The 142,650-nt window shown below is 37.6% G+C and overlaps 3 protein-coding genes across 5 annotated transcripts in view; 1 reads left to right on the top strand and 2 right to left on the bottom strand.

Moving 5' to 3' along the window:
* Positions 1-13,842, bottom strand: part of LOC149832680 (uncharacterized) — a 27,007-nt gene extending 13,165 nt beyond the window's left edge. Inside the window, exons 1-3 of the mRNA XM_090014648.1 lie at positions 13,706-13,842; positions 12,138-12,264; positions 10,260-10,359 (exon numbers count right to left, since the gene is read on the bottom strand). Coding sequence (XP_089870774.1) covers positions 10,260-10,359; positions 12,138-12,264; positions 13,706-13,760 — 282 coding nt within the window. The 5' untranslated portion in view covers positions 13,761-13,842. The remainder of the gene's footprint in view (positions 1-10,259; positions 10,360-12,137; positions 12,265-13,705) is intronic.
* Positions 13,843-41,522: 27,680 nt separating this feature from the next.
* Positions 41,523-48,841, top strand: LOC149832679 (protein PIN-LIKES 7-like). 3 transcript variants are annotated; one of them, XM_090014644.1, is made up of 11 exons: positions 41,523-41,755; positions 43,809-44,072; positions 44,223-44,302; positions 44,394-44,518; positions 44,970-45,091; positions 45,402-45,650; positions 46,224-46,346; positions 46,905-47,005; positions 47,774-47,826; positions 48,015-48,200; positions 48,522-48,841. In XM_090014644.1, exons 2-11 carry the CDS (start codon positions 43,938-43,940, stop codon positions 48,644-48,646), a joined length of 1,299 nt encoding a protein of 432 aa, XP_089870770.1. In that variant the 5' UTR covers positions 41,523-41,755; positions 43,809-43,937; the 3' UTR covers positions 48,647-48,841. The 3 variants fall into 3 exon arrangements, with proteins under 3 accessions (XP_089870770.1, XP_089870772.1, XP_089870771.1); XM_090014646.1 differs by lacking the exon at positions 41,523-41,755 and adding an exon at positions 42,585-43,641; XM_090014645.1 differs by lacking the exon at positions 41,523-41,755 and having other exon boundaries at positions 42,619-44,072.
* Positions 48,842-49,995: 1,154 nt separating this feature from the next.
* On the bottom strand, positions 49,996-122,583 carry EMB2763 (ribonuclease II family protein). The gene is made up of 24 exons (XM_090012553.1): positions 122,413-122,583; positions 122,109-122,246; positions 121,547-121,704; positions 119,340-119,395; positions 114,427-114,549; positions 114,156-114,289; positions 113,821-114,061; positions 113,554-113,707; positions 99,616-99,856; positions 99,335-99,491; positions 99,123-99,191; positions 77,842-77,967; positions 77,688-77,740; positions 74,353-74,459; positions 73,173-73,227; positions 72,969-73,068; positions 72,768-72,879; positions 58,120-58,240; positions 57,882-57,941; positions 57,626-57,731; positions 51,088-51,183; positions 50,916-50,997; positions 50,772-50,837; positions 49,996-50,385 (listed from the first exon to the last, which is right to left on the bottom strand). Exons 1-24 carry the CDS (start codon positions 122,464-122,466, stop codon positions 50,160-50,162), a joined length of 2,835 nt encoding a protein of 944 aa, XP_089868679.1. The 5' UTR covers positions 122,467-122,583; the 3' UTR covers positions 49,996-50,159.
* Positions 122,584-142,650: the final 20,067 nt, after the last annotated feature.

The following is a 142,650-nucleotide window of genomic DNA, read 5'->3' as shown; positions in this document are numbered from 1 at the left end:
TCTAAAGGTGTCTTGGTTTCTACGAGAGTATGTTATAGGATCATTAGAAATCATGTCTTCTTGTTGGTTATGCTCTTCGATATTACTTTCAATGTTCTCATCATGGTTTGATGACATATCATCATCACTGGATGTATCATCATTACTAGATAATAAGTCAAAAAGGAAGGAATAATCAAAATTTTCTTGTTGAGAAACATTTTTTTCAAATCCACTTTCATTTTCCAAAAAAGTTACATTTCTAGAAACATATAATTTATCTTCTCGAAGATCATAGCATCGAAATCCCTTTTGAGTTTCGGAATATCCAAGAAAAGCGCAGGGGATAGCCTTGGGAGAGAGTTTGTCATTCTTATCCGTAAGAATGAAACACTTACACCCGAAGACTCGTAACCTATTATAATCTGGTTCGAGTTTATACAAGATCTCAAAAGGGGATATTTTTCCTAATATTCTAGAAGGCAAACGATTTATTAGATAAACAGAAGCAAGAGCAGCTTCAGCCCAAAAAATTTTTGGTATGTTTTGAGAAATAAGAAGGGTTCTAGTGGTCTCAATAATATGTCTATGTTTTCTTTCGGCCAACCCATTCTGTTGGGGGGTTTTAGGACAAGATCTTTGGTGAATGATTCCTTGATCTTCAAGATATATTTTAAATTGGTTGGAGAGATATTCTCCTCCAGAATCACTTCTAAAAATCTTTATGTTACTATTAAATTGATTCTTGATCATCGAATGGAAAGTTCTAAAGCATGAAAAGACTTTATGTTTGAATTTAAGAAAAAAGATCCATGAATATCTAGAGAAATCATCCACAAAAATAACATAATAAGAAAAACCTCCTTTTGAGACAACAGGTGCTGGTCCCCAAACATCGGAATGAATAATTTCAAAAGGTTTTGATGAGAACATAGTTCTTTGCTCAAAAGGTAAACTTTTCATTTTTTCGAGAATACAGTCATTACAAGAAAAAGAACTTTTACATAGGTCTTTTGCAAAATGTAAGTAAGACAACTTGGTGATATTAGGATGACCAAGTCTTTTGTGCCACATGTTTATATCTTTGTTTCGGGCAACATTACAAAAAGATTTTGGAACTCGAAGAGATTCCATGTAGTATAAATCGCCTTTTCTAAAGCCTTCCCCAATCAATTTCCCGGACAGGCGATCCTGTATTAAACATTTATCACATGAAAATTTAATATCACAACCATGATCCGAGAGTTGAGAAACAGAAAGAAGATTTAAATTAAGTTTAGGTATAAATCTAATTTTTGGAATAAAAAAATCTTGAGTTTCAAAATTACCTATTCCTTTAATTTCAAGAGAAGTTCCATCCGCAGTGGAAACAAAGGATGGAGAAGCATTTTTTGAATAATCGGAAAGTGAAAACATGTTTGGGGACATATGAAAGGATGCACCTGAGTCCAAAAGCCAAGGGACTTTACCTGGAATGGAAGAAGTAGACACGGCGGCACCGGATGTAGCTCCCTTGAGAAGAGGTTGAAGGGCTTCCATTATTTGGTTCAACGAGAGTGACCCACTTGATGATGCCTCTTCCTTTTGTGGTGCGCCGGTGGTGGCCATAGCAAGAAGCTTCTTCCATTTGGGACATACTGGCTTGATATGCCCCGGTTCTTTACAAAAGTGACATATAGTCTTGCTATAGTCCCGCTTCCCTCTTTGTCCACCATCTCCTCCTTGATTTTGGAATTTAAAGTGAAGAGGACGATAGGTCTTTACATTATTTCCGGGTCTTGATACAGCATTAACCTCATTATTTTCTTCATAATTACAAGGAACCATAAGAACACTTGGTCCTTGTTTACATAAATTCATACGAGTCTCCTCACCACTTAATTTGGTGAGAACATCTTCAAGAGAGGGAGGAGTAAATGAGGATAGAAGTGATGACCTTATTTGCTCAAATTCCGGTCTCAACCCATTCAAAAAATTGAAGAAACGATCTTCTTCAAGTTGCTTGTGGCGGAGTTCAATTGCCTCTCCACTCCATTTTGGTTCAAGCATAGAGAGCTCATCCCAAATAGAGGAAAGATCGGCAAAATATTCCCTAATAGACATTTCACCTTGAGTAAGGGAGAGGGCCTTCTTTTGAAGGTAATACTTATGAGATAGGTCTCTTGATGTATACATCTTCTCGAGATAATGCCAAGCTTCCGATGCCTTTTTGAATTTGATAATGTTGGCATTAATCTTCGTTTTGACGGATGCGAAGAACCAAGAAAGAATCTTGAAGTTCTTCATTTCCCATTCGTCGTGTTTCTTTGAGTATTCTTCAAGAGCTTTGATCCTTTCCTCTCCCTCCAGAATCTTGATTTCACTTCCATCCATTATGGTTATCTTGGGTTCCGGCTCCGGAATTGTTCCTTGCACATAACCCCACAATCCTTTTCCTTTTATGTGGGCCTCCATATTCCCGGCCCAAATATGATAGTTGGACCCATTCAATTTGAAGCCAAGGGCAAAGTGAGACTCTTTCTCACCCATTAAGACGTAGAGAGAAGAAGAAAAAAGACGTACCAATACGATGTTTCAACTTCTTCTTAGCACAAGATCCTTCTAAAATATTTGAGAAGCAAGATCCACCACTTCAATCTCAAAAAATCCGAAGGCACGGTTTTCGAGGCACTCGAACAAAGGCGGATCTCACGATCTCCAATCACCAACCGAGCTCTGATACCATGTGAAATTGTCTACGAAGAGACAATACATAAACAAGCATAAAAACTTTATAAAAGAAGTGCACGAAAGCACTCTCACAACACTTGAACAAAATACACAAAAAGTGTATAAATAATAAACATGCAATAATGCATGTATTTCAATATAAAAAGCAAATGCTTGAGACTCTCAAGCTTAGGAAATACAAGGGGGGAACACCCCTATTTATACAAATGTTAGAAGGTGCAAGGGGGGGCTCCCAAAGGAGTCGTTGGGAGCCCCCAACGGTCACATTTGTGACCGTTGGGGGCCCCCAACGACTCTATTGGGGGACCCCCAATGCACATAAAATAAATCAAAAAATAAAAAGAAAAAAAGAAATTACAAAAGTAAAAATAAAAAGAAAATTACAGCATATTCTAAAAGTGAATATGCGCAAAACAGGAAATGACAGAAATGCCCTTTCGGGTAAAAATATATAAATATATATATTTATATATATAGAGATATATGTACATATAATATATTATATGTAAATATATCTCTATGTATATAAATATATATATTTATATTTACAATGATTTTAGGAGCTACATTTTAACAGTTCTAATGTATGGGGTCCTGCTCCAGTTGCCTCTGGATCTGGAAGCAGATACTACTTAATTTTTTTTTGATAGCTACTCCTGATACACTTGGATATACTTCATAAAAAATAAGTCGAAAGTTTTCTTTTTATTTCAAAACTTTCTTTCCTTAGTAAAAAATCAATTCTCTGAGTTCATCCAATTCTTCCAATGTGATGGAGGTGGGGAGTTCTCATCTAGTGACTTTATTTCTTTTCTCCAAAATAATGGGATAGGAAGAAGGGTGTCATGACAAAATGAGATTGCTAAGCGAAAACACAGGCATATCGTCGAAAGTGCCATGAGTATGCTCTATGACAGTAATCTTCCCATTAATCTGTAGACAGAAGCTTTTCATTCTGCCGTACATGTGTTAAATAGATTGCCTATGGTTGTTTTGGAAGATAAGTCTCCTTATTACTGTCTTTTTAGAGTTTATCCTAGTTATCATGATTTACGTGTCTTCGGATGTGTTTATTATGTGCACATTGATCGATCCCTGAGAAACAAGTTTCAGGACAAGGCTCAGAAGTGTAGATTTGTGGGATATGCAGACGACTACAAAGGATATAGGTGTTATGATCCTGCCAACAAACGCATCAGAATCTCAAGAAATGTGGTCTTTGATGAGCAAAATTCTGATCACAAAGTTGGCACAATGGATATGTCCCCTAACACAACCGAAGTTTATTATCCTTGGCTGAATTCAGAACTTTTTGCTAATTCCAACGAAGTTTGTTCTCCAGACCGTGTGCAGCAGGAAGAAGAAATGTTTGAGACTACTGGTACATCGGAATCACAAAATTGAGAAGTACCATCATCGGTACCGGGCAGATACAAGGGCATTTCCTATACTAGACAAAGAACGACAGCGCCAAGCCTTCTAAATTGTGCCCCAGCAGCTGATCCTACTTCCTCTTATACTCTTGAGGTCAGAAGATCCAATCGCATGCGACATCCTATTGATAGATGGGTCAGCTATAACAACTTCTCCTTAGATTTTCAGTTCTTTTTAACTGTCCTCAATAAGGAAGATGAACCTATTATGTACTATATGTTAAAATCTATGTCACATGGGTGCGAGTGCGGGTGCAGGGATGCGGCACTTTCAAAAACCTTGGGTGCAAGGGTGCTGCAATATATATATATAAGGGGGGTCCGGGGGTTCTTCTCATTAAATTCTTGTGATAAAATAAACATGATTTTTGCGATAAGCAAAAATGGGTCTTTTCATGGTTTTTCCTTAACCAACCATTTCTTTTTTATGCCTAAGAGTGTTAAGTTTGTGAAATTTCATATGGCTCGGCCCGAGTTCCAATTAAGTTAGTATTTTTCAATGTAAAAATGATAAAAAATATTATTTTAGCAGGTATGGTTTGGATCTAATTTATCATTTATGTAACCTTATAAGGTTCAGGTATGGTTTCTCTTATGATGAGTTCAATTAGACTCTAGTCCAGGATCCTCGTATGGTTTCTTATGATGGATTCCATTAGACTCAAGTCCATAACCCGGTACCATTATCTCATATAGGGTTTGAGTTTGATTTCACTTAAATCCGAACCAAACCCAACCCAACCCGTTGACACCATGAAATTGAAAGTGGGCCTAACCACGAGCGATAATGTGGCGGGGCCAGCGCTTCGCACTCATAAGAGTAGTGATAATAATCTCTCTCTCTCTCTCTCTCTAACGCGATGATCGAGGTGGAGAGCTGGAGAGGTGAATGTGAAGTCTGTACAACTCATTTAATTCATGTCTGACAGAGCGCAACATTGAACCGGTCATTTAATTCATGCCTGACAGAGCGCAGTATTGAACCAGTCTGGGTCACCTTTCATTCATTGCTCTCTCTATGTCGCCTTTGTTTTCGTGCTGCATGTGATATTTTTGCCTCCTGAGGAAGAAAGAGCAGCAATTGGGGTTTTCGAATCCAACGGAATACTTTTGAGTATTTTATAGCTAAAGGAGTCAATCACACAACACTCTTTTGGCTCTCCTTCGTCCGAGAGAGAGAGAGAGAGAGAGAGAGAGATGGGGAGAGCTCCATGTTGTGAAAAGCAAGGGTTGAAAAAGGGTCTGTGGACGGCTGAAGAAGACGAGATCTTGGTTGATTACATCAATAAGAATGGCCATGGCAGCTAGCGCTCCCTTCCTAAACTTGCTGGTACTCTTTAATTTCCTACTTGTTCATTCTTTCTTCTTCTCCATCTTTGTTTTCTCTATTATTTTTTTCTCTTTTGCTTCTCCTTGGTTTTAGTCTGTTTCATGGGTTTCTTTTTTTTTTAAAGGATCTCTTGTCAATGAAAATGTTGTACTTTGTTTAGTGTCACCCATGGTATTTCTTGAGTAAAAAGAAGAAATATATGAAGGGGGCATTAAAACCCCAAACAAGCAATACATAGTGAATTATGTACGGGTTGTAAAACATCACTTTCACAAACACCGAACACTATAGAGTGGGATTTCTATATCGGTTTTCATTGTAGAGATTTGCAAGCATCCAAAAGGGGGTTTTTTAAATTCCGCAGCCCATTTCATAAGGCAATTTTAAAAAAAAAAAACCAAAAACTGGACCAAAATGACCCTCGGTGAGTTGACCGCACCCAGGGTCGGGTTGACCGCACCGGGTGCCACACCCGCACCAGCACCCGCGTCACATCGACGCGGGTGCGGCACCTGTCTGGCCAAATCCCTGTGACATAGGTTAAAATATATTCCTTAATCAGTGTAATCATATACATTTTATATATATAAAGTTTGATACATATACATATATGGTATATATGTATATGTATCTACCTAATTATATATATAATATATATTTCTCTATTATTAGTCATAGGGGTAGTTTAGTCATTTCATGTACTTTTACGCATATTTCATTTGGAATATGATTGTAATTTATTTTTATTTTTTCTTCTTTTTGTGGTTTGCGCCACTTAGGGAGGCTCCCCAAAAGAGTCGTTGGGGGCTCCCAACGACTCCTTTGGGAGCCCCCTATGTGGCTCCTCTAAAGGGTTATAAATAGGGGTCTTCCCCTTGTATTTGATAATTATTGAAGGAGCTTTAGCTCCATTGTAAAAGGGTTTTTACCCTATTTTTCATAATAAAGAGATATTTTTTTAGCCTTTTGGCTTAACCCCTTTGTGGGTTTAGCACTTTATGTGCTTTTGGTTGCCCCTTAGTGGGTTTGTGTATTTGCACCTTTAGTGTGCATTTATGGGTTCATTATCGAACCCTTTGTTTTCTAACACTATCAAGAAGCCACTTCTACCAAATGGGTAGAAGCCATGAATGATGAAATGCAAGCCTTACATGAATGTGAAACCTGGGAAATTGTTCCCAGCCCACCTGACAAAAATGTTGTCGGATGCAAATGAGTCTACAAAATAAAGTATAAACCAGATGGAACCATTGAACGATACAAGGCAAGACTAGTGGCAAAAGGGTTCACTTAAGAAACAGGGCAAGACTATGATGAGACCTTCAGCCCAGTGGTGAAAATGCCCAGTGGTGAGAATGTGAACGATTCAAATTATTCTTTCATTGGCTGTCGAACATGGATGGAAGCTGAGTCAGCTTGATGTGAAAAATGCATTCTTGCATGGGGATTTGAAGGAGGAAGTCTACATGGAACAAACCCCTGGATATCATGAGCAAAACTGTAAAACCCATGTGTGCAGGCTAAAAAGAGCTATCTATGTCCTAAAACAAGCATCTCGTTATTGGTTTGACAGCTTCTCACTTGAGATTCAAAAGCATGGATTTTCACATTCTCTACTGGATCACTCATCATTCATTTTTAGAAGTCAGAATGTGATCACCTTATTATTAATTTATGTTGACGATATTGTCATCACATGAAACTCTGAAGCTCACATCAAAGAAGTAAAAAACCTATTAGGTCAGAGGTTCAAAATGAAAGATCTTGGTGCTTTGCGTTATTTTCTTGGTGTAGAAGTTGACAGTCAGGCTTATGGCTTGACTCTCATTCAGCACAAGTATACCATAGATGTTCTCAGCAAGGCAGGTATGAAAGACTACAAGCCTCTAGAAACTCCAAGTGTGCTCCACCAAAACTCAATACTCATGATGGAGATCTGTGTGAGGACCCCACTAGGTATCGCAGTCTAATAGGGATGTTACAATATCTCACATTCACTCGTCCTGATATTGTTTATTCAGTCAATCAAGTGTCTCAGTTTATGCATGCACCACGTACTGGACATATGGAGGCGGTTAAGAGGATACTCAGATATCTGAAAGAGACCATTGGGGACGGGTTGATATATTCTCCATAGTCGTCCGGCAAGGATGTGCGTGAACTTACTGTATATTGTGATGCAGACTGGGCAGGAGATCCTGATGAACGAATATCTACATCAGGATATTGTATCTTTATTGGAAGAAACTTAATCTCTTGGAGTAGTAGAAAACAAAAGGTCGTCGCTAGATCAAACAGAGGCTGAGTATAGATCCATGGTTGCCACTACTGCCGAAGTCAAATGGGTCAGACATCTACTACATGAAGTGAGAGAAACGATCTCTCAGTCTACCTTACTGTGTGACAATCAAAATGCTCTCAACATGTCATTCAATCAAGTACATCACAGTCGTGCTAAGCATATTGAGATCGATCAACATTTTGTAAGACAAAAAGTTAAAGAAAAAGAGATTGAGCCTGAGTTTGTTAATACTGAAAGACATGTTGCAGACATATTTACAAAGGGCTTGACAAAAGATCATTTTTGGATGCTTAAAGGCAAGTTGTTCATGGTTCACGACCATGATTAACTTGAGGGGAGGTGAAAAAGTGTGTTTATTGTATTTTTCGGGTCTGGATATCATATCAGACCCGGGTCCATATTATGTATAGTCTTTATTTCATTCTAGGTCCGGATGTTATACCAGACCCGAACCCATATTGTATACTAACACATATTAATACATGGTTCTAGGTCACGATCAGCCGCAGCCTCTATTCTTCTCTTTCTTTCTCTTATCACAAAACAAGTTCAGAGAGAAAATCTCACAGAGGCTACATGGTTGAGACATCTTTTGATAGAGATCGGAGAATCTATTATGCCCACCGATCTCTTTTGTGATAATCAGAGTGCCATACAAATTGCCTTCAACCCCATTCATCACAATCGTACAAAGCACATAGAGATTGATCAACACTTCATTCGGCAAAAGATTGAAGATCGAGAAGTTGAACCAGCTTATGTTCCCACGGCTGATCAAGTGGCATATTTGTTTACTAAGGGCCTTACCAACATTCACTTTTGGTTTTTGAAGAACAAGTTGTCCATGGTTCAAAACCATGCACAACTTGAGGGAGGCTATTGAGACTGCATATGTACATACGGGTCCAGATATAGACCTGTATCTTTGTACTCTTACATGATAGATAATATCGGGTCTGGACTGAAGAATCACAGACCCGATCCAATCTGTATTAAGTATACAATAGGGAATATAGAGCACGATCTCTTATTGGAGAATCGTGCTGCTAATTGCTGCCTCCTTTCCTTCTCTCCCTTTCTGCAACCTCAACCAAACACACAGGTGCGTGATTTCTAACACTTATTTAGGTGAAAAAATGGTAGAAATGCATTTCTAATGGCCTCTAGACAAATGGAGAAGTAGGCCCTCAAAAGGTATTTAAAACCCAAAATAAAAAAAGTAACTTTCAGTCTTTTTAAAGTGCGTCAAAGGTATATTCTACGATACACACTGTATTGTACGATACCACATGATACAAGGATATATCAAACGATACACCCGATATGAGCACGATACACACTCGTATCGCGATACGATTGTGTATCGTATCGCACAACCCAAAAATAACGATACATATCGTACTGTATTGTACGATACAGTACGATACTTACAACACTGGTATCACTAACAAGATAATCGCAGCATACCTCTAAGATAACCCAGGGTCACCATGGCATGAAAAATTCTATGTATATGCAACAACCAAGTATGTAAGAAGTTCCTTAACTTGAAAGTATCAATATATGTGACATCAGGATGGCATTTTGTGCATTTGCAGATAGTTGGCAAAAAGGCACCAAAAACATTTTTCTTTGAACCATCGTACCCAATGATCAGGCAGATATGGTAAAGGTCCATCATTTATTCATCATTATAGAAAAAATGTCAAACTGTTTCCAAATGGTACATAATTTCTCACCAGCCAGAAAAAATTGTTTAGAAAAACTAGAAGTCCTAAAGCTAGAAAATGGATTTACCATGATACATATTTTGATTATCTGCACATGGCATCTCTAGATATTATTCTTGTTAGCAGAAAGCTAGAATCATCACCTATAATCTCCGCTACCAGGATAAATGCAAGATAATATATATAGCCAATTATTAAAGGTATGTTATACCAGCAATGAGAGATACATGTGATGGATCGAAGTGGATATACAAACTGGACCCAAGCTAAGAGTTGTACTATGTTATCATGATTCTGAGACATGGTTGACACAGGATAATGATGTGCTGAGATGCCTGTGAATGAGTCAATTATATATATGTTCAAGGTTCACTATTGGCATGGTTAAAGCAGGCCAATAAGATCCAGTATAGATCCACCAAAAGGTCATCCAAAAACAAGCACCTTAACACAAAGCTATCTTGCTACCACAATTGAATGACATACAAATTTTAGAATATATTCTATCATAGAAATCGGCAAGGGGAAGAGTGCTTTTCAGTCATAATATCGGTTGACTTGATTTTGGTGAAATATATATCCCTACTAATAAGATCTAGATTAGAGTCTTTATCTTCCCCAAAATAGAATATCTCCATCTCCAGGAGACTAATATCAAAGTTTATTTATAAAATATGAACTTTTTCCTGATAAACATAAAATGGTTGTGAACAAGTGAACAATGTTTAAGCTTCTAGGATCACAAAACCAATTACCTGCGGTGCATATATACAGCCAAGAGTTCCGACTATAATGCCTCCCAATATAAAGCCCCCAACAAAGATGTTTGCACTACTTGGCCTTCCTTCATCCCTACTGTACTTGCAAAAGAGTAAAGGCATGTCAGAAGATTTAACATAAATCAAAATGAACTGCAACTGATTTAAAAAAAAAAAGTAAATGCAAATAAATTATAAAAGGCAATGTCAGAGATGAAAAAAAATCAGAAGATTAATACAGCATTTCCTTGTCTGAATTCAACTCATTATTACCAGACTACTGACATTCATTGGAAATCACAAAATATCATCTTTTTTCAACACCTGGATCCATTGAAAAAAATTCCATCAAAAAGTGTTTTACCTTTACAAAAAGACAATTTTTTAAGCAAATAACTAGGTCAAACTTGATCAAGGAAAAAATAAGCTTGGACTCCCTGGGTCATGTATGGATTGAGATCATGTGTATTCAACTCGGAATGAAGTGAGTTCATGTTTGATCCAATTTGAGCTCATGTATCAAGCAATATGAAACTTTTTTGGATCAATCACAAATCAATGTGCAATCAAAATGTTCAAGTATGGGTCAAGACGGGATATAAGTAGTTCATTAGTCCACATACGATCCGTATTGGATCCAAGTGTGGCCTTGGGTCAAGCATGGACAACAGTGGGTTGGAACTGAATGTATTGGTTTGAGACTGTTAACCCATGTTATATTAGACTTATGTTGGATTAGACCAAGTACAATTTAAGCAAAAGCCATATATATGTAAATGAAAAAAATAAAGATACTTCTCCACAGTTTATATACTGGGAGTGCCTTTGCTTACTTTTATTTCCCTAAATAAAAACAAGGAAAGGGTTAATCTGAAACAAGCTTTTTTTTACATGGTTACATCCCAAAGACTGCTTTAGCATAGACTAAATGTTCCTTGGACACAAATAAAAATGATATGCTAGAAATATTCAGAAGCCACACACACCAAAAAAGAAAAGCCATAAACTAAGCATGCATCACACTATCCAATAGCTCTGAGATCTAATAATCCTTAGACAGTCGAGACACATTTAAAAGGAAAGATGTCCTCATTAAGACTATCCATGGTTGATGTAACACCTGAAAATAGTTCAATAAAAACCAGGATAACAAAGAAGATCAAATTTCTTCAGTTAAGTGTGTGGGTTATTAGTCTAGATACAGCTATCTACGGTTATTATAGACAAGACCAAGTGAAGAAATTGAATTTTGAAGCTTTTTAATCAAGAGAGACAACATGGAGAGCCATGACCATCTTCTGGACAAGAGCAGAAAAGAGAAGAATCTGAAAATTTCTGTTGATTTGATACAAGGGCAGCAGGATTTTACAGACGGTAACGTCTTTCACAAACAAATCTTGAACAGATCAACATTATATAAACCAAAAGAACATTTAATATATGATAATTAAAAGTAAAGTCCATTTCTTAGAAACCAAGCATAAGCATTAGTGTATAGCCCTAAACTAAATTTTATTATTAAGGGCCCATTTAATTCCATTGATAACTTTCTCCCAAAGAAGAAAATTGTCTGAAGGTCAAAATTCTATTCAGAAAATTTGTCTAGAAAAATGCATCAGACCTGATGAGGTCTGACAAATATTTTGGAGAAAGTTATCCCAAAAGACAGTTTTCTCTAGGATAAAGTTATCAAGCATTTGATGATGGTTGGAGAAAACAGCAGGCACCAATGCTTTTTTGACAAATTTATCTGTTTTGACTACTTTTTCACAGCAATCAGATGGGCGCTAATGAGTACGCAGCCTGGTTTGTACCATTCGAGCACTCCTTAAGGAAATGAAACACAGTAAGGATTTAGACAGCAAGGACAAGTACCTGTAACTTGATCGAATGATGAATTTGCTTCTGCAGCGCAAAGATTTTACTTTCTTCGGATGTTGGAGGTTGCATGATAGTTGAGCAGGAGCAAGTCTCTGCTCCAATATCCCAAGTGAAAGGAAACCTAGCAAACGATTGGGAACGGAAATTAGGTAAACATATGGCTTCTTACGTGCACGCAAAGAAAAGTTCCACAATAAAGCCATGAGTTTCCAAGCTCTTGACAGGTATAAAAAAAGGCATGATAGATGACAGTGGCAAATTTGAAAACTAAGTGCAAATTTCAGACAGTGGAGCACAATGGCACATAGAAATATTGAATTGAGGTGGCAACAATTTTAAGTTAAACCTTAAAAACAAGCAAACAAAAACAGTCTAGAACAGGACCTTCAGTGGGCATCAACACATTGCCACTACCAAAGGCGTTAAGTAATTTTTTAAGAAGGCACATTTATCAATTGTACCTTAAAAAGATAAGAAATCTTTCACTAATATTACTAAAATGCACTCACTGATGAGAATTATTGAAAGGATAGGCCATGGCTAATCAAAACTTTAGGGGAAAAAAGATGTGTCAAAACGTTAACTTCCACTTAAGTGCGTGAATTTAACCCCATGCACATGCACACATATTACAAAACACTCTTAGAGAAAAGTTCCCTTTGCTATAAAATGTTCATAATTAACATTTTAATCACAAACCAATAAAATTCCTATCTATGAAATTTCATAGCAACCATATCAAGCTCTCGTATGAATAAATACCGTTATTAATATCTAGACAAAGCAAGCCAACCCCATGAATTGGGATAACGCATGATGATGATGGCGATGTAGATACAGCGATGACGTGTATCGATGATTCTTCTATTGCATCAAAGAAGGCATTAATATCTTCAATGCATCCATGAAGCCAATAAGGCCACCAAAAAGGACTATTTTGTACGTGCAAAAAACACATCATATATGAGGTAGAAATCCTCTCATAACCGGAGAAAGGAAAAAGAGGAAGATTAAAGAAAAAAGGATCTGCTAAATTGGAATGTCCTACCAAAACATACGACTACCAGATTCACAAAGAGAATGCAAGATGATTGTGTTCTTCGATTCGACGCTCGTAGCGTGCACTAGATCCGAATGTCCTATAAAAATATACCACTACCGGATAATCAATGAGAATGCAAGACGATCGTGATCTATGATTGGATGCTCATAGCGTCTTGCATTGTCCCATCTCCAATGTGAACAACCCCCATGAGCTATTTTTCGTCCTTTCCCATTTAAACATAAAGTCGGACTCCTCGAAACAAAAGAAAAAAATTAATGCTAGTGATAAAAAACAAATCACGACAATGTTGAGTTCAATCAAAGGGAGATCCAGACGAGGCACAAAAGCAGAATCAAACAGAGACCTTAAAGTGCGCGAATCAAAAGCTCTTCGAAACCCTAAAATCTGGAATTTAACTACTAATCTGGTATAAAACGAACAGAAAACCCTCCACGATAGATAACAAGAAAACGTCGGAAGAAAAAAAAAAGAATGGGGCTGGAAGAGGAACGCTTACTCTGAGCAGATGCAGCGGAGAGATCAAGAGATGAAAGGGAGGAGAACGACGCCATCGCGATTCCTTAAACCCAGAGAGAGAGAGAAAGAGAAAGAGAATTGGAGGTATTATACAGCTCTCCGATCGCGTAAGAAATGAGAATTCCAAATGAGGTCATCTTTTATGCAGCACCGCTTCACGCTCAGCATGAAGCTCCACTTCTGTCGTGTTGGCCATCATCACATTTTTCGATAACTGCCGCATAGGTTGCTGCGTGCCTACCATGCAGCCACGCCATGCTGCATATAATGTGATCAAATTCCTAATTCTTACTGCATATATTAGGGATGTCAACGGATCGGGTTTACCGGGACCCAACCCGACCCAAACCTTATAGGGTCCGTGCAGTGATAAATAAGAAGACTCGGGTTCGGACTCGGAGGTCCGATTAATACATGAACCTGGGTATAGTTTGTGAAATGTTATACCAGACCCGGACCCGATCAAAGTTCTAATTAAGGCCGGCAAATTTTCAATGTAAAAAAAAAAAACGATTTTATCAAGTATGCCCTTGGTCTAGTTCATGTAGTTCTTATCGGGTATGGTTTCTCTTATGATAGGTCCGATTAAACCTGATTTCGAACTCAATACAATACCCAAAAATGGGGACCAGGTCTGATTCCAGCTGAGTCTGAATCAAACCTGACCCGTTGACACCCCCTACTTCATATTACATGAATCGTGGCTGCTTGGTGGGCATGCGGGCGTGCTTGACAACATCTCATATTGTCATTTCTGGATATGAGTGTGTTGTCCAACCCGAGAAATGTTGAGATGGATAGTGATGAGCATGCTGCCGCACAAAAACTGATTTATTAAATTTATGCAAAATATTGTAATTTTGCAATTTATTATGGATGTAAACGGATCGGACCCAGAACGATTACATACATGGAGAGTCAGATCCAAAACAATCAAAATTTACAAAAGGTTCATCGTGAATCCAACCCATTTGCTTCCCTAAATTTCATCCCGATATTTTCAGATGCCGATATAATGCCCATAAACGTGATGTTCTAAAAGTGCCCCTTATTTTTAACGTATCGCATTTTATCACAAGAATAACGTAAAGAAACGTTCTGTATTATTTCTAATTTTTATAGTGTCTTAATGGCAATATTTCTTGAGATTTTTGTCGATATAATACCTAAAAACGTGACATTTTAAAATACTGCTTGTTTTTCAAGATATAGTATCTTATTGCAATGCCAACAACATAAAAGCATTTTTTAATACTTTTATATAATTTATACTTCGAAATGCCAAAAAAAATTTCAAGGTGTTATCGCTAAAAAAAACTTTCCAAAATATCATGTGATTTTCCTTTGCTAAGTTTTTTTTTCAAGTTAGTGACATTGATTTCCACCCGATGGACGATTGTAATGATGACAGATTTTGGGGCGTAACGGTCCCGTATAACCTATGCAAAAGATTTTGCTATACTTTTAAAATAAAGTGATATTTGAAAATATCGTGATATTTTAGATACCAATTAGGGATGGCAGTCCATCAGGGGAGAACGGAGCTCTGCCTCCCCTTGCCTCATTTGGACCGGGGATGGAGGCAGGGATGAAGGTTAAAATCAAAACCCGTGCAGGGATGAGAGTGGGGATGGACTTACGCTTTTCCTCTCCTCGCCCCGCCCCGCCCCGCTACCCCTGCCCCATCTGTCCCTGTTCCCGATCTCCATTAGTAAAATAACTAAAATGCCTTTAGAGATGGCAGTGGACTGGAGAGAAACGGGGCCCACCCCGCCTCGCCCCGTTTAGACCCGGAATGGAGTTTAAAATCAAAACCCATGCTCTTATAGAGGCAGATATGGAGGAAGAAATTTTTAGATGGGATGGAGTGAAGACCTTCAATATTTTTCAAGCTGTCACCTATTTTGTAAATAGCAGGATATTTACTCTATATTTACTCATAAGGACAACTTTTAATACTTTTCCAAATGATTTATATATTTTCTTCATGATTTCATATATTTTTTATTTCACTATTTTATAATTGTTTTTGAGCTTTTCGTGAAGATATAATAATGTTTAATTTATCTCGAATTTTCCCCTGTTGATAAAACCCCGAAACTGAATCTGTGATATTGGGTAAACCCAAAACGATTCTATACCAACCGAATAATAGCAAGCTTTGGACCTATGCAAAATGGTCCAATAAATTAAATCGGGTCCGGTTAAGAACATCCGGTTGTCAGTTGGACAGGGACTCGTTTGGCTGCTTATGAACAAGCACGGACTCAATCCAATTTTGAGTAAGATCCGGTCCATTTCATGCGAATTCGAAAAAAAGGGACGGGGTGGCGGGTTGGCCTACAATTAGACCCATCCTGGTTGTTTTCTAGGATCCAGATCCTGACACAAACTTGCCTAAGGAATGTGCCACAGATCAGAACTCGTGTCATGACTTGCCAGGTCCAGCCAGAGTAGGACCCGTTCACATTTGTCCGGAACAGTGTTGTCAGTGTCGGTGTGATACTTATCGTATCGCCAGAAAATCGATACGATACTGACCTGAATCGGTTATTTTTTAATAAATATAAGAAATAGCTTAAAATTAAATATTTTTTTAAATAATGGTTTTAACACGAGTCACATTCTGATTGACACATAATATTTTTTAATTATTTTTTGGCCGATTCAAAACGATTTCAATCCTATGGGTGTCACCCTTCTGAGTAAGTCAAAGCTCGGCGACTCCCTGGGGTCGAGGAATAAGCCCTCGGAGTTTTACGCTGACATGTGGCTGGTATCCCACCATCCTGTCAAATGGGAGATCGTCATGAAATCATGTGAAGGGCGAGCTGGGAATCCAGGATATCTCGCCTCAACAAAGCTTTTCTTGTCAAGCATCTTTGGATCATATTCACATAGGATTTGTGGTGGATTAGGGTTATTAAATCAAAATACAACCTATCGGGTCACCCTTGAAAATGGATTCCTAATGCTAAATGGAGGACCAAGGGACCTGGTTTACAAGGGGGGAAATGGTCTTTAGTGACACTCACAAATGCCTCTAAATCCCACCAAAATTGTCACTAATTCAAAAGTGGCATTCCCCTCATAAGCTGGTGTTGATGGTGTCTCTATAGGGCTATAGCGACACATTTGCAAGTCTATAACGGCAATTATGATTGCCGCTATATGTCAACACATTTAGTGGCATTTTTAATGCCACTCAATCTCCGCTCTAACCATCAATAGTGCCATTTGATGTTTGCCACTGCAGAGTTTTAGTGGTAATGCTGAAATGCCACTACATTACACTGACCGTTTGCCCAACAGATTTATGGGTGCTTTTAGTGGCAGTTATTATACGCCACTACCAATCAACAGTGGCATTATAAAACACCACTACGGCCGGTTTTTAGATTTCTTTTATAATACATTTACCTGTGGCATGACACCCTGCATATATATAAAACAGAAACTGAAACTCGTATTCAGCTTCTTGTTTGTTGTCTCAATTCATTTGTCACAGTTAATTAAAAAAAACATTTATCCACAGCAAGCCAAATAATAATTTCAACAACTGAAGCTTATCATTGAGCATGTGAAAGTTAATTTCTTTCACATGACATTTCTGAATTTGATACGATATGGAACAGTATCAACTGTATTTGAGATGCCAAATCAAAACAAACAAGCAAGATCTAATACATTTACATTCACTCTTAATGCTTAATCAATTCTTGCTATGTATGGCATCCCCTTCTAGTGTGAAGATCTAATACTGAACATTCACTGAGATGTCGGTAAAACTTATTTTCCATCTCTGGATCTCCCTCAATGGAGCACTCACAACCTTCAAATATACTGGCCTCACTCTCTTTGGAACAACTAGCACCTTCCCTTGTTTGAGGCACAACTGCAATATAAAACACAAACTTCGCATGCCTTAAGCTTAATTATAAAGTGTTGATATTAGAAAATCGTGTACGTTCAACCACCACACATTGTAAGGTTGTCCTTGGTCCGGGCCTGGTTCAAGTGATCCAACTAGGATGGGTTGTGTGATATCTCATACGGTATGGTACACTATGTGGAGAGACCTGTCCTGTTTACAACTCTATAATGGGTTGAGTTAGAGACAAAATCCTAAATACATTAGGTTATGGTCCTCAAACCTTATATATATATATATATATATATATATATATATATATATATATATATATATATATAGTTTCTCCCTCTTCATATTCTTCATAAATCAGAAAGAGATTCAACCTCTCATCGGGTTTAGAGAAAGAAAAATGGTCAAATATACAGGTTCTAAAATATCATACATGTCAATGATCATACATGTCAATGATCAACCGAAGCGCTATGGATTCAGGTATCGCTTTCGCTTTCAGTTTTATTCTATTTTTTTATTTCAACGGTTTAGCGAAAACATGTATTCAATCATGTTTTAGTTTTTCAATGGATTAATAAATCCAACAATTGGTATCAAAGCGATCATATTTTCGTTGAATAGTTGAAAAATATACAATTTCATATTTTACACTTTCTTTTTTCGACAATGATCCATTATGATTGTGGATCGCCGCCGGGTGGCATGGGGTTTTGTCCCCATTTGGATTGTCGGACAGGAAGGACCATCAGGCCCTTCATTTGGTTGCCAATTGGGAGAAAGGCTTTTTTTTTTGCTCTTTTATTATTCTGTTGATCGGGGGCAGGGTTGCCGATAGGCCCCTACTGTTCACCCACATTGGACACTCAGCAACACTCGACAACGGTGACTCGGACCTTCAGCTTGCCCATGTAACCAGTGGGTGACCAGTATTTGGGACCTGGCAAGTAGGGCATTCGGTTCACCCTACTCGCCGATCGGTGACCCTGGGTCGGCTATAATTGACGATGACAGTGGGGCATTTAGATTGCCCTAGCCACTGTCGTCGATTGTTTTGAGGGCCATTACCTTTTTTTGGGGCCGCCAAACGATAGGAGGCATCGTTGGCTGCTCGATTTATCGAGCGGCGGATGACTGCTCTCACCAGGATGTCCAACGATGGAGTGCCATGTTGTTTCCATCGTTGGAGGATGGGAGAGTCGCCTCTTACCTTCTAGGCATCAAACGACGGGTGATGGAGGTCCCCCTTCTTTTCTTATGTTTGTCAGATGGTAGAGGTCGGATGCCATCTAGTCTTTTGGGTCTGCCAACATCTGGGCATAATTCAGCCATAACTGACGATCTTTGTAGGTCGGCAACCATTGCGGTCGGATTTGGCATCCCCCGGTGAGACTCGGCTCTCCACCAATGAGTTTTAGACCATTCGTTAGGGCATCATGGGATTCTAATGAGTCGTGTTGTTGTCCACCTAGGATGAGGCATGCAGGTCAAACAAGGCGTAACAGCCTTCAGGTCGGTTCTGTGCCTGTTATCTGACTCAGACTGCCAGGGCTGGTTCAACACTCTCTTCAGCTGGCTCAGTCAGGCCAGGGCCAGTTCAGCGCTCTCTTTAGTCAGCTCAGTCGGGTTAGGGCTGGTTCAGCGCCCTCTTCAGTCGGCTCAATCGAGCCAGGGTCGGTTCAACGCCCTCTTCAGTCAGCACAGTCAGACGGGTTAGTGTTGATTCAACACCCTCTTCAGTCGGGTTATTGCCGATTCAACGCCCTCTTCCATCGGCTCAGCCAGGCCGAGGCCGATTTGGTCATGTTCATTACTGGGTACAGGCCCCCCTTTGGTGACCTGAACCGAGCTCGATAACCAGCCAAATTGGCTCAGGTCCCATTCGGTGATGGAGTTGCTGACCGGTTCAGTTCTCATTTGGTTTTAGGGGACTGAGTGAGGTCAGTTGCACCGTTGTGCAGGTTGAGTTTGGTTGGACTCAACCCGGTGGTGCAGACTCGTACCCAGGCTTTAGCCAAACTAATGCACGTCTTATAAAAAAATTGAGGATTTTATAGAGCTATTTGGCGTGCATTATGGGTCACTTAAGTGGGTCGATATTCGGTTACTTTTCGACCTATGCATGTTATTATGCTTGTCTAATTTTTCATGTGCACTTATTAACATATTTGAACGTTGGTATTATTTTTTTATTATGATTCTGATATTTTAAATTGAATTAATTGAATCAATATGTTGCCAAAGTAACCTTTGTTGTGTAAGTTAATTCATTTTAGAATATTGTGATGGCTATATGTTTGTGGTTCATGCGAATAGTGATCAGCCAAAAGAATTATTACTATTTGGCCGAGCTCAAATATATACTTTCTGTAATAAATATGAGACAATAATTCAGTTTTTTATGTGAATGACGAGTCGGTCCAAAGAAAGGTTCGTTGTTTAATGGGACTAACTGTTCATATTTTGATTACTATATTGAGAGCACCACTTACAAGTTGATACTTTTGTTCAAAGATTAAGTGTCGATGTTATGTTGGGTATCTTGCAATGGGGTTCACCATTGTTTAAATATGTTATTATATATTATTGCATGTGAATATGAATGTTAATCGTGAGTTTTTTGGTTCTTTATTCAGTTAATATCTTTGCTTCTATGATATCTGCAATCATTAGTTTTATCCCTGTTTTGAGCGGTTTTAATTTCAAAAACTAAAAAGAAAATGTTATGATTGTGCTTGGTTGCATGGATCTGGATCTTGCACTATGAGAAGATCAACCACATGCTCTTACGAATAAGAGTTATGCTAAAGATAAAAAAAACTCTGAGCGGTGGGATCGATCTAATCGCATGAGTCTTATGATCATAAAACATGTAAAATATGAATCATTCAGGGGCACCATGTTTGAAGAGGCAAATGCCAAACGTTTCCTTAAAGAGATAGAAAAATGTTTTGTGAAAAATGTTTTGCGAAAAATAAAAAGGCTTAGACAATTACTCTTCTTTCTAGTCTTGTCTCAATGAGGTATAAGGGCAAAAGAAACATTATGGAGTATATCATGGAGATATCTCATCTTGCTTCAAAATTCAAGACACTATGATTAGAGTTGTCTGAGGCTTACTCGTGCACTTAGTTTTGATATCTCTTCCTGCACAATATAACTAGTTTAAGGTTAGTTATAACTGCCAGAAGAAAAAATGGACTTTTAATGAGCTCATTTCTTACTGTGTGCAAGAAGATGATAGGATGAAGCAAGAGAAGACTAAAAGTGCTTATCTGACAGAAACATCTAAGGACATGTTTAAGAAAAAAAAAACTAAAGAAACTGCAGTTGACCCTCAATCGTAGAAGAAACAGAAAAGACATCAAGACCCAAAGTCTAATTATTTCTTTTGCAAAGGGGAGGGTCACATGAAGAGGGATTGTACCAAGTATCATGTCTGGCGTGAGAAGAAAGATACGCTCCTTACTTTGGTTTATTTTGAAGTTAATTTAACTTTTGTGCTTGAACACACTTGAGGGATGGATTCTGGTGCTACCACTCACATAAGTGTGTCTATGTAGGGTTGCCTAAATTGCTGACCGTCAATTAATGCTAAAAGATTCATCTACGTGGGCGATGGCAAAATAGTTGAAGTTGAGGCAATAGGGACATTTAGGTTGTTATTAAAGATTGAAAATTATTTAGATTTTAAAGAAACATTTATTATGTCATCTTCTAGGTAGAATTTGGTTTCTATTTTCATTTTGGACAAATACAATTATTCTTGTTTATGTGAAAATAATGAATTTAAATTGTTTCTTATTTCAAATCTTATTGGGACTGATTCTTTATCTACAGTTGGTAACCTTTACTTGCTTGATACTATTGCCTCATTTAATGAAACATTGTAATTAAGTTCTTATGGTACAAAACAAAAAATAACGAATAAGAATTCTGTTTTGTTATGGCATAAGCGCTTAAGTCATATTTCTAAACAAATAATTGAAAGGCTTATGTCAAATGAGATTCTTGGTTCCCTTGATTTCACTGACTTTTAGGTTCACTACAACAAACCAGTGGATTAGTGACAACCTAAATCCGTCGCTAATCTGCGACTAATCCATCGCTAACTAGATTAGCGACGGCTTAGCATCGAAGTAGCGACGGATATCTTCCATCGCGAATTTTTCGAAGCTAATAAGCGACGGCATATATCAGTCGCCCGTTTCGTCGCTACATAGCGACATACTATATCTGTCGTCAGTTCCGTCGCTAAGTTGTGACGGAATAACGAATGGCAACTTCCATCGCAAGGCTGCCGTTACTAAACGGTGACTTCGGTTTGATGATGGATTTACTGTCGTCGCTAATCTGTCACTAACTTTAACAGTAATAACAAATAGCGATGAATATATCTATCGCTAATCCGTCGCAAACAAGAAAAAAAATAAAAAATATTTGAAAATTAAATATCGAAAAAAAATTCTCGTGCTACAATTTATATTTCTTATGAATAAAAAACAAAGTACACATAAAAATACATATAAAAGGAAACTAAAAGAATTAATTGTTTCACTTTAAAATTCGCAAGTTTTAATTATTTACAATATAAACATTTAGATTTTCGAAACAAAAAGAAAGTAGAACAAATTCAACACATTAATCTAATCATCGTCAAGATTTTGTGCGTCTTCTTGTTCATTGCCTTGATTTGTCCCTTCAGCTCCACTACGTTGATTATCGTCAACAACCTACACAAGAAAAGAAAGGTCAATATTGATAAACAAAATATATTGAAATAAATTATACACTATATGTGATTCTATCATGAATGATATGTGTTCTAAGGTAGTAAAAAAACTTTATATTTGATTATATCATGTTCATATGTATTTTAAGGCAGTCAGAAAAACTCTATATGTGATTCTACCATGCTTATATGTGCTCTAAGGTAGGCAAAAAATTGTATATGTGATTTTATCATGCTCATATGTGTTCTAAGGCAGTAAAAAAACTGAATATGTGATTATAACATGCTTATATGTATTCTAAGGCAGTCAAAAAAACTTTATATGTGATTCTATCATGCTCATATATGTTTTAAGGCAGGCAAAAAACTGTATATGTGATTATATCATGCTCATATGTGTTCTAAAGCAGTAAAAAAAACTCTATATGTGATTCTATCATGCTCATATGTGCTCTAAGGCAGTAAAAAGTTGTATATGTGATTCTGCCATTCTTGTGTTGCATATGTGTTCAAAGGCAGAAAAAATATTATACTGAAATAAATTATATTCAATGCACCTAAGTTAAGGCAATCAAAGTTATATGAAATCTAACGACATGCAATATATCGCATGAAACTTTCATACCTGTGAGGCACCTGCAATCGAAGTTCCCCTGTTCAGCAAAAAACTGTTGAACTCAGCTCGGAGAACGTCAGCGATGGTTTCATGGAAGTAGTCACGCATTGTGTCCTTAACGATCTAGCGTACATCATCACCGGAAAAAATAGGATGCTTGGAGCTTATATCGACGGAAAAAGTCTGTGAGCCGTGATTGGAGGAAGCAACGACAGGTGAGGTGTTCATATTACTCCCAAACTCGAACACATGACCCTTTTTGGGTTCACCTACTGCAGTCACCCATGCTGCAAGATCAAATGATGGATGCTGAGTAGAGTCATCTCCATATCGCTTTACCATCTATTGCTCATATGCCTCCTATAAAATAATGTTTACAGTGTGCATTAATAATTAAGAATTACAATGTTTATGATAACTTATATATTATAATGATTATTAATATAATAAATACATATCGTTGTTGTTCTCGCCTTCTCTGATACGAAGTCCCCCGTGGTCTTCCGTTTATGTGTTTCAACAAACACGTCCTTATATGGTACAATGCCTCATTTTTCTGCTTCCTGCAAAGTTAAATGATAAAAGATTTAGTTAACATGTTTGCAACAATACTTATAAAATTGATAATATATATTGATGAGTTGCCATTTTCTTCAGGTGGCTCCCAAAAGTCTTAGATCCACCTGTGTGTAGATGGGCTTCGGGCATTTTCGCTTGATTTTGTGCAGCCTTCGCAAAGCGATTTTGAAATGCATCCCCCACCCACTTGTCGCACATTCCCTCCCAATAATCTCTCATGATAGTAATAGGGCCATGGCCCTTTCTATAAGACCCGCAATTTTTCAGAAAATATCTGAATAAAATTCATGAGGCATTTACCGGTAAAAATAGCATTTTTTCTCAGAATGCGAAACGAATCAATTCCTGCGAGCCAGTTATACTTAGGATATTCGTCGAATCGCGAATATATGCCCAAACACTCTGAAAGCCATAACTTCCTACCTGAACGAAATCAAAGGATTCCTGCGAGCCAACTTTCTTAGTTACGTCAATACAAAGGGAATGGCGTACTCAGAATTTTTCAGAAAAAAATCGCCAAAAACCCGAAATTCTTGCGGGACCCACGAAAATATTGGTGGGACCCACAAGAATATTCCTCAGAAAATATCTGGTGGGACCCACAAAAATATCCCATGGAAATATCCAAGTGGGCCCCACTCCAAGGAACCTCTTGGAATTTCCGGAATAGCCAAGGGTAAAAAGGAGATTCTGAAACTTGGGGCCCAAGTTTCAGAATCTATAAATAAAGGAGCCCCCCTCTCTTTAAAAATCGCCAACCCCTCTCTCTCTCCTCCTTTCCCAAACCTCCCCTACCTAGCTTAGCCCACCTGAGCCCACCTGACCTGGTCTGAGCCTGCCTGACTTAGCCTGAGCCTGCTTGACCTGGTCTGAGCCTGCCTGACCTGGTCCTAACCCACCTGACCTAGGTCTGAACCTACTTGACCTAAGTCTGAACTCAGTTGACTTGACCTGAACCTGGTTTGGTTCAAAGTCAAAGTCCAAGTCCTTTTTCGTTCGAAGTTCGAAGTTGATCATTTTTCAAAGTCGAGCCTCGTTCGAAGCATTTGAAGCAATCGGAGTCGTTTCTTCCACGATTTGAAGTAAGTTCGCTTCATTAAACCATCTCTCTCAAGTATTTGATTGTTTGTATATAGCATATACTTTCTGGAGTAGTATCCTGCTTTAGTTCTTGGTTGAGCCCTCTAGGACGCTTCGGTGTTCACGCGCTCGCCTCGTAACTATCGTCGGATATATATGTTCGAATACGCAGTATATGCGTTCTTAAAAATAGTATCTCACCCTAGTTCTTGGTTGAGCCCTCTAGGACACTTCGGTGTTCACTCGCTCGCCTCGTAACTATCGTTGGATACAGATCTAGGTGTATATCTGCTGATACTGCCGACGCGTCTTATATCGCACAGGCCATGTAATTTACCTTTGCCGTCGCGTCGTATGATGCCAAGGCTCCCTGCTTTCTGTACTTCCGATTAAAGCACTTCCGATTATGCATTTACTTACGCCGTCGCGTCGAACGATGCCAAGGCTCCTGCTTTCTGCAATGTATTTACTTACGCCGTCGCGTCGAACGATGCCAAGGCTCCTGTTTTGTTATATATGTAGAATATTTCGTTCAGTTACACACCCTGAACAATAGTATATGCATTTCCTTTACGCCGCCGCTGTATAAAGCACATGCTTCTGCTTATATTACATATATGGCGCGTAAGTGAGCGTTCAAATGGAGATCAACTCCAAAATCGCCCATGCGATTCCCTTACCGCTCCTCATACAAGATTCTGCTTGACGAATGAAGCCCCTATTGGAAAGGCTTCGCCTTTTGGCAAAATGCTCTTTACGTAAAGACTAAATCAATTACGTATGGCCTGGCTATGACCCAAGGTTCCTGCAACCTTGATGGATGCAAAGTACGCACAACGGTGCGAATCCATTTTCCGAGTTAAGCGTAGCGATTTTCCACCAAAGAGGGGAGATGCCGCTGAAATGGATAAAAGAAAACGCACGCTTTCTCCGTTAAAGAGAGAAAGTGCGGCTAAAATTCCTGAAGGAGCTCAAGAATGGCTCAGAAAGAACATAGCAGAAGTGCTACCCAGTTATGGAATGCCTTCTACGATGTAGAAAGGTTCGTCGCACCACTGCCAGTAGAGCAGAGAAGGTGTTGACAAAATGGTTGGCAGAAGAGCTGACAGAACCAGTTAAGTGGCACAATGATGTCCTTTGTTGGAACGATGTCAGAATGACTCGTCTCCCTGGCACCTGCAAGGGCACCATACTTGTAAGGGCCGTTGCGCCAAAGTAGTGGTAGCACATTGACGAGGTCCTGAGCTCGTTGCGTAAAAATACGCCGAGTAGCCGATCCGTAGAGATCGAGTCATGTGCATGCTCATTGAGAATTATCAGACAACCAGACTCGTAAGGGTCGCTGAGCCGGAGTGTGTTGTTTCCACCGAAAGAGGTGAAGTGCTCGTCAAGGCCGAAGTGCCGAGAGCAGAGTTAAGCATGCATATGAATAAAACCTTTGTTCCACGGTGAAAACCGTGTGGTTGATTGGGGTCGGGTACATACTTCTCAAAGGCTGCCCTATAGGCATGCAATGTTCGTTAAGTAATTGTAAGACCGGCAGGCCCCTTTCAGAATTTCTCACCGAGGAAGACGGTGATGGCGCAGCCTTGAGTGACATATATTTCACCCGAACCTGATAGAGTTCATTGATGGCCTTCGTCACTCAGAGGTATGGAGGTCGTGGTTATCCTTAAATATCTAAGGATTGAACCCAACTACTGCAGTAGCAGAATGCATTCGGATACCTAGTAAGGATCTCTTCCGGTATGTTGTACCATCCTACTAGGGGGATGGGGTCAACAGGCCTCTGGGGTATCTAAAATACATAGAATAATCAACCCCCAGATCGTCGCGTTGTCGCCTAGATATGAGTCCCCTAAGCCCAGGGGGAGGTGCAATTATCGAAACAAAGCATTAGCTTAGGTACAACGCTACTTTGAATGTATGAGTGGATGACGTTGTTGAGTCAGTCCTGCATAACCTTTGTGAAGGTGTCATGGTCGGTATACTACAGGACCGATTGGGAAAGAACCCCATTGATATCCGTACGACTAAGCGAAGCTCGGAGAGTTGTCCTTAGATTCGTAGGATACGGATGTGCCAAGCATAAAGGCTTGAGCTAGACATCCATTCGTGACCCTGAAGAGGTCAAAGCTAAGTCGTAAAGACTTAAGCGGTTATTCAAACTCACAGCCTTGAAGAGGCTTATGCGAAGTCATGAAGACTTGCGTGGATGTTCAACTCATAGCCCTGATGAGGCTTTTTGTGATATACGCTAAGTCATGGAGGCTTGAGCGCCGTATTACGAACTGCGACCCTGAGTGGTCTATGCATTTACTTGAGTTGAATAGATAGGTGTTTGCCTACTTACCAGACCATCAGTGGTTCTGACCCCGTTTAATGGGGATTTCAGGTGTTGAACCTGCGTGGCGATATGCGGAGCAAGGCGGCATCGAGTTCCAGGGTTTCTCTAGACAGAGTTGTACTGCTTCCTTTTTATTAAACCTTCACTGCTTTTCTAAGCAGTAGTGTTGTAATAAATATGTGCTTTCGATAAAATGAAACACTTTGGTGGTCAATGAGTTGCTTGGCTACATACCTGCAACGTGCTCGGAGTTTTCTAAAACCGACGACTTGTTATCGTCTTATTCCGCTGCTAAAAGCTTTTCTAAGTTCCGCTGCAAAAAAAAAAAAGAAATTCATGAAAATTTTAACTTAGCTTTGTTTTGGAAATCCGGGGCGTTACACTTCCACTGTAGTGGATCATCTATTCTGCTAGATGCTTTTTTTGTTGCAGTCTTCATATTGTGCAACATGTCTGCAAATCGATTGGCAGCCACCCTCTGCCACACCTTCCTTTAATCATGTTTCTCCACCGTAGTCGCGAAGCGATTCGAAGCCTATATATATTTTCAGAAACTTAGTAGACATGACTATAAAAAAAATTAAATATGAAACACATTAACTATGACAAACAACTGTATACCGTGAATGAGGACCGCAATCTGTTTATCACCTCTTTTGGATACTCTTTTCATTGAGCGACCGGTTCTGGTAGATGTTGAAAAAGTGAATTTTTAATCTCGCGTACTACTTCTTGTTACTCAAACCTCATGCTGCACAAGAATTGGTACACAGTAAATATCAATATAAAATATTTATAAGATATGCAATAAGTGAAAATGAAATACTTATGGTCGATTATCGATATACACTATTCAAATGAGTCTTCTTGTGCCAGACTGAGAAGACTTTGCATCCTATGTTGCCTCCTGACTTGTATGATCAACTGTGTATGTGTGTCATGTACAGGCGAAACATCATCTGTAAAATAATACGTTAGAAATTCTTAGAATGCGCATTTCAACTAATCAAGCATCCAATTAGTTAAATGATATACCTATCACAGGAGCCTGTGAAGATGAAGGCTGGGTCTGGCTACTACTGGATGAACGATCATTGTAAGCTCCACGAACCATATTCTAACAAATAAAAAATGTCATACAATACATTCAAATAATTCGCATCAAGTATTACAATACATTCAAATAATTCAAATTATTGGAATACTTGCAAATCATTCACATCATTGCAATACATTCAAATCATTCACATCAAGTATTGCAATGATGTGAATGATTTGCATTGTTTTTGTTACTTACTCACCCGCTTGCATCACTTACTCACCACGGCTATTTACCTGATTTGCATTGTTTGTGTCACTTACCACAGGTGGCGGAGCACAAGCGGGTTCCGTTGAGAAATCTGTAAGAGACATTGTGTTAAAATGAACTTACCACCTGCCGAAAAAAAAACCGAGGCAAGGTCGCCCTCCTGCCGGAAAAGCAGGGGGTTGGGGGGCAACCCCCTGCCCGAATAAAAAAACAGCAGGATGGCGTCCTCCTACCGAATAAAAAAATGAGGCATGAGAGCGACCCCTACCCAAAAAAACAAATGAGGCAGGGGTCGCCCCCCTGCTTGAAAAAAGAGAGGCACGGGGGCGACCCTCTGCTCGAATAAGAAAACGAGGCAGGGGGGCGACCCCCTGCTAAAAAAAATATTTAAGGCATGGGACGACCCTCTGCCCGAATAAAAAAATGAGGCAGGGGGGCGACCCCCTGCCGGAAAAAAAAACGAGGTAGGGGGTCGCCCTCTGCCGGAAAAAAAAAATGTGGCAGAAAGGCGACCCCCTGCCTGAAAAGCAGAGGGCGACCCCCTGCCTGAAAAGCAGAGGGCGACCCCCTGCCCGAATAAAACAACAAAGCAGGGGGTCCACACCCCTTGTCGGGAAAAACAAAACGCGGCAGGGGTCGCCCCCTTGCCGAAAAAAAACAAACGCGGCAGGAGGGTCGACCCCCTGCCGAAAAAAACAAAATGCGGCAGGGGGCGACCCCCTGCTGGAAAAAATAGAACGTGGCAGGGGGTCGCCCCCCAGACGGAAAAAAACCAAATGCGGAAGGGGGCGACCCCCTGCCAAAAAAAATAAAATGAACGTGGCAGGGGGCGACCCCTGCTGAAAAAAATAGAATGCGGCAGGGGGCGACCCCCCTGCTGGAAAAAAAATAGAAGGGGCAGGCGGGGTGCGACAGCCGACCCCCCTGCCGGAAAAAAAAATAGAAGGGGTAGGCTTGGGGCGACCCCCCTGCTGGGAAAAAAAATTTACCTGCGGTGGGCAGCGGAACGGGGGGTGACGGGCAGCAGACCGGGGAGCGATGGGCGGCGGGCCGAGGAGTGCATCGGTGGGCGGGGCGACAAGCCGGGCGGAACGCGAGGCGATGGGAAGACGGGTTGGGCTGTGCGTCGGGCAGAGGAGGAAGGCGTCAGGCCGGGCGGAATGAGAGGCGACGGGCCAAGTAGTGCGTCTGGCGGCGGAGGAAGGCGTCGGGCGTCGGGTCGAGCAACGGAGGAAGGCGTCGAGCGGCAGAGGGCGGCGACGAGAGGGAGGGAGAGAGGAAACAGGAAAAGAGGGAAAGGGGCTTTAGTTAGGGATTTATGCAAAAATTTGTGACGGCTTTGGTGATGGAATTATTTCGTCCTCAAGCAATCGTAGATTTACAGGAGCCTTTAGCGACGAAATATTTTTGTCACTGACATCGTCGCTAGGTAGCGACAAAAATCTTCAGTTGTCAAATCCGTCGCTAATCGTCGCGTGTCTTGCGACAAAAATGTGTTGTCGCTAATCTGTCGCTACGTAGCGACGGAAGGTTTTCGATCGCTACATCCGTCAATATTACTAATCTTAGCGACGGATTAGATTCTCTCGCTAATCCGACGCAAAGTTGCGACAGAAAAAATCTGTCGCTAATATTCGTCGCTACGTCGCATTTTTCTTGTAGTGGTTTGTGTTGAGTGTATAAAAGAAAAATGAACAAACATAAAAAAATTAGGTGTTGAAAGCAGAACAGACATCTTAGAACTAATCCATACATATATTTATGGACCCTTACCTATGGCTACTTAGAATGGTCAACAATATTTTATTATGTTTATAGATGACTATTCTCGTTATGGGTACCTATATTTAATTCATGAAAAGTCTCAGTTACTAGATGCGTTCAAATCGTATAAGGTCGAAGTTGAAAACTGACTTAGCAAAAGAATTAAAGTCGTCAGATCTAACCATGGTGGTGAGTACTATGGCAGATATGATGGATCAGGTGAACAATGTCCGGAGACTTTTGCTAAATTCCTAGAGAAATGTGGGATCGTTTCTGAGTATACCATGTCAGGCACCCTTAGCATGAATGATGTTGCTAAAAGATGAAACATGACTCGTAAAGATATGGTAAAGAAGTATGATTTCTTATTCTACCTTACCAGAGTTCCTCTAAAGAGAAGCATTAAAGACTGCAGCCTATGTTTTGAACATAGTACCCTCTAAAGCAATAACGAAGACCCCATATGAATTATGGACATGCCAAAAGGCTAGTATGAAACATTTTCATATTTGGAGATGTCCAACTGAGGCTAGAACCTATAGGCCATATGAAAGGAAACTGAATTCCAGAACGATTAGCTTCTATTTTGTTGGGTATTCTGAAAGGTTCAGGAGCTATAAGTTTTATGACCATGTGAATAAGTCTTTTTTTGAAATGTAAAACACTTGTTTCTTTAAGGGTGCTGAATTTGGGAGGAGTGATAAAGTAAAAGACATTGCTTTTGAAGAAGTGTCTCTTTCTCTTCCTACATTTGTATATGACAATGATCAGATTTTCTTTCCTAACATTGTTCCTATAAATTCGAACAAAGATAATGCTTTAGACCTCTCTATCCAAAATCAAGCTTTCTTAGAGTTCAAACTCAACAACCTCAAGAACCAGTGCCATTAAGGAAATTCACTAGAGAGAGAAGAATGACAATTTTAGATGATTATATTGTCTTTCTACAAGAACATAAGGGTGATACTAGCCTAATGGAAGATGATTCAATCAACTTTCATCAAGCCACACAAAGTTCTAACTCTCAAAAGTGGATTGAAGTAATGCATGAAGAGATTGAATACATGAGTGACAATGACGTGTGAGATTTTGTCTCATTACCTGAATGTATGAAACTCATTGGTTGCAAATGGATATTTAAAACCAAAAGAGATTCAAAGGGTAATGTGAAAAGATATAAGGCTCATATTGTTGCTAAAATATTTACTCAAAGAGAAGGCATTGACTGTACAGAGACTTTCTCTCTAGTTTTTACGAAAGACTCTCTCAGGATTATGATGGCACTTGTGACTCATTATGACTTAGAGTTACACCAGATGGATGTTAAGACTGCATTCTTTAATTGGGACATCGATAAGACAAAATACATGGTCCAACCAGAATATTTTGTTTCAGGCGATGCCAAGAAGATGGTTTGCAAACTAAAGAAATTTATCTATGGACTTAAGCAAGCTTCCCATCAGTGGTATCATATATTTTATCAAGTTATCCTCTCGTCTGGTTTTGAGATGAATGTGATTGATGAATGCATATACCATAAGTTCAGTGGGAGTAAATTTATTTTCTTGATTTTGTATGTAGATGACATATTGCTTGCTAGTAATGATATAGGCATACTGCACGAAACCAAAAGATTTCTGAGAAAGAAATTTGAAATGAAAAGATATTGAAAATGCCTCTTTTGTATTAGGGATTCAGATACATCAAGACTTTTCCTGAGGTATTCTTGGATTATCACAAAAGAGCTATATCAAAAGGATTCTGGAAAGATATGGCATGAAGGATTGCAAACCAGGGGGTACTCCTGTTGCTAAAGGAGACAAGTTTAGTCTCGCTCAGTGCCCCAAACACCAGTCTGAAATTAAGGCTATGGAACAGATTCTCTATGCATCTGTTGTAGGGAGTATCACGTATGATCAAGTATGTACGCATCCAAATTTAGCATATATTATTGGGATGCTAGGCAAATATCTTAGTAACCCAGGTATGGATCATTGGAAAGTAGCCAAACGGGTTATACGGTATTTGCAAAGAACAAAAGGTTACATGCTCACATACAGGAAGTCAGATCAGTTGAAGATCATTGGGTATTCTGATTCTGACTTTGCGGGATACCAAGACAGTCCCAGATTCACGTCAGGCTATGTTTTTTTGTTGGTTGGGGGAGCTATTTCTTGGAGGAGTGCCAAGCAGACACTCATTGTTTCTTCCACCATGGCAGCAGAATTCATGGCTTGTTATGAGGCATCCAACCATAAGATATGGCTACGTAATTTTATCACAGGGCTGCAAATTTTGAATAATATTGAAAGACTGCTAAAGTTATTTTGTGACAATAATTCAACAATGCTATATTCTAATAACAACAGGAGCTTCTCAAAGTCAAAGCATATTGACATTAAGTTCTTCGTTGTTAAAGAAAGAGTGCAGAATGATCAGATATCGATAGAATATATTGGCATAAATTCCATGATTGTAGATCTGCTTACTAAAGGTTTGCCATCTAAGGTCATTCACGAGCATACTGCTCGCATGGGTGTTTTATCATTTTATGATATGCTGGTTTAGTGGGAGTTTATATTTAGACGTTCTATGATATAATGAAGTTCATTTTACCACTTTGATTTAAAATTAAAGTTTCAGTTTCATTATGTACTCGTTATGATGTGATCTTACTAAAGTTTTCAGGAATGACCAGTTGGAAATAGGCATGTTTGATCACATTGCATGTAATTTCTATGCTTTACATCCATATTTGATCAATGTCATTTGGTTGTGTCAATATATGTGATCATTGATGAGTCCAATTACGTTATTTGTAATGAAGACTGCTTTGGTTCTATGTTGACATAATCAATGGACTCGATTGGTAGAGATATCAATTGATAAGTCAATATTTTTTAGTTCATAATGTTACAATGTGTGATTATTATAAGGTTATGTATGTGGCCCAAGTGGGAGATTGTTAGAAAATTGTATGGGCCTACATTCATTGAACAACACATTGTAAGGTTGTCCTAGGTTCGGGCTCGGTTTAAGTAATCCAATTAGGATGGGTCATGTGGTATCTCATATGGTATGGTACATTATGTGGAGGGACTTGCCATGTTTACAACTCTGTAATGGGTTGAATTGGAGACAAAATGCTAAATACAATAGGTTATGGTCCCCAAACCCTATATATATATATATATATATATATATATATATATATATATATATATATATATATATATATATAGGTCCTTCATCTTCAGATTTTCTATAAGTTAGAAACAGATTCAGTTTCTCTCATCAGGTTTAGAGAAAGGAAAATAGCTAAATATATAGGTTATGAAATATCATACCCGTCAACTATCAACCAGAGCGCTATGGATTCAGGTATCGCTTCCGCTTTCCGTTTTATTCTGTTTTTTATTTCAACGATTTAGCGAGAACATGTATTCGATCATGTTTTAGTTTTTTGATAGATTAATAAATCCAACAGTTGAAACTTGAAAGAAAGAAAACAATGAATTAAACTAAGCTGTTACAGCACCATTCTTATTTTGAAGGGCCATCCACTCAAGCACCATGTTCATCTGATCCGTTGGCATGAGTCATTTCTGTGTGTATTGAATCAAGTAAAGCTCAATCACTATCATTTTCATTTACATTGAAAGCTTGTCATCCATGGATTTATTCTATCAGCAACAGGTGATTAATCGGTGTCAAACAGTAAAGCAAAATGGTTGGTCCGTAAAGAATGAAGAATCCAGCAACCTAAACATCCTCATAATAAAAATCACATTAATGTGATATGTGGATAACACAACTCAAGCACTGTCCTTTTACGTGATGGCCCAGATAGGATCGTAGCAGCAGATGGAAAGCAGAGAGAAGGTGATTGATGACTTCCTTTATGACTGTTCTCAGAGAGATTTTCTCTAACCGTGTGTTTATATGGTAGAACCTTGGGCAAATATATAGAGTTACACTTCTTGGTGTTGCCATCAACCCAGATAACTCATGACTAAGAAACTACTACTCTCAAGTAGGGCATATTAAAAAAAAAACGAAATTGAATTTTAGAAAACAGTTTTAAAAATAACCCAAGAGAAAACATTTGAGTTGGACAAAGATAACTGTCAAAGTTATCATATCCATGCATTTTGAGTGAGCCTAACTCATCTTAAATGCATGGGTCCCACTAAGAGGCACCATGGCCATGACCCAGGGTCCCACTAAGAGGCACCATGGTCATGACCTACATGTGGGCCAACATTATGAAGTCCATCTAAAGGCCTTGCTAGGTATTTAGTTTATAAAATTTCTAGAGGGATAAGACCCACAGCTAAAGGTCTGTTTGAATGTTTATTTTATTTTATCTTATCATAGTTCCCATTATATGTTGAAGTAGACTTGAATCTCACAGTTCTCATTTGTAGGATTCTCTCAAAACTTTTTTTTTATCAAAATTGATTTTTTTTTTTTTATGATGAGGAACCCCCGCATATTTCTCATGGAGATGTTTGTTTCACTCATTTTAAGAAAGAAGCCCTCTTTTCTACGAAAGAGAGTCTCTTTCATAGGAAAAGGCATCAAACGAACGCACCTTACAGTGTGGATTTAAATGGATATGATATGGGTCAGGTGATGCATGACCTGCTACTGGATCAGAATTATGGGCTTCGAAAGAGCTTGAATGTTGGTTACCCAGCAAAATCATGTAAAGCAATTTTCATAAAAAAAAACTGCATGGTTTGGTGTTGTTTGTTGTCGAGTGCAAAAAGTAAAAAGTTAGTAGGCCCTACTTTTTGCAAAAAGCGGACATTTGTATTTATGAAATAGTAATTCTTTCTTTTTTTTGAATTTGGTCGCAACAAAAGGAGAAGTGCACTATTTGCTCCAACCAAACAAACGGAGCCCCAGTTGGTATTTATGAAAGAGTAATTGTCGCTTGATGTTAAAGGGAAAAACGAAAAGTGAGCTTATATTTCAAAAAAAAGGCCTATTTTGTAAAACAAGATCACCATGGAAAAACGTGGCAGCAAAACTCTTTCCTTGGAGGGACGGGAGAGGTATGATCTCACTTTAGTGTGAAATACATAGTATTTTCCCACAAAAATGGCGTGTTTGTTTTACCATAAGAAAATGCAGGAGCACCTAGGTGGTATCCCATGTGGTAAGTGGGGACATGTGTCAAGTTGAAGGCTCAAGATTGAATCCCTCCGCCACATGGGGGTCAATGTTATTCTCACAGGGGTCCACCTAACCCCAACTTGCTTTTAAAAAAAAAAATGCAGGACCGGAACCAGAAATCCAAGTTAGGATGCCATATATATATATATATATATATATATATATATATATATATATATATATATATATATATATATATATATATATATATATATATATATATATATATATATATATATATATATAATCACTAGAATACAAGAACTGAAATATGAAAATTGAAAATATGGGCTTTTCCAACATTTTTTTTGCAAATCCAACCACGTGGATGTGTTTTGGCATGAAAAAATTGATAGAAACGAATCATTGGATTGTGTATTTTTGATGAAAAATATGATTTTTTCAATGCTTTAATATTTATGAAGAATATGAGCCATTGATTTTAAAGCCTTAAAATAACTCATTTATGCATCAAAATGGGATGATTCAAGAGCCTGTTCTTATGAAACCAAGCATGTAGATCGAAAAAAAAATCATGAAAATCGTGGTTCACACGTAGTTCTCATATTCTCTCTCTCTCTCTCTCTCTCTCTCTCTCTATATATATATATATATATATATATATATATATATATATATATAGTCACTAGATCATGAGAACTGAAAATATGAGAATTAAAGTATGTATCACTATTTTCATGGTTTTTTTTTTATTCTTTTCTCTTGAATTTAAACATACTTATGTAATCTACATGTTTGGTTTTGTAAGAATTCACTCTTGAATCATTTGATTTTGATACATAAATGAGATTTTTTTAAAGTTTTAAAATCAATGGCTCATAATCTTTATAAGTATTCAAGCATTCAAAAATCACATTTTTCATTGAAAATACATGATCCAATGGTTGGTTCCTATCAAATTCACCATGCCAACCACGTCCACCAGATTGGATTTGCAAAAAATTGTTGAAAAGCCCATATTTCTAGTTCTCATATAGTCATATTCTAGTGACTATATATATATATATATATATATATAGAGAGAGAGAGAGAGAGAGAGAGTGGTGGGTGGGTTGGGAGCAGGGAGGGCACAACATTCGGGTCAGGGATTAGGGATTTCCAGGTAAGGGTGGGCATGTCAATACTTAGCTCGGCCCCTGTTCCGGGTCAGGGATTATTAGGGATTTCCAGGTCAGGGTGGGCACGGCCTAACCTGGAGAAAATGTGTCATGTTCTGTAAAAGTGGCTTACCAATGGGGGCTCAGCCTAGTTGGTAGGAGCTGACAGTGCATGTCTTCCTGTAGTGGGACGTTGCATGTTCAAAACCCGTGGTACGATTGAATAATAACTGGTGGGCCCTGCCTAGCTTGCCTTTCAAAATAAATAAATAATAGTGGCTCATTATCTCTCGGGTGAAACAAATGCCCCTCCCCTCACTGTCCCTCTCAAGAGAAAGTGACTTGTTTCTTACTATTTTTTTTTATTAACAAGGGGCTCACTAATTTCAAAAGGATCTACCCAAGTGGGTTTGATTGATCTCCACTGGTTTGTTGCATCCAATCCTGACTATTTTTAATCAAAGCTCCATCAGTATAAATTTGATTTACAAAAAGTTTTTTATTAAAGAAAAAAAAAGAGGTAAAATAATATTTTTTATCATTTTTACATTGAAAAACTGCAGCTCTTAATCGAAACTTGGGTCGAGCCTGGGTTTGGTATAAAATTTCACAAACTATACTTAGATCCATGTAAATCAGACCTTCAGGTCTGGACAAGGATCTTAATTGGGTCTTTTTATTTATCACCGTACCTGAACCTTACATGATTTGGTTTGGGTATACCCAAAAATTTGGTCGAAGTCTGGTTTCACCTCGTCTTGTTTAGAGCTCAGAAACGGTATAATTGGTTTTCCCTTTTTAGAATGATATTTTCAGAAACTTATTACAGGACAAGGGTGGACAAGTCTTTTTCAAAATTAAAGGACAATTTATGAAATTAAAATTGCTTTTATTTTTTCTGTTTAAACAACAGACTTAACCTGAGATTTCTTTTTTGGCATTTAAATTTGTATCAGGAATTTCAGAAAACTGAGGCCTACCTTTGAAATTATGTGTAAAAGTTTGAATCCTAAAAAAGGAAAAAAAATGAGAAAAGAGTTGGGTTGGATTAAGGATGGCAGTGGAGCGCGGAAATGGGCTCCACCTTGCCTCACCCCGTTTGGATCAGGGATGAAAGACATGAAACGGGGATAGAGGTTAAAATCAAAACCAATGCTGAGATGGAGGCAGGGATGGACTTACGCTTTTTCCTGCCCCCGCCCCGTTCCCATCCTTGATCCCCGCCTTGTCCTGCCCTGCCTTGTTCTTGATCCTTCTTTAGAGATGGCAGTGGATTGAGGGAAAACGAGGCTCCGCCCCGCCTTGCCCTGTGCGAGGATGGAGGGTAGGATTTTGAGACTGGGCGAGGGTAGAAACCTTATCCTCCACTACTGCCTAAGCCCACTGCCATCCCTAGCTTGGATGGAGCTCTCATGTATAAAGCTTATCATGTCTTTTAGAAAAGTGTTAGCCTTTTTGCAAAAGGTTTGGGTGGAGAAGGAGAGACTCATTTCATCATTTGATTTAGAAAGTGGTGATATCCTTGTTTTTTTTTTAAGGGTTGAGAGAGTGAGAGGCTTCATGTGGAAGACCCAAAATGAATTTCTTTTTTGGTTCATATCGCTGACCCCAATTGTTTTGGGATGAAGGCCTAGTTGTAGTTGTAGTTGTAGTTGTTGTTGTTGTTGTTTGTAGAGAGTGAGAGGCTCATTTCATGTATAAAGCTGATCATTTGATTTGGAAAAGCCTTAGCATGTTTGTGCTGAAAAAAGGTTGGCATTGGTCTCACATGCCAAAGTGAGACCCTGTGCAGTTAGTTGCCTTTCCAACATGAACCTGGGCCTAGGAATGACAGTAGACTGGGGCAGAGCCATGGGACAAGGTCTCCACCCCCCCCACCCATTTCAAAATTTTGCTCTCCATCCCTGGTTCATACTCGTCTCAAAATCTTCATCCCCATCCTCATCCTCATCCTCGTCTCTGTTTTAAAATAACTTTATTTTTATTTTAAGAAAAAAATAAGAAGACGAAGGGTTTAGGGTTAGGAATATATGTATATATATAAATTTTATAATATATAAAAATATATTAATAATTTCATTAACCGGGATTGAGGATGGGGATGAGGACGGGGCAGGGGCCTTCATTGCTTACGGGTTTTGATTTTCACCTTTATTTTCGATCATTTTCTCTTTTTATGTCTTTTATGTCTGGTCCAAATAGAATGCGTTCGGATGAATCACTGTTTTTCCCGGTCCACTGCCATCCCTATCTGGACCAATGGTCCAGACAAGTTTGACACGTTTTTCATGTGCAGCTAGATAAGTGGGTATGAGGGGCCTAGTAAAAGCTTGTCTCTAATGGACCTCCCCGACTAAACTAAATAACTGGAGGGAGAGAGAGAGAGAGAGAGATTAATGTTGAAGATTCCAAACCAATAATGGTAATGGACCATAGACTTTCTGATAGGGAAAAAATTAATACGTCAATATCATGTTTACAGTGGCCAGCGTGTCATCCATTATTCATGTACCTCGCGTCTTTTGGTTGGACGGAATTAATATTATGAGTAGTGTTTGTCTTTTGGCTCATTAAGGACGTGGAAAGATTTTGCTCACAGGGAAGATATGGTAGAGTTCAATCTGGACACTCCCTCCATTAATCTAACCTTAATAATATATATAATATACAGAGAAATATATATATATATATGGCTACTAGGTAAGGAATTAATGAGAAATCACTTTTTTTCTTCAATTTTTTTTAATTTTTTGAAGATCAAATGTTACAAATGTGATATTCATGATTTGTTTAGTAGGAAACTTGTTTTGAATCATGTGATCATGACAATTAATTAGGTTTCTAAAGGAGTTTAAAAATCAATGGTCATAACTCAAAGTATCACATCTTTACCGCTGGTCTGACTCAAAACCTGATGGACAGAGATCCAAATGGGCCTGGGTTGAGCCAGCCCAACCCAATGTCCACCCCAACTTCTAGATGTTCTCAGCCAAGTCGATCTGTTAGGGATCGACACTTTTTTTTTTTTTATAATTACACTGAGAAACCGCCCTCAGGATGAGATACCTAGTCGTCAGTTCTTAGTGGACTCGAGTTTGAAAGGCCCAATGTTTAGTGGGCTGGTTTGATCCTCTCAAACTCGTTTGTTAGTTATTTTGAAAATTAAGTTAACAAATTAATTCTTAAATCAATGAATTAATGAAAAATCATAAAATTCACAATTCCATATTAGTTTTGATATAATTAATGCAACTGTTAACTTTAGTTTTCATATTATTAAAGTAATTAATTAGGTAGTTCAGACTCATCAGCTCGTCCTGGTAGCCTATGGGCTGACCCAGGCTCGGCCCATTTATATAAGGGGCCAGGTTTTGGCCTAGTAGCTAACAGTTCATGACCTAAAACCATAAACCAAACCCGGCTCATGATGGGTCGGGTAGGCTTGGCCGGGCGAGCTACCCAACTTGTTGCCCACCACTATCTACAAGGTTAAATTGAGTCAAAACAACTTTCTTCATGAGATTCCAACTAAATTGTAGGTACTAACGATTGTAGCAAATATATATCAGATATGAAATTCCTGTAGATTTCTTGAAAGAAAAAAGTTAAATTAAAGATCATTTATATGTATAGTTTAATTTATGGACTTAATATATAAGCAAATGAATTGGGTGCTCTGTTATCCATCTATCTAAAATTTTAAATAAACTGATTGTTAGAAAATCATGGCAAGGATGACGATAAATTTTTGCAGTTAGTTTCTAAAACGTTCTTGTCACTCCATTGTAATCGTAGGAAATGTAGAAACTTAACTCACTTTCTCAAGGGCAGAACTTTCTCATGTGATTTTGATTCTCGTTTCATAAGAATGACATAAGAATAAGGAGCAGGAATAATAATATGCGATATATGGGTCTTATATAAGCCTGAAAGGTGTAATGAACTAATGATACGAAGGGCTCAGTATAAAAGGTATAAGCTCAGACTTAATTATGGACCCGGTTGAGATCTTCAACCTCGCGTATCGGGTCGTTCTCGTGTCCTTGTGGGCAAGGAATTGGTCTCACCATTGTCCTTTTCCATTTCTTTTGTAGGGTGATTCTTTGTTTTGATGTATCTCAAAATCCTAGTGGTAATTAAGTTGATGTCTATGCTTAGTCATCTGCTTTAAACAGCCCAACAACCACATTAACTTAAGGCTGCCAAGTAGCGGTGTCAACGGGTCGGGTTTGGTTTGGACCCAACATGGACCAGATTTTTGGGTATGACATCGGTACTGGACTCGGGTCTACTATAAAAGATATCATACCTGGACCCAATAAAAACTACATGAACTAGACTCGCGATGTACTTGGTAAAATAATAGTTTTTTATCATTTTTACATTGAAAAATTGCGGGTCTTAATGCGAATTCGGGTCGGGCCTGAGTCTTGTATAAAATTTTACAAACTATACTCGAATCCATGTATTAATCAGACCTTCGGGTCTGGACTCGAGTTGATCAAGTCTTATTATTTGTCACCATACCCTATAGGGTTTGGTCCTGGTCGGTTCTGAGTAAACCCGACCCGTTGACACCCCTACTGCCAAGATTAGAGTTGTCTTTATATGACAAAGTGTTGATCAATAGGATCTAGGTTTAAAATAGAGTTGGCCCTGGCTTTTTTTAATTCAAAAAACTTGACCCAGTTTCATCCCTAACGTGTGTGATAGATCTAGGATCATCACATGATATGTCATAGAGCTTGACACTTCCTTTCTAGGGAGTGGATTTCATAGTCCATAATACAATGCCTAACTTGATTCCAAGCCTAGGCATGAAAGCATGTGACCATCGATCATGTTGTTCTAATCTAAAAAGTAGACTCCGGGCCCAGATGGTTCTGGTCAAACCGGACCTGGTTAAGATCTGTGCACTTTGGACGAGCCCAGCGACATCTGACGGCCCCACACAAGCGAGTGGAGGGAAGAACTTGGCCCGAACTGCAAAGATTGTGGTGATTTCTGATTAGAATAACCGAGGAAGAGAGGCTTCATGATTGTGTCGGGCCTCTTGGCTGTCAACGTGGCCCTTCCTGCCCGGAGGAGAACGATGTTGGTGACCGTCCGATCTTGACTATTGCAAAGCTTGCGTGTGAGACACTTTTGAATGACTATTATTAGATATCGTACACCAAGGAGTTCCGACGGGGGCATGCGCTGTCATCAGTCATGTGGGGGAGAGAGAAAGAGTGATTATTAATTCTCTAATAGAGCGAGAGAGAGAGAGAGAGAGAGAGATTGTCTATCGATATTAATTTCAGAGAGAGAGATTGTTGTCGATAGGGTGGATTGCTGCTTCAGTTCGATCCCGTTTCCTCATCATCTGCAATCTCAATCCAAACGCGTCGATGCTTCGGTGTCCGGATCAGCATGCAGGAGGTTGGTACTTATTCTCTCTCTCTCTCTCTCTCTCATTTTGTTTCATATTCACGTGAATACGATTTGCCTATTCTCTGTTTCCTCTCTAGCTCTTCCATTTCTGTAATCGTTGTTTCCAAAATCTAAGAGAAGTGTCGACCGTGTTTTTACAAAGATAACGCTTTCTTCTTGTTGCACCCATTGGTAAAAGTTGTCTTTTTTTTCTTATGAATCTCCCTCTCTCTCCTTTTTTGGATTCAGATAACGGATCCTTATAGATTAAAAAAGAAAAGATTGCTGATTTCGACCCTCGATTTTCTTTTTGAATCCATTAATCGGTTTCAGGTGCGCTTGTAATCCACGTTTTGACACATCCTCCTTGATTTTCGATTGTTCTATCATGAAACCTTTTTTTCCTCTCTTTTTTTTTTCCTTCGACCGTTCCATATTGGCTTGAGTTTCAGAATATTCATCCACTGTTTTTGGCGTGTTCTCGTTAATTATTTTAAATATGGCGGCTCCACCTTATCAAAGCAAAGGGTCGGCGCGGCTTTTCCTTTTGGCTGGTTCAGCCACCACTCCAGGTTGCACTTGCAAATTGATTTTATCCTGTCCCTTCCATCTATTAAAATGAAAAACATAAAAAGGGTCCAATAGTTTTAACACATTGACCTTTCAAAGAGGGTTGGACCATGTTTGGTAGTGACTGTTTAAGCATCAATTTGAAGATAGGGGTGAATTATATTAATTCGTTCCTTACCTTCGTTAGAGAGAGGGAGAGAAGTGTGCAGTGTCCACTTGTATGTTTGGTTGCTCTTTACAATTTTGAAAGTAAATGTGAATCCAAATCATGTGATTTTGAGTCTCATGAGATTTCACTTCTCATGTTTGGTTGGTTGTGAACCACTTGCTACCTCCAGGGTGTCGCCTGAGCCCCAAGCATCGTTTCCCACGTTAGCTCCAGCGAATTCCGGCAGCCTCACCTCCCCTTCCTCCTTCCCTTTCACATCTACCAGTTAATCCCCACCCCCTTTTACTCCTCCGAAACAGAGAAGATGGGTGAGAGGCTCAGGCGTGAACCTCCGGCCACTACCATGGTGCTGCCCGAGCCCAGGTTCCGGCGAAACTGTCGGAGCTCTGACGAGTTTCGGCGGCCTCACCTCCCCTTCCTCCTCCCCTTTTCCATTTACTGCTACCCTTTACCCCTTTGTGTTTCAACTAAAACAGAGGGAAGAAGGGAGAGAGGCTCGAGCCTGAACTAAGCTCGGGCGAGCTCCCCCCTCACACCCTCAACAGCCAAGTTGGGGGCTCGCCGGATCGCCATTCCGCCGAGCTCCCCCCCCCCCCCCCCATTCAACAGTCAGTCAAAGAAAAAAAAACTGTTGCTGCTTTTTTCTGCGATCTTTCCCTTCTCCGGCAAGCTTTTTGCTTCTCTCTCCCTTTTTTTCCCGTGTTAAGCGAGTTCTTCGTAAGGGAGAGCAACGTTCACCTGCAGCTTTTTGGCAGAACCCGTTCAAAATCACAACCCTACCCCGTGAGATTTAGAATCTCAAGCGTTGACCGAACGAGGGCTCCAAATCTCATGTTTGGTTGAGCATGAGATTTGGGGCCATATCAGATTCACTTTCTCATTCAAATGAGAAAGCGAATATCATGTGATCGAACCAAACCTGCCCTTGGTTTTAGTACGCCCCCACTATGCCACCCTTGAAACTGTCCAATCAAGAGATTTAATGGTTAAAAAACTCCGCAGATATGATCTACATAGTTTGTTTAGTACTTGGATCAATTCAACTATTCTTTAAACTTAAAAACACGTTCAAAATTCAGTACCCATACTCAATCCCTGTGTTTTCCCTTTTTTCTCTTTTTGTTCTTCATTTTTCTTTCAAGAATGGTGTTACAGGGTTCGTCCATTTCATTAATGCATAGAAACGTCCAGCACACAAATTGGTGGCGTTCTGTTAATTCATTATTTGTCTCTAGTGTGCATTATGCTGTGATTAATTTTTGTATAATTTCTTTTTTTTCTGAATGAACTGTTTAGTCTACTTTCCGTTCACGTTCTTTTCAGGATTTTCTTGCTCCTTTATAGCGCTCTGTTGAGACGGGTACACAGTGCAGCAGGAAACTATTTCTTTTCTGCCCAGTCTTCTGAAAAGACACATCATATCAAGGAAAAGAGATCATTGCTACAACAAAGATGGGGTTTTGGATTCTGTTTGAGGCGTCTAGCATGCCAGTTCTGCAAGTTCTTATCATAAGCGTTTTAGGTGCCTTTTTGGCCACTGGATACTGCAATGTGCTCATGGATGATGCCAGGAAACATTTAAACAAGGTTCTCTCTCTCTCTCTCTCTCTCTCTCTCTCTCTCTCTCTCTCTGAGTCTAGTCCCTACTGCTTGACTTGGGCAACTCCCAATCTAAATATGAGCAGTAATCTTCCAACCATGTTGGCTTGATCATCTAACATTTGGTGTGGCATACAGATTGTGTTTGTGGTGTTCACCCCTTGCCTGGTGTATGCAAGCTTAGTCCAGTCAGTTACGTTACAGGACATCATTTCCTGGTAAGCTGTTGCTGCCTCCACTTTGATCCCCAATTTCCCCTACCAATTGGTTCTTGCATTACTTATTATATGCGGGGGTGTGTTTGTATAGGTGGTTCATGCTTGTCAACATTTTTATGACTTATCTGATTGGAGGATGCCTTGGATGGGTAGCTGTAAAACTATTAAAACCTGAGCGCCACTTGGAAGGTTTGATCATTGCTTGCTGTTCCGCAGGTGAGATCGTTTCTTCACTTTCTATTTCCTTTAAATTTCTTCAAACAAAAAAGTAAAATAGAATAAGGATCAAGCATAGCTCCCATATTGCAGGCAACCCATGTACTTGGTCCTTGGTAAGAAGTATACCATCATACACATGATGACAATTTCACGTGATATTAATGGGGGAACCTGTTTGATGTACTTTATACTACACCCATTTAGCCATTTCAATAAATCATACAATTACTGCTTAAAAAGAATAAAATGGTAGTATCCTCATCCTTACCGCGGATGGGGCACAGAAGGCAGGGTGGTCGTGTCCTCCTCTTGGATTTTATTACCTCACAAGGGGATGGGCCCATTAAGCGACCAAGGGTGTCCTCGTCATAAAGAAAAAAAAAGATCTCATTTTTCATTTTTACAGATATGTTCGATTAAAACTTGCAGTTTGGTACTCTTGTAACAGGAAACTTAGGCAATTTGATGATAATAATCATCCCTGCAATATGTAATGAGGATGGTACACCCTTTGGCAGTTCAAGTACCTGCACTACTGTTGGACTCGCTTATTCATCCTTTTCCATGGCGGTATGTTACATTTGGTGCAATTTTTGGAAGACATCTTTACCTTTGTCGTGTATTGTAATTTGTGTTACTGCAAGAGCATGTTTCTCCACATAGTTTATGGATTCCGTTTCTCACTTTATGGGGTGGTCGGGCCACTCTGTTCTCAAGTGCAGTGAACACAATTAGTCCTAAGATGTTCATTAATACCCTAGAATCAGCTTAAAGAGCTAAACATAAGGTCTCCCAAAAACTGTCTTAGTTCTTGGTATTTTTGCAGTTTATCCATTGAGATCAAGGCAAGTTAACTCTTATTTTTTCTTTTCATGTTCAGTTGGGTGCTTTCTACATCTGGACCCACACCTACCATTTGATGCGGTCAGCAGGTGAGGTTTACCATGCAACCCATTCACAAGAGGCCCACATGAAGCTTCCCAATACAGATTTGGACGCTGGAGCAGAAACACACCTTCTCAAGGCAAATCAGGATTCCCACAGTGAACCGGAGTCGTCTTCCGAGACTTGTACTGTTACTATAGCATTGCCGCCATCCAAAGCTATTGAAGCTAGTGTGAATGAAGTGGTAATTTCAGTTTGAACAGCTTGATTTCTACCAAAATAACACTATATAGCATTATCATGATCTCATATTGAATAGCTTTAATGGCATTAATTCATTATTTAATTATAATTGCATGTGAACTATGCTGATACATGAGTTTGCTTAATTTTCATTATCAGACATATCCCCTGAAATGACTTCCAAGTGATAGTTATATCCCCCGAAATGATTTCCAAGCCTTACATGGGGTTATTTCTTCTGCATTTTGGGCACTTATTTTACCATTACAGGTGTAACTAAATGGATGAGGAATCATGTTCCTTTCTAAAACAAGAAAGTCTTTCTGCATTCAAGGTAGATAGTTAAACTTTAATCTATATTGGCCACATCTCAAGAAGAAACTCAGCCCCAAAATGTTTGCACTATCACCAAGTCAATTCACGTGTCCATCAAATGTACATGAACTGAATCTCATGTAACTATGTTCTTTTAGGAAAAAGTCACATGCTCCAAATCTGCATTTTTGTGTTTCTGTTGGCTAAAAGATCTGGCTTTTCCTTCTATGATATGCTTGGTATCTCTTGCTTGCAACAGACTATGCCACCTGCACTAAATGCGAAGTTGGGTAGTAACAACAAGGTGCAATTATGGCAAAATATGAAGGGACTTCTCCACCGCATTGTCGAAGAGTTATTGGCGCCCCCCACTGTTGCTGCGGTATTTCTTTCTAGTACCATTCTATTGGTTCTTAGTCTTATATTAAATCACTGTTCAAGTAGGAATCACCAAGCTTGGCACAATTATGGGTTGAAAGCATGTACTACATCCATGGATTGTTGTAATGCAGTCAGATCTCTGTGTATCAGATACTATTAACAACCTGTTACTGTGGACTAGATTTGATCTGGACCAACAGCAGAATTATAGGAACTCTCCATATCAGTGATGGTTATTTTTTTTCCTTTGGAGAGCTTATAGCGCATTTCAGCACCCCAATTGTTCATTTTTTGAAAACCTATGTCCCGCCTTGAACAAGTCCCACACACAGATACAAACTTTTTAAAACCAAAAGGTTCCAAAAGGCAACCTAAGTTGCCTCCCGTATTTATAGAATACTCTTATTTTGTAAAAGATCATGTTATGCGAAAATGGTTGTTCTAATCATTTCCTTGTTGCCATCTCTATGTGGCAGTTGTCATTGCCGCTGTTCTTGTGGTTTGTATTGGTGTTGTGACGAGATATTAAATTGAGATTTCACATGTTCACATGTTGCAGATCATTGGCCTGGTGGTTGGCGCTATCCCGCATATGAAATCTCTGCTGATTGGTACCGATGCTCCTCTTCGAGTCATTCAACAATCCATTTCCTTGTTGGGGTATGTTTTCTTAATTAACGCAGATATTACATGTCCAGTCCAACAAGAAAGATTATAGATACATGAACTGCCAAATATATCATCTTTTATGGAGTCAACACAATTGCTTAAGGCATTAGTGTCAAGTAGATGTTGATTATATATATATATATATATATATATATATATATATATATATATATAGGAGAGAGAGAGAGAGAGGAAAAGTGGTAGCTGCTTACCACTTTTCTAGCCTGCCGCCAGCCTACCACATGCAAACAGGTGTTTTCGGTTTTCGCAAATGTGATCCTGCAGGTGTGTTCGACATAGATAATTTTTTAAGTCTTGAATATTTATGTAAATCTTAAACCGTCGATTTTTAAACATTATAAAAACCTACTTATGTATCGGGATCAAACGATCCAAGGAGTCGCTTCCTATAAAATCAAGCATCTAGAACACATCTGTACGGTCAGATTTAATGAAAACATGGAAAAAACCTTCAAAAATTTGGTAGGCTGGAGGTAGGCCAGAAGAGTGGTAGGCAGCTACCACCTATATATATATATATATATATATATATATATATATATATATATATATATATATATATATATAGGACACTGATCTCTCTAAACTATAATGCATGTTATTGCAAAGATCAACATCATAATCTTTTAACATTATCAGGGAAGATTTACTCGAATCCAGACATGCTTTTGTGTGTGATACACAATCTCCTAAATGACAATGAGGTAATAACTAAATGTGGTTTCATTTGTCTTGCAGTGATGGGACAATACCTTCCATAACGCTTATTCTTGGAGGGAACCTTACCAAAGGTATCAAATATCTCTTCATCCATTGTTTTGCTTCCAAGAATACCTCTTGAAATGGTTGCATATGAGCCATTGAAACTTTGTATTGAAATAACATATAAAAGACATGGTTGTGCTCATGCCCAAAACATGACACTAGCACAGATCATATATGCATCATCTAAGTCATTTAAGATTCTGTCAATGAACAGGCCTGCGATCTGCCAGAATAAAATCTAAGGTCTTGATCACGATCCTCGTTGTACGTTATGTCATACTTCCAGCAAGCGGCATCCTTGTAGTGAGGCTTGCAGATCATATGGGATTGTTACCGCCAGACCCATTGTACCGTTATGTGCTTATGGTGCAATTCACCCTCCCTCCTGCCATGGCTATAGGTATGTGCACAGCTGATTCTCCTCTTTTTACCTTTTCTATTTTCGGCTTCTTCATTAAAATATTTCTTATATCCAATTTGGTCAAAGAGAAACACATCCTAAATTGTTATTGGTACCTGACAAACCAGGCTGGGGTGCAATGCAATCTGTGTGAACCATAAGCAGTAGCATGAACAGCATTGCATGGCCTTACATGCTAAGAATAGGGCAATACGTGCCCCCTTGCTCAATTGTGCATTAGAAACACTTAAAATTTCTTTTTAATTGCACATGATTAAGGTACAATTTTTAGTGCTTATTATGGGATTTCATGGACTGTAGGTACAATGGCCCAACTCTTCAATGTTGGTGAAGAGGAATGCTCGGTCATCTTTTTGGCAACTTACTTGGTTGCAGCAATTGCATTAACCGTTTGGTCAACTGTCTACATGTGGATCTTATCATGAGTGCCCCATTTTTACCTCCTATCCTTGTGGGGTTTGATTCTGGTTTATTCAAATTATAAGAATGCAATAAGGTATGTAAGTCAGATTTCAATAGAAGGAAAAAAAATTTGCGCCTACCGGAAATAGCCTGTCTATCCCACGCCTACTAAGGTTGAAGAGGGTAGTTTGGTGCAAATATTGCTTCTTATCTCAGAAGTTAAAATTGCATTGGTATGCATATCAATGTCTTATTAAACAAATCCTCATTATAAACAGTTTCTGCACTACATTAGCAGATATGGTGGACAGGTCTCCACATCACTTAACACAGTTTTCCTTTATTGGTGAACCTATTACAAAAGAACGAAATTTGAACCCAAACATGAACAGAAAAACCAAATCAACATGCCTAAAGTATTGCAACAGAAACCAGGGTTGAATGCAATAGCTGGAAGGATAGACTGAACATCAAATCAACAAGGTCTCAAGTTTGTTTCCCCAAGTTTTATGCCACATGAAATGACAACTATCAGACCACCAAGGGAATTTTCTTCATTCCATCGTTCGTACAGATATTGGCAAACACAATAACTAAACCACAGCCTTTCTCACACGTTTTATATCTTTGCAGATGCAAAAAGCAAATATGCGTCAACAGAATTAATTTGATAATTCCATTTTCATACAAAGTAGTGGCAAAACACAACACTGAAACATAGTACACATGTATTGTAGGGTGTGCTTCATGGACTTGAGTATGTCCATTGAGTTAAATTACTGTGGGGTCTGGTAGTTAATGCCCCTAAATCAAATTTTCGATCTATTGTGCAACATGATAAAAGTATTTTCACTCTTAGTTGTTCTGTTCACATTTTCTTCATGCAGTGTCTTGTTCCTTGTGACCATTACCATGCTAACGGTAACTAGCATAAACTGCTTAGTAATTATTGTACGATAATAATACTAAGACGAACCTATTCTAAGAAAAGACCAACTGCTTGTTTCTCAAAGAACAATCAACCCTCTATCATCAATTTGATGCAAATAATGATTATTTTTCCAAGGCAAGCTACAGCACAGCCATGCAATTTAAATCAAAGACCACGGTTACGTGCAGCTTTGCCAATCCAGTTTTATCCAACAATAATACTATACTGTCATTCTTGATAGAAATATATCAGCAAACTCAGATCAGGGGTGCCCCGAGTCTCTGACTGCCTCCATGATACACAAGGAGTTGGTGGCGATGCACAACATACAGGAGCACACATGGCACATTGTTAGAACTTGATGGCGCATGATTGGGTAAAATCTCAAGGGATGACAAGGCCAAACATGATGGCTTAGCAACAAGTCTAATGTGGACAAAATTACAAAAAACAACCACTTGCTAGAATCAAAGTCCAAACACTTCGACTATTGTGATGATATAAATAAGTTATTATTAACAACAGAAATCATCTCCTAAAAAAATAAACTAAAACATGATAATAAAACTTGATACATAAATTACACATGGAAAGGGCTGATAACCTTACATTTCTAGGAGGGTGAGTTCGAGCTTTGACCTGTTTGGTTGCCGCTCATCAACCTCAATGTGAATATTTATTTTCTGTAGAACCCTGTAAATCACGCCTGAGTTTGCATTTGTTACCTGCTGATGATTCTCATCCACAACCCATCCTTCCCCACACTTGCTTCCTTTCCCTTCGCCTGATTCTCCCCTGCGTGTCAAGTATACCGGACCTTCTATTCCATACCTGAACAAATGCAAAGCAATTTTACTAAAACAACACAGATTATAAACCAATATGATCGGCGCAATCAGTATTATCTGAAAATGGATTATTAATTATCCGAGCTAAGAAAAATCTATTTCTGGATCGACAGAAAGGTGCAAGGACCACTCACAATTACAGCAAGTTAGCAACACTATGACAGTATATAGTTTGATACCATCCAAATAAAAGAAAATGAACAAGGTGCAAATTACCATTCACAATTACAGCAACGATATGATACTATATACAAGAAGAGATAAAAGAAAGAATTTTCTGAAAGATGCTTGAAACAGAGAATATCCAGATGAGTAGTTTCAACGTATAGAGGAACAAGTTTGTCTTTGTCCATGAGAGAGAGAGATTACTTGGGCACAAATACGATAAAGCCGTTAGCACGTATTTTGACTATTCTGGCTTCTGTATCTGTCGGCCTGAAACCAGGGATACTCGTTCAAATTCAAGGAACAAAAAAGTGCAAAAATAAACTTCAGATGCCTTGGGATACATACCGTTTTCTGAAATAGATAAGTGTATGGAGCTCAACAGATGCACGACCTGCCATCTGGGCATTGCGATGGCGGTAATTTAAATCTAGACAGACTCTTCAAATTAGTAACTTCCGTTGCACTAACAGTAAGCTTACACATACAAAACTAAAGAAATAAAAGACTCAATGCTTACTATCAGAAATACTGGTAAGTTGGGGTCTATCTTGGAAGACTGGTGGCAGTTTGGCAATTCCTAGCGCTGCTGCAAGCAACCTGTGAACAATTACGTCTGAAAAAAAAAATGTAAATCAATTTAACTTTTCATGCTTCATAATAACATGTCCACTTATTTTCTTCCTTGCAAAACAAAGAGAATACTAAAATCTAGTCTTTACATGTCTAACAATTTATGGGTAGAAAAACTTCTGCCATATGCTTTATTCAGGAAAAAAAAATCTGCTATATACAAGTGCAAGTTAACATGGCCTTAGTGATACTTGTGCATATATATATATATCCAATTCTCTCTCTCTCTCAAGCATTTCCCTTTTGTTATGGATCCAGTATGTTCCCTTACCCGAGTGCCCATGATTTGAAGTTTCATTCTTCAATAAGCAGAGCAGAGATCACATCATCCTCTCAAACTACTAGAGTGCTTGCAGTTTCATGTTCTATTTCGCTCTCCAATGGGGGGGGTTCTCACCTTTCCTGTCAAAGTGACCCCGCAAATGTGGAAGAATAAATATCAATAGGAACTGAAGGAGTAAGATCAGAGGTGGGGATCCTAGTTCAGCTCAACAATTGACCTAATTGTTCACAGACTATGTCACTGTTGTCATCGCAAAATTTTTCCCTTCCCTGCGGGAGAGAGGGGAAACCTTCCGCGAGTCAAACTCGACCAAAATTTGAAAATTGTTTTGAAATACTCGCCTCTGTTTTGAAATTAGCGGGAAAATCCATAAGATGGGACTCGACCTGTCGGTACGAGGTTCGACCGTTCCTGGCGCCTTTACCGAGGGTAATCGAACCAAGAACCAAATATGTGCTTAACTTAGCTTATTTATCAAAACTGATGTTCTGCCCTAAATGCACAGAGAATTTAGGCATGTGCTATGAGATTTCGTAAAATGCACGTTGAAAAGATATGATGCATGCTTCTGAAAACATTTGGTAAAGGGTGGAAATCGATTTCTCCAGAAAGACCTAAATGAAGGGAGTTCAAAACTTTGAGAAAGCTCGAGAAAATCATGAATGAATGTGAAAAGGGGGTAGAGATTCTTGTGAAATAAAATGAATCCTCTAGAAAAGACAAACATTCGGAGAGAAAATATTTGTTGAGGAAATTCCAACTTTAATTGTTTTGGAAAATGGCGGGAAGTTCATGGGAAAATTCCTTTTGACAAAGGAAGTCAGACCTTAGGAAATTGAAATTTTGGAAATCTAACCTTGGAAAATCGATTTGAGCTCTGGGAAATATTTGGAAATTCCTTTGGAAAATTGAGAAATGAACTTTGAAAAAGGGATATTTTCCAAGAAAATCATGAGAAACTGGAAGGAAATCCTTGAAAAAGGAGGATTTTGAAGTTTTGAGAAAGTTGGGGTCTTTAGGAGATCCTTGAGAAATCGATTTTTTTTTAGAATAAGATTTTCTTGATTTTCTTGAAAAATGAATGATGCAAACTATCCTAATTGAATGAATATCTTTTTATGAAAACGGCTTTTTAGGAAAATATGCAATTTTAAAATTAAACCAAGGTAAGATTACCATATATTCTGACTATGGCCGTAAATATGCTTGTAATTTACTTAGTTAATTCTAAAATATTTTGCAAAATTAAAAAACACTATAGATTTTCAAAGGAAAATGCATGATTCATATAATTAGGATATTGCATGAAGTAAATTATATGATATGCATCCTAATCTAAGCAGAAAAGTAACTTCTTATTCCAATATTTGCTTTACATTTATATCAATGAAAAAAAAGAAATGAAAGGAAAGAAATGTCAATGCCTCCTTTCGAATGTCCCTGCGAAACTAGAACATGGATTAGTATAGACATGTAGGTTTTTCCAGGATTATCCGATAATGTCCAGAAATTATCGAATTTATCTAGACATAAACCCCATTTGATGCTTCCTTGATATGATTATGATTTAAAATCATGAAAGTGCAAGAAAAATAGGATAATAAAGATTTGAAATTCGGAATTGTGGTCAAAATGACCAAAATACCCCTAATATTGAGGTTATACCTTTTGAAATCGAGTTTTTTGAGGGAATTTTGATGAAATTTGAGAATTTTGAAATTCGAATTAAACCAAGTGACGATGAAATGAATGATGAGACATGATGACATGCTGCTAAACATGATGGGACTGTAAAATCGAAAATAATATCAAAATTTTGGCCAAAATAGTGAATTTCGCTTGTTTTTCACTTGGATTTGGATCCGCGGGAGCCCTGTTTTGATGATATGGTTAATCCGAATGTCAAACGACCTTCAAATTATACCAAGTTCGACAGAGAGCATCCATTTACCCTTAGGAACAATATAGAACAATAAAATGCATGAAATGGTATGACCTAGATGCAAAATTTCAAATAAGATTCTAAAATATGCAAATTTCGCCAGCAGGCGCGAGCCAACTACGGTATTTTACACAATAACAGAGCAATCCACCACAGAAATGCCTAATATTTTACAGGATGCTGAAAAACATAAAAATGAACGACTTTGGCTTTTACAGCCCCGGGATTTGACCTACGACGCATTCGGTAGCAGAGTTTTGTTTTTGATAGACAGGAAATTAACAGGATTTGCTACAAAAACAGACAAAAAAAAATAATCTGCCATCAAAATTTCCGAAACTTTAAGGGCATACTCCTGACATATATACCAACAACTTTCATGTTTACAGTCTCGGCATTTGATCCACTGACAGTAAAAAAATGATGATAAACGCATAATTCAGAAAGACCGATATAGATGTCCAAACGGCAGTCTGACATTAAAATTACAGAAATGATAGACCATTCTAAAAATTATAAAATTCCAGAATCAAACTGTGGACACTTAGAACATGAAGTTCTTCTTTTACAAATCCGGATTTGGAGTTATATCTAGAGAGAATCAGTCGACTCAAGTCGACCCGGAGTCTCGGGAGCTCATATTGGGCTCAGACACATGTCATATGGTCTCGGATTTTTGATACATAGCAAAAAAATTCGAAAAAAATCTGATAAAATCAGATTAAATACTAGACTCAATCCCGAATCTAGAGCATTTTTCAGATCAGGAATCGGATCTCCCATGAGAGAGATATCGATTTTACAAATAAAAATCCGAAATTCTTGGCGTTTCCCGGGTCTTGAAACCCGTCTCGGCACTGAGGGCTTTGAATAAAGTAAACAGGTTCAAACGACTCTGATTTTTTTGCAGAATATCAGGGACAGCTACCCGCACATAATATGATTTTTTTGGCATTTTTAAAAGAAAATATGAACATAAAATGACGTGTGGACTGACTGCTAAAAACAAAGAATTACATAAATGAAACAGAATGCATGAAACACCTAATTAAATCATAACACATGTTATTTTCATTAAATAAAATATCAATCTAGCCTATTAAATGCATGATTATGAAATGTTGCAGAAAAATGAATCAAGAAAGCCGATTGACCCTTTATTGTATGCCATTTACGAGACAGACTCAGTCCATTGTAGTCAATTCTTTGAAACGGCGGAGTTGACATGATTACATGTCATTTTCCGAATCATAATGCGAATATGAATATAATAGCATTATGAAGCTGGTTCACATGAAGACCTACCTTGTGCTCTTCCGACGGTTCTAGAGCTCCAAGACTGATGATTTCTAGGATGCTACGAACTGGCTTTCCCCGATCCTGGAATGGCTCCTTGAGAATGGACTCCAGAGAGGTCGAGAGGGAGTCAGAGAATAAATCTGGAATTAAAGGAATGTTGGGTTCTCCAGAGGGGGCATGAGATGAGAGAGAGAGTTTTTCAGAGTTCCAGATGCCTCCTCTAAAGGGGCGTAGGATCCTGTGTTTAAAGATAGTTGAGGCTTGTTTGAAATTCAAATTCTTGTTTTTGCAGGAACCTCCATGTGGCACCACCTCAGAGTGGGCCACCTTGGATTATTTTGAAATAAATAAAATCAAAAAAGAGAAAATAAAATGAGGAGCTCTGAGGGCGCCACCTCGAGGGGGGGAGGAGGACGATTTTACTTTTTGGAGATTTTGGTTTGCTTTTCCTAAAATCAAGCCACAATGCCTATTTTTGAGGGGAGCTTCAAGGATGGTGCCACTTCAGGGTGGGACGCCCCCTCTTGCTTGGATTGCTTTTGAAATTCGAATGCCACTTTTTTTGGAGGAGGGAGAGATTGACATGTGGCGCCACCTCAGGGTGGGACAATTTTGCTTTTTGGAGTTTTCCAAAATCTAAGAAAGCCCTAGCTATTCTTGGGGGACCACAGATGTGGCGCCACCTCAGGATAGTTGCCACTTTGTTTTGTTTTTGAATAATAATAAAAGAAAAAGGGAAATTGCAGGAGGGCGCCACCTCAGGGTAGCTCCCATACTGCCACGTGGCAAGTGAAGGAAAGAGAGAGAAAGGGCCAAGTGGCGCCAACTCAGGGGCAAGGCTCCTATGTTTGAGGCTTTTTCAAATTTTAAACAAGACTTGCCTTTTGTGATGAGGGACACATGTGGCGCCACCTTGAGGTGTCTCCACACTGCCATGTGGCAAAAGGGAGAGGAAGCACCAAATGGCGCCACCTCAAAGACAAGATTCCTATTTTTTGGAGATTTTCGAATTTCAAACTTTACAAAAAGAAGGGCCTATGTGGTGCCATCTCAGGATAGCCCCACATTGCCATGTGGCTGCAAAAAGAATGAGGAGACATTAGATGGCGCCACCTCAGGCTGACCCCACCTTACTCTATATTTTTGGGGGTTTTTCAAAAAGATTAAATAAATGTTTAATTTAGGTGTGTCGCCACCTCAGGCTGACCCCACCTTACTTTTTATTGAAGTAAAAGCAAATTTGAAGTCTTAAAAGTGAAAAGGTAAAACCTCTTTTTGGAATTTTCTATAAAACCTATACTTATTGACAAATAAGAGATGAGACTTGGCCTAATTATGAAAAACTTGAAAAAAGATGGCCTTTCAGGGCAAATTTATAAAACGGTTCTAAAATTGCTGATAAAAGGGTAAAAGAGATTTTATAAAATTCAAAGTCTTTTTTGGAATAAAAATTCTAGGTTCAAAGCTTCGTCCCCTTCTTCAGGCAGAGTCGATCCAGCTAACAAAATTTGGAAATCATTATTGAAAATTATCCAGATTGTTTTCCTGAGAAAACCTTTTGAAATTCAGAGCCCTGGGGGTTAAAATGAGAGGAATTGGCAATTTTGAAGACCCAGGGGTTTGAAATCAATTTTGAAAGAGTTAAAACTCGAATTTGGATTGAAAATTTTAAAAATTAAGAGTTCTGGATCTCAAAATGACATGTTATGCAGTGAAATGATATGAAATGCTCTAAAATGTTATGCAATGACATGTCTCAGGGAGTTCAATGCTGCATGGAGAATGGGAGATGTCAATCTTCTGATATGAGTAGGACTTCGAAATTTTGCAATTGGAGGTGAATTCTGAACCAGAGTAGAAATAATTTTGAGAATTATGGGCGAAATTTGGGCTTTTGCAAGGTTCAGGCTCAGGCATTGACCATTTTGCCCTCTGAAAATTTTAGAAGACGGATTGCTTGAAAATATCGGGGAGGGTGATTGAAAATTTGGGGTGTTTACAGTCACCTGGGTACGGGTGCGGGTACAGAGGGTACGACACGTAAATTCCAAAAAAAGTGGGTATGGGGACACAGCTATATATATATATATATATTAAATATCACATAAATACAAAATAAACTGAATATAATCTAAATATATATGCTATATCTAAAATATATATTATATACTAAAAATATAAAGTTATAAACTGAAAATATAATTATAAATTATAAATTCAATACAATCTTGTATGTAAAGAGGGTAAAATGGCATGTCCGGGTGTCGACATGGGTACGGAGGGCAAAATGGAGTGTCTGGGTACCATAGTTCACAGATTAAAATCTGATCAACAATTTCTATGATAGGCAATAAAGTTAATGCATAGATTTCTTCTAGGCACTCATCCGAATCATTTCTTCTAAATGATGTGGCACAATTTACTCTTAACGCTATTCATTGCCTAACTGCTTGTGAGATTTCAACTGCAAAACTACAATCATTATACTCAATCATCTCTAAAGCAATTTTTCCATAATCTTTTTTTACACATTCACTCTTTAATAAACATGACTCCTTTTATTTCAGTAAGTCTCTTTTCAACTTGTTGTTTGTGTCATAATTTCAAGAGAACCAATTCAGATGATAAAATAAGCTTGATCTGATTTTCAGCTGCTGCAATATCATCTGAACAAGACACTTCCATAAAGTTTGTCATATCATCTCGTCATAAGTAGGAAAAAGAAACTTTGTTAGAGACTCATTCATATCATATTTTCGTCGAAGCCTGTGGCCCAAGAATAAACAAGTACAGGTGTGTGTGTGTGTGTGTGTGTGCATCACACACATGCACTAACAAGCTTGCCATATATGAAAGTCTTTCAAATGGAAACATATTAGCAGTAACAGAAATTGAGTATACCTGCATATCGACGTATCGGAGACGTGAAATGGGTATAAATTGGTGATGCAAGTCCATAATGATGAAATTCAGAAGGGCTTAGATCTCCACTGCAGAAATAAACCGCCTAAATTGGATACAAATATTAGCTTGTAAAAACAATCAATAATCAAATCTTATGTGAAGTAGCAGGCATTAGCTCAAATTCAAGCTTTCCACCAAGAATAATCTACAATCCAACAGAAATTTTAAAATGTCAAAAAGCTGGCACGCTAACCTGTGTCATGCATCTTGTTGCAAGGATACGAATTAGCTTATTGAAGTATGGATCCACACCCTGCCATAGATTTCTTCCATTAAAATACAAAACCTAAAAGGAAATATCTAGCACATGGCTATGCAGTATAGCTAAACAGATCAAGCAAAATTGCTTTGGGGGGGGGGGTTAGAAAGGTCATATTGAAGAGAATGTCTAACAAAATAAAAGAAAAGAAAAACACAAATTTTCATCATACCACTGCACGATCAAGAGAATCAGCAAACGCTTTTGATGATGAGACATCTATAGCCAGTCCTATAGCAGTTGTTGTTCGCAACAAGGGTTCAAGCATCTCAGGAGTTGGAGTTGGATGCCGCCTGCATTGCATATGCAACAGAAGAAAGTTCATAAACATGTGCTATCAATGCCCTGACGAGTATGAATAATAAGGCAGCCATCAGAAATTTCCGTTTAGGACAACATGCATTTGCAGCATAAGAAAGGGGAAGTGCCTCAGAAAAACATAAGTGGGAACGGTGTGTGTGTGAGGGGGGGGGGGGGGGGGATGCAGTTGACGACGATGATGAAAAACAAACAGAGCATAATGATAAAGATAAATAATAACGTATCATGATAATCACCTTCAAAGGAAGTAGAGAAGATGATGATAATGAAAATGATCATGGTCTTTCTTGCAATGGTAATAAAAAGAAGATGATGACCAATGTACCCATGACGAATAGATGATGATGATGATGGCAGCAATGTGAGTATGTGAGAGAGTGAGAGAGAGAGAGACTAAAACCTGGAAGTTGTTGTTAATCATATTTTATTCAACTAAGCTTAATCAGACACATCTATAAGTGCAACACAAACATATCAAAGTAAGGTAGTTGAAGATCACAACATTCCATCACTAGAATAAATAAAAAGTGTTGTAACAGAGAGCCATTTTGGTCTATATTGGTGTTCACTATGTTGGCCAAGTGACAAAGAAGACTGGCTGATGAGATGGTCCTGTATTATAAGGGCATAAGAATCATTTGTTTTTATACAACTTCGCCTTATTAATAAAAGAAGAAAGGGTTTTGAATGTGAGAGCCACGATTCTCGCCCTAATGCTCCTTACGCTTTCCCCTTCTTTCTCACTAGTCTCTTCCCTTCCCATCACAATCAAACCAAGCCTTCAAAAAGGTTGTGACTAATGCTTTTAAATCACATAGGAGAGCATTGAACATGACAGAAAGCCTTGAAGGCTCTTAGTTCACGATTTTGAGAAGATTGACTGCCAAAAGGCTGACATCAGACCCTGTACTAAGAGCCCTCAATTCACTAGGAATACCACCATTTGAAATGCATGGTTGCTAGGTTTCTACTTTTTTATGATTTGCATGGGTAACACTCAATATCTAGATTTTTCAAACAAAACTAAGATTCTTCCAGTCAAGTCTAGTGAACGAGTAGTTATCAATCAATAGTGGCTTGCGTGCTGTTTGTTACTTTTACAAAATGGGGCTACTTATGTCACCTTGAAAACAAAGTCATTTTCAAAAAATGGTGTGTATTAGTGATGAAAGTGATACTGAACACAACCTAATAGCTTGGTATTATGGTTTTTTCAAAGGAGAAAGGATCACTCATTATCATTGAACCACTGAGTTCATCTAAACTATTAGGTGGAGCTTCTTCATCAACTAGCAAGTAGTAATGGTCAAAGATTTCATTATTTCAACATGAAGTTCAATGGGAAAACAGAACTGCAGTCCCAGTCCACCAAGATCTAAAATGGTGCACAAGAAAGAAAGGTAACACCAATGGAGGAAAATAAATGCCTAAAGAAAATGTAGTCAACTTCATGGATTAGGAGGAAGAAAATTACCTTGTTATGATGCGGTTCCTTCAACCAATAAAACCCTCTATTCAAAAACCTTTATTAGTTTTTCAAACTAAGAAAAAAGGGTAATATATAGTGATCATGCCTACCCAAGGAAGATGAATGTTGTGAAGGAATGTGATGAAAAGATGCGAGCTACTATATGACCGTATCAATTTCCCTTATTGTGCAAGTGAGTACAGAAATGAGATAGATGAAAAGGAAGTGCTTGGCTTTACACTTTCTTAATTGACAATGTATTGCATGAAGCCAACCACAACAGAAGCAAGGGAAGAGGGGTAATATGCTCCCTGAGTAAGAGGGAGACCACTTGGGATAAGTGATGAGAAAGATATGCTAAAGTGTACAAGGGTAAGCATGCTAAGGATCATGATTATGGCTTAGTTGGAAGCCCAAATTTCACAAGTGGCCTTAGCTTCTATACCTCACCGAGTTAGGCCATTTATAAAAAAAAGAAAGCATATAAGTGAGACCACAACCATATGAAAGGAACAACTGAAGAGTTGGAGTTACATGAATCCAGACATGGGTTATAGACTCCAAAGCAATGGATCACATTTCGGGTATAAAGTTATAATGACCTAGTTATTGTCTATTATGGTTCTCAAACCATTGATAGAATAAAATCAGCTGATAGATATCCATTTCAATTTTTTTGAAAAGTATCTGCAGGTGTGACCGTGAAGAAGATTGGTACACATTAAATGGAACCAATAACATTAATATTTAATAGTTGATAATCGAGCATAGAGTCCATTTTGTTGTTGCCATGCCCAACATCTACCACTAAAAATGCATTTTTTTTTCCCAAACAGAGTTGACTAACGTGCTGTGATATATGGCAAAAGGAAAAACAATTCAGGACCTCCTCTCTGTTAAGTGCTTCCAGAAGTTGTACACCTTTTAAGCTTGTCCATTATGATGCATGGGACCCAACTCCAATTAGTTTTTAAATATTTTTCTCAATTGCATCTAATTTTTTTCGAAGACAACTATTTATTTGCTCAAATTCAAAGACGATGCACTCTATGTTCAAAATGATTCCAAATCAACCAAGCATTTTTTAAGGCATTGACTTTTGTCATAAGAGAATACAACTCGTAGTTTACAAGACTATTTATGAGAGCATGGTACAGGATCGCAATTTTCATGTATTAATACCACATTATAGAATAGTAGGGTAGTAGAGGAGAAGAGTAAACATTTGCTACAAGCCACTTTGGCACTTCTTGGGATGAATTATACCCAAGAGAAAAGCAGAGGACTAGTCTCACAACTGCTTATTTAGTCAATAGGATGCCTCACTGATAGTTTAGCAAGTTGTTCAGATCTACATGCTATGCTTACTTACCAAGCACATATAAAGTGAAGCTAATGATCTTAATCCCTTACTGCTAACCAAAAAATTAAAAAGCATTGCACATCTCATCCCTTGTGTCATTTTTTCTCTATCACCAATGATACTACCCAACTGTTTACCCTAACTCGATTCCCAAGAACCACATTATGCAGTATGCACGCTTGAGCATAAAATCATATATAGATGTTAAAATTTCTAAAGGAAATTATCTAGTAATTATAATGCATTATGTGCAAAGGTAAGTTCCCTTTGTGTATTAGTTTCTAATACTTTAAATTCTAAATACATTTATAAGATCAGCAATAAACCAACCTTAACTTATATGCGTACAAGGTTATCAATACTTTCATGCATAATTTTTACCTCAGTGTCAAGGCCAATATTGTGTCATTGATGTCATTTTTTTGCAAGTCAGGTCTAAGATAAAATGATTATTCATTGTTAAGCATAAAACTTATAGGAGTGTGCTCCCATCTTCATGAGCTTCCACCTAGGTGGAAGTGTAAATCCCCCTCCTAATTAGATGGAGCACGACCCAAAAAGAAGAAGCACGTGACTAAAAAATATAAAGAGGAGAAAGGGAGTCCTCTTAAGCGGATTGGAAAAAATGGCCGAAAGAAACCAAGACATCTACACTTAACAGGTCACGTATCATAAACAAACTTCCAAAACCTTACATCCTAATAAACAAAATTCCAGGTGTGAAATAGATAGTTCAAACAAAAGCAGGCTCAGCACATCTAAGTGCACTTTCACACACATACATACATATATATAGTAGACACCAATTTTTTAACCGATTCTAGGATCCAATGCATCCCGTTGGACCTGGTCCAGTTCAAAACTGGGTAGATCCGTTTTGAGGGTGCAATCCATCATATGATTGCACAGGCCTCGATCCATGTGTCATGCCTCAAAGTGGCCAAATGGCACATTTCTACGTGTCACCCATGTCACGGACTACACTGCTAAGGGTGCAGTCCGAATGACACATAGCTGCAGTCCGAGTGACACCTGGTTGCAGTCCCAGTTTCAACCTGCCACGTGTAGTCCGACCCCGCATAAGAATTATCCAAAAGGGAGACTCCTCATCCTGATCTCATTTGGTCTTCTGGAGATAGTCTTCCTAAAGCAATCTCTAGGAATCTCGTATCCTTAAGAAACCTCTCCCAAAACTGCCTAGGAATTCCAACTTACCACAATCCAATCCCCAAAACTACCTAGGAGTTTTATTCCAGTTAGAATGTAACTCTAGAAACGAATTAGGATTTAGGAGTCTTATCCCCTGTCAAACTTATCCCCTAACTAACCTAGGAAACATAGAAATCCTATCTTTATCCAACTAAAATTGCATAAAACAATCTCACCCAGACTTGGATCCTTCCCACAATTGGCTGTTGTCCAAACCCGTTGGCATTAAACTGCACACTAAAGGGGTGTGGTATGAGAACATGAGCGATGAAACTACACCTTGAAGAAATGTAGTTTGAATCAATCAGTGTCAAGACTGCAGCTCCCAGGGTGCCGTCTAAATCCTATTATCTGTCGTCCGAGCACATTTGGTGCCGTTTGAAACTCGGAATATACCCCATCTGCGCCATCCGAGTTGCAAGAACAAGTTTGTTCCAACTTGAAGAAAAGTTTATCCTTAGCACATTTCCAGCCTTTGTAAGGAAACGAGGATCTTCCACCAAAGCACAAATGCTTGCAATAGACACCTATTGAAGACACTACAATCATAACCCACAAAAGGGCATAAATGAAAGAACACAAAAGATAAATAATAAACTTTATTTCATTCGCATGAAATGCTTAAAAAGCATAATTACAAAGGAGATGAGATCACCCATATTTATACACAAGGAGAGAGTGAGAGAGGAGCTCCCCTAGAGAGTCGTTGGAGCTAGTCCAACGGCTCTAATTGTAGCCATTGGACTAGCTCCAACGGCATGTGAGCCAAGAGTCGTCTGAGCCAAACTACCTTTATTGTCGTAGTGACCATAGCGCGGTATTCAACTTCGGTAGACAAAAGAGAGACCTTCTGCTGTTTTTTGCACCACCACAAAATCAAGGATTTACCTAAGAAAACACAAAAATCAATAGTTGATTGTTTATTATTAGGATCACCTCCCCGGTCAACATCATTATAAGCAATTAAATCTAATGAAGATGAAGCAGACAAGAAGAGCCCTCATGAAAGGGAAGACTCAATGCATCTAACTGTTAAAATGTAAAACTGTACATATATGTATATATAATAATATTATATTATTATATATATATATATAAATACATTTTTAATTTCTTTCTTTTCTGTATTTTTTTTCCTTTATTTTTATTTTTTGTCTTTATGTCATCTAGTTCAGTTTGAACTAGAATGACTGTTGCTAGTCAAGTCCTGTCCAGACTTGACTAGCAATAGAGCTGTTGGACTGACACATTCCAACAGCTCTAAATAGAGTTGTTGGACTGTGCCCAACAGCTCTATTGAGTCCTCTTTCAGCTGTGTATATAAAGGGGTGCAGCCCCTCTTGTATTTCACTCCAATGCTTCTTAAGCAATTGGTTTTTCATATCAATAAAGAATACATTTTTATTTTTATTTTGTTTCCAGTTATACCCTTTTTAAGGGTTATGCTTTAATGTCATTCTTGACACTTGCTCTTGTTAATCAAAGCTCGTGTTTCGAAGATCCCCATTTCATTTCATGGTATCAGAGCCGCGGAAGTACTAAATCTTGAGGAAAAGCTGCCTCGGTTTCCGTGCCCGTTTGCAAAAGTGTTCGCCACTTGAAGAGAAGTGTTTTATCACTTCATTGGAGAAGATTTCACATCTTGTTGTATTGTTTTTTTTTTTTTCTTTCTCATTTTCCTTCTTGTTTCTCTTCTATCCCTATTCTTTCTCTCCTTGTAATCGATGGATGACAATGATAAAGTCACCATCATGCCTATGAAACTAAGCGATACGAACTATGTAACATGGGCTTCAATCATGAAGCACCATATATGGGGAAAAGGCTTATGGGGGATTGTGGATGGTTCCGATTCGGAACCTAAGCTATCTCTTACTAAAAAGGAGGGAGATAAAGACGTCCCTCTATCGGAAGAAGAGAAAATCACGACTATTGCCTCATACGAGAAGAAATGGAAAGAATGGAGAATATCTCATGCGAAGATAATGTCATGGCTTATCAATAGCGTTGACATTAAAAAATGCTCAAGTCTTGCCAAATTTGATCATGCCGATAAGGCATGGGAATACCTTAAGAATATGTATTCCCTTAAAGATATTGCACACGTGTGCAACCTCCAAGAAAAAGTTCGAATGATGACACAAGGAGACAAAACTATTCGTGAATATTACAATGGGTTGTCCGAACTTTGGGAAGAACTTTCCCTTTTAGAACCAAAGTGGCATTGTGCCGAAGACATCGAGCTTCGTCAGAAACAACTCGATGTTGAACATTTTTACCAGTTTATCACTAGATTAAGGCCGGAATTTGAAACCACTAAATCGGCCCTACTTCACCGGGGAAAAATTCCTTCTATTGTTGAAACTATTGAAGAGTTAACAATGGAAGAAAATCGTCTCCGGAAAGGTTCTTTAAAAATTGAAGATGATTCCGTTTTAGCCGTGTCTAGACTAGGGAATCATGTTCGATCATATAGGCCTCCTCACTTTAACCGACAAAATGGTGACTATGATAAGAAGAAAGTTATTTGTCATCACTGTCATGAACCGGGACACTACAGGCCACAATGTCCCAAACTTAAGGAGCTGAGAGAAAAAAGAGCTGCAATTGCTGGATCGGAGCCTAAAGATCAGGATGCACCAGTTTCCCTGGCCCAACTAATGGAGATCCTTCAGCCTCTCATCAAAGGTGCCTCTTCCTCATCTGAAGCTTCAACCGGCGCAGCAGCCTCATCTTTTTCTGATTTAGGTAAAATTTCTTGGCTTCTTGACTCTGGTGCATCTTTTCATATGACCCCAAATAATCAAAGTCTATCCAAATGTGTTAAAAATAAAACAAGTGTGTCAAAGGTCTTTACTGCTGATGAGACTTCTCTTGAAATAGAAGGAATAGGAGATTTTGAAAAAATTTATAAAACAAAAAATTTTTTTATTCCAGAAATTAGACATGTTCCCAAATTAAATTTAAATCTTTTATCTGTATCTCAAATTTCTGATTATGGGTGTAATATTTCTTTTTCTTCTCATGGTTGTTGGGTACAGGATCGCCAGTCAGGCAAGCTGATTGGGGAATGCCATAGAGAAGGAGGACTCTATTACATGGATTTTTTGGAAATGCCGAAGAAAGCTTTTTGTTATAATATTCAAAAAATAGAGTTGGAACTGTGGCATAAGAGACTTGGTCACCCACATATAGCCAAAATCCAACATTTTCCAAATCTAGGGAAATTTTGTAACTCTGAATCATTTGATTGTAAAGATTGTATTCTCGGCAAAATGAAAAGATTACCATTTCAGAACAGAACCTTTTTCTCTTCAAGACCACTTGAATTAATACACTCGGATGTTTGGGGTCCTGCACCAGTAATTTCTAAAGGAGGATTTGTTTACTATGTTATTTTTGTCGATGATTTCTCCCGACATACGTGGATGTACTTTCTCAAACATAAGTCTGAAGTATTTTCATACTTTCAAACTTTTCATAATATGGTTAAAAACAAATTTCAAAATGATATTACTATTTTTCGCACAGATTCAGGGGGAGAGTTTTTATCCACAGATTTTCAAAATTATCTTAAATTGCATGGCATCACACATCAAAGATCTTGTCCTTATACACCTCAACAAAATGGACTGGCAGAACGAAAACATCGCCATATTATAGAAACCACTAGAACTTTATTAATAGCAAATCAAGTCCCTAAAGACTTTTGGGCAGAAGCTGCCTTAACTGCCACCTATCTCATTAATAGGATGCCATCTTCTTCGTTACAAAATATCACTCCCATTGAAAAACTTATGAACATTTCTCCAGACTACTCTAGATTAAGAATATTTGGGTGCAAATGTTTCATATTTACTGACAAAAATGATAAACTTTCCCCTCGTGCGATTCCCTGTGCCTTTTTAGGATATGCTGAAAACCAGAAAGGTTATAGATGTTTTGACTTCAAAAATAATAAACTATATGTGTCTAGAAATGTTTCCTTTCTTGAAAAGGAGAGCTTCTTTGATTTTAGAAAATTAAAAGACGTCACTGAGTACTCCTTTTTGCTAGATCTAACATCAACATCTGATGAATATGACCTTGATTGTAACTTTGATGATGATCCAAGAATTATTGATCTTAATGTTGAAAATGAAGAAGTTCATAGAGATACTAGTATTCAATATTCCAGGCGACAAGAGTCTAATACTCCATGTGCACTTGAGAAATATTCTAACATTCCAACTAGACAATCATCCCGGATCTCGAGGCCTCCAGAAAAGTTTGTATCATACGAGTCTTTCTCACCCACATATAGGGCAGTTATTGCATTAATTCACTCATATGAAGAACCATCCACATATTTTCAAGCAAAAAATGATATCAAATGGATAGAAGCCATGAAAGTTGAATTAGATGCACTTGAAAAGGCTTCTACATGGAATATTCAAGATCTTCCTCCAAGGAAGAAAACTATAGGATGTCGATGGGTTTATAAAATTAAAACCAAGAGTGATGGTACTCTTGAAAGATATAAAGCCCGTTTAGTAGCCAAAGGTTATGCCCAAGAATATGGGATTGATTATGAAGAAACCTTTGCTCCGGTGGCTCGTATGACTACTGTCCGAACCTTAATTGCCTTAGCTTCTATCAAAAAATGGTCTATTTTTCAAATGGATGTCAAAAATGCTTTTTTAAATGGAAAGCTAGTTGAAGAAGTATATATGGAACCCCCTCCTGGTCTAAGTATTCCTAAGGGTAAAGTCCTTCGCTTAGAAAAAGCTCTTTATGGACTTAAACAAGCACCAAAAGCTTGGTATGATAGGTTTAGTCGTGTTATGATTGATATTGGTTTTCAATTCTGTTTAACTGACACTGCTTTGTTTATTAAGAATTCTGATGCAGAGATCATTGTGCTTCTTCTCTATGTGGATGATATGATCATCACCGGAAGCGATAAACAGGGAGTTGAAACAATCAAAACACTTCTTAAATCTCATTTTGAAATGACTGATTTGGGCTTGTTGAGATATTTTTTAGGCATTGAAGTTGCTTATTCTCCTAGAGGATATTTATTATCTCAGACTAAATTTGCTTTTGATATTGTTTTCAGGTCTGGTATTACTGATGATAAGAAAGTTGACACTCCAGAAGTTGTTAATGTTAAAATGAAGATTGATGATGGAGAACTTCTTGCAGACCCTACTCCTTACAGACAGCTTGTCGGGGCACTTTCCTATCTATCCATTACCAGACCAGATATAGCACATGCTGTTCATACAGCAAGTCAATTTCAACATGCTCCTACTTCTGTTCATATGGGAGCAGTCATGCGTATTATCAGATACATCAAGTCCTCTCTTTCACGAGGACTTTTCTTATCTTCCTCCTCTTCTCTTGATTTAATTGCATATACTGATGCTGATTGGGGAGGTGATCCCAATAACAGACACTCAACCACTGGCTTTTGTGTCTTTTTAGGGGAATCATTAATCTCGTGGAGGTGTAAAAAGCAGCAGAAGGTATCTCTCTCATCCACCGAAGCTGAATACAGAGCCATGGCAACCACGACCATGGAAGTAGTTTGGCTCCGACGACTGCTTGCTGACATGGGAGTTGAAGCAACAAAGGCTTCACAAATGTGTTGTGACAACAAAAGTGCGATCTACATTGCCAGTAACAGAACATTCCACGAACGCACCAAACACATCGAAATGGATTGTCACTACGTCAGAGAGGAATATCTACACGGGATAATTGATCTGCCATATGTCACTTCAGAATATCAGTTAGCAGACCTCTTTACAAAGCCTCTCGCTGCTCCCCGATTTCACTTTCTCTTAGACAAACTTTCGCTCATTGTACCGTAAGTTTGAGGGAGAGTGTTAAAATGTAAAACTGTACATATATGTATATATAATAATATTATATTATTATATATATATAAATACATTTTTAATTTCTTTCTTTTCTGTATTTTTTTTCCTTTATTTTTATTTTTTGTCTTTATGTCATCTAGTTCAGTTTGAACTAGAATGACTGTTGCTAGTCAAGTCCTGTCCAGACTTGACTAGCAATAGAGCTGTTGGACTGACACATTCCAACAGCTCTAAATAGAGTTGTTGGACTGTGCCCAACAGCTCTATTGAGTCCTCTTTCAGCTGTGTATATAAAGGGGTGCAGCCCCTCTTGTATTTCACTCCAATGCTTCTTAAGCAATTGGTTTTTCATATCAATAAAGAATACATTTTTATTTTTATTTTGTTTCCAGTTATACCCTTTTTAAGGGTTATGCTTTAGTGTCATTCTTGACACTTGCTCTTGTTAATCAAAGCTCGTGTTTCGAAGATCCCCATTTCATTTCACTAACAATACGCAAAATTGCTCTCATGTGAACATAAGTGAGAGCGTGCTAAAACTGACTAGTTGTGTGTACAGTGTGTGCTATATCAAGTCTAGTAATGAAAAGATAGAAATTTGGACAAACTATTGATATTTGCGATCATATGAAAAGCAACACCAGAATCAAAGAGCCAAGAAAAGTTATCGGGATCAGAGAAGGATGACAGAACTGCTCCGGTTGAAGCTTCAATTGAGGAAGATGCTCCTTTGAGAAGTTGTTGAAGGATTTTCATTAATTGTGCCATGGACACATGTGCATCTTGATTGATTTGATCTTTTGATTCTTGTGATGAACCAATGGATGCAACTTTCTTTTCTTCTCTTCTTTTCAATTTAGGACATTGAGGCCTATAGTGCCCCGGTTCATGACAATGGTAACAAATGACTTTCTTGCGCACGTAATTTCACGATCTAGATACAGCTAGAATGAAATCTTCTTCATACTTTGGAGTATTCTTTTTTAGCCTATTTTCTTCCAATTGAAGGAGTAGTAACCAATGTCCGCACTTGTGGAGGGGTGACAACCAATTTCCCGATAACGGTTGGGTTACATCAAGGATCTGCTTTAAGCCCTTTCCTATTTGCAATAGTGATGGATGAGCTTACGAGATCAATTCAAGAAAATGTACCGTGGTGTATGTTTGCTGATGATATTGTTTTGATTGATGAGTCTAGAGCTGGGGTTAATGCTAAGTTAGAATTATGGAGACAGACATTGGAAGCTAGAGGTTTTAAGTTGAGTAAGAGTAAGACTGAATATATGGAATGTCGGTTTAGTAAGCAACGAAGTAGTGATGGGAGTGTAGTGAAGCTTGGTGAGCAAGATATACCGGTGAATGATTATTTCAAATATTTGGGATCCATCATTCAAAAGTATGGAGAAATTGATGGAGATGTAAATCATAGGATAAAGGTTGGGTGGATGAAATGGAAAAGTGCTACTGGAGTGCTGTGCGATCGTAGAATGCCATTGCGGTTGAAGGGAAAGTTTTATAGGACGACTATTAGACCCGCTTTACTATATGGTACGGAATGTTGGGCTGCCAAGAGACATCATATTCAAAAAATGAGTGTAGCTGAGATGCGGATGCTTAGATGGATGTGTGGAAATACAATAAAAGATAAGATTCGGAACGAAGAGATACGTAAGAAGGTAGGTGTTGCACCCATTGAAAATAAGATGCGAGAGAATCGTTTACGGTGGTTTGGACATATTCGGCGAAGGCCTAATGATGCTCCAGTTAGAAGGTTGGAGAAATGGGAAAATATATTAGTTAAAAGAGGTCGGGGTAGGCCTAGGAAGACTTGGATGGAGATGATAGGAAAGGATATGAATGCTTTGAACCTCACCGAGGACATGGCGTTGGATAGAAATGATTGGAGGAAAAGGATTCATGTGGAAGACCCAAAATGAATTTCTTTTTTGGTTCATATCGCTGACCCCAATTGTTTTGGGATGAAGGCGTAGTTGTTGTTGTTTGTTGTTGTTTCTTCCAATAGTTAGTTCCTCAATAGTGTCAACAATAGAGGGAATTTTTCCTCTACGTAAAAGAGCTGATTTGGTTGTTTCAAATTCCGGCCTCAAACCATTTATAAATTGGTAAAAATATTCCATATCGAGTTGTTTTTTATGAAGCTCGATATCTTCGAAACAATGCCATTTTGGCTCAAGAAGAGCTAACTCTTCACAAAGTTCGAACAACTCATTATAACATTCTCTAATACTTTTGTCTTTTTTAGTTAAAGTCTGAACTTTATCTTGTAAATTGCACACATGTGCAATATCTTTAAGAGAATACATATTTCTAAGGTACTCCCAAGACTTATTAACATGCTCGAATTTGGCAAGACCAGAACATTTCTTGATGTCTACGCTATTAATTAGCCAAGACATACTTTTGACATGCCCAATCCTCCATTCTTTCCACTTTTTCTCATAAGTGGCTAATGACTTATTTTTCTTTCCTTCTGTGAGAGGAACTTCTTTCTCATTTTCAATTTTTGTGAAAATTAGTTTTGGTTCCGAATTGGAACCATCTACTATTCCCCACAACCCTTTCCCCAAATATGATGCTTCATGATTGAAGTCCACATTACATAATTGGTATCATTTAATTTTACGGGCATGATGCTGACTTTATCGTTGTCATCCATTTTTACAAAGGAAAAGAAGAGAAAGAGGTGATAAGCTATGTCACATGGGTGCGGGTGCGGGTGCGGGTGCGGCGCAATTTCAAAAATTTTGGACACGGGGACTCGGCTATATATATATTAAAAATAAATAAAAATAAAAAATATATATATATATAAGACTCGGTCAAAGTTGTGCCCATTAGGGGACAGGTGATGAGTTGTGAAGGCATTCTGTACACTTTCTTCATACAGGAATAATTCACTTTTGGGCACTTTCTTCATACACTGTAATAATTCACTTTCTTCATACAGGAAAAAACCACAAAAACTTGAGTTGTGCCCATTCTGTACTTAAAACTTGAAGGTGTACAGGTTTTTTAGTTGTGATGGGTTTTTTTCCTTACAGCTGTAGCCCAGAAAATTTTTAAAAAAAAATTCAAAAAAAAAAATTTTCCAAAAAATGGACCAAAATGACCCTGGGTGCGTTGACCACACCCAGGGTCGGGTTGACCGAGTCCGAGCCGCACCCGTGTCCGCACCCGTGTCGGTGCGTGTCGACGCGGGTGCGGCGACCTTGGAGCCGAGTCCGTGTGACATAGGTGATAAGAGAAAGAAGAAAAAAGAAAAATATGAGAAAAGAGAAGAGGACAAGAGCACAATCACGATCTTTGTATAGCCAACGATCCTCCAAAAGTCTTCTTTCTTCAACTATGATGACCCAAAAAGCACTTGAACCGCGAACAAGGAGATGAATCAATTTTTGCTAAAGAGGCATGGAAAACAAGGTGGCAACTCTTCAAAGATCTAGAAGCTTCCGAGCATTGATATCATGTAAAGAAATGAAGATCTTCCACGAAAGCACAAATGCTTGCAATAGGTGTTTATTGAAGACACTACAATCATAACCCACAAAAGGGCATAAATGGAAGAACACAAAAGATAAATAATAAACTTTATTTCATTCACATGAAATGCTTAAAAAACATAATTACAAAGGAAAGGAGATCACCCCTATTTATACATAAGGAGAGAGTGAGAGAGAAGAGCTCTCATAGAGAGTCATTGGAGCTAGTCCAACTGTTCTAATTGTAGTCGTTGGACTAGCTCCAATGGCTATACCAACTAGTCAAGATCTAGTTGGATCTTGACTAGTTTAAAGTCTGGTTCAAATCAAACTAGACAAAAAGAAAAATACAAAAAGAAAAGAAATAAAATATTACATATATTATATTATTATATTATATATAGTAACATTTATATTTTTAACAGCCTTATCCTATCCCAATTAACCTCTAAACTACCTAAAAGTCATAAAGTTGACGTGAAGGTTCTGCCGAATTTACGCATCGAGGAGCACGTGATCCCCATGCCTGAAAAAGAAAATCCTATTTTTGTGTGGGAAGTCCAAACTTTGCAAATCCAAATACCATTTGGAAGGATCCATGCTTGGGAGAATCAAAAACTTGTGAAGACTTTACCCTCTCATTGTAAAAGGGAGGGTCTCAGTGTGGTGGTGGTTCCTCATCTCTTTAAAAAAAGCGAAAAACTTGAAAAAAAAGGTTGGTATATTTTATTCATAAAAAATTCTGCATATATATATATATAAACACTTCTATTAATTGCTACTTTTGATTGCACTGTCTACAAAAAAACTTATATCGTTTTCTATTTTTAATTGCACTTGCTAAAAACAACATTATTAATTATTATATATAGAGAGAGAGAGATCACAAAAGCTCTCACATAAAAACAACAAAATGAATATCAGTTTTATCCACTATCCATAGATTTATGACTTCCTGATTTGATATGAAAAATGATAAACACCCGTACAACGTATTAGCATCATATAGAACATGACAATGAAATGACTGATTTATTTGACAGCGTAAAGCAATTTGGCACAAGGATTAACAAAAAGTTGGAATCAAAAGCATACCTCAATAAAGAACATAAAGGAAAATGCTCTAAGATTTTCCTTGCAACTGACACATTTGCAGCGAGCATAAACTCCTCAATCATTTGATTAGCCTCCCGAATTTGGTACATTCCTACGTAGGTTATAATCGACACCACATGAGAATTACTTCCGATAAGACCATGAATACCATTTAGTCAAATATGCACTGTTTAGGCTTACCGATGTCAAGAGGATCATGAGTTTCAGTGTCAATTTGAAATTTCACCTCTGCAGAAGCAAGAGTTAAAGCCCCTCGCTCTATACGCCTATGCCTCAAAATCTACAGGAAAGACATATAGAATCTGTTAAGAGTAGGTACCTCGAGAGTCCAGAAAAGTCAACCAGTATGAATCTGCAGACACAACAGGACAAGGAAATACACACCTTGGCCAAATAATTCAAATTGCGAATGTCGACAGTCAATGGATCCATCAAGCGACTGCATGTTAAAAGACAACAGACATTATTAAAGTTAAAGGGAAAAGATCAGTGAAAATTTGCAAAACCAAAATATCAAAATAAAGAGAACAAAGAGGAAATAGGGAGCATATTAACAGAAGGAAAAAATAACCCAACTCAGTTGCAGTTTGCAGCAGAAAATAGAAGATGTTGTGACCAACCGTACAATGTAGCATAAATAAAAGCAAACTCCAGCCCCTTTATTTTAGAAAACGGGACACGTCCCCATCAATACATAACTAAAATAAGTGCAAAGCATAATTCTTGCATTGAAAAAATTCAATAGTGATCAGAAAATTTCTTAAAGAACTTAGAAACTGATAGTTTTTTGTTTTTATATATCATAACTTTGTATTAAGAAACACGCAAGAACAGATTTCACATGCATGCAAGCATAAACATGAAAACATGCACCTGCATACCCCTCCCCCTAAACAAACACGGGTGTTGGGCACACACACAACATTTCTTGGCAAAATGCAAATACTGATTACTGAGCTACATCACAAAGATACAAATGCAACCCAGCACACAACTCGACTTCAACATGAGAATTTGAAATTCTTTTGAAAAATGGGATATGGAAACAGGGATTTTTTTATATTTTAATCAATAATAACTATTTCTGATATTTTAATATAGAAAAAATATTTTTTATTGAAATAACATTTAAAATATTAAATAAACATTAAAATATAAATGTAATGTCCAAATGTGTGAGAGTCATGTGAGTGCGTCATACAATGTATCACTTTGGCTTATGAGTTTGATATATTTCCTAAGTGTTTGCAGATCTGTCCTGTTAACAGTTTAACATCTCATGATCTTTTCAATTTAATTATGTGCTCTATATAGACTTGGTATATTAACTACGGGTATGTGCCTCTGTTGAAATTTCAGTGAGAATTCTTGAGAAATGTTAGAATTAAAGACTTTTGGGTTTCCTTCCATGACGCGCCTTCTAAAAGGTGCGTCATTGTGACAGAGATATTGAGTTACAACTACTTGATAAGCAAGCAGAACTATGGTCGCCAACAACATAAGTTAACACCTAGCAAGTCCACGTAATATTGACAAAAAAAAAAAACTTTGACAATGAACGAACCTATCATCCATTCGTGCTTGGGCTTCAACATATGACAATGCTGCACATGATTTTATCACGCTTTTTGTATATCTTGTGGAAATAACCTCTGCTTCAGGTGTCATTTCCTGAAATTTCTCAGGATGTGAATTTGCATAATTCATGAGCATGTGATCTATAGAATACAATAGACACTTTGATGTTAGATAAGCATAAGATGAGCAACAGTTTTCATGCAAAATATTAGGCCTATACAATAGAGACGAGATAGTTACTGGCATACAAGGCATAAAGCATATACATGCAACGTAAGTAGAATATACCACCGTAACATGATAAACTGTTCATGTACAATAGAATATCTAACACTTTCACTATGAGCAAGTTTAACTAACCACAGTAAGATGATAAACTGTTCACGCACAAATAGAATATCTATCAGTTTCACTAACAGTAAGTTTAACCAAGTTCATGCTCATGTCAAAAGAGTTAAACAAGGCCTAACAAGAAGAATATATTGTTAACTGACAAGATAAATCCATCTTAATCCGAGAAAATGCTGAAGAATACTGGCTTATCAAAACAACCACGAATTGGTATTGGCTCAGTTTTGTCAAAGAAACAAATACAAAAGATGTTTATGCTTCAGATTTTCTTTTTGGGTATCAATTAAGCAGCAAGGACAAACCAATTCAGCATGAGAAACAGTAGGTCAATCAATTCAATTGAATGGTTGGTTTTTTAATATTATCTACAAAAGTAGAAATAATGGCATAGCCAAGTTACGAGAAATGGGAACCCCCTAAACACGCCTCCATACCACATTTTCCCCTCTTTCCAGCCCTAAACCATTCCCTACTTCCACCCCATTTCCCGCCTCCCTTCTCCGGCACGGCGACCCGGACGATCTCTGGCAACCGGCGACCCAGCCAATCTCCACCTCCCCTCTCGGATTCTTCTCTCCCTCTCCCTCTCCTTCTCCCCTCTCCCACCGCCCGTCTCGTCCTCCGCCCAACCCCACCTCTCTCTCCCTCATCTGCCAGAGATTTGTCCCACTGACGGTAGGTCCCTACCCTCTCTCTTTCTCCCCTCTTTCCGGCAGCTTGCAGGAGGGTTTTCGGGGACTGCAACATGCCCCCTGCTGCTATGACAGAGATTGTCTGGGTCGCCAGAAGGCCCAGAACATCAACGATGCTGCCAGAGTCGGTAGGTCATAGTCGGAGGGGAGACCATCACAAAAGGGGAGATCATCACGAAAGGGGAGAAGGGAGGGGGAGAAGGGAGGGATCTAGGGCTGGGAAAGAGGGAAAATGGAAACATCCAAGGGATAGAGGTTCATTTAGCATGTTTTGTAGGGAATCCCATTTGGCAGGTTCCCATTTCTCGCAAAGTTAATACCTATTTAAGTGCATCACAAACCACAATTCTAGGCAGTTAAAAGCAAGAGGAAGAAGCCAAAAAATGACGATATATATATATATATATATATGTGTGTGTGTGTGTGTGTGTGTGTGTGTGTGTGTGTGTGTGTGTGTGTGCATGCATATGTATTTATACATGTATATATGCATAAAAATACATAGAAATATATACATTGATATATATATATATATATGTGTGTGTGTGTGTGATGAGGGGGAGGAGAGATAGCAGCTGCCCTCATGGGTTCCAAAACCTCCTAGTTGAAACCCATAGGGGAGGTTGTTTGACCAACTCTGACCCATTGATATGTTCACCATAGTCAAAATAGCAGGAATTGACCCTTGCGCTATATTTTTTCAATGTATAAATATGATTGTTGAGGGCTGAGAATTCAGTATATTGTAGGTTGTTGATTTTTCAAACCCTAAAAATATTGGCATACCACGTCAGAGAAAACATGATCCAAGGGCCAGTTTCTACTAAACTAAACATGTAAATCGCATTTAGAGGGTGCAAAACAACTAATAGTAAAAATTAGAGTTTTCACTAGAGGTTTTAGAACCCAAGGTGGCAAACATATATATAGCTTGAGTTGACATTATACAATGGAAAAGATTATAAAATAATTATTCATTGTTTCTCATGGCCAAAATTTACTGCAGGTCCTCAAACTTTCTCTTACCTGCAAGATGTGTTGTGAAATGACTCACATGAGGTGAGGGTTGAGCACAAAAACAGACATGATTAACTGGGGTTGGAATGCATATTTATTGGCTTTAATGACATCCTAGACGACATCCGTGAGCTTTGAAAAAAAAAAGAGTAACATGATTGATGCAATGGTGGTAAAAGGGTAGTCTTTGTTCTTCATCGTACCAACTTCACTAATTAGGGGATGGAGGCAACTGAATGAAACATTGACCATGAGGCTGGAGCTCATACTAGACAAGGGATGGAATATTAATATGCACGAGAGGAAGGGCAGCAAGGACAAAGAAAAAAGAAGGAAGCTTCGATTCCATTGCCAATCTACAGGTTTGGGGTGTATGTCTTGATGAATAATTACATAATATAGACTTTGCACTAGAACTTGATGAAAAAATTAAATTTGCTCAGGAAATTTATTTGATTCAAAGCATGTGTTTTAGTACCAGCCCCCTGAAAGTATCAGTGTCAACACAGGTGCATTAGGCATTTTGAGAAATACCCACGAAGAATATTTCCAGTAATTGCATGTTCTTGCTTCAGACCTGCACTTGCCTTGGTTCTAGGATGCAAATGATTTGGACATGAAGGTTACATATAAAACTATCCAACCAATTAGTTGATGGTGGTATCATGCGCAGTGGAAAAGAAATGCTAGACGGTTCCACATCCAGAGACCTATAGCCTTCATTATATGCACATGACAATTCAGAAGAATGAAACAACACTAACATCCTAAGTGGTTTAATAAGTATCGTGTACATGAGGGAAGTTAAGCAGGTTGGGTTCATAATACAGAAACACGTTAGCCAACAACTACGATCACTGTATTTTATGAAATCCACTAAGGCTAGTGTGCCTTAACTGAAAAGAAGTTGTTATCCACGACTGGGTTTGGATCTCGGATCCAGACCCAACTTGAGTTTATTTAAGTCACATGCTCATTAATGGTCTTTTGTAATTTAACCTGTTGTGCAATGGGTATTTTTGTACCTTAATACTTACATCTACATATACTTAATGATAAGCTACATACTGCAGACCCTGATTAGGGATTTTTGCAGCAGCCATGTTCTCTCTCTCCATTCTGTGATGGTGCTTGTGGATGAATGAAGGAATCCATGATTTCTATCATTAGCTACTTTTCAGCCACTGATTCCTTCTATTTTAATTATTGAGATTCATTTAACAAGCTTGAAAATGAAAAGCAAAATAGTGCAAGAAAATACCCATATAACAGAAAAGGCCAGCCTCTCCACATCAGATCGAAGGGAGCATATATCTGGAATGACAAAGGAAATCTTGTGAGGAATAATGCAAACAGACATGCTAATTGATGATAAACAACATATTCTTTGCATCGAGTTAATGTAGAAAGACTACCTTCGGTGAGCGGCTTTGGAAGCATATCAATTCTACGCTCCACAAGATAAACAGAGGTGCCCCTTTGAGCAGCTTCCTCGTCAAGTGGGGTAACAGGAAGAACAAAATTTGTAACATCAGCAATATCTATAGACATTTCATTAAAGAATTTCAACATTTGGAAAGTTTTTATGCTTTTAAGAAAAAGCTATTCTGACAGTACAGGTAAAAAAATTAATGTAAGAAAATTGCACTTCACATTTTTAAGGAAATAAAATTTCATATTCTACTAATAAATAGCCCATAAGGAGCGAAAGATACTAACTAGTTGGAAAAACAAAAGCACACACAAAGAACTCATGAGGGGTGTAATGGGAGGAAGAGATTGGACAAAAGAACAAATTTATCAGTAAAAATAGTTTAGTCTTATAACTACAGTTGATCAATAACAGAAATCAAATCACATATATGTGAAAATTGAAGTTAAGTAAGCCCCCTTCTTAAGGACAAGCTCAATCCACGAAATGAGCTGAGAAAAAGTTTCCAGTAAACACTTGAAAGAAAAGATATGGTGGTTAACCATAAGTTTTTAGATCTTCCCTATATAAGAATGCTAAGGATATCCACTTCTCAGCCAATCATCTATCAATGATATAAGCATGGAAATAGGAACCTAAACAAAAAATATAAACCTAAGGTTTATTGAAGTTTAAATGATGATCACAAGCCCCAAGGGGGGTTGGCATAGTTCTTGGCTTCTTGACGGGTAGTCAAGGTTCGATTCTCATGGGTGTCGCCCCTCTGCGCAAGCCAATGAGTAGCATAGGCACCGGGGGCAGGGGTCCTAGACTCGGAGTTTTACACTGCAGGCACGACGACCGTGAGTTTGGCAGGCTGTGCCAGCGCGACCATGTCCTTATGCCGGATGTGGTTTCTTCAGGTTATAAATTCAAAAAAAATGATGGTCACAAATATTGCAGGTTTTTTTGTGATAAAATACAAAATAAGTAATCAAACAAAAAGCACAATAAATTGAATTTATTGTGTTGAATGAGATAGATGAATGATAAAGTTGCACTATCATAATGGCAGGCCTCAAGTTCAAGTCCCAGAGTGCCTATCAAAAAAGAAAAAAGAAAAAATTGAAATCATTGCTGCTTTTACATGTATCATGATTAGTCGTAATTTATTGATAAAATTGTGACAAAATCATAGAATGAATGTTCTTTAATCTATCTTACAAAATCTTTTAGAAGGTAAAGTCCATGTGGATTTAACCCATTAAATGAAAATTTCAAAGGAGAGAAACATTTATATGAGGAGAGGGGCCTTCCTTCCAACTTCCTCCTTAAACATGATTTTCCCATCAATAGAAGTGGGACCTCTCTCTCTCTCTCTCTCTCTCTCTCTCTCTCTCTCTCTCTCTCTCTCTCTCTCTCTCTCTCTCTCTCTCTCTCCTTGTTTAACAAAAAACAAGTGGGTTTTATCTTTTCTTAATCTCTTGATAAGTGTAAATCATTCTTATAATTTTCATTTGTCATTATTTTATATTTTTCATTGATTAAAATTTCTTATTTCTTCATGATTGGTCAAAAAGTGAACTCCCATGATTCACTAGGATATTCTCTTTTCACCATTAATGCTGCTGATATGCTCTGTATCATCAGCTACTCTTGAGCAATACTGAAGCAATCATGAGCGGGGCTTGGGAGGGCAGCTACCATGTTCCTTGTCCAATGAAAACAAGCTTACTGTTATGGTTCATGTGTGCCTACTGTAATGATATCACCACCAACACAAGAATGTCTCTGCAAGCTCCAAGAGCACAAACACATCCCACAAAGGGCACACTCACAAGAGCCACTAAGGACACCAAAGAGGAATCACACAAGAGCATTCAAGAACATTTTAAAAAACATAATTTTTATTAAAGAAATAATGCGCTAAAAAATGCATTCTTACTGTTAAGAGTAGTCGATTACTTTAGAATTGTTTTATTCTTAAGACTGAATATGGTATTTTATTAATAATGAAGGACCCAAATGTAATTTTTATTTCTGGCTAATCTCTATTTAAGCTAAAGAGATTAGACCTAATGAAAATAGATGTCCTTCTATCTCTCTCTCTTGCTTTCTTTGTCCTATATTTCTCACATGGTATCAGAGCTACGTACGGCCTTGGGTGCCTGAGTTCGTGTGCCGCGGCTGAGATAGCGTGAAGGACATCAGATCTGCAGTTCATCTTAAAAAAAAAATTGAGAAACAATATGGGACAGATCTAATAACAGATCTGCAGTCTGACCTCAGTCATGATTCAGATCTGAAATCAGATCTAAATGTCGTGATGAAGATCTGCAGTAGACGTCGACCAGATCTGATGGTTACAGGTATGGATGTTGTGATGAGGTCTTGAAGTGGGTGACGACCAGATCTGACAGTCGCCGATCAGCATATCGTGGTGAAGACCCAATAAGGGAATCAGATCTGATCGTATTCAGCTTGACGTACCTAAGACGTTGTGGTTGCTGAGTTCTGGGTGTCGTTTGTGGTTGCTGAGATCTGATCAAAAAAGAGAATCAGATCTGTACCTTGGCTGAGTTCAGATCTGATTATTTTGTGGAACCTAGGAGAAGATCTGAATATTGCAGTTGCTAGTAGCTGACCAGATTTGCAAACAGTGGACTGTGTGGGTTTGTATCGCTTCAAGACTGAGGCTGGTGTGCGTGAAAGCCTGATTTGAGTGATCTTGGTTGTGGATATTTAATTAATTTTTATTAGATATGGGTGACGCTCTAAAGTTTGATCACAAGGCGGAAACTATTGGGGAATATAAAGCCTTTGCCAATCCCTTCTCACATGGGTCGTGAAATTAAATGAAACAAACTATGCAAGGTGGTCCCGAACCTTTATGATGTCGGTGTCTGGTCATCGTAGAAAGCACATTCTGTTGGAATCTGAACCAAAAGAGAAAACAGAAAAATAAACCACCTGAGAAGAAAATAATGATATTGTTATGTTGTGGATCGTGTGGAACCTCATATTGAAGATGGACTAATTTATTATAAAACTGCCAAACAAATGTGGGACAACCTTCGAGATATGTACTCTCAAGAGACTAATGTGAGTCGTATTCTCCAAGTTGAGCAAGAGATATATAATCTGCAACAAGAAGATCAGACATTGGCCCAGTATTATGCCTCAGTCAAGGCTGCCTTTGAGAGACTTAATGCTCATAGGCCGCTATGTTGCTCCAAACAAAAAGATCATCAAGAACATACTATGGTTGCTAGGTTCCTCATGTGCCTATCGTCTGAATATTCAATTACTAAAGTTCAAATGTTGACTGGGCCTGATGTTCTCACCCTTGCTGATGCGTACAATCGGTTGAGTAGACTTGCCATTTCTCTTCCACAACCTCAACCTGAGACTTAGACATCTGCATTAGTTGTCTCATCTGGCCATGGACGAGGTACTATGATGAATACTAGAGGAAGAGGTCGTGAAAGAGGGATGGGAGGTAGAGGTAAACTCCAGTGTACTTTCTGAGGAAAATCTGGACATCTTGAAGATCGGTGCTGGGACAAACACGAACGGACTGCCATTCCTCCATCTAAGTCAAATATTTCCAAAGCACATGTTACAAAATCAAAGGTAGAGAAGACGATTGATCCCCCTAGTGACTCTATCACTCTAAGTCGTGCAGAATATGATGAGTTGGTTACACATCGTCCTCCAAGCTTTTTCTCGCATGTGGCTGGTATGGCTTACTCAGCAAGTGATAACCTGTCTCATCAAGATAGAGAGTGAATTATTGATTCTGGCGCATCTAGACATCTATGTGAAAATTTTCATAATTTTTCAGAGTTAAAGGCTACTACTGCACATCGAAGTGTCTCATTAACTGATGGGAGTTCCTCCCCTGTTGTTAGTCAGGGAAATGTCTTTATATCTTCTACATTGCAGTTAAACAATATCCTTCATGCTCCATCTTTTCCTCGGAATTTACTATCTGTTAGTTGCATTACTAAGGAGCTAAATTGTAGGGTGATATTTGATCTTATGTGTTGTTACTTTCAGGACTTGTTGACGGGGAAGAAGATTGGTGGAGGCTATGAGGAAAGTGGAGTCTACTACCTGCATGAGCCAGTGAGAACTATTCATTCTGCAGTCGAGTCCTCCTCTAGTCCAGTACACTGGCATCGTCGTCTCGGACATCCTTCATTGTCGAAGCTTCGTAGAGTCATTCCTCAAATTCCTTCTACTGCGTCATTTCAATATGAAGCATGTCAGTTGAGCAAGCATCACAAGAGTTCGTTTCCTTCCAGCAGAGTCAGTCGAGTCATAGAATCTTTGAGCTTCTTCATGTTGATGTATGGGGTCCCAGTAAGATTCCTACCAGGACCCAGTGTCGTTATTATCTTGTTATCGTTGATGATTTTTCTAAGTTGCCTTGGGTGTTCTTAATAAAAGAAAGATTTGAAGTTCCTAGTATTCTCAAATCTTTGGTTATTGAAATAAAAACTCACTTTAATTCTCTTATCAAGATTAGCGCACTGATAATGCTCTTGAATTTAAAACCAAAGAATTACCGCAACTTTATCGAGATTGTGGAATTCAACCTCAAACTACTTGTGCTCATACTTCCCAACAAAATGAGGTGGCTGAGCGAAAACATAGACATCTTCTGGATGTAGCTCGCACCCTTACGATACAATCCAATGTTCCTACCTCATATTGGGGTGATGCGGTTGTTACAACTTGTTATTTGATTAACTGCATGCCCTCATCGTCTTTGAAAGACCAAGTTCCTTTGTAAATCTTGTATCCAAATGCACCCCTCTTTCCAGTTTCGCCCAAGGTGTTTGGGTGCGTTTGTTTTGTTCACAAACTTGGACTTGACCGTGACAAATTAGCAGTTCAAGCCACTAAGTGTATTTTTATAGGATACCCCAAGAATCAAAAGGGGTACCGACGTTATGAATCCCATATCCCGTCGGGGTATGTCAGTGCGGATGTATCTTTCTTTGAGTTTGTTCCATATTACTCCAGTTTTGGTTCTAGGATGCAAGTTGATCAAGATCATACATTTTCTCTTCATGTTCCCCCTTTTCCATTGGAATTTGTGCCTCCACTATCGAATCAAACTCTAACTACCTCTCGGTTTCATAATCCTCCTTGGGTGTATGTGTGTAGCGCTCCACCTGACTTGATGCCTCCATCTTCATCTTCTCCCAAGGTAAGTGCTTCTGACAACATTGAAATTCCTGTTGATGATGACAGACCAATTGTTGTGTGAAAAGGGAAAAGCCAGTGTACTTTACACCCTATTTCTAAGTTTGTTTCATATGCCATAATTGGTGATCAGATGCAAAAGTTTATTTCAACTTTATCTGCTGAAGCAATTCCTCTTAGCCATCAGAAAGCACTACTCAATAACAGATGGAAGCAGGCTATGCAAGATGAAATGGATGCTTTATTTTTTCGACAGACATGGGACTTAGTCGACCCTCTATCTGATGTTGACATCATTGCCTGCAAATGGGTATATACCATTAAGTATAATTCAGATGGCTCAATTGAGAGGTACAAGGCCAGGTTAGTAGCAAAAGGTTATACTCAAACATATGGAGTTGACTTCCTTGAGACATTCTCTCAAGTAGCACGGACGGGCACCATTCGCCTTGTTATTTTTGTAGTCGTCCATTATGGATGGAACCTATGTCAGCTAGACGTGAAGAATGTCTTTCTATATGAGGATCTATTTGAGGTAGTCTACATGCAACAACCTCCAGGGTTTGAGGTTGAGGGGGAGTGTGAAAGTGTGCAGATTAAGAAAGGCGATATACGATCTAAAGCAGAGTCCTCGTGCGTGGTTTCAAAAATTGTTTGAGATTATGTCAGAGTTTGGCTTCAACAGGTCAGCGTCAGACGACTCATTATTTATTAAGAAAACTAATTCAGGCATAGTGGTTATGGTGGTATATGTGGATGACATCATACTTACAGGAAGAGTATAGAGGATATTGCAGATACGAAGTCTCATCTTCAAAAACACTTTGTTACGAAAGATCTTGGTCTTCTTTGATACTTTCTGGGTATAGAAGTGGCCAGGAGCCATGAAGGCTCGATCTTGTCTCAACGGAAGTATGTTCTTGATTTACTAAAAGACACAGGATTGTTGGGAGCTAAACCAGCAAGCATCCCAATGGATCATAAAGTCCATTTAATGGATGAGAAGTCAAAGTTTGTTGATAGCAAGAGTTATCGCTCGTTGGTAGGGAAGTCGCTATATGTGACTCTGACCAGGCCTGATATTGCCTTGGTTGTAGGCAAGGTTAGTAAGTTCATGGACAAACAAACAGAGGTACACTGGAATGTTGCAATGATGATACTTGAAAGCTTCTCTTGGGAGAGGATTGTTGTTCAAGCGAGGGGCTTCTCTAGATGTAGTTGTCTATTCTGATGCTAATTATGCAGGGTCTGTAGAAGATAGGAAGTTTACTACAGGATTCTGTGTATTTGTGGGAGGTAATTTAATTACCTGGAGGAGTAAAAAGGAGACTGTTATTGCAAGGTCAAGTGTTAAATCAGAGTACAGGGCTATGGCCCAAACAACAGCTGAATTGATGTGGGTTCGGACTGTGTTGACCGATCTTCAAGTAAAGGTTTCATCTCCTATGATGATGATGATGATGTGTGATAACAAAGCAGCCACATATATAGCCAATAATCATGTATTTCATGAAAGGACAAAACACATTGAAGTTGAATGCCACTACATACGAGATATGGTTCAAGCTGAACATATCTCTACCAAGCATGTGTCCTCGGAGGAACAAATTGCGGATATTTTTACGAAGCTTCTTGCCGGTTCAAGTTTTTCTAGATGTTGTTGAAAGCTGAGCATGATCAACATCTATGCTCCAACTTGAGAGGGAGTGTTAAGAGTAGTCGATTACTTTAGAATTATTTTATTCTTAAGACTGAATATGGTATTTTATTAATAATAAAGGACCCAAATGTAATTTTTTTTTGGCTAATATCTATTTAAGCTAAAGAGATTAGACCTAATGAAAATAGACGTTCTTCTATCTCTCTCTCTTGCTTTTCTTTGTTCTCTATTTCTCACACTTACAAAGTGCCTTAAGCCACATATATACATACAACCCAAAGAACTAGATGTTAGAGAGTTCTAAAGGCAAGTAGTGATAACCAAAAGGAATACAAAAATGACTAGCCGTTAATACTCTCTAATGGCTAGTAGTGCTTGTTAAAAATTGTACATATATATATATTATGTATATTTATTTATATAAATATTTTTTTTCTCTTTCTTTACACTTACTAGGTTAGTTTAGTTAGGTTGTTTTTTACTTTTCTTTGTTGGTTTTTGACTAGACAACAAAAGGTTGACTAGTCAACCATAGAGTCGTTGGGGGTCCAACGGACCTATTTAGAGTCGTTGGACCCCCCAACGACTCTATGGTTCCTCTCTCTTTTGTAAGCTATTGTCTTGTATATAAATAGGGATGAAACCCCTTATTTGATGTGTGCTTATTGCATAAAGGTTATCAATAAAATTTTATTTATTTTAGCTCCTTGTTTTGCCCTTTGTGTGAGTTTTGTGAGTAAGCACATTTGTGGTTTTTGGTGTGTTCACTTTAGCATTGTGGTAGATCTTGTTGGTGGCTTCCGTTTCTTTACATGGTATCAAAGCAAGGTTCGCTCTTGACTCTTAAGGATTGTGTATTGCCTCGTTTTTTGTGCTCGTGGGAGAAAAAAAGAATTTCTTGGTGATTCAAATGCTCGTGTATTCGTGGTGGTGTGCTCATATTACTACTCTCTCTTTCTCATCTATTATCTTGTTTTTTTGTCTTTTCTACTTTTTCTCTCTACTTTGTAAGGATGGATGACAATGATAAAGTCACCATCGTACCCACGAAACTCAATGATACTAATTTCATAATGTAGTCTTCAATAATAAAGCACCACACGTGAGGAAAAAGATTATAGGGATTAATTGATGGTTCTGATCCGAAGCCTAAACTTAGCCCTCACAAAGGTAGAGAACGAAAAAGAGGTGTTTGTTGCGGATGTTGAGAAGACTAAAGCACTAGTCACTTAAAAAAAAGTAGAAAGAGTGGAGAATGGGGCCTGCCAAGATCATATCTTGGTTAACCAATAGCGTGGATATTTAAAAATGCTCTAGTCTCACAAAATTTGAGCACGCTAACAAAGCTTGGGAATACGTTAACAATATGTATTATCTTAAGGATATTGCTCATGTGTGCAATATTCAAAATAAAGTTCAAACTGACTCAAAAAGACAAAAGTATTAGGGAATACTATAATGAATTGTCCGAACTTTGAGAAGAATTATTTATTCTTGAGCCTAAGTGGCATTGTGCAAAAGATATAGAGCTCTCGCAAAAGCAACTTGATGCGAAACATTTCTATCAATTTATAAACGGCTTGAGACTAGAATTTGAAAGCACCAAATACGCTATTCTTCATAAAGGGAAAGTACCCTCTATTATTGACGCTATTGAAAATTTGAGTATGGAAGAGAATAGGCTAAAAGGGCACTCTTTGAAAAATGAAGACGACTCTGTTTTGGCCATCTCTAAATCGAGAAACTACATACGCCCCTACAAACCACCTCATTGGAAACAAGGAAATGAGTATGATAACAAGCCTTATTGGAAACAAGGCAATGATTACGACAGAAAAAAAAATATTTGTTATAATTGTCATGAACCCGAGGACACTAAGCCTCAATGCCCAAAGTTTAGAAGAAGGGAAGAAAAGAAGGTAGCTTCAGTTGGCTCTTCACAAAAAACTAATGATGCACTCGTATCAATGTCACAACTTATGGAGATTCTCCAACCACTTCTCAAAGGAGTATCTTCTTCAAATGAAACCCTAACTAGAACAATTGTCGATCCCAGTAAAACTCCTTAGATTCTTGATTCTCGTGCTTCCTTTCATATGATTCCTAATAGTAAAATTTTATCTAAATGTCACATCAACTCAATCATGTCAAATGTTTTTACAACTGATGGTACATATCTTGAAATAGAAGAAGGAATTTTGAACAGATTTTACAAAACTCCAAAAAATTTACCATTCCAAAAGTTAGATATATTCCCAAATTAAATTTAAATCTCTTATCTCACAAATATCAGGCCATGAATATAATGTTTCATTCTCTTATGATGGATGTTGGGTATAGGATTGTCAGTAAGGGAAGTTGATTGGGGAAGGCTATAGAGAAGGAGGTTTCTATTACATGAATTTTTTTAAAATACCCAAGAATGCTTTTTATTATAATGTTAAGAAATTAGAGTTGGATATATGGCAGAAACGACTTGGTCATCCTAATGTATCCAAAATTTAACACTTTCCAAATTTGAAAAAAAATTATAATTCTAAAAATTTTACATGTAAAAGTTGTATTAATGAAAAAAATAAAGATTACTATTTCATAAAAGAACTTTCTTTTCTTCTAGACTGCTTGAGATAATACATTCAGATGTTTGGGGGCCAACACCAGTTATATCAAAGGGTGGATATGCATACTATGTGATTTTTGTTGATAATTTTTCTAGGTATACTTAGATCTACTTTCTCAAACATAAATATGAGGTCTTCTCACATCTTCAAATATTTCACAACTTGGTAAAAAATAAGTTCAAAAAGGATATTTCTCTTTTTCGCACAAATTCAAGGGGAGAATTTTTATCAAAATAATTTAAAAATTATTCAAATTTGCATGGTATCACACATCAAAGATCTTGCCCTCATACACCACAACAAAATGGTTTGGCTGAACGAAAGCACAGACATATTGTGGAAACAACCAGAACTCTATTAATAGCAAATCAAGTGCCAAAAGAATTTTGGGCAGAAGCAACCCTAACTGTTATGTATAATGCCTTATTCTTCTTTACAAAATATAACACCAATTGAAAATTTCTTTAAAGTAACTAAGAATTTTTTGGTGCAAATATTTTTTTTTTACTAACAAAAATCATAAAATCTCTCTTCGTGCTATTCTTTATACCTTTTTGGGTTATGCAGATAACCAAAAAGGCTACAGGTGCTTTGATCCTAAAAATAAAAAATTATATGTCTCATGTAACGTGACCTTCCTAGAAAAAGAAAGCGCCTTTGACTTTAAAAAGACGAAGAAAGTAGAAGAGTATTCATTTTTATTTGATTTAAGTTCAAGTCATGAAAAATGTGATTATGAATGTGAACTGGATAGTGGTCTTGATATAATAGATGTATATGATCTTGATAATGGTCATAAAGATATAATTAGTGAAGAGCAACCTCATAGGAACAAAAACTATTTACAATATTCTAAACATAGGGACCTTAACCAACCATGTGCATTGGAAAAGTATGTTGAACAGCCTGAAGTTCATACTAGAAGGTCATCTAGGATTTCCAAACCACTTGAAAAGTTTTTGTCTTATGATTCTTTTTCTCCAAAATACAAGGCAGTTATTACACTAATTCATTCAGATGTGAAACCTTCAACTTATACTCAAGCTAAAGAACATTTTGAATAGGTAGAAGCCACGAGAATAGAGTTAGAAGCTTTACAAAAGGCTAATACTTGGACCATTCAAGATATTCCAAAAGAAAATGAACCTATAGGTTATAGGTGAGTATACAAAATTAAAACAAATAGTGATGGAACTCTTGAAAGATATAAAACCAGATTAGTTGTCAAAGGATATTCTCAAGAATACGGCATAAATTATACGGAAACCTTTGCTCTGGTCGCTAGAATGACTATTGGTAGAACTCTAGTAACATTAGTCTATGTTCGAAAATGGCCTATATTTCAAATGAATGTTAAAAATGTTTTTCTTAAAGGAAAACTAGTTGAAGAAGATTATATGGAGACACCACCAAGTATAAGTATTGCTAAGGGTAAAGTTTTTCGTTTGGAAAAGGCTTTCTGTGGACTTAAACAAGCCCAAAAGGCTTAGTACGACCAGTTTAGTTGAGTTATGCTTGATATTGGATTTAAAACTTGTTTGACTCACATTGCACTGTTTGTTAAGATTTCTGATGCATGTATTATTATTTTTCTTTTCTATGTGAACGACATGATCATCATCGGAGGAGATAAGCAGAGAGTTGAAAATATTAAAAAACTTTTCAAAAAACATTTTGAAATGACTGATTTAGGCTTCTTAAAATATTTCTTAGAAATCAAAGTTGTTTACTCTCCTAAAGGATATTTATTATCTCATACTAAATTTGCATTTGACATTTTCTCCAAGTCTGGCATCATAGATGATAAGAGAGTTGATACCATTAAGATTGCTAGCACCAATATGCGAATTGATGATGGAGAACTTCTTGAAAATCATACTCTTTCCAGACAGCTTATTGGAGCACTCTCTTACCTTTCAATTACTAGACTTGACATAACACACGCACACACAACTAGTCAATTTCAACACTCTCACTTTTGTTCACATGGGAGCAGTTATGCGTATTATTAGATATATTAAGACTTCTCTTTCTCGAGGCCTCTTTCTGTCTGCTTCATCTTCTTTAGATTTAATTGTTTATATTGATGTTGACTGAGGAGGTGATCCCAATAACGGACACTCAATCACAGGTTTTTATGTTTTCTTAGGTGAATCTCTGATTTCATGACGATGCAAGAAGCAGCGGAAGGTTTCGCTTTCATCAACTGAGGTTGAATATCGGTCCATGACAACTACAATGATGGATGTAGTCTAGCTCAGAAGGTTGTTGGCTGATATGGGAGCTCAAGTGATAGGATCCTCTCGCATGTGTTGTGACAACAAGAGTGTGATTTGCATTGCCAGTAATCGTACTTTTTATTAACGTATTAAACATATCAAAATGGATTGTCACTATGTTCGAGAGAAGTATCTACATGGCACTATTGATCTGCCATATGTTACATCAGAATACTAATTAGTAGATTTCTTCACCAAACCTTTCGTTGTTCCCCGTTTTTACTTTCTATTAGACAAACTTTCCGTTATTGTACCGTAAGTTTGAGGGAGAGTGTTAAAAATTATATATATATATATATATATATATACACACACACATATTTTTTTCTCTTTCTTTACGGTAACTAGGTTAGTTTAGTTATGTTGTTTTTTACTTTTCTTTGTTGGTTTTTGACTAGTTAACCATAGAGTCGTTGGGGGTCCAACGGCTCTGACTCTATGGTTCCTATTTCTTTGTAAGCCATTGACAGCTATATAAATAGGGGTGAAACCCCCTCTCTAATGTATGCTTCTTGCATAAAGGTGATGAATAAAAATTTATTTATTTTAGCTCCTTGTTTTGCCAATTGTGTGGGTTTTGTGAGTGAGCCCATTTGCAGCTTTTGGTGTGTCCAGTGTAGCATTGTGGTGGATCTTGTTGGTGGCTTATGTTTCTTTACAATGCTAAACTCAAAGAAATAAGTAAAGAATGCACTCGAGGGAATATTAACTATGCCATACTAATATTCTATGTTGATCTATACAAGAATATCAAATACAATATTTTAACACCCACCACCTACATCAGTGTACTGGGTCTGATTCGCTCCTTATAACTTACAAACTGGCTTTACGTGAATTCTCCTGATAGTGGTGGTCAGAACCTATCTTCTGAGATTATCTTGAGAAAAAAGAAGTTTCATAAAATATAACAAGATATTTCCTTGCCAAGGTCTCATGAACAAGAATTATGACTATGCTTTGGACCCTTTGTATTAACTTAGGAGTGTTTAACTAGAATAAAATTACCAAATTGCCCCTAAGATTGTAACACTTAAAAATACTAACATTGTTTAATGTTAAGAAAATACTTCTGTATTTTATCAAACTAAAATTAGTAAAGTACCATTTATTACTATTGAAATCTTATTTGACTTCTACTTTTCCTCTAAAAATATTTAATATGCCCATAAAAATAACAATAAATTGCCTACAATCAATACAAATGGTTAATACTGTCACGGGCCTATTTCCTTCAATAGGCCAGTGCGACGTGATGATCCTTCCTTACTGCTGCAAGCCTACTTATCGCTCACTTGCCAGTTGCAGAAGTTTGTAATCAGAATGCAAGGAGAGAATAGAGGAAGAAAAATTGCAATCACAAGAAGCAATCACAACGAGGGTGAACAAAAGAAGGCTCAACGCATTTGATTCATTCATAATTTTGTCCGCAGGCTCATTACAGTTCAAGTATACGGGTTGCCCCATCAGGGTATTGATTCACCAGAACTAGGCAGATTACATCAGACTCAACAAAAGCAAAACAGACTCTAGACACAACTTTACAATGTAAGTCACAAGGGAACATGCTCCCCCCTTCAAATCATGTGTCGTCCTTGGTGTCATATGTTTCATAGTAAGCCCTGACTTCAGTCGGATAGCGGTTATTCATTCGAAATGCGAAATGCAGGCTCTCACGCCGGTTAGGATGTTTCATCCCACTGTACTAAATACTTCTTCGCTTCGCCCAAATAGTTGACCTTGTGATGAACAATTTAACTGAGGTACTTCTCGGACCGTTGTGCAGTCGGGGCCCTCTGCATGATAGGAGCGTGTTGTAGCACGCGGCGTTCCAGATCTCTATTGTCTGGATGGAATTGCTTGAGGTTGCACACGTGGAACACCGGATGCACCTTGAAATATGGGGGCAACTCCAGCTTGTACGCCAGTTTGTCCACCTTCTTTGTGATGGTGAATGGTCCTTCATACTTTCTGATCAGTCCGCGGTGCCGTCCGCGGAAGATGCATGTGCGACCAGGATAAAGCTTCACCAACACTTGGTCTCCAACTTGGAACCCAGCGGGCCGATGATGCTTGTCCGCCCATTTCATTTTCTTTGTCGCCTTATGTAGGAATGCATTCGCCAACTCATTTTGCTCGTGTTAGTCTCGAACAAACTGATAAGCGAAGGATGGCCTTCCCTTTTCTTGCGCAGCAAGAGTGTGCGGGGTCCGTCGTTGTTGCCCCGTGGCTATCTCAAACGGGATGTGACCTGAAGACTCGCACTTCTGCAGATTGTAACAAAACTGGGACACGTCCAGGAGCTTTACCCAATTTTTCTAATTGGCACTAACAAAGTGCCTAAGGTACTGCTCGAGTATCCCATTGATGCGCTCTATTTGCCTATTTGTCTACGAATGAAAGCTTATTGAAAACAGCAAATCAGAGTCAAGTATCTGAAATACTTCACGCCAGAACTTGCCCGTGAAGCGAGCATCGCGATCACTCACAATGCTTTTTGGTATGCCTTAGTGCTTCACCGCATGCCTTACAAACAAATCTGCAGGGCACTCCTTTGAAGCTGGGATGAAGGTAGCATACTTTGAGAAACGATCCACCACGACGAGGATAGAACTGAGGCCCTCTACCTTTGGCAGACTAACAATGAAGCCCATGGAGATGCTATCTCAATGACGTTCTGGAATTGATATAGGCTCAAGGAGATCAGCAGCCTTCTGGTTTGTCCCCTTATCTTGTTGACAGATGAGGCATGTTGGCACATACCCCCTCCATGTCGTCTCTCATCTGCGGCAAATAATAGCCGCGCTCAAAAGTGCTAAGGTTCGCTCCTGACCAGGATGGTCAGCCCATAGTGTATCATGGCACTCCTTAAGCAGTTCTCGGCAGAGACTTGCCCACCACGGCACGAAGGCGCTTTCCCCTTTTGTCACAAAGAGGTCGTCTTGTAACCAAAATCGTCGAGTCTTCCCTACCTGCGCCAGAGAAACAAGGTATTATGTTGTCGGATCCTGCTGCGTACCTTTACGGATGAGGCTCAGCAATGCGCCCTCCAAATGTACTTCAGAAGGCTCTGTGCGTGCAGCTGTCAGTTCAACCCTGTGGCTCAAGGCATCCGCCACAACATTGATATTTTCAACCTTGTACTCTAAGGCAAAGTCGAAGTCAACCAAAAACATCTACCACCGAGCTTGCTTAGGCGTTAGTTTCTTCTGTGTTTGAAAATAGCTCATAGTAACATTGTCCATCTTGACGACGAACTGGGCACCCAGAAGGTAGTGCCGCCAAGTCCAATGCCAATACACGATGGTTGTCATCTCACGTTCATGCATCGTGCAACGCTTATTTGCATCCTTTAGCTTACGATTCTCATATGCAATCGGATGACCTCCCTGCATAATAATTCCGCCGATGGCAAAGTTTGAGGCGTCTGTGTGGACCTCAAAGGGTCTCGAGTGATCAAGCAGTCGCTGCACTATCTCCCTCACTAAGGCTTTCTTCAAGACGTCGAAGACATCTTGGCATGCTCATGTCCAGAGCCATACCCGATTCTTCTTTAACAAGTCAGTGAGGGGCGCAACAATGAGGGAATAGCCTTCGATGAAACGACGATAGTAGTTTGTCAAACCAATGAATGACCGCAAATCTGACACTTTCTTGGTGAAACCCATTCCTGGATGGCCCTTAACTTTTGCCCATCCATACGCAGCACACCACGCCCCACAACGTGGCCAAGGAAGTTGATGATCTCCTGCCCGAAGAGACACTTCTCTCGTTTGACACAAAGGTCATTCTCCTTCAGCACCTGAAACATTATTCGCAAATGCCCAACATATTCCTCCATATTGTTGTTGTAGATCATGATATCATCCAGGTACACTACCACGAACTTGTCTAAGTAAAGGTAGAAGATCTGGTTCATTAAAGTCGTGAACGTGGCTGGAGCATTCGTCAACCCGAATGGCATTACTAAGAATTCATAAGCACCATAACGGGTGATGTAAGTTGTCTTCGGCTCATCGCCATCTGCAATCCTCACCTGTCAGTAACTCAATCTCAAGTCTAGCTTTGAAAAGACTCGGGCACTACCCAACTAATCGAACAAGTCCGCTATTAGTGGCAACGGGTACTTGTTCTTTACTGTGACCTTGTTTAGCACACGGTAATCCACACATAATCGCTTGGAGCCATCATGTTTCATCTGAAATAGGACCGGTGCGCCAAATGGAGCTTTTGATGGGCGAACGATGCCTGCATCCAACATCTCGTTCAGCTGCCTACACAGCTCTTTCAACTCAGTTGGCCCCATGCGGTATAGAACCATTGCGGGAGGCTTTGCTCCTGGGGTCAACTCAATCTTATGGTGGTAGACGCTTCGGCAATTCCGGAGGCATCACCCCCCGAAACTCTGCCAACAGTGGGGCTAGGGTCGGCGGCAATGTTGCTTGCACTTTCCCTTCTTCTACGTGCACGACAACTAAAAATGTTTGTTCTCCATGCTTGACACCCTTCTTCAATTGTATTGTCGATAACACTAAAGACTTGCCTTTTTTGCGTAAGGCACTGCACTGTATGGGACAGGTTTGGCCCCAAGATCGTCAACGTGTTAAACTTTGGCAACATTATAACATTCTAGCTCCGCAGAAACTTCATACCCAAAATCATCTTAAAATCGTCCAGGGGCACCACAGAGAAGTTGGCTTTGTCGGCCCAACTCCCCACTTGGATAGCCACATCTCTTGCTTCACCAAGGATGGGTTTGGCCTCTCAGAGTTCACTGTTTTGATGGTCATCTGCTTTGGCCGGGCTTGAAGCTCAACCGCTTCGCTTCTTCCCCAGAGACGAAGTTGTGTGTGGCCCCAGAGTCTACCATTGTTGAAGTAGACTTTCTATTCATAATGACTTCGAGATACATCAGTTCTTTGCTAACCTGCATGTTCTCAACTGCGAAACTTCTAGTTGTGTTGATCAGTGTTTTAAAACTCGCCGAGTCAACTCATTGACTCGGCTGACTCGGCTCGGCTCGCCCCTCCAGCGAGTCAACCCGGCAAGGCAAACTCGGGCTTGACTCGGCCTGACTCGGCTTGACTTGACCTGACTCGGCCTAACTCGGGCGAGTTTTGGGATGTTTGAAATTTGTTGTTTGAGTTTCAAATTACAGTTTCGAAATATATAAGTACATATATTTTAACAAGAGTTACCCCCAGATTTTGTATAAAAAAGAAAATAAAAATCATTTAAAGATAAAAAAGCATTTAAATCCATAGAATAAAATCGCCATGTTGTTCGAACTATTGTTCACCCTATGTTATCAACTTATTCTAGCAAAATATTTTAAAGAAATGATTCTCACTATATATGGCGGGTCAGTTGTGCCTATGGGAAGTCACATTTAGGTTTCATCATCCATTTGTTATGTGAACAAGCATTGTACATATTCAAATATTAGTAGTCTTTTTATAGTTGTGCCATTAATATATTTCCTGCATAGTTTTATACATGATAAAATTGCTTATTTATGTTGATATTGGGCATTCTGTAAACTTTCAATATGCACATATATCCCTGTTTTACATTTATGGATTTGTTAGAGAGGGAATTAAAACTTTTAAAACAAGCTAGCATATATGATTGGCCATTTTAGGAACCTTAGGTAGTAGCAGACTGAACTCATGGTGACCAAATCCTCTAATTCAAGTCATGAATTAGTCAAAGTGCTTGTATAGATATCAAATTCAATTATTCAAGCAAACCACTATAGCTTTTTGCAGTTGTTTTTATATTCTTACAGACATTTGGAGACTATGTTTACTCAAAAACATGATTTCAGACAAATTATATATTGTTTTTCTTTTAAAATCAAAAGTTAACAAAACCCGATCCGAGTCACCGAGTTGACCCGCCGAGTCACGAGTCAATAAAGAACGAGTCGAGCTCCGAGTCACGGGTTTTAAAACCTTGGTGTTGATCGACCGCATGGCCCTCATCCTTGGTTGCATCGTCTCAGTATCACTGCATTCTACTTGCGCCGCGTTTGCTTGCCCATCGTCCTTCACGAGTCGCTTTGGGCATTGCCTTGCGATATCCCTATCCCCACAGAACCAGCAAGTAACAACTGCTCCCTTGTTGTTGTTGTTATACTTCTTGAATATCTGCTTCTTATCGAATTAGTGGGATGTCGACACTTCACCCTTGTTGTCACGTCGCTTGTCCTTCTTGCCCCCGTGGTCAACCTTCTTCCCAACCTTGGTTGATGGGTGAAGGGCTTGCGCTGAGTGTCAGCTAAGCGCTCGATCGTCACGTACGCATCTTCTTAAGTACTGAGGTTGCTCCTTTCCACTTCGGACTATGCCCATGTTGAAGTCCCACAATGAATCAGTTGAGTTTGTCCTCGTCTAGCATGTTAAGCACCTCAAGCATAAGCTTGTGGAACGTTCTGACATAGTCTTGCAACGAACAGTATGTTTAAGATTTGACACCATTCTGTAAGAATGTCTTTGTGCATTCCTTAGCATGAAGTAGTTGCACAGTTCCATTTTGAAGTCGTAAAAGGGGTCTATCACGCATTGACCCCTCTCCATGTCACTGTGTTTCCTCCTCTACCAAGCGATAGCATCTCCATCCAATAGGGTTACTGAAGCCTTGATCCTGAGATCTTCAAGCGTCACATTCTGAATATCCAAGTAGTCTTCTACTTTGAACAAAAAGTTCTCAATGGCTTTGCTCTCACGAGAACCATTGAACTTTGTTGGTCTTGACACATCAATCATTGATGGTCTCTCACCATTTTCCCTATTTAAGGTCACTGTCTGCTGTAATGTACGGTTCTTCAACTGAAACTTCCCTACTTCAGTCAGCAAGTCGGCCACTATTGTCATCAACGAAGTGACTTGTTCCGTCAGCAAGATCACCTGCTCTTACAAGCTCGCCACCACATCATTCAGTCCACTGAATGATTCAACTGCGCGTGAAATCGCTTCTTCGTGCAAAGTCACATCTTCCACCAACCTGTTGACAGTTGCAGTCATTTGCTCTTGGTCCCGAGGTGAACCCATCTCCTCAGCTTCGGCAATTGTCTTGCCTTTAGTGTTACGCAAGTTTTGATAGGGCATCACGATGTCTTGCTCACAAATCGTAGCATGTCGATGCGTCTGTCGACACCGACTCTGAAGTCCCTTCCCCAGCACGAGAACGGGCTCTGGTACCACTTGTCACGATCATATTTCCTTCAATAGGCCAGTGTGGCGCGATGATCCTTCATTACCGCCACAAGCCTACTTATCGCTCGCTTGTCAATAGCGGAAGCTTGTAATCAGAGTGCAAGAGAGAATAGAGGGAGAAGAATTGCAATCACAAAAAGCAATCACAACTAGGGTGAACAAAAGAAAGCTCAACGCATTTGATTCATTCACAATTTTGCCTGCAGGCTCATTGCAGTTGAAGTATATGGGTTGCCCCTTCTGGGTATTGATTCACATGAACCAGACAACTTACTTAGACTCAACAAAAGCAAAACAGACTCTAGACGCAACTTTACAATGTAAGTCACAAGAGAACAAATACACTCCTACAGTTAATATGTTTATTGAACACTCATATGCTATACACATGTTTGAGTGCATGCACACATGTACTATTTTGTTCCATGGAACTGTATCAATACACGTTAGATGTATTTTAGTCAAACAAATGATTAAGGAATACTTGGAAGGAGGCACCTAGAGGTGACACGAAGGATTGTAAAGTGACCGAAGTTGTAGATCCAGATAGACAGGAATGGAGAAATAAGACTTGACCCTATGTAGTTGGGAAAAGGCTTGATGGTGAAGAACTTAGCAAAACCCATTTTTTTCTGTTTTTTGTTAAATCTAACCTCATAAATGTGATATATGCTTCATTTAGTAGGAATCAGCTTTTGGGTTAGCAGGATCCAACATGCCCACAGGTTTTTCCAGAGATGCAAAATAAGCTGGTTAATTTTCTCAATTCAAAACATGTTTTGCATCGAAAAAACATGATCCAAGGCTTGATTCCCAGTGAATCGACCATGTTGAACACATCTGAGGTTAGAATGAGTCACACTGACCAGGACCAGGACATCCTAACTAGATTATAGGTACAATCAAATTGTAGCAAATATATATTTGTATTTGGAGAGAGAAAGAAATAGTGTGTGTTACCAAAATGCTAAGGCAACTAAATTCTTAATTCTAGAACCAAGTTTTGGGAGTGACTTGGGCAAACCCTTATGACCTGTTGGCCCAATGGACCAGGTCATGGGTTGCTTATAAGACCTGATCCCATCAAGAACCAGGACAAAGCCTGTCCCATTAATAAATGAACCAGGTCACCCTCAAAACCCAAGGGCCAAGGCTGAACAGGTCATGCAGGCTTCTTTTTTAGTTCAAAGCCATGATTTTGAAATAGAAGCCCGTTGGAACCAAAACCATGATTTAGATAAGGCCCAATGTGGGCCTTGCAATCACCATAATTATTTTATTAAGACTCATTTTCTTTCCATTTTTTGTTTTTATTACCTTGCGTTATTTAGGAAAAGGTTACCGATAGGATTGAAACAAGAGAAACCCAAGATATCATCTTGTGACTTTGCACACAACCATCAGATTCTACCTGAAGCAACTAATTTAGTCCAGAAATCTGACTTAAATAATTTTGAAATTTCAAAGCGAAACATATTCTGACCATCACTATGAAATTATGGAAATACATGAAATATAAGGATCCAATTGGATACACTCAAATCCTAAATTCGTAATACTATGCAGTAAAAGATGCTAGTATGGTATTGGTCAAGTCCTTTTGTGTTCATGTTTGCTGAACTTTGTGATATATTATTATATAATCAAGCAGATCAGTTCATCATTATGTGGAAATATTTAGGTTGGACTAAAATATTCTCACCAAATGTCAAAATTTATAAAAGATTTGTAGAGTCCTCAAAAATAAACTGCAACCTACTTTCACCCTCTTCTTTAGAAAAAATCCTGAAAAATAGGCGACTCTTTAACTTTTTCACAAAAACCCTTAAAAAATGCAGCTAGCTTAAAAAAACCCTTCCCTTCAAATGGGCCCTATGTGATGCTATAACAAACTAATAAACATTACAATACGCTTTATCCACAAAAATCAGAATAATACATATACATATTTTCTAGCTAGAAACATGTAGGTATATCCGTATAGACCAAACTACAAAAATTTTCTTCCCCCTTTAAGAAATAAAAGTTTCCCCATGCTTGTGATGACTCTAATGCAAGACTCAAGTGGCAGACTTTCACTGATTGTCATGGTTAGGGGCCCTCCATTCATTATTGATCAACACTATTTGTTGGGCCTCCTCAACAATCAAGAAAGCTTCATGGTCTAGGCTCAACTCGATGTCTTTAGGACATGGTGAGTTTAAGGGTTATACCTACTTGCAAAGAAAAATACAGACAAAAGTATAATCGATGTTCAGCATTAACCAAGAAATTTTATTGAAACCGCAGGATACGAACTCCTACATCATAATTTCCATTTGGAAGGCTAGTGCAGTGCAATGCATCATCAATGTCCGTGCACCCTGCATTGAATATGACAAATGATCACGTATATATCTTTGTTTATCACTACTAAATACCAGTGTATGACATAATGAAGAGTTTGCATCATTAGATTGTTGTAATTTCAGAGATGGTAACAGATTGCATCCTTCTTCAAATTTACCAGGTGGGTCAACACTGAAGACTCGCACATGACGCAAATCTTCTCTATTTGGATTTTCCAAATCAGCATTAGACAAACTCCACGGCAGTGGTGGTAGGCAAGCCAAAACTTGTGCAGAGAATGGCCTTGAATCGATATCATTCTCAATCAATACAACCTTCATAAATGCAAACACATAATCAACAAGATAATAAGTACAATTCATCTACAATATCAGATTTTGCAAAATCAAGATTGAAAGAACAAATAGAATTATATCTTAGACATCTGATTCAACTTGCCTCAGTTTCAGTATCACGATCTCCTATATCACCAATAGTACGTACATAGTGACCAGAAGGGTATCGAGATAAACAATCCCAAGAATCAACTGAAACGATGATCCTTTTGTCTAGTAGATTCCCAAGCTGTCGAGTTTGAATCCTAATTTTAGGAATTCTTTGATCTTTGGAGACAAATAAAGCATGAGCAATTCCACCAGTACCTGCAGGCATTGGCATTGGTTCCAAGGAGCCGCAGTAGCTGCACAAAGCATCACATCAATAGGGAACTAAAACAAACTTGATCAGAAAGTAATCAATGAGCGGTGGGAAAAAAACAACGCATTGAAGTTTGAAACTTTTCAGCACTCTGAAATGCAAAATATGCAAACGCATCAGACTACTTCCTCTTTCTCGCTTAGTGGGTGCTCCTTAGCCACCAGATGTATTTCTCTCACTGTTACTAAATTTTTCATCTGTTGCTTTTAGCTTGAAAATTTTCAGCACTTGGAAATGCAAAATACTCAGACGCATCAGACTACTTCCCCTTCTTGCTTAGTTGGTGTTCCCTAACCACCACATGTATTTTGCTCATGCTTACTAAAATTTTCTTTGCCCTACACCACTTCCTTCCCAAAAGAAAAGGAAAAGGAAAGAAATGGACAAGCCTCTGGTCTCTTAATTAGCAAAGACAAGGCAAAGATGTTTGCCTTTCATCTATTACCTAGTAGACAGAGGAAAGCAGTGAGCGGGTTGGAAGCATGCCTCAGTTAGTCAATAGTGGAGTGGCTACGTTGGAGCTGCAGCTTTGGCTTTTGGATCCGACAAAAAGGAGTTAAAAGACCACTAAGGAAGAGCATTTGCACTCTATTGGAAACTTTTCACTTCTTCTCTTGTGGTGGTGCATCTTAAACTAAAATTGTAGGTAAATACTCTCCACAATTGTCAAACAACAAAATCCTGGAAGTTCAGCATGGACATTAGGTCTGAACATTGAAACCAAACCGTGTTACACACACATATATATATATGTACATATATACATATGTATGTATGTATGTATCATGTACGTTTGCCTCTTAAGGTAGATACGGGTCAAGAGGATGAGGTAGACTCAAATCCAAATCAGAGACAATTCAAATGTGGAGATAAGAAAGCACGGATAAGATTGTTAGGCACAATTGAAGGGAAAGTTGATCTAGAGAATTCTGCATCAAGGAAAGATAATTTAAATGTAAAATCCGTTTCTAAAATTGTGCCTACAATTAAGGAGAGGAAATATGTACATGATAGCATAGCTATTAAAGATATCAATGGAACCTCTCATCTCACGTCTCATTGAAGAGAGATTGAGAGAGAAATTCCTTTGGTCGTGGACGTATTACATAGATTTTCATGAGTCAAACCATGTTACACCTTGTGTGTGTGCGTATTTTTTCCCTAATCTGTGTGTGTGTGCATGTGTGTGTGATACCTTTAACTTGGTATCAGAGTGTCGCCCGATCCTGTGAAGTGCAGAAACATGGCTGCAGAGAACTCAAACAGCAACAACAACAATACTCTAATCACATCAGGTCAGAGCTCTTTGTTTCCTATCCTCCCCGCTCCCACAAACCTGCCGTATTTCCTCTATGTGAAGTTGTCCACAGACAACTTCCTCTTATGGGAGTCTCAATTCATCCCTCTTTTGAGAAGTTACAATTTGACAGGATACATAGATTGATCCCTTCCTTGCCCTGCTGAATATCGAATGAAAATGAGCATGTTAAAAAAACAGCTTATGAAGAATGACAAAGGATGGATCAACTTCTTTTAAGTTGGATCCTATCTTCGTTAACCGATGCTGTCCACAGCCAGATCGTGGGCCTAAAAACATCTTACAGTGTTTGGTCAGCCCTTAAACGTATGTATGTGGTACACTCAAGGGCCCATGTGCAGCAGTTGAAGTCCCAGTTGCAGAATTTAAGAAAGGGGACAGACTCTATAATGACGTAATTTAACAAAGCAAAGAGTATAGCTCATCAACTGGCTATGGCTTCCAAGCCAGTTGATGATGATGATGATCTAATGCTTCACATATTATCCGGCCTTCCTACGAGTGAATGTGGATCACTTAGGACTGCTCTAAATACTCGGACAGATGAATTTACTCTCGAGGATCTGTTAGGCATGTTGCTCACATGAAGCTGAAATGCATGAGCTTGACAGCCCAGAAAATCCTATGAAAAATCTGTCGTAAAGACAACCTAGTCAAAATCAGTATTTAGGAACCAAGGTAACCGTGGCAATTCAAATAGACAGAACTCTCAACATGGGAGAAATAATGGCCGTTATCAAAAAAGAATTTCGAGCAGCAGGAATAACAATCAGCTACTGTCTGGGGGTTCTCATAACCCTATTATTTGTCATGCATGTGGGAATCAGGCCCATATGGCAGCCCAATGACGAATGACATGTCAGGCCTGCCATAAACAAGGGCATGGTGCCCTTCAGTGTAAACTTGACAGGCTTCAGAAAGACAGTGGAACTGCATCACCCGAAGTATATAGTGCCTCAACATCTTCACAGCTTGGTGACAGCGGGTGGTACCCTGATTCAGGGGCAACTCACCACATGACTGTCGACTTCAACAATTTGCCACTTCGGTCTGTTTATCAGGGCAGTGATCAAGTCTGTATCGGAAATGGAGCAGGTTTGAAGATCCAAATTGTTGGTAATTCTATATTTAACTCTTAAATTCTAACGTTCTTATGAAAGATATTCTCCTTGTTCCTTCTATCACTCACAATTTGCTCTCGGTTTATCAATTTTCTAAGGACAATGAGATGACTTCTTATACTGTTGATGGCCCTCTTGATCTTGTGTTTTCAAATGTTTGGGGACCAGCCCTGATTCCCACCATGCATGGACATTATTATTATGTTGATTCCGTTGATGCTTTCTCGAGATATACTTGGTTATTTGTTATTAAGCAGAAATCTGAGGTTTTATCTGTTTTCCAAACTTTTCAAAATCTTGTTGAAAATAGATTCGGAAGAAAAATAAAGTCACTTCAAAGTGACTGGGGTGGAGAATATAGACCTCTATCCACTTACCTGAAATCATGTGGAATTGAAAATTGTGTTACTTGTCCTCACACACATGAACAACACACACAAACAAAACGGGTGTGTTAAGAGCAAGAATCGACATATTGTCGAGACTGGCCTCACGTTGCTTGCTCAGTCAGGTCTCCCTTTTAAGTTTTGGGAGTATGCTTTTCTAACAACCATGTATTTAATTAATCGCATACCGTCCAACACCACCAAGATGAAATCCCCATTTCAAATCTTATTTAAGGAAGCGCATGATTACAAGTTTCTCAAGACTTTCAGGTGTACATGTTATCCCTGCTTAAGGCCTTCCAACACCCATAAACTCCAATTCAAAAGCAGTAAGTGTATTTTTCTGGGATATAGTAGTCAACATAAAGGCTACTTGTGCTTGAATCTTCAAACTGACAAAGTGGTGGTTAGCCGCAATATAGTTTTCGATGAGAATGAGTTCCCTCTCAAAATTATTACCCCCTCTCCATTGAGTGCTACCCAACAAGTGTCACAGAGTATTATCCCTATTATTTTCCCTGCCCCACCTACTTTGAATTCCCCACCTCTACCACCCTCTCAAGAGCAACCTAGCCGTATAGGCCCCTGCAACTGTAACCCCAAGGCTTCACTTCTATCAACAATACCATCCTCCTCCTCACCTTCACCCTCTAGTATGAGTCCTAAGTTGGCTTCTCCTTTAGAGTCGTCTCCCCTTCCTCCCACTCGTATCCATCAAATGGTTACGAGATCTCAAACTAGGTCCCCAAAACCAAAACTTTTCTTATCCACCAAATATCACATCCTGTAGGTCCTACTTACTGAGTTTATCCAAGAAACTGAGCCTTCTTGTTTCACCCAAGCTCACAAACATTCTCATTGGAGGAAAGCTATGAAGATGAGTTGAATGCCCTTCATAATGAAACTTGGAGTATTGTACCACTTTCTCCTACCTAGAATGTGATTGGATCCAAATGGATCTATAAAATCAAACGTCAAGCTGATGGGAGCCTAGACCAGTACAAAACCCATTTAGTAGACAAAGGCTATAATCAAGAAGAGGGCATAGACTACTTTGAAACCTTCACCCCTGTTGTGAAACCACCCACTATTCGAATTGTCCTCATTGTTGTTGTCTCTCGGAGTTGGACGGTAAGGCAATTGGATGTGCATAATGCTTTTCTGCATGGTGTCTTATCTGAAGAACTGTATATGGCTCAACCACAAGGATTTGTGGATAGTAGATTTCCTTCGTATGTTTGAAAATTACATAAGGCCATCTATGGACTCAAATAGGTGCCTTGGGCATGGTTTCCAAGGCTCAACTCATTTTTGCTCAGTATAGGTTTTACAGGGTCCAAAGTTGATACTTCTCTATTTACATATTACTTTGGCTCTACTATTATATATCTTCTCATTTATGTGAATGATATTGTTATTACCAGCAATTCTGATTGTCAACTTGATTCTGTAATTCAGAGATTGGGTGAAGAGTTTTCTATCAAAGACATGGGTGTCTTGCACTACTTCCTGGGTGTCGAGGTTACCTTCACCTCTGATGGCTTATATCTTACTCAGCAAAAATACATGATTGACCTTCTCTAGCGTACCAACATGGTCGGGGCTAAAGCAGTATCCACTCCCATGCTATGTCACATGGGTACGGGTATGGGTAAGAGGGTACGATACAACAAATTCTAAACTATTGGTATGGGGACACAGCGATATATATTGTTAAAATGTAAAAAACACATATATAATAATATTATTATTATATATTTTTGTATTTATACTTTTTATTTTTTTGTAATTTTTCTTTTTGTTTTTGGTATCTAGTTCTATTAGAACTAGATACATCTTGTTTGGTCAAGTTTCGGTTGGAACTTGACCAACTTTCTAGCTGTTGGAACTAGTCCAACGGCTAGAATTCTAGCCGTTGGACTAGTTCCAACAGCTAGAAAGGGAGAGCTCCTTATGAGCTCTCCTTAATACTCTTATATAAATAGGGGTGCATCCCCTTGTGTAATTCATTCCTCTAAATGCTTTTTAAGCATTTTGCTCTCATGAATAAAGTGTTATTTATTTTTTATGCTTTTCCATTTATACCCTTTTATGGTCTTGTCTAAAGTATCTTTTAGATACTTCCTTTTGAGTAGATTCAAGTGCATTCGTGGAGCCTACCATTTCATTACATGGTATCAGAGCTACGGAACTCTTAGATCTTGAAAAACTTCTACCTCAATTTCCGTGCTTCTTGTGTAAAGGTGTGTTATCACCTTGTTCTTACAAAAAGTGTTTCGTCACTTGCAAAGGAGTGTTTTATCACTCTTCTATCGACTACAAGAGGATCTATTTGGAGAAAAGGACTTCAACAACATTGTATTGTATCCCTTTCTCCCTTTTTCTCTATTTTCCTTTTTTCTTCTTCTTACTATCATCTCCACGCCCTTGTAAATCATGGATGACCATGATAAGGTCACCATCATACACATGAAGTTGAATGATACTAATTATGTGATGTGGGCTTCAATTATGAAGCACCACATATGAGGAATAGTGGATGGTTCCGATTCGGAACCTAAACTATCTCTCACCAAAAAAGAGGGTGATAAGGAAGTCCCTCTAATGGAAGAGGAGAAGACTAAGGCTCTAGCGGTCTAGCCTCTTATGAAAAGAAATGGAAAGAGTGAAGGATGGGGCATGCAAAGATAATGTTATGGCTTATTAATAGCGTAGACTAAAATTGTTCTAGCCTCACTAAATTTGAACATGCCGATAAGACACGAGAATACCTCAAAATATGTATTCTCTTAAAGATATTGCCCATGTGTGCAATCTTCAAGGAAAAGTTCGGACACTAACTCAAAATGACAAAACTATTCATGAATATTATAATGAGTTGTCCGAACTTTGGGAAGAATTGGCTATTCTAGAGTCAAAATGGCATTGCACTGAAGATATCGAGCTTCGTCAAAAAACAACTCGATATGGAACACTTTTACCAATTTGTGAATGGATTAAGGCCGGAATTTGAATCCACCAAATCGGATCTACTTCATCGTGGTAAAATCCCTACTATTGTGGATACTATTAAAGAACTAACTATGGAGGAAAATCGTCTTAGAAAGAGTACGCCAAAAGTTGATGATGATTCAGTTCTAGCTGGTGTCTAGACCAGGAAATCATACTCACACTTATAGGTCACCTCATTTTGGAAGACATAGTGGTGAATGACAAAAGAAAAGTTATTTGTCACCAGTGTCATGAACCGGGGCACTATACGCCTCAATATCCGAAGCTAAAAAGGAGAGACGAAAAGAGGGTTGTATCTCTTGAAACCGAGCCAAAAGATCAAGATGCACATGTTTTCATGGCTAAATTGATGGAGATTCTCCAACCTTTTCTCAAAGGGGTATCCTCTTCGACTGAAGCCTCAACTGGAGCGGTAGTTGCACCTGTATCCGGTGCAGGTAACTTCCCTTGGCTCTTAGATTCTGGTGCTTCATTTCATATGACCCCAAATGCTAAATGGTTATCCGAATGTCTTAAAAATAACTCAAGTGAATCAAAAGTCTTTACAGCAGATGGAACATCTCTTGAAATAAAAGGAATATGATGTTTTGAAAGTTTTCAAAAGTCCAAAACTTTTTGTATTCCAGAAGTTAGATATATCCCAAAATTAAATTTGAACCTTTTATCTGTTTTACAAATTTCTGATTATGGATGTAATATATCCCTCTCTTCTGATGGTTGTCAGATACAGGATCACCAGTCAGGGAAGCTGATTGGGGAAGGCCATAGAGAAGAACTATATTACATGGACTTTTTGGAACTACCAAAGAATGTATTTTGTTTAAATGTTCAGAAATTAGAAACAGAATTATGACACAAAAGACTTGGCTATCCTCATATGTCAAAAATTCAATACTTCCCAAGTTTGGGAAAATTTTGTAAATCTGAAAATTTTGCTTGTAAAGACTCTCTTGGTAAAATGAAAAGATTACCTTTTTCTAGTAGAACCTTTGTCTCTACAAAACCTCTTGAGTTAATACATTCGGATGTTTGGGGACCCGCACAAGTTATCTCTAAAAGTGGTTACGCATATTATGTCATCTTTGTTAATGACTTTTCTAGACACACTTGAATTTATTTTCTTAAACATAAATCCAAAGTTTTTGCTCACTTTCAAATATTTCATAAAATGGTCACAAACAAATTTCAAAGTAATATTTCCATTTTTGCACTGATTAAGGGAGAGAATTTATGTCTGGAGAATTTAAAAAGTATCTTAATCTATATAGCATTACTTATCAACGATCATACCCACGCATCCCTCAACAAAATGGTCTTATGGAACGCAAGCATCGCCACATTATGGAAACCACCCGGACTTTGCTAATTGCAAGTCAAGTTCCAAAAGGTTTTTGGGCTGAAGCCGCTATAACTGTCACCTATCTCATCAATAGAATGACATCTTCTTCATTAAAAAAAATATCTCCAATTGAAAAACTTTATGATTTAGCTCCAGACTACTCTAGATTAAGAGTTTTTAGTTGCAAATATTTTGTATTTACAAACAAAAATGATAAATTCTCCCATCGTGCAATCCCACGTGCCTTTTTAGGATATGCTGAAAATCAAAAAGGCTACAAGTGCTATGATCTTCAAAATGATAAATTATATATATCAAGAAATGTGTCTTTTCTAGAAAAAGAAAGTTTTATTTCGTTGCTTACTAAATCGAGGGATCTGGGTATGGTTAGATGTATCAAAGATGAAACGCAAAGGGTTTTAGTCAAAGATGAGGAGATTAAGGAGAGATGGAAAGATTATTTTGATAAGCCATTTAATGAAAGTCATGCTCAGGATCTTGGAGACTTTTTCATTCCTTTTCATGAGATGAATCGTGACTTCATGCGCAAGATTCAAAAGAAAGAAATTGCAGAGGTTTTGAAGAAAATGAAATCAAGAAGGGAAGTTGGCCCAGATGGTATACCTATCGAGACTGGGAAATGCTTGGGAGAGAAAGGTTTAGAATGGTTGACAAATCTTTTTAACAAGATTTGGCGGACAAATAAGATGCCTAACGAGTGGAGGAAGAGTACTTTGGTGCCTCCATATAAGAATAAGGGTGATATACAAGATTGCACAAACTATCGTGGTATAAAATTCATGACTCATACTATGAAACTTTGGGAGAGGGTGATTGAGTCTAGATTGAGGAAGGTTGTCATGATATCGGAGAATCAATTTGGTTTTATGCCTGGAAGATCAACTATGGAAGCTATACATCTTCTTAGACAACTTATTGAGAGATATAGAGAGAAGAACAAAGATTTGCATATGGTTTTTATTGATTTGGAGAAGGCATATGATAGAGTACCTAGAGACGTTCTCTGGTGAACAATGATGAAGAAAGGTGTTTCTCACAAGTACATTAGTATAATTAAAGATATGTATGAAGGAGTAGTAACCAATGTCCGCACTTGTGGAGGGGTGACAACCAATTTTCCTATAACGGTTGGGTTACATCAAGGATCTGCTTTAAGCCCTTTCCTATTTGCTATAGTGATGGATGAGCTTACGAGATCAATTCAAGAAAATGTGCCGTGGTGTATGTTGTTTGCTGATGATATTGTTTTGATTGATGAGTATAGAGCTGGGGTTAATGCTAAGTTAGAATTATGGAGACAGACATTGGAAGCAAGAGGTTTTAAGTTGAGTAAGAGTAAGACAGAATACATGGAATGTCGATTTAGTAAGCAACGAAATAGAGATGGGAGTGTAGTGAAGCTTGGTGAGCAAGAAATACCGGTGGATGATTCTTTCAAATATTTGGGATCTATCATTCAAAAGTATGGAGAAATTGATGGAGATGTAAATCATAGGATAAAGGTTGGGTGGATGAAATGGAAGAGTCCAACTGGAGTGTTGTGCGATCGTAGAATGCCATTGTGGTTGAAGGGAAAGTTTTATAGGACGACTATTAGGCTCGCTTTACTATATGGTACGGAATGTTGGGCTGCCAAGAGACATCATATTCAAAAAATGAGTGTAGCTGAGATGCGTATGCTGAGATGGATGTGTGGAAATACAATAAAAGATAAGATTCGGAACGAGGAGATACGTAAGAAGGTAGGCGTTGCACCCATTGAAAATAAGATGAGAGAGAATCGTTTACGGTGGTTTGGACATATTCGACGAAGGCCTAATGATGCTCCAGTTAGAAGGATGGAGAAACGGGAAAATATATTAGTTAAAAGAGGTCGGGATAGGCCTAGGAAGACATGGATGGAGGTGATAGGAAAGGATATGAATGCTTTGAACCTCACCGAGGACATGGCATTGGATAGAAATGAATGGAGGAGAAGGATTCATGTGGAAGACCCAGAATGATTTTCTTTGTTGGTTCATATCGCTGACCCCAATTGTTTTGGGATGAAGGCGTAGTTGTTGTTGTTGTTGTATTACTGAATATTTTTTTTAATCGATTTAACTTCAAAATTCAATGAAGAGGATTTTGAATATAACTTTGACAATGATCAAAGTCCTATTATTTTTTTAAAATGATAGCGAAGACCAAACCAGTAGGAATGTCGGTCTGCAATATTCAACACAAAGAGTTGGAGAGCAACACCCACCATGTGCATTAGAAAAGTTTTCTGAAGTTCCCCCTCGTATCCCAAAAAATTGTCTCTTACGAATCTTTTTCACCCTCGTATAGGGCAGTCGTTGCATTAATCCAATCCTATGTTGAACCTTCCTCCTATTCTGAAGCCAAAAACCATGAAGAATGGGTTGAAGCTATGAAAATAGAATTGGATGCATTAGAGAAGGCCAACACTTGGTCCATTCAAGACCTTCCTCTCGAAAAGAAACTTATAGGTTGTAGATGGGTTTATAAAGCCAAAACTAAAAGTGATGAGACCCTAGAAAGATATAAGGCACGACTCGCAGCCAAAGGTTATGCTCAAGAGTATGGCATTGACTACGACGAAACCTTTGCCCCTGTAGCCCGTATGACCACTGTTAGAACTTTAATTGCTTTGGCTTCTATCAAAAAATGGCTTATATTTAAAATGAATGTCAAAAATACTTTCTTAAATGGGAGTCTTGTTAAAAAAGTCAACATGAAAGCTCCGCCTGGTATTAGTATTCCTAAGGGTAAAACACTTCATCTTGAGAAGGTCCTTTATGGCCTCAAACAGGCACCAAAAGCCTGGTATGACAGGTTTAGTCATGTTATGACTGATATTGGATTTCATTCTTGTTTATTAAGCAATCTGATGCAGGTACCATCATCCTTCTTCTTTATGTGGATGATATGATCATCACTGAAGGCGACAAACAGGGAGTTACCAATATCAAAACTCTTCTTAAAACTCATTTTGAAATGTCTGACTTAGGATTATTGAGATACTTTTTAGGAATAGAAGTTGTGTATTCCCCTCGTGGGTATTTGATATCTCAATTTAAATTTGCTTTTGATATTGTTTTCAGGTCTGGCATTACAGATGATAAGAAGGTGGACACTCCAGAAGTGGTCAATGATAAAATGAAAATTAATAATAGAGAGTGTCTTGATGATCCCACTCCGTTCAGACAACTTGTTGGAGCACTTTCCTATCTCTCCATCACTCGGTCAGACAAAGCACATGTTGCACACACAGCTAGCCAGTTTCAACATGCTCTCACTTCTGTTCACATGAGAGTTGTTTTACGTATTATTAGATATTTAAAGAGTTATCTCTCACGAGGACTCTTCTTGTCTACATCGTCACCATTAGATTTAATTGCTTATACTGATGTTGACTTGGGAGGTGATCCTAATAATAGGCGCTCAACCACAGGTTTCTGTGTATTTTTTGTGAATCTCTAATATCATGAAGGTGCAAGAAGCAGCAGAAGGTTTCCCTTTCCTCCATTGAAGTTGAATATAGAATCATGACAACTACCACAATGGAAGTTGTTTGGCTCAGGCGACTGCTTGCTGATATAGGAGTTAAATCAACACAGGCCTCACGAATGTGTTGTGACAATAAGAGTGCAATCTACATCGCAAGCAACCGGACTTTTCATGAGTGCACCAAACACATTTAAATGGATTGTCACTATGTCAGAGAGGAGTACTTGTATGAAACCATTGATCTGTCATATGTGACGTCAGAATACCAATTAGCAAGCTTCTTCACCAAGCTTCTCGTGGCTCCCAGATTTCACTTCCTCTTAGACAAACTTTCGTTCATTGTACCGTAAGTTTGAGGGGGAGCGTTAAAATGTAAACAGTACATATATAATAATATTATTATTATTATATATTTTTGTATTTATACTTTTTTATTTTTTTGTAATTTTTCTTTTTGTTTTTTGTATCTAGTTCTATTAGAACTAGATACATCTTGTTTGGTCAATTTCCAGTTGGAACTTGACCAATTTTAGCTGTTGGAACTAGTCCAACGGATAGAATTCTAGATGTTGGACTAGTTCCAACAGCTAGAAAGGGAGAGCTCCTTATGAGCTCTCCTTAATACTCTTGTATAAATAGGGGTGCATCCTCTTGTCTAATTCATTCCTCTAAATGCTTTTTAAGCATTTTGCTCTCATAAATAAAGTGTTGTTTATTTTTATGTTTTTTTCATTTATATCCTTTTATGGGTCTTGTCTAAAGTATCTTTTAGATACTTCCTTTTGAGTAGATTCAAGTGCATTCGTGGAGCCTACCATTTCATTACAATATATATATAAAGAGAGTTTGGGTTTGGATCTTGTATGGATCCATATTAAAAATAAAAATAAAAAGTCTAACTTTTAAAAAAAGTCTTTTTTAAGCTTCGTTGACAACAATCATTTATTATAAAAAGGGGAAGGGCTGCTCTATCTCCCTTCAGGTTTCGCTATTTTCCTTTTCTCTCTTGTTGCAGCGAGAAGAAGAAGAGGAGGTAACTCTCTCTCTCTCTCTCTCTCTCTCTCTCTCTCTCTCTCTCTCTCTTCTTTTTCTTCTCCATGATTTCTCCTCTTTTTCCTTCTTTCTCCCTTCCTTTCACCCAGGCAAAAAAATATTGGGTATAAAAAAATTAGTTTGGGTTGGGGTTGGGGTCGGGTCTGGGTTGAGTGTTACATTAAACATTCCCTCACATATGGTACTCATTGCTCCTCATGGTTTCTTCAATATCTCAGTTTTTTCATATGCAGACTGGGCAGGCAATGTTGATGTTTGCAAATCCACAGGTGGCTACTTTGTTTATATTGGCAAATCATTGATTTCTTGGTCAGCTCCCAAACAAAATGTGATGGCACGCTCTAGTACTGAGGTTGAGTATTGTGTGGTTGCCAACTCAGCTACTGAAGTCTTATGGCTCACTTTTTTACTTAAAGAGCTGCGGGTTGATTCAAATTCAATCCCTACACTCTGCTGTGGCAATATTGGAGCCACATACCTCTCTTCCAATCCAGTTTTTCACAACCGCACTAAACATATTGAGATCAACATTCACTTCATTCGGGATCACATTGCCAAAAAGAAATTGCAAGTCAAATGCATCTCCAACGTTGATCAGATTGCAGATCTTATGAGCAAGTCTTTGTCTACTACTTGCTTCAACTTGCTCAGAGACAAGCTTAACACCCTTCCTAGGCCATTGAGCTTGAGGGGGGTGTTAAATTATGTATATATAAATATATATATACATATACTTAGATATATATACATTCGTATATACATAAGTATATATATGTATATATGTATATATACATAATATATCTTTTTTTCTTTTTCTGTACAAACCAAAAACCCGATAGGGGTGTTTTGGTAAATCCACATGTATTTTTCTTTTTGCCTTTTTTTTCCTTTTTTTCCTTTCTTTTCCCCTTTTTCCTTTTTCTTTTTACTTTTTCAGTTTGACTTTTAAAGGACCATAAGGGGCCCCACCAATCTAGTCGTTGGGGCCCCAACAGTCATATTTATGACCGTTGGGGCTCCCAACGACTAGAAGGGAGCCCCCTTTATGGTCCTCCTTTAAGCTCTCCTCCTCTATATATAGAGGAGGCTCCCCCTTGTAAAGGTATTGGGTTTTCACCCTTCTCTTCCTTTCTTCAATAATATCCAACTTATGACTTTGAGTCATTTTTACTTTTGAAGAGTTTTGTGTGTGCACTTTTAGTGCTTGTGTTCTTGGCTCTAGTGGTCACTCTTAAAAGAGTGCTTTTTGCTCTATTGGTGCTTCCGCCTCTTTTCATTACAGGGGGCTGTTAAGAAAGATACGGGTTAAGCGGATCAGGTAGACTCAGATCCAAATCAGAGCCAATTCAAATGTGGAGATAAGAAAGCATGGATAAGATTGTTAGCCACAATTGAAGGGAAAGTTGATCCGGCGAATTCTGCATCAAGGAAAGATAATTTAAATGTAAAATTTGTTTCTAAAATTGTGCCTACAATTAAGGAGAGGAAATCTGTACAGGCTAGCATAGCTACTAAAGATATCAATGGAACCTCTCATCTCACATCTCACTGAAGAGAGAATGAGAGAGTAATTCCTTTGGTAGTGGACGTAGACTCTCACGAGTCAAAGCATGTTATACCTTGTGGGTGTGAGTATTTGTTCCCTAATCTGTGTGTGTGATACCTTTAACTTTGCCTATCACGCATACATACATACACACGGTGTGTGTAAGCGTGCACACAGACAAATGTATGCATCTGTGCATGCACTTAAGACACACACGGAGCAGCATTCATGCACACAACTTTAATGAATGATAGCAAATTCACCATTTTTCAGCCACCAACAAATTGAAGCAGTTCCATGCATAAACTGATGTATCAAAATTTCTGGTAACAGGTAATAATCAAAAGATAGTAACTAGATATTTGACTTACGCATGCCAGTTTCGCTTTATAATTCCAACAACACGTCCCACAGGGTGACATGGAGCAGGATTCACAACTTCACCAGAAACTAGCTCTATATTTGTGTTTCGCGGAGCAACATCAGAACTAACAGGAACTAAATGAACAGCTTCCTCCTCATCCTCTGATAATTCATTCAGAATTTTGTTATTAATCAACAAAATTAACATTTAAACAAAAGAAAATGGATAATTTGCTCATATTAGTAAAAGAATTAAGTCAAAATTGCTTTCTTACCATCTTCTACTACACTCAGAGATTTTCCTCCATGCCACTGGTCCTGGGGCAAGAGCTCCACAGCAACTATGTCACCATCAAAAGCCCTATTCATGTTTGTCCGGCCATATATCACAATTTCATCACCAATGCTCTCGCTTCCAACATATGCTTCAAAAGGATTATAGCGGTTTACACGAAGTTTCCCTTGATGATAAATACCATGATGTAGACCCTTTGTGATCTCTGACATTGGCTTATGCTGCATTTTACAATTTAAAGATAAATACAAATAATTAATAGGAAAAGACACTTCTAGTTGCATCAAGTTTGAGAACCATGTTACTCATACATACCTCAACATAAATGATCTTCCTCTTTGAAGGTCTCAAATCTTCAACTTCACCAATATCAGCATCTTCGGTGCAAGTACTAGGTACAACCAAGTCAAGCAAATCTGGTCGACCAAGAGACTTTATATATGCCTCAACTGAAACAAAGTATACCCTTTAGATGTGTATACAAGAAGGTTATAGAAGAAACTATGTCAGCATTAGAAGAAACAAAACTAACACAGTAATGGGAGTGGAAACACTCAAGCATGTTCAAAATGCACTAAATGTGTACCTGTTTCTGCAAGAATTCCCTCCTCAGTGGCCTTTCTCTTATTTTCTTTGTCATTTGTAATAAGTAAAACTCGTGAATTTGGACCTAAATGACTCTGGTACCAAAGCGTAGCCACACGGATTGCTGAACCACAAATTCCCAAGTAAGATTTGAATGCTATGAGATATTATGAACGAATTTGGGAAGAACAAGAAACAACTGCAAATGATGCTGCTTAATTAAGCCATCATATACATATCAGACGGCAAAAAATTGGGAATAGGTCCAACAATTAAATCACAACTAAAGGATACACGAAAAATCTGGAAGCAAGAAAACCTGTCCATCCTAAACTTCAAAGATCCAGAACAATAAAGGCAATAAAGTAGTTAATGATGACTGATATATATATATAGTAACCTGATACATCAAACAGGTAACTTGTCCGACGCAAATCGGATGCTTTTTGAGCCGCTGATCGCGTGGGTGATCAGCGGCGCAAAAAATGCATTTTACAGTTTTAAGTGGTGGTCAAGAACCGCCGGTAAAACTATTTTTTCAAAAAAAAAAATTTGATGTGTGGCCATGCATCCGAGCTCGTTCGACGATGTGTGTTTTCATGTGTGTGTGTATATATATATATATATATATATATGGAAGGGGGACCGTCCAACCAAAGGTTAAAAATCTACAACCGATGATAATCGACGGCATTCCTTCTCTAACAATCAAGTTTTTCATCAATCAGACTTTACATAATGGATTTTTATCATTCATTTAGTGAGCAACATGTTTCGGATTATGAATTTCCGATGTCGAGATGCATTTTTTTAAAGCACTAAAAATCAGCGGCCCACAATACTTTGTATTGTAAAGTTTTAAATGCATGGTGAGCCATCGATTTTTCATGTTTCAAAAAACATGCCTATATGTCATAATGTCTTCGTGTAAAGCCTATGTCACCTGGGTACGGGTACGGGTGCGGGTGCGGAGGGTACGGCATGGCAATTCCAAAAAATGTGGGTACAAGGACACACAGCTATAATATATATATATATATATATATATATATATATATATATATATATATATATATATATCACATAAATACAAAATAAATTGAATATAATCTAAATATATATGTTATATCTAAAATATATATTATATACTGAAAATATAATTATAACATATAAATTAAATATAAACTTGTATGTACGAAGGGTAAAATGGTTTGTCCAGGTGTTGACACGGGTACGAAGGGCACAATGGAGTGTTTGGGTACCATAGTATAAAGCATGGTTGCCAGTTGAGGAAGCAGGAGCGAGAAGCGATATGGGAAGCGGGAGCGGGAAGCAAGGCACTTTCAAAATTTTAGGAAGCGAGAAGCGTGGGACCACTTAGGAGCGAATCGGGAAGCGAACCGGAAGCGACCTAGGAAGCGAGGTGGAAGCGAAAAAAATAAAATTACAAAAAAATACAAAAAAAAGAAAAAATGAGGGAAGCGAGGGAGAAGCGTGCTTCCCATTAAAAAATGGCGCTTCCTAGCGCATTTCAAAAGCACTACGTTTCGCGCTTCCGAAGCGTGCTTCCCCACTTACCTAGGTGCTTCCGGTAACTCTGGTATAAAGCATATTTCTAACTAAATGAATTATAAAGAACAAATATATGAGGTCTCATCGATCGATGTGATGCTCAAGCATTGGAGAAGGGGAATCGTTTGATCGTCGTTGGTTGTAGATTTTGAATCCTCCTTTGGATGTATATATATATATATATATATATATATATATATATATATATAATATATATGTATATATATATATATGTATATATATATATATCATAGTCACCTGTATCGTTAAAGGTAATTTCTCGGCGAGGGTATTTCTCGAAGAGATTTTCAAAAGTTGATAAATCTCGGGAGTTTAAAAATTGAAAAAAAATATAAATAACAACAAAAAAACTAAGAAAAGAATAAGTTTTGCATTATTTTTCTTCAAAAAATATAAAAAAACATGTTTTAAAGGTTTTAAACTATAAAAGAAACAAAAAAATAGGAAATGCAAACTTAAAATAAATATAAAAAAAGAGTTTTTCCAAACATATCATGATATTATCGTGGCATTATCACGATAATATCACGATATTTTGTCTTCTAGCGATATTTTGAAAATATCGCAAGATATTACCTTTAATATCGGCTACCTTAAAATATCGGTATTTCTCGTGATATTTTCAAGATATCGGTGACAGTGATATATATAGTTATATACTACTACTGTTGTTGCTGCCTCTACTATTATGATACTTGGAGACTCCATTTTGCCATCAGTACCCGTGTCGACACGCATGTCCCCGTGTCAAGATGTGTCGACACCTGAACACAACATTTTACCCTATGTACATACAAGTTTGTATTTAATTTATAATTATATTTTCAGTTTATAACTTTATTTTTTCAGTATATAATATATATTTTAGATATAGCATATATATTTAGATTATATTTAGTTTATTTTGAAATTATTTTTTTATTTATGTGATATTTAACATTATATATAGTCGTGTCCCTGTACCCACATTTTTTGGAATTGTCATGTCGTACCCTCTATACTCGTACCCATACCCTCTATACTCGTACCCGTACCCGTACCCGCACCGAGGTGACATAGCTCTACTAGTACTACAAATATCTTCACTAATGTAGTTGTGATTGAAGAGGCTCCTAGGTTTGACTTGGCAGCTATGTTACCTGGGTACAAATACGGAGGGTACGACACGGCAATTCTAAAAAATGTGGGTATGGGGACACGGCTAAATATATACTAAAAATATATATATTACATATCTAAAATATATACTAAAAATATATATTATATATTAAAAATATAATATATATAATATAGGACATATATAGTTGTATCCAAGTACCAGTACCCATGTCAACACGGGTACGACACCCATAGTGACAAAAGTTTTTATCGACAACTTCTCGTTTTTCAAAAACTCACAAGAAATTGGAAAAATTCCATAAATCTCGCATTTTTTTGGCAAAATCTTAGCAATAAAAAATTAATTAAAAAAATAAATTTGTTTTTTATAAGAAAATATTAATAAAAATTATTTAAAAATAAAAATATAGGATTTTTTTGCGATAAATAGTCGTTTAAAACATAAATATCGCGTTTAAATTGAGGTATTTATGTTTTTTTCATAAATCTCGCGATATTTTGAAAATCTCGTGAGAAATTGCCGTTTTAAACTTTCAGGCAATTTCTCACGATATTATCGCTAGATTTTCATAAATCTGACGATATTATCGCGAGAATTTCATAAATCTCGCGATATTTGTCACACTGATGGCACCCTAAGTGATGTGTCGCGGTAACATAGCTTAACAGTCACAGCTTATCTCACTAATATTTATTACAACACACAAATTTCCAAATTGCAATGCTATTGTTAATCTTAAATTAAATCTCCAAGGGTATTTTTGTAGTTTTAACAAAATCATGACTTTTTACTGAGTTCAGGCAAGGGAAACTTTTTGTTGCTAAGTGCATGTGCAATAAACTCACATTAATATCTTTGGTTGTGCTATGCAAGAGAAGAATGACTGGAATTTTCATAGCCAACTCTTGCAGTTATCATGGTTTGCACTTTTGAAGAAGTGTACATGCAATAAGTTAGAGCTTGATGCAAATGGTTATATATAATGCATGCATGTGTGTGTATACATGTTTGCATACACACACATAAATATATGTATGTATGTATGTAAGTTTATATATACATATATATATATATACATAGAGAGAGAGAGAGAGAGAGGTTGGATTGCTTGTGCACGTTCGCTATGCAAGGCATATGACCATCTCAAGATCGAGGAATTGGAAAATGCTTTTGTACCTAGTACCTGGCTTGAACTAAGACCAACCTTGAACATGTTCTCACAAGCCACACTCAAGCTTGGATCACTCGTGCATGTTGACTAGTAAGGCATTTAACCATCTCAAGATCGAGAAATTGGTACATGTTTTTGCTTCCCAACATAAATGGCCTCTTTTATGCTTAGTACCATGCTTAAATTAAGCTCAGCTAAGCCCTCCCATCAACACTATGGCAACACAATTTTCAAGTTAATGCAAAGCTGAAATAGATGTAGAGTGTGACCATATACTAGTTGTTTGTCAACAGCAGCTCATATGTGTACGCACTATCATAAATAAAAAAAAGTGTCATATGATTATCGTGATCATTTTGGGGTTTAAGAACAAGAAACAGGCTGTGTATGAACAACTACTCACATAACAATAGATCAACTACACATATCTTTTCTTTGTATACTATCATATGAAAGGCACCATAGCATTACCATGAAGATTTTGGGGTTTAAAAAAAATAAAAGAAAGAACCTCTTTGTGAACAACTACTAAAAAATGCACATAACAATAGATCTGCTATACATATCTTTTCTTTGTGGATTATTTCACCTAGATGATGCCAAGGTCAATAGTGTTACCTACCCATACCATACAAATCATCCACAGCTCCAATTGTAAGGCATATGTGTGACAGTTGTAAATGTTTATGCAAACTCACATATAGACAAAATATAAACATTTCTGTTACTATAAGCATCAGATGCAAATGTAATAGTAACTAAAAAATAATGTTTTGTTGCAAAATGACACCAATGGATTGTAAAAAAAGGTGCAAATAGATGTTTTGATGGTAGGCTTTGATCCAAACGCAGATAGAAACAGCATAAACATGTGGCTACAGCTAAATTTATCAAATACAAATACCACATGCACAAACACACGCACACACACACCTGCATTTGACATACACACGTAAAGGCACAGAAGCAACAATAGAAAACAAAAATAAAAAGTGCCTGTTAGATATTCAATAAAAAGGTCCAAACATACCCCTGTCATTTCGATCATTTGGACTTTCACCCGTCATTGCTTTCACGTATGTATCTCTAGATTGTCCATAGGTAAAAAACAAATGTTAAAATACACAAAGGTAGTGACAGTCAGAAAACAAGAAATAGAAGACATCACCAGATAACAAAAGAAGGGAGGAAAGAGGGAGAAGGATATGTCAATATTTCAGTGTTTTAATTATCAAATATTTGGCTGGAATACATCAATAATACAATAAGACGGGCTTACCTTAAGAGTTTTACACATCAAGCGACCCAACGAGTCCATCTATGAACTCAGAAAACAATGTAACATGGATATGGTTGGAAGGCCTGCATGCCTGTGTCATGTCGGGTCAGACCTGAACCAGACCCAATACCTAGACTCATTTTCTTAGTTTTTTTTTTTTTTTTCAAGCCAGTTTCTCTCATTTGTAATTTTTTACCTATATTTTGTAATATAGCATTTTCAGTTATACATTATACCTTTTTCACTTATTTATTATTTTAATATTATATATACATACATATATATATATCCATGAAACATACCCACATGTTTAGAAATTCGCGTGCCATAACCGCCATACCGCACACATATCTGTCCTTATGTAACATAGTAAAAGAGCCCATAATTTGGTCACCAACCTGAATTGAATTCTTCAGTCAGGGAAAAGCTAAACCCCATTATCCAATTATTGGCAAGTCATTGCAATCCGAAATAGTAATTCTTTGAGTAAACCAACATTTATCACTGAACTAAGTAAACTAAGATTTCTCAAGATTAGGAAGATTTAGTGGTTAACTGGTTATTCCCAAAGTTTACAAGATGATCAAATTAATTCAGTCAAAGACCTAGTTTACTAAGTCAATGGAGTGTTAGAACTTAGAACTTAGGATAGTAAACACAAAGTTGATTAACTCTCAAGTCAAGATAAAAGACCTCATATGACATGACACCACAACTATAAACTTATAAATTCTATGATTTCAACCAATTTGTAAGCTCTATAGTAATGAAATTAGGTTCACATGGTTGCACATAAATTTAAGACACAAGTCCACAATAAACTATGTAACACTAAAATGAAATCCATACAGTTATGTACATATAGCTATACCTATCTATGAATAGGACTGCGTAGAAACATTACATGCATGCCAAAACATAGGGACAAGTTCATAATGGAAAAAAAGAGAAAAAGAATAAAACATGAGAGAACTACACTTATCAAATTATGTGTGCCGTGTTTGCGACCACTATGCATAGTTTCACATCTATGTTTGAAATTCCTACCAGCCACTATAAAGAACAATACAAGGGGAAAAGATGGCCTATTTTATTATCAACCTAGTAAGGTCGAATCACCAAGACTTACCACTTCAAAAACACAATATTACATGGCTGTTTGCATCACCAAGTCTTACCACTTCAAAATCAAAACATTACATGGCTGCCACATGGCAGGGAGCTAAGCAAGCTACGTGAAGCCTTGCCTAGACAAGCCTAGGTGCTCACCTAGCTCAGCTCAACTAGATTGTGGTACCTAGCCTCCCTCAATCCGAGGGGAAGCAACAGAGTTTGGGCTCACCAGGTTCAAGTGAAACTAGGCACTAGCCTTGACAATTATGACCAACATAACCATCCTCAGCAAGAGCGATTGACTAACCATGCTGAGCAAGTATTTTCTGCTGCAGAATAATGACCAACCCATCTTTATCAGTTCTTGTTTAGCCAAAATGTGATTGCCCTTACAAATAATTTACACAAAATAATCCTTAGATTCTTTCATTTCAATTAGAATGCTAACAATCTCATCCTTGAATATAGGCCTAGTTTGGAATTCAAGAACCAATCACATTCAGAAAGTTTTTTATCTACTGATCCCTTCCCAAAAAGATGGTGTGCAAGACCTCATGATGAACACCATCCATCTTTCAAACAACCTTCATACCACAAAGATGCTGCTTGGTCATATACAACCATTTTACTTTCATGCTTATAAAATATATATAAACTACAAATTTATTTTGCACGTCAAGAGAAGAGAACCAATGAATAGATAACCAAAAAGAACACCTTTTATTTTGGGCAATGTGATTAACCAGCACCAACTAATATACAGCTGATTTCATTCAAGAAACCAAAAACTCACTTGAAACCAATAAATTAACAAACACCAAAAAGTAAGGGACCGCTGAGCTTACTTGTGGTGTTCATTGGAGAACACAAAGAAATGCTTTGAAGGGTTGTTGCAAACCGCCCTAATCCTATTATAAACCGCAATATTCTTATTCTTCACCTCCTCCAGCACCACCGACAACAACACGACGTCCGTAATAGCTGCATTCTCGAGCAAATCGATCTACATAAAAATATCAAGACAAATTTTCACACAATTACACCAGAGAACACCAGAATTGCCAACTTAGCGATCGCTTCTGCACCCCTCAATCAAATCGATCTACCTCGAACTTTTTAAAACCATATAACCTAATTGTTCTGTTAATTGGACTAATACACACTGGAAGTAATCTAAATAACGCCAAACTTCCTCATCATTCCCAACCAAATAAAAAAAACGAAAATCCCGTAAAAAACTTACGTTAACAAACAGCTTAAGTTACTGAAATTGGTAAAAAGAACAACCGCATCATTGCTGGCAAGTCAATCTTTATCGAAGGGAATCAACGAAAGCTAAAAAAAAAAACCTAAAAGCGAGTCCAAATTCGTCGGGAGAAAGGGGGGGGGGGGGGGGGGAGAAGGTGCCTGGTTAAGGATGACGTTGGTGTCGACGATGAGAATGGGAGAATCCAAGGAGCCCAAGCAAGCGACCGACGAATCGCAGGTTTTACAGACGGTGGCTCCGCAGTAGATGTCGTCCCTGAGGTAGTGTTCCCTTACAATCTGAAGAATAAGAGAGAGAAAGAACGTTCATTAAGAAGAAGAAGAAAAACAACGAGGACAAAGGAGAAATTTCTGGGTAGAGAATCCAAAGTGGGGATGATCTTTGCCCAGAGAGAAGGCAAAGAAATTTCATGGGTTTAGTTTGTTTGAGAGAGAGAGATTGTACCTTCATAACTCTGCCATGCTTGGTCTTCTTGACGAAGGATTTGTTCTGCAGCATCTTGGCAGACGAGACGGCGTCGGAAGAAACAGAGAGAGCGCCGGGCGGGGTGTGTGTGTTTTTGAGAATTCTTGATCTCTTGCTCCCGCTGTGATGCTTCGAGGGTTTTTGTTTCCTTCCTTTGGCGGTTGTCTTGTGTTTTGTTAAAAAAATAGCAAAGTTCATGATCTAGGTCGCACGGATGGTCCAAATTACCCCGTGTCGTGTCCTCATACTTATTATTTTTTAATAGTGTCCGTGTGAGTGATCGCTTGGTACATACATTCATGCCCAAGGGCCGAAGCAGGTTATATGTTTCCCCCCGGGTCTGAATGAGCGCCACGTATGTAAGCATGTGGGGCATGTTTCCTCGTGTGTGTCGGCATCACTTAGCATCGGAGTTCGATTTGTTTGCAAAGACTTAATTACCCTTTCTTGCCATTAGCGCCATGAAACAATGTTTCAAGTAAATGACAAAAATGTCCTTCTGTCAGAAGAGAGAAAGGGTTAAAATCATCATCATTTTTGCCCTAAGAAGAACGATTCTGCTTTAAGAGGAGCTCCTCGCAATATGTCGCCCTAAACGTTCTGGCTCACCCTTTGACGATGCATCATCTGTTGTAACAGGAGCTCCCTTTGACGATGTAGCCTTTGACATCGTTTGTTGTCAGCGGAGCACTCCTTTTTGTTGTCTACTGTCGTCGGAGTGTAGTCGGAGCACCGTTGCCACCATCGGTTGCATCTACCTTCTAGGTGTTTCTCTTCCATTGTCGGATTAACAAAACTTGTGTCTTTTGGGTGAGTTTTGTGTAAGGTTTTGTTATGTAAACAAATCGATTTTTTCTATGTAAATCTGAATGCTAAATCTTACAATTGGTTATACTATTCATGCTAAATAACACTTACTTTTATACTAAAATAAATCGATTTGTACATATCCACCTTCTGGGCATCGAAAAATATTTAGCACGATTTATTCTTATGAAGGCCAAATATTACAACGATATGTACTTATTAGGACTAAATTTCTACAACGATTTGTAAGTTTGAAATTAACAATGATTTATACATTTAATGCAATAGCGATTTGTTTGATGCAGCAACGATTTATACGTTTCAAACAGTAGCGATTTAGCCAATTTGTGATTCATGATTTATGCATTTAAAGCAGCCATGATTTATACATTTAATGCAGTAGTGGTTTATGATTTACAACGATATGTACTTATGAAGGGTTTGATTTCTATAACGATTTGCAGTTAAATTTATGTGTTGTGCAGGTAAGCAATGACTACAATTCGCAAGACAAAAAAGCTTTCGTCGTTGGAGGGTATGACTCTTGGAGAAATCATCCGCCAATCTGATATATATGAGGGTTATGTAAAGTACCAAAATATAATGAACATTGAGACTGAAAAAAACATAAACAAATTGTTGGATATTTATTATGCGGAGCCTAATCCATCGTATATTAAAGATGAAGAAGAAGAAGGCTGACGAAGAGAAGGAAAAGCAAATGAAGAAGAAGGAGGATAGTGAAAACTATGTGCACTTATGAGGCAAACGAATTTCTTCCTGTCAACCATGCAAAATTAAATCTGCATGTGCATCATTATTCATGTAATCTGTCATGATCGTCAGTTACATTGCACTATACTATGCATCGAGTTGTTATTTACTTTACTAATAAAATGAATGACTTATCGTTATTTACGATAGTGATTCACGTGACAACAATTTGATGACAGTTACGACACTGTGAAGCAATTTTAATTTTAATCGTTAAATAAACAACGATTTGAATACGTAAATCGTCATCGTAATCATGCAATAATGTAAATGCCACACGCACGCATTTCAATGTCATAATACAAATATCTTACAAATCGACACTAGCAAACACATAATGTGTTATAAATCGATATACATATTGCATAATATATTACAAATTGATAAAAAAATTCAGCATAATAGCTTACAAATCAATATTAACAAACAAAACAATATCTCTCAAATCGATAGTATGTTACTACAACCGCGATTTGTGTTATACTATTCCAATATTTTCTATACAAAGGCAAATTGTTGTGGCCGACATATACGTCATTGAGTAAATCGTATAAATCGTCAACCGAAATCCAGGTCTCACAAGGCATATCAATTTTTGATAATGAGCAGGATGTGGAACGACGTTTACTGTTGAAGCCCAAACGTTACATCGATATGTACTTATAAGGGGTGTGATTTCTACATCGATTTGAAGCAGAGATTTGTATGTTTGAAGCAATGATTTGTACGTTTAAAGCATGAACGATTTATATGTTTGATGAAATAGCAATTTATACTTGTTGATGATAGTGATTCACGTAACAACTATTTAATTACAGGTACGAAGCTTTGAAGCGATTTTCATAGAAATCGCTAAATGAGCAACGATTGGAACACGCAAATGGCCACCTCATTTTGCTACAATGTTAATTCCTCACGCACAGTTTTCAATTACATACTATAATATGTAACAAATCGATACTAGAAAGCACTTAATATTTTACAAATCGGTACATATATCCCATAAGATATTACTATACCTAACCCTAAACCCTTAATATCTTACTAAACCCTAATCCTAAACCCATAATATATTACTAAACCCTAAACCCTAAACTCTTAATATATTACTAAACCATAAACCTTCAAACCTAAACCCTAAACCCTAAACCCTAAAACCTAAACTTTAAACCCTAACCCCTAACCCTAAAACCTAAACCTAAACCTAAACCCTAACCTTAAACCCTAAACCCTAAACCCTAAACCCTAAACCCTAACCCTAACCCTAAACCCTTAATATCTTACTAAACCATAACACTAAACCTTAAACCCTTAATATATTACTAAACCCTAAACCCTAAACCCTAAACCCTAAATCATAAACCATAAACCTTAAAACTTAAACCCAAAACCTAAACCCTTGATTTATATGTTGATTCTGTATATCGATTTATAAGTTGTCAAAAAAAATTCTATATCGATTTGTATGATATTTGATCATCGTTTTGCATGATACTATAACAATATTTTCATAACAAAGGCAAATCGACTAAACATTACAACGATTTTTAAGATATCAATAGGAATTGTCATATCGATTTAAGATAATGTTTTGATTCTTAATATCGATTTAAGATATTATTTTGATTCTAAATATCAATGTTTAAGATATCAATACGAATTTCCAAATCGATTTAAGATATTATTCTGAATCTTAGTATCAATTTCTATGTTGCTTCTTAATATTGATTTATGATATTGTTTTGATTCTTTATATTGATTTAAGATATTGTTTTGATTCTAAATATCGATTTTTAAGATATCAATACGAATCTCCAAATTGATTTAAGATATTGTTCTGAAACTTAATATTGATTTCTATGTTGATTTCGGATATCGATTTAAGATATTATTTTGATTCTTAATATCAATTTCTATCTTGATTTTGTATAATTATTTATAAGCTATCAACAAGAATCTATATCGATTTGTGGCCGACAAAGACGTCATTGCGTAAATCGCCTAAAACATGAACCACTTAAAGGTATATGTTATTTTATTATAAAATTTTTGGCGGATCCCATGAGCATTAAACTCCTCTGCTATAAAAGGAGATCCTTGTAATATTACCCCATAAATGTTCCACAAAAAATCGAACACTTCATGTTCTTTCGTCGGAGCACCCTTTGTCGTCTCGGTAAGTTTTTATGTTGTGCAGGTTACCAATGGCTTCCATTCGTAAGAGAAGAAACACTTCGTTGTCAGAGGAAAAATCTCTTAACAAAATTGCCGACCAGTATGCTTTATATAAGCAATTAGAAGCATACTACAAAATAATGACGATTGAGAATGATAAAGAAAGGGAGCAATTTCTGGTAAAGTATAGAGTGAAGCCTAATTCGTCAGATATTGAAGATGATGATCCAACAAATAATGACGAGGAAGAAGTACAGATGAAAAAGAAGAAGAATGGTGACGAAGAGAATCAAAAGGAAAGAAAGGAGGAGGATAATGAAAAAAAGCAAAGGAAATCAAGGCAAAAGGAGGAGGTGAACAATAGGGGAAAGCAAATGAAGAATAAGGAGAAGGAAGAATAAGGAGAAGGAATAAGAAAAGCGAAGACAAAAAGAGGAGGAAGAGGAGAGGGAAAGACAAAGGAAGAATAGAGAGAAGGAGGAGGAGAAGAGGGGAAAACAAAGGAAAAATAAGGAGGAGGAAGAGAAGCGAAGGCAAAAGAAGGAGGAAGAGGAGGAAAAGAAAAAGCAAAGGCAGAATAAGGAGGAGGAAGAGAAGCGAAGGCAATTGAAGAGGAGGAAGGAGAAGGGAGAGAAGCAAAGACAGTTAGAAAAAAAGAGGAGGAAGAGAAGCAAAGACAATTGAAGAAGAAGGAAGAGGAAAGGCAAAGGAAGTGAATTCAGAGCGAGGAAGAGAAAGAAAGGCAAATGAAGGAGAAGGAGGACGAGGAAGAGAAATAAAGACAAAGGAAGAAGAAAGAGGACAAGAAAGAGAATAAAAGACAAAGGAAGGAGAAGAAGGGCGAGGAAGAGAAGGAAAGACGAAAGAATGAGGATGAGGAAGAGAAGGAAAGAGAATGGAAGAAGAAGGAGGACGAAGCAGAGAAAAGAAGACAAAGGAAGGAGAAGGAAGATGAGAAAGAGAAGGAAAGAGAAAGGAAGAAGTAGGAAGAGGAAGAGAAGGAAAAAGTAGAGGATGGATGTAAAAGAGCGAAGAAAGAAAGAAGTACAAAAGCAGAGAAAGGGAGGGGATGAAGAGGAGAAAAGTGTGACCATGGTACGTTAATCGCTACTGGATGTCGCGATGTACTGTTGTAGGTATTATTATGTATAGCGATTACTCTGTGTATCGATTACTGTTATAGTGATTACTATGTATAGCGATTACTGCAATAACGATTACTATGTATAGCGATTAAGTGTGATTTGATATTTTGTGTTACAGGCAGGTCAGAAGAGAAGCAGAGCAGCAGGTGAAAAGCTAAAAGGACGGTGTCAGTGACATATAGTTTTGTCATAGTATAGAAAGCTGAGTGAATATCAGAAGGACCGATTACGAAAGATGCACTTCGGCGGCCTTCTGGACCAACAATATTTTGAAAATTGCTGGAATACCATGACCCACCTGGTCAATAAGTGGAACCATAAGACGAACATGTTCCAGTTTGGGTTTTTTTAGATGACTATGACCTTAGAAGATACGACACGAATTGTGAGTCTCAAGTGCCATGAAAGTGTTGTCCTAACAAGGAATTTAAACTAACCTAAGGGACAATTGCACGACCCTTCTAGGAATGTCGATGGAGGAATGACGTGAGTATATTTCTCATGGCAGCAATTGCTCAACGATGAAAGTTCATTTTTTTGTAATAAATGGGAAGGTCGGTCCGCTGCATGTGCATCTGAAGCAGCTGACCAAGAGTTGTGTGGCCTCTTTCTTTATTTTTTTGGATTTACTTTATTTTTCGATTGTCCTGGTTCGAGAATAAGTTACTTGTGGCTGCAATTCCTGAAAGACTTAGATGAAGTCGACAACTAGCCATGAGGTGTTGCTATGCTCGCACACTTGTACAGTCAACTTTACCGTACGAGTAATGGTACGAAAACCATCAGGGGATTTTGGCCATTTGTTTAGGTATTTGTTTATTAAATATTTAGTACTTATAAACTAAGCTCGTTGAAGGTTGTAGTCTTACTAATATATTGTTTTTGTAGGCCTGGACGTGGGAGCATATTGTCGCCTTGCGTCTTTAGTGTGACTCTGCGGTTTGTGATTTTCCTAAGATCGGCCAGTGTGCTTCAATAATTGTCAAGGAGGAAAATGGTCAGTTCATTTTAGATGGACTGTAATTAAATGAGGTAAATAGTTTAAAATCATTTTAATGTTTAGCATTCTTAAGTAATCATCGCTTTAGGATTTTGTTTTATTTAGTATAAATCATTATTGCCTTAGCATCTAACTTTCATTAGCGTAAATCATTGTAATGTTTAGCATTATCAAGTAATCATCGCTTTAGGATTTTATTTTTCTTAGTACAAATCGTTATATCCTTAACATCTATCTTTCATTAGCGTAAATCATTATAATGTTTAGCAATCTTAAGTAATCATCACTTTATGATGTCTTTCTTAGTACAAATTATTATCTCTTTAGCATCTAACTTTCATTAGCGTAAATCGTTATAATATTTAGCATTCATCGCTTTAGGATTTTGTCTTTTTTAGTACAAATCGTTATCTCTTTAACATCTAACTTTTATTAGCGTTGAACATTATAATGTTTAGCATTCTTAAGTAATCATCGCTTTAGGATTTTATCTTCCTTAGTATAAATCATTAACTCCTTAGCATCTAACTTTCATTAGCATAAATTGTTATAATGTTTAGCATTCTTAAGTAATCATCGCTTTAGGATTTTGTCTTCTTTAGTACAAATCGTTAACCCATTCAACATTTTTGTATAAATAATTATGTCTATATCTAAACCACAATCTTGATTGTACAAGTTGTTTTGGAGACCGCATGGAGATGGAGAGGACGAGGACAAAGAGGTTGTTGTTATGGCTGCAAGACTGTCTGTCTGCAATATTTGGCTCTTTAGAAAATGTGAAGCTGAGTTGCAACATGGTAGTCGAGTACTCCTACAAGTTGGCTGGAGACAGTCGGTACCAAAAGTGCCTATGCTATTGAGAAAGAAGATGAATAGTGGTGGGATCAGGAACATGAATTGTCATGAACGCTTCAGGAAATAATTGGATAGCTGGAACAAAGGTGGTGCTTATGCCATACCATATGATTATAAAGAACGACAATATGACCCCAACTATATCAAATAATAGTGGCAACCCATGAGTCTAAATCGACAGATTGAGGAGAAGCAACCTAAAAGTAAGGACACTTGTGTCCCCAATCCTGTCGTCTTCCAACATAGACGTAACGTCTTTTGTGTCTCTTTGGCACTTCCTGCGATTTCCTCTATTGCAGTACACGATAAGGAGCAAACACTCCTCCTAAAGGATAATGTATCCTTCGACAAGAGGTTAGCGATACTGGAGAGGGAGAATAAGGAGTTACGAAAGGACATGTAGACTTTGGGGAGACAAATTGGGTCACTGGTTGAGATGATTACCAATGGGTTTAATAATATCAAGGGAACGAATAGGCCACTGAATAAAGAGACTCCACCAAGACAAATAAAGAGATGATTTGTATGTTTATCTGAGTCGTCAAGTGCCACTAAATAAACATATGTGATTTGTGTATCCCGATAATTATATGTTGTAATTCTATCATTCTTTGTTGTAATTATATAATTCTTTCCTTAATAAGTGCAACACAGAAGCGCCATTAAAAAATCGACAAGAATATATAAACTTAGGTTTGTAATTATATAATTCTTTCATGATTTGTACTTATGTTTGCTAAATCATATAGCAATCACTGACTTAGGGTTTATTATGTATCGTGATTTCTGTGATAGCGATTACTCTGTATATCGATTATGAAGTTACCATGATTTGTACTTACGTTTGCTAAATCGTATAGCGATTACTCTGTATAGCGATTATGAAGTTACCATGATTTATACTTATGTTTGCTAAATCGTATAGCGATTACTAGTTTTGAGTTTATTATTTATAGCGGTTCTTGTAATAGTGATTACTCAATATAGCGATTATGAAGTTAACATGATTTCTACTTACGTTTGCTAAATCGTATAACGATTATTGGTTTAGGGTTTATTATTTATAGTGATTCTTGTAATAGCGATTACTCAGTATAGCGATTATGCAGTTACCATGATTTGTACTTACGTTTGCTAAATCGTATAGCGTTTACTGGTTTATGGTTTGCTATTTATAGTGTTTCCTATGATAGCGATTACTCAGTATAACGATTATGCAATTACCATGATTTGTACTTACGTTTGCTGAATTGTATAGCGATTACTGGTTTATGATTTATTATTTATAGCATTTCCGGTGATAGCGATTACTTAGTACAGTGATTATGAAGTTACCACGAATTGTACTTACGCTTGCTAAATCGTATAACGATTACTAGTTTTGAGTTTATTATGTATAGTGATTCCTGTAATTACTAGGTATAACGATTATGAAGTTACCACAATTTGTACGTAGGTTTGCTCAGTCGTTAAGTGATTTCTGGTTTAGGGTTTATTATTTGTAGCATTCTATTAAGTGCAAGGAATGTCACATAAGATTAGTTTAGGGTTTAGGGTCTAGAGTTTAGGTGAACGTCATCTGACACACTAATGATGTTATGTGATGTGTCATTCATTTATACATACTAACATCGTTTCGATGATACAAGCAAATGAAACAACGTTTTTTAATTAATGCAAAATATAATTTATTTATTTATTATAATCTTTAGACATGATTTCTGAAAACTGGCAGGACATAAAATGAAACGTCGTTTAACTTTGGTAGTGTGTTCTGCAAGGAACACAAGACGTTTACTTTAAGAGCAAGGAACATACAATGTTTCATTTTCTTGCTTCGTGAGCAACGAACAGAAAAAAACGATGTTTCAGTTAACCACCGTCATCGCCAAAATTGTATCGATGTCGAAGAAGGACGATGTGATTCAGTCGACCATCCACAAAAAAGGATACGTTCGATTCCTTTAACCTGCTCCATCTTTTTTATGTCGTTTATAGTTCACTTACTGAATATATATCTATAGTTCCTTTACTGAATATTCAACTAATTTTAGTGTAACATCCATAAAACAAGGTGACAGAAAACTCAACAAAGTACTCGAAGAGAACATCGACTGGATGCGAGATGAATTTACAAAAGGACACACTATCAGTAATTTTGTACGTATGAAACCACTATCAGTTATATATTTATGTATGCCATGGTCATGTATATTAACAAGTGCATATTTGTTGTAAACAGACTATACACGATTTCGTCATGTATATTCAAAGAAAGTGATTATTCATGCCGGTTTGCCTCGTCACCCCTTATTTTGTGGTATATCGGTTATCTTATATGTTTATTTACTAATGTACATGCGTGTTTTAAACTTACTATTATTGTTGTTTCGTTCAACAAAGTATCGTCCGTCGAATGTCATACACGGCTGGATTTCTAGATGGAATACAATACTGGGGTGATGATGACCAGATGGTAGACTTTTCGTCAAGTGAAAAGGTTTATGACCATATCGATTTGTAAGATGCTAAATTAATTTAAGATATTGTTTTGATTCTTAATATTGACTTCTATGTTGATTCTTAATATCTATTTTAAGCTATCAATAGGAATTTATATATCTTGTTCTGATTCTTAATATTGATTTATATGTTGATTTGTAATATCAATTTAAGATATTGTTTTGATTCTTAATATCGATTTCTATGTTGATTCTTAATATCGAATTTAAGCTATCAATAGGAATTTACATATCGATTTAAGATATTGTTTTGATTCTTAATATTGATTTATATGTTGATTTCTAATATTGATTTAAGATATTGTTTTGATTCTTAATATCGTTTTTTTTATTCTTAATGTCTATTTTAAGTTATCAATAGGAATTTACATATTGATGTAAGATATTTTTCTGATTCTTAATATTGATTTATATGTTGATTCCTAATATCGATTTAAGATATTGTTTTGATTCTTAATATCAATTTATATGTTGATTCCTAATATCGATTTAAGATATTGTTTTGATTCTTAATAGTGATTTCTATGTTGATTCTTAATATCTATTTTAAGTTATCAATAAGAATTTACATATCGATTTAAGATATTTTCCCGATTCTTAATATTGATTTATATGTTAAATCCTAATATTGATTTAAGATATTGTTTTGATTCTTAATATTGATTTATATGCTGATTCTTAACATCAATTTTTAGATATTTACTCCTACATTGTGGCAATCAGAAAAGCATTTGGGACTTATACGTGTTGGATGTACGAAAATAAAAAATATGGTTATACAACTCCTTGCACTATAACATTGGTGTAGACCGTGACATTGTGCATTTGGTAATTTTCTATCTATAAGATTACCGTATCTTTTACCGTGGCCCGAAATTTACTTGCTTTGCATAAACCACGAGTTGGATTTTTCAGAGACATGTGAGGTGTTGACGTTGGCCCATGGAGGCTTCACGTTGCCGATGATGCTATTTTATAAAATAATGGCATCGATTATGACATCTTTGTAATGAAGTATATTGAAGCAATATGCTATGCACGAGTACCAGAATTCACTGTTGTATGTTGTACACTTAAACATGTTTTACTATCCTATATTATTGCTGACTACATTTCTATATTGGTCTGACTTTCATTTTTTTTTTCAGGATGATATTCTTAGATTCTGCACAGAACTATGCAAAAAAATTGATGGATTTTCTAATTGTGAAAGATACAAAACCCTAGACTGCAAGATTACCTAGAAAGCTACTAAGGATGTGAGGACCCAAGGAGTAAGAGGAAGTCGTTTTAAACGCCTACTTGTTCTCAAGTATAACGTAAAGAGGGTTACGTTCTACTGCCAAGAGAGAGAAATAATAATTTTGGTTCAACATTCAATTTCTCGAACATGACAATTTTTTTGTGTATAGACATTTTTAACAAATGTTGTAGACTGTGTATACAAATTTTGTAAGACTGTGCACAAAATTCACATTGATCTATAAACCAAAATTACGCACTGGCACATGTGTATTGAATACACAAATCACCACCTTAAGCGCGCAAATCGCAACGATGTCAATTCTGTAGACACGTTTCAAAATCATAATACAAATATCTTACAAATCAAAACATCTTACAAAATTACATACTTGGCACTTGTTAATATCGATTTGTAATATAATATGTTGAATTGCTATATATCAATTTGTAAGATATTATGTGTTTTATAGTGTCGATTTGTGAGATATTATTTAGTTTATTAATACTGATTTGTAATATATTGTGTTGAATTGCCATATATCAATATCTAACATATTATGTGTTTTCTAGTGTCGATTTGTGAGATATTATTTTGATTGTTAGTATCGATTTGTAATATATTATTTTGAATTGCCGTATATTGATTTGGAAGATATTATGTTAAATTGTCGTAAATCGATTTGTAAGTTATCAAGCCAAAGAGAAGTGAAAATTCTTACCAGCTTTCTTAGAAATGAGAACTTTTGGATCATTAATGGATGAAATAGGGAAAGGTTCATCAACAGGTTTAATCTTTGGCTTCCTAATGTCAGTTTGATTATCGTTTTTGTCAGCACACCCTTTCTTTCCGTGAGCAAATGAATGAGGCGAAACCGCCTCCGCAACCCACCTTTTTGAGAATGAAGCTTCTCGATATAGTATCGATTTGTGAGATATTATTTTGTTTGTTAATATCGATTTGTAATATATTATGCTGAATTGCCGTAAATTGATTTGTAAGATATTATGTGTTTTCTTGTGTCAATTTGTGAGATATTGCAACTTCATAAATCATAAAAATATATGGTTACACAAAACTCATTGAGACAACAAATCATATATTATGTGTTTTCTCGAAACAAGCAGGTTTGTGAGATATTATTTTGTTTGTTAATATCGATTTATAATATATTATATTGAATTGTCGTATATCGATTTATAAGATATTATGTGTTTTCTAGTGTCGATTTATGAGATATTGTTTTGTTTTTTAATATCGATTTGTAATATATTATGTTGAATTATCTTATATCGATGTGTAAGATATTGTGTTTTTTAGTGTCGATTTGTGAGATACTGTTTTGTTTGTTAATATCAATTTATAATATTTTATGCTGAATTGCCGTATATCGGTTTGTAAGATATTATGTATTTTCTAGTGTCAATTTATGAAATATTATTTCAGTTGTTAATATCGATTTGTAATATATTATACTGAATTGTCGTATATCGATTCATAACATATTATATGTTTTCTAGTATTGATTTGTGAGATAATGTTTTGATTGTTAATATCGATTTGTAATTTATGATGATGAATTGTCGTATATAAATTTGTAAGATATTAAGTGTTTTCTAGTATTGATTTTTGTGAAATATTATTTTGTTTATTAATATCGATTTATAAGCTATTATGTTGAATTGCCGTATATCGATTTGTAATATATTATGCTCAATTGTTGTATATCGATTTGTAAGATATTATGTGTTTTCTAGGGACGAGTTTTATGATATTTGTAGTATGATTTCTATTGTAGAATTACAACAAAGAATTATAATATTACAACAAAGAATTATAGATTTACAACAAAATACTATAGAATTACAAGAAAGAATTGTCGATTTACAACAAAGAATTAGTGAATTACAACAAAGAATTACAGAATGCTAAACATTACAACGATTTACACTAATAAAAGTTAAATACTATAACAATTTTGTAGTTAAAGAATCTGCATGCGATTCCTGTGTTGCGTTGCTCACTTTTGAATTGAACTGAGCCCGTCATTAAACAGAATAATATCAGGCACTACATTAAGTTCAACAAGAAATGCAAACATCCTCCAAAAATTGTTACATACCAAAAGACTTATCAAACCCATGCCATTGTTCCACTCGAATAGGTCGGAGGGATTGCAAGTTCCAACGTTGTAATGCACGTCTATTGGGTATTGCTGCATGTTGGAAATTACACAAGTTAGATATTGATAAATTGCATGTAATACAATTTACATGGGAAGTAATATACTGTATTACATACCTGTTCATGCGAAGGGTTTGGTTGTTTTTTACACATTTTCTTGCAAACTAATTCCAGTGCACCCTTTGTCGTCTCACGACTGCAATTAGAGGCAGATTTTCTTTTGATACCCTTCGCTAGGTGAATATTTCTATCATAATCTATAAGGTTTACTCCTGACTTGTCGAAGATGATGTTAACGCTTGGGCACAACTTATCATAAGGGAAATATGAATTTCACCTACGCTGTTTGATCCCGTTTTCTTAGATTGGTCTTTATGAGATGCAATAGACTCATGGTGAATTAACTGCACTTTTTTAAGTAATTCCCTTGACACTTTTCTCATACATACATAGGCTTCTTTGCTTTTCGATGTCAAATTTGCAACATGCATAAGTGACCTACATAGTTGTTGGTAACGGGAGGCTATGTGGCGTTTCTCATCAACACCAGATGGACTGACATTATTTCTATCCAGCAGTTCAATCTTTGCTTGTCTTGTTCATCTTCACATTATATATGACTCTGGTATTTCTTGTATCTTCTCTTGATTAAGTGTCTTTAATGCATGACGATATAAAATACCTTTGAATTCAAATATTTTGCATGTACATTCATCTGTTCCGTTGTCAACATTGTACGTAACATGCACTTCTTTTTTTTTTTGCTCTTTGTCGTCCCATACAATATGGTATTTGTGCATATTCTTATATTGCATACGTCATTCTATGTTGCAATTCATGACCTGTATAATCTCCTTCTTAGTTCATTCAAATATAGTTAATGTATACAGATCTACAGGTCACGTCAATATTTTTATGCCCAAAGTTATAGGGTGGGCGTTGAAGCATTTCACATCTTGTTGAAGCTCATTATGTCTAAGATCGTCTATAAATAATTCATATTGTTCTATGAAGCGAAACATTGTTAAACATGAATACAAGTTTTTTTTTTCAGTATGACATGCATAGATTTAACTCTTTGTGTGCTTATCATACCTGCATAACAATATTATCTTTCATATGCCAATGCCCACTTCTCTTTGTCTGCATATAAATTTTGTAACCACACATAGTCTTCAAGGTCGTATATCTGAATCATTTGCTCCCAATCAGACATAAATGTGACCTCGTCCATGCTCTTAATTATATACTTTCGAAACACTTTATCAAACCTTGTCTTCTAATTAAAAATGTGTCCTATGTTCTTTGCTGCATTTTAAAAGATATGCCACAAACATAGGCGAAGATGTGCATATAGCCATACATGAGACACTGCAGCCGTAATTGCATGATCACTATCTGTAAGTACAACCCTAGGGTGCTTCCCATTCATTGCTTGTGTAAATACTCTGAACAACCACTCAAAGGTTTCCTTGGTCTGATCATACAAAAAAATGTCGCCTAATATGTAACTCCATGAGTGATGGTTCACTTCGACAAACTGCGCAAATAGCCATTGTTCTGTATTAATCTTCACTATCATATAAAAAATAAGCACATCATTGAAGCATTCATAATCTACTCTTGACTTTGAATCTGCCCAAAACATATTCATAGCATACCCATCTTCATCCAGTTGAATTGCACTAAAGAAACCAGGGTCATTGCTTGAATTTTTTTGTAGGTAATCAACCAATGAATATATTTCTTTATTCTTCATGTTGACTGACCTCTTCCTTCTCAAGTGGTTTCTTAGATTCATAGGTGTGAATTGTACATTCTCGCGACCATCATCTATGTGCGTGCAAAAATTATATGTCTTTTTTGGTGCAACGCCCGTGCTATCAGTTATTTTAGCAATTGCAGCATGTACTTTAGATACTTTACGATGTGACTTTAACATAAAAGTCATAAATGAAGTAGCCAATTCATGGTTATGATCATTGATTAAAGTACAAACTACATATTTTCCATTTAGAAGTCTTCTTAACACTATTCTCGTTGGACAACCACATCTTGAATATGGCTTGCTCCATGTTGGATTTCCTCTTGACTTCTTTTAACCTTGCTTAGAACAAACATATGTCTTTCTTACCACGACACCCTGTGCAGTTTTTGCCCAAGAATACCTTCTAACACTGAAGCCAAATTTTAAGGCATACTAATTGTAAAATTTGTATGCAACTTCCTCATTATTAAACTGCATTCTCTCTATGGGAACAAAGTCAAGTGCACTATCATATAGACTTGAGGTGCCTGCACCTTTGTCAAGTGCATTGTCATGATCATCTACCTCGTTATCGAATTGCATTTCGTTTGATGGAATATCATTATCGAATTGCATTTTGTCTACTGAAATATCATTATCGAATTGCATTTTGTCTGCTGGAATATTTAAGTCTAGAGTGAATCCAATGCATGCACCCTTTTTATCGTGTACATCATTAGTGCGCATATTCACTTCTTCAGGTGCATCGATAGTACGAATGTCTGTTGCTCCACTACTTTCCAGTGATTGAGACACGTCATCTTCACTGCAACTAGTTGATATACTCAACACTGTCATGAGCAAAATATCAATTTGCGTTAGCCAGCACATACGTTTACTATGATTTATTTAAAATGCATATAACAACGACTACTGATTAGTTAAGCAAGTCAAAGAAACGATTAAATGAATCACAATATCAAAGCAACAACATAATAGCTTACAATTAGATAATAACAAACAAAACCATATCTCACAAATTGATACTAGAAAAAACATAATATATTACAAATCGATATACGACAATTCAACATAATATATTACAAATCGGTATACAGCAATTCAGCATAACATCCTACAAATCGATATACGACAATTCAACATAATATCTTACAAATCGATACTAACAACCGTTTACCATATCTCACAAATCGATACTAAAAAATACATAATATCTTACAGATCAATATACGACAATTCAACATAATATATTACAAATTGATATTAACAATCAAAACAATATCTCACAAATTGACACTGGAAAACACATAACATCTTATAAATCGATATACGAAAATTCAACATAATATATTACAAATCGAGATTAACAACTGAAACAATATCTGATAAATCAACACTAGAAAATACATAATATCTTAAAATCGATATACGACAATTTAGCATAATATATTACAAATTGATATTAACAAACAAAACAATATCTCACAAATCGATATTAGAAAATACATAATATCTTATAAATCGATATACAACAATTCAACATAATATATTACAAATCGAGATTAACAACCAAAATAATATCTCATAAATTGACACTAGAAAATACATAATATCTTACAAATCGCTATACGACAATTCAACATAATATATTACAAATCGATATTAACAAACAAAACAATATCTCACAAATCTATACTAGAAAATACATAATATCTTCCAAATCGATATACGGCAAATCAACATAATATATTACAAATCGATATTAACAATCAAAACAATATCTCACAAAGTGACACTAGAAAATACATAATATCTTACAAATCGATATACGATAATTCAACATAATATATTACAAATCGATATTAATAAACAATACAATATCTCACAAATCAATACTAAAAAACACATGATATCTTACAGATCGATATACGATAATTCAACATAATATATTATAAATCGATATTAACAAACCAAACAATATCTCAAAAAATGATATATGTGTTACTATAACAGCGATTTGTGTTACATTGCATATACTGAGTGAATGAATGATACTGGATGGGGTAGAGGCTCTTGCTTGCATCTGCAACCAATCATTCTTGTCAACAGGTCCCAACGTCTTACAAATATCTTCAAGTTTTCAACTGTCGAAATGATAAAATCTACCTGCAATAACAAAACAACGCCTTAATGACACTCATGACGACATACGTTCTTCAACAATAGCATGATGACATGGAAAAATACTCACCATGCTTTAATGGCACTTTTTGGAATGTTTGTGCGTCATTGCTTTTTTCCATACTGCCTAAGAAAAATGAAGAAGAAGAGATGACTGTAAAAAGAGATGACCGACAAATCCCACTATGACACCCACCAATGATCGAACCAGTCGTTTAATTTATAGTTATCTCGCCGAGGTAGGAACGAACTCGAGAATGTTCTCTATCTAACACAAGGCAGGAATGAGAAGGCGGCCATGTGTTGTAACACAAGCTAAAAACAAAGGTGGAACGTGGAAATCTATATACGGGGAGCGGGAGGACATTTTTGTCCAACGCATGTCTATCTTACGAGGGGACATTTTCGTCAAAAGCGTATCTACCTTTTTTATATGTTATTTTATTATAAAGTCATGGTGGGCAACATTGGCATATGAATTATCGTGGGTCCCAAGATATTCCTCCGTACACACCAGAACACGGGAATGTGTGTTCCGGGGAGAACACATAACACCCTCTCCTCAAGGGCGTTTGGTGTGTGTCCGTCTGGTACGAGTTAGAACATGTCCCCAGTTTCTTTTTCCTTTTTTTTTCCCAAAATAAGCAACAAGGGTGCAATTTCTTTGATTTTTATAATAAACCTTATTTTTTATTATTTTCTTATCCGATTTCTATTTTTATTAAACAGTTATTTCAGATTTATCCAATAAACTTTTTTTTCGACAGAGAAAGCTGGGGATAGGCAAACCCTTACCACTTACACAACCATGCGGTTTGGGGTTTGAACTTGCAACGTCCCAACACAAGGTAACATGCACTAACTACTCCAACCAGACAACCGAAGCCGCCCATTGGTATGTATCCAATTAAAATTAAAACTTGCCGTTGCTAGGGTTTGTGCATCATGTTATGTTTAGTCTAAACGGTTCGGATCCAGAACAACTAAATACATGGATGAATTGGATTGTGAAACAGTCAAAAATTGCAAAACCTCCATTCTGGATCTGACCCATTTGCATCGCATATCACACACAACCAAGAATTGTGTGTCCTTGTCACATGAGGCTAAAATAGGGGTTCACATGCCCATAGTGTGAGCTCCTATATTGCGGAGAGACAACAATGGCTATGGACGAAATGTACTCCCTTCTTGTCATCTTTCTCATTTTGGAATCCATTGTAGTCAATATTGAAGGGTAGCACGTTAGATGTACCAACAAATAGAGAGTAGGGGCCTTATGGGAGATATTCTTTGTGCATGGGTGGGTGTGAGATCAATCTTTGTCACTCTGGTTGTATCATTTTGGACGAATCCGAGCTAAAAAATCTCGACCTAGACTCAACCTTTTGGATAGACCAGACAACAGGCCATTCCGGAAGGTCTGGGACTACAAAAATCTGACCCTAGCTATACGAGCCAAGTTATTTATTCACTTCTAGGAGTATTTGGCACCAGGCTCGAGAAAGGGCCAAAAATCCATACCCAGTGCAACCCTATGCGTTAAGAACTGCTGGGAGGGGCCAGCGAACTAAAGATGGTCCTAGACTTTTTGCCATTTGCAATAAGTTTCTGCACCGATACACGATCTGATGATCTCTCACTGGCAGACTGAGCACTTTACTATTACACCAAGCAATGGTTCTCAAGTAACTGGCTCAGAGCACACTCAAATCAGGTTTGGTCTGCACACTTTTCTCTAGTGCAATTTAAGCTCTGTTTGGGAGCGTGCATTGAGATGGAAATGGTCTCTATATGTGTTGCTAAAACGTGGTGTTGATAATGGAATTGCCTAAAGCATTCTCTTGTGAATGGTCTTGGAATGTGGTGTTGGGGCTCCCGACTCCATTCATAACCCAGTGTTTTCAAAGCATGATTGGGAAACAAAATGAGCAGCTAGTGGTTGGGTTCAACTGTGTTTGGGAATGCTGCTTCGGAGTGCATGAGTGCTGGATTGCGAAATCCCCAATGCACTTCGATGTTTGGGGACATGGATTCAACAAAATATAAGTGATGTCGATCCAATAAGGAGTCCTATATGGATTGTGGATCCATTGAGGGACGTTCCACACTATTTGGAGTTGACACATGGCATGTCGGTCCTGAGGGGATGCCCCCACATGCCAACTCACCATAGGGTGAGGTGAAGTACATGTCCAAGCCTATTAGAATCCCACCTTATTAATTAAAAAATGTTGTTAAACCCCCTCAAGGTGGAGCATGCGAATCGAGCATGCCCAACTTGGTCTTCAAAAGCGATAGATGCACACTACCCAAGGCTTTGGTAATGATGTCGGCACACTAAGAGTGGGTCAGAACGAATTGAGTAGTAATGATTCCATGTTGATTTTTTTCGCGAATAAGATGGCCATCGACTTCAATGTGTCTAGTGCATTCATGGTAGACTGGATTAGTTGCAATGTGTATTGCGGTTTGATTATCGCAAAAGAGGATCATGGGTTGAATGTGAGAGATCCCAAAGTCAGTGAGTAGGGATTTGATCTAGATAAGCTCACAAGTGGTAAGATCCATGGCACGATATTCAGCTTCTGTAGAGGACCGAGAGACGGTAGACTATTTTTTGGACTTTCAAGAAATCAGACTCGAGCTGAGCAGGATGCAATAGCTAGAGGTGGACCGACAAATTATGGGGCAAGAGGCCCAATCAGAGTCAGAATAGACAGTGATGGTTATGGAGCCAGAGGAGTACATTAAGATTCCATGGCCTGGGGTGCCTTTGAGGTAACAAATTATCTAGAGAGCGACATCCATATGAGGTATGCGTGGTTGACTAGAGAACTGACTCAAGAGATGCACGACATAAGTGATATCAGGGTGAGTGATGGTGCGATAAATTAATCTACCAATCAATCAACAAAACAAGCTTGGGTCTTCCAAAGGTGAACCATCAGAGTTGTTGAACTTCGAGTGTTGCTCCATGGGTAATGAACATGGTTTGGAACCAAGGTAGCCCATGTCATCCAAAATATCTAGGGCGTACTTGCATTGGGAAAGAAAGAGTCTGGACGCAGAGCGAGAGACTTCAATGCCCCAAAAATACTTGAGGGTGCCAAGATCTTTAAGGCGAAACTGGCGATGGATGTCTTGTTTGAGGGCACAAATTTGATCGAGAGAATCACCTGCAATAACGATGTCATCGACATAGACCAATAGAAATAAGTGAGAACCTTGCTCGATTTTGGAAAATAAGGAGTAGTCGGCCTTGGATTGTCAAAAACCGATTCCGTGTAAGTAGGAGGTGAGCTTGGCAAACCAATTCCGTGAGGATTGTTTGAGACCATAGATGGACTTGTGTAGGCGGCAGACCAAAGGCGCCCCCTTTCGAGAAAAACCAGGAAGAAGGCACATGTAAACTTCTTGGTGAAGGTCACCGTGAAGGAAAGCATTGTTGACGTCAACTTAAAAGAGATGCCAACGATGAAGAGAGGCAATAGCAAGGAGGCAACGAACAGTGACCATCTTGGCAACGGGAGCAATGGTCTCATGATAATCAAGGCTTT

The sequence above is a fragment of the Nuphar pumila genome, chromosome 7 (assembly GCF_984573655.1).
Source record: "Nuphar pumila chromosome 7, dmNupPumi1.hap1.1, whole genome shotgun sequence".
NCBI classification, from domain to species: domain Eukaryota; kingdom Viridiplantae; phylum Streptophyta; class Magnoliopsida; order Nymphaeales; family Nymphaeaceae; genus Nuphar; species Nuphar pumila.
This window is presented reverse-complemented; position numbering and strand designations above follow the sequence as displayed.

What these genes read in the sequence shown, in the direction of transcription:
- LOC149832679 (XM_090014644.1), top strand. Translation starts at nt 43,938, where the DNA reads ATGGGGTTTTGGATTCTGTTTGAGGCGTCTAGCATGCCAGTTCTGCAA. An exon ending in TTACAGGACATCATTTCCTG is followed by an intron (nt 44,303 to 44,393) that starts GTAAGCTGTTGC and finishes GTGTTTGTATAG; the next exon opens with GTGGTTCATGCTTGTCAACA. An exon ending in CGCCCCCCACTGTTGCTGCG is followed by an intron (nt 46,347 to 46,904) that starts GTATTTCTTTCT and finishes CACATGTTGCAG; the next exon opens with ATCATTGGCCTGGTGGTTGG.
- EMB2763 (XM_090012553.1), bottom strand. Translation starts at nt 122,466, where the DNA reads ATGCTGCAGAACAAATCCTTCGTCAAGAAGACCAAGCATGGCAGAGTT. An exon ending in TTCTCCAATGAACACCACAA is followed by an intron (nt 119,396 to 121,546) that starts GTAAGCTCAGCG and finishes TGGACAATCTAG; the next exon opens with AGATACATACGTGAAAGCAA. An exon ending in CAAGCACGAATGGATGATAG is followed by an intron (nt 73,228 to 74,352) that starts GTTCGTTCATTG and finishes TTTAACATGCAG; the next exon opens with TCGCTTGATGGATCCATTGA.